At 46.3% G+C, this 144,179-nt stretch overlaps 7 protein-coding genes across 8 annotated transcripts; 3 read left to right on the top strand and 4 right to left on the bottom strand.

Annotated features, from left to right (window-relative positions):
• The first annotated feature begins 6,631 nt into the window (after window positions 1-6,631).
• On the top strand, window positions 6,632-18,246 carry LOC124125697. Of its 2 annotated transcripts, none has more exons than XM_048402079.1 (2): window positions 6,632-6,769; window positions 14,078-18,246. In XM_048402079.1, exon 2 carries the CDS (start codon window positions 14,094-14,096, stop codon window positions 17,163-17,165), a length of 3,072 nt encoding a protein of 1,023 aa, XP_048258036.1. In that variant the 5' UTR covers window positions 6,632-6,769; window positions 14,078-14,093; the 3' UTR covers window positions 17,166-18,246. The 2 variants fall into 2 exon arrangements, with proteins under 2 accessions (XP_048258036.1, XP_048258037.1); XM_048402080.1 differs by having other exon boundaries at window positions 6,636-6,773.
• A 20,758-nt stretch (window positions 18,247-39,004) lies between these two features.
• On the top strand, window positions 39,005-41,500 carry LOC124125698 (proline-rich extensin-like protein EPR1). Its single transcript, XM_046489046.2, has one exon. The coding sequence runs from the start codon at window positions 39,005-39,007 to the stop codon at window positions 41,498-41,500; it is 2,496 nt and encodes an 831-aa protein (XP_046345002.2).
• A 7,499-nt stretch (window positions 41,501-48,999) lies between these two features.
• Window positions 49,000-53,901, bottom strand: LOC125383572 (S-antigen protein-like). Its single transcript, XM_048402078.1, has 2 exons — window positions 53,017-53,901; window positions 49,000-52,975 (listed from the first exon to the last, which is right to left on the bottom strand). Exon 2 carries the CDS (start codon window positions 51,999-52,001, stop codon window positions 51,480-51,482), a length of 522 nt encoding a protein of 173 aa, XP_048258035.1. The 5' UTR covers window positions 52,002-52,975; window positions 53,017-53,901; the 3' UTR covers window positions 49,000-51,479.
• Window position 53,902: 1 nt separating this feature from the next.
• On the bottom strand, window positions 53,903-62,183 carry LOC124125693 (platelet-activating factor acetylhydrolase IB subunit alpha2-like). The gene is made up of 5 exons (XM_046489040.2): window positions 62,031-62,183; window positions 59,321-59,410; window positions 59,033-59,149; window positions 57,870-57,992; window positions 53,903-55,670 (listed from the first exon to the last, which is right to left on the bottom strand). The coding sequence occupies exons 1-5, from the start codon at window positions 62,094-62,096 to the stop codon at window positions 55,350-55,352; spliced, it is 717 nt and encodes a 238-aa protein (XP_046344996.2). The 5' UTR covers window positions 62,097-62,183; the 3' UTR covers window positions 53,903-55,349.
• A 12,224-nt stretch (window positions 62,184-74,407) lies between these two features.
• LOC124125696 lies at window positions 74,408-92,753 on the top strand. The gene is made up of 4 exons (XM_046489043.2): window positions 74,408-74,736; window positions 88,240-88,327; window positions 89,562-89,849; window positions 91,881-92,753. Exons 2-4 carry the CDS (start codon window positions 88,279-88,281, stop codon window positions 92,615-92,617), a joined length of 1,074 nt encoding a protein of 357 aa, XP_046344999.2. The 5' UTR covers window positions 74,408-74,736; window positions 88,240-88,278; the 3' UTR covers window positions 92,618-92,753.
• A 2,595-nt stretch (window positions 92,754-95,348) lies between these two features.
• LOC124125699 lies at window positions 95,349-102,878 on the bottom strand. Its single transcript, XM_046489047.2, has 4 exons — window positions 102,765-102,878; window positions 102,017-102,130; window positions 99,107-99,236; window positions 95,349-95,820 (listed from the first exon to the last, which is right to left on the bottom strand). The coding sequence occupies exons 1-4, from the start codon at window positions 102,811-102,813 to the stop codon at window positions 95,625-95,627; spliced, it is 489 nt and encodes a 162-aa protein (XP_046345003.2). The 5' UTR covers window positions 102,814-102,878; the 3' UTR covers window positions 95,349-95,624.
• A 2,473-nt stretch (window positions 102,879-105,351) lies between these two features.
• On the bottom strand, window positions 105,352-129,093 carry LOC124125700 (glycerophosphocholine cholinephosphodiesterase ENPP6-like). The gene is made up of 8 exons (XM_048402076.1): window positions 128,901-129,093; window positions 124,623-124,854; window positions 123,775-123,929; window positions 123,074-123,239; window positions 121,839-122,137; window positions 118,495-118,635; window positions 106,679-106,784; window positions 105,352-105,917 (listed from the first exon to the last, which is right to left on the bottom strand). Exons 1-8 carry the CDS (start codon window positions 128,922-128,924, stop codon window positions 105,691-105,693), a joined length of 1,350 nt encoding a protein of 449 aa, XP_048258033.1. The 5' UTR covers window positions 128,925-129,093; the 3' UTR covers window positions 105,352-105,690.
• Window positions 129,094-144,179: the final 15,086 nt, after the last annotated feature.

Genomic DNA, 144,179 nt, shown 5'->3' with positions numbered 1-144,179 from the left:
CATATCATCCGTCCAATTAGAAGGAAATATCATGTATGAGCTGCATACCGCCTCAGCGCACACTCATGTATCTAAAACTGAAACCTCACCGTTATCATATCATCCGTCCAATTAGAAGGAAATATCATGTATGAGCTGCATACCGCCTCAGCGCACACTCATGTATCTAAAACTGAAACCTCACCGTTGTCATATCATCCGTCCAATTAGAAGGAAATATCATGTATGAGCTGTATACCGCCTCAGCGCACACTCATGTATCTAAAACTGAAACCTCACCGTTATCATATCATCCGTCCAATTAGAAGGAAATATCATGTATGAGCTGCATACCGCCTCAGCGCACACTCATGTATCTAAAACTGAAACCTCACCGTTATCATATCATCCGTCCAATTAGAAGGAAATATCATGTATGAGCTGCATACCGCCTCAGCGCACACTCATGTATCTAAAACTGAAACCTCACCGTTATCATATCATCCGTCCAATTAGAAGGAAATATCATGTATGAGCTGTATACCGCCTCAGCGCACACTCATGTATCTAAAACTGAAACCTCACCGTTATCATATCATCCGTCCAATTAGAAGGAAATATCATGTATGAGCTGTATACCGCCTCAGCGCACACTCATGTATCTAAAACTGAAACCTCACCGTTATCATATCATCCGTCCAATTAGAAGGAAATATCATGTATGAGCTGCATACCACCTCAGCGCACACTCATGTATCTAAAACTGAAACCTCACCGTTATCATATCATCCGTCCAATTAGAAGGGAATATCATGTATGAGCTGCATACCGCCTCAGCGCACACTCATGTATCTAAAACTGAAACCTCACCGTTATCATATCATCCGTCCAATTAGAAGGAAATATCATGTATGAGCTGTATACCGCCTCAGCGCACACTCATGTATCTAAAACTGAAACCTCACCGTTATCATATCATCCGTCCAATTAGAAGGAAATATCATGTATGAGCTGCATACCGCCTCAGCGCACACTCATGTATCTAAAACTGAAACCTCACCGTTATCATATCATCCGTCCAATTAGACGCAAATATCATTTATGAGCTGTATACCGCCTCAGCGCACACTCATGTATCTAAAACTGAAACCTCACCGTTATCATATCATCCGTCCAATTAGAAGGAAATATCATGTATGAGCTGCATACCGCCTCAGCGCACACTCATGTATCTAAAACTGAAACCTCACCGTTATCATATCATCCGTCCAATTAGAAGGAAATATCATGTATGAGCTGCATACCGCCTCAGCGCACACTCATGTATCTAAAACTGAAACCTCACCGTTATCATATCATCCGTCCAATTAGAAGGAAATATCATGTATGAGCTGCATACCGCCTCAGCGCACACTCATGTATCTAAAACTGAAACCTCACCGTTATCATATCATCCGTCCAATTAGAAGGAAATATCATGTATGAGCTGCATACCGCCTCAGCGCACACTCATGTATCTAAAACTGAAACCTCACCGTTATCATATCATCCGTCCAATTAGAAGGAAATATCATGTATGAGCTGCATACCGCCTCAGCGCACACTCATGTATCTAAAACTGAAACCTCACCGTTATCATATCATCCGTCCAATTAGAAGGAAATATCATGTATGAGCTGTATACCGCCTCAGCGCACACTCATGTATCTAAAACTGAAACCTCACCGTTATCATATCATCCGTCCAATTAGAAGGAAATATCATGTATGAGCTGTATACCGCCTCAGCGCACACTCATGTATCTAAAACTGAAACCTCACCGTTATCATATCATCCGTCCAATTAGAAGGAAATATCATGTATGAGCTGCATACCGCCTCAGCGCACACTCATGCATCTAAAACTGAAACCTCACCGTTATCATATCATCCGTCCAATTAGAAGGAAATATCATGTATGAGCTGTATACCGCCTCAGCGCACACTCATGTATCTAAAACTGAAACCTCACCGTTATCATATCATCCGTCCAATTAGAAGGAAATATCATGTATGAGCTGCATACCGCCTCAGCGCACACTCATGTATCTAAAACTGAAACCTCACCGTTATCATATCATCCGTCCAATTAGAAGGAAATATCATGTATGAGCTGCATACCGCCTCAGCGCACACTCATGTATCTAAAACTGAAACCTCACCGTTGTCATATCATCCGTCCAATTAGAAGGAAATATCATGTATGAGCTGTATACCGCCTCAGCGCACACTCATGTATCTAAAACTGAAACCTCACCGTTATCATATCATCCGTCCAATTAGAAGGAAATATCATGTATGAGCTGCATACCGCCTCAGCGCACACTCATGTATCTAAAACTGAAACCTCACCGTTATCATATCATCCGTCCAATTAGAAGGAAATATCATGTATGAGCTGCATACCGCCTCAGCGCACACTCATGTATCTAAAACTGAAACCTCACCGTTATCATATCATCCGTCCAATTAGAAGGAAATATCATGTATGAGCTGTATACCGCCTCAGCGCACACTCATGTATCTAAAACTGAAACCTCACCGTTATCATATCATCCGTCCAATTAGAAGGAAATATCATGTATGAGCTGTATACCGCCTCAGCGCACACTCATGTATCTAAAACTGAAACCTCACCGTTATCATATCATCCGTCCAATTAGAAGGAAATATCATGTATGAGCTGCATACCGCCTCAGCGCACACTCATGTATCTAAAACTGAAACCTCACCGTTATCATATCATCCGTCCAATTAGAAGGAAATATCATGTATGAGCTGCATACCGCCTCAGCGCACACTCATGTATCTAAAACTGAAACCTCACCGTTGTCATATCATCCGTCCAATTAGAAGGAAATATCATGTATGAGCTGCATACCGCCTCAGCGCACACTCATGTATCTAAAACTGAAACCTCACCGTTATCATATCATCCGTCCAATTAGAAGGAAATATCATGTATGAGCTGCATACCGCCTCAGCGCACACTCATGTATCTAAAACTGAAACCTCACCGTTATCATATCATCCGTCCAATTAGAAGGAAATATCATGTATGAGCTGTATACCGCCTCAGCGCACACTCATGTATCTAAAACTGAAACCTCACCGTTATCATATCATCCGTCCAATTAGAAGGAAATATCATGTATGAGCTGCATACCGCCTCAGCGCACACTCATGTATCTAAAACTGAAACCTCACCGTTATCATATCATCCGTCCAATTAGAAGGAAATATCATGTATGAGCTGTATACCGCCTCAGCGCACACTCATGTATCTAAAACTGAAACCTCACCGTTGTCATATCATCCGTCCAATTAGAAGGAAATATCATGTATGAGCTGCAAAAAGAAGATTGGTTCGGGGCGGCAGCGTTATGGTATGGGGTGGGATTACAGCAAGACAGAGTATCCGTTTGATAGCGGTAGAGGGAAATCTCAATGGACAGCGCTACCGCGACGAGATCATCGGCCCTGTTGTTCTACCGTTTTTGCGTCGTCATGGCCCAGGCATTTCCTTTCAGCATGACAACGTCCGGCCTCATATTGCACGACATGTTCAGGATTCGCTTCAACAAAACAACGTGAATGTCATTCCCTGGTCGGCTCGCTCCCTGATCTCTCACCAATCGAGCACATGTGGGATGAGATGGATCGGCGCCTTCGACGTCAAAAACGTGTTCCACAGACACTCCAGGAACTTCGAAACATGCTCCAGCAGATATGGACAGATATCCCACAGGACTTTGTGCGACGCCTGGTCCATTCCATGAGACGAAAATGTGTTGCTTGCATCGCAACCAGAGGTGGACACACACGCTATTGATTTGTAATTTGACATTTTGGCATGTTCATGTTGTTTTTTTATCAAATCGCGCATTTTCTGAAGTCAGTATGGCAAATTAAACCATTTGAACACTGACATGAGTCTTTTATCTGTTGCAAACCGAAAATGTTTCAGATTTGGTAAAAAACATAACTTTGCATTAAATCTTATTCAATGTCACAGGAACTTTTGTTGTTCAGTACACGTGGACATGCAAACTAAGACGCGCTAATACCAACACATACAGACACAACTCACATACAGACACAAACTCACAAACTCACATACAGACACAAACTCACATACATGCGCTCTCACACACACTCAAATATCCCCACATTCACTCACACACACAGATACATACACACTCACACTGACATGCATCACTGAATGAGATTCTAGTGTTGACTTGAACTATTGTGTAATATTTACACGCATGAACCATGGTTTGTCCGCCAGAGGGGACCTGATGGATTTCACTTACATGCATGAACCATGGTTTGTCTATACCAGGCGTGACGCGTCCGGGGATCGAACCCACGACCTTCCGCTTTAATAACTATATTCAAGGGTGAATATGCTGTATGTATACTACTCAAAAGAAGTTAAAGAACACCCAAATAAGTTATCAAAATCACTCAAACAATAAATCGTGGCCACAGGAACAACACTGATTGGGAAAGATAAGTATTTAATCATGACATTTCATTGACGAAAGAAACGCTGGCATACAGCTGACCAGAGCAAATCAATATGAATTGCATGTACCCTATAAATCAAAAGTCACACACTACAGTTCAGGATAATCCTGTTCCTTCAATATCGGGTATGCCCACCCCTGGAAGCAATACAGTCCTGACATCTTCTGCGCATAGATCGGACAAGCTGCTGCAGTGTTGTCTGTGGAATTGCTTGCCATTCCTGATGAAGAAATCCTAACAGTTGCTGGAGATTAACAGGAGGTGGGTGGTTAGCTTGAACGGCTCTTCCCAAGGCATCCCAAAGATGTTCAATGGGCGCCAGATCTGGCGAATAAGCAGGCCATTGCATAACGGTAATCTGCCTTTGTCTGTGATAGTCAGTGATAATCCGAGCGCGATGGGGTCGTGCATTGTCGTCCTGAAGGATAGCACCTTGACCAATCTGACGATTCCAACTGAATCCTCCCCATACCATCACTGATCCCCCACCAAAAGCGACACGTTCACGTACTGTGGCATCAGTGAATCTCTCTCCAGTACGACGCCACACCCGTATTCTTCCATCATTGAGCTGCAAACAGAATCGCGACTCGTCTGTAAACAGTACACGAGACCATTGCTGTCTGTTCCAACGCACATGTTGTCGACACCAAGCCAGACGTGCTGTTCTGTGAACTGGACGTAAAGGTGGTCTCACTGCTTGTCGTCGACTTCTCAAGTTCGCAGCTCGTAAACGGTTTCGCACCGTCTGATCACTAACGACAGTGTTATTGACAGCCCTTAACTGTAACCTGAGGTTGTTTGCTGTTGATGTACGCTGCCTGAGTGCTTGGAGAACCAGGTATCGGCCATCACGTTGTGAGGTACACCTTGGCCGTCCAGAACGGTGTCGCTCTTGCACTCTGCCAGTGGCAGCAAAACGATGCCAAAGGGTGTGAATGACAGAGGGGGACACCTGCAATCTTCTGTCCACCTCACGTAAAGAAAGGCCATCCTGGAGCCAACCAATAGCTCATCCTCTATCAACATCAGTCAGATGTCGTCTCTGTGGCATGGTTTTGGAAAGTGTGATAACACGATCATCGTCATCGCCTTCTTAAAGGGAAAGCATGCACGTGCACCATGAACATCACCACTTTCATATGCTGAGCATGAACATTGTGTTGGTTGTTGCTAAGGACAGGTGCAGCGTTGTGTTCGGGCGACAATATTCCTGTGTTTTCAATTCATTTGCATGACTACCAGAAGTGTTTCCAGAAAGTGTCAGGAGGATCAGCAATACCCCAGACGTGGTGCAACATGTTGCCAAACATTAGATGATAGTAATGTTATAACACATAATGCAATGACCAATTTGCTAAATCGTGTATTATATATCTGGTGTTCTTTAACTTCTTTTGAGTAGTATATGTACCCCATGGATCGGGTTCTCAGGATCGGTACCGTGCTTCATTGCTTGTCATCGTACCCCAACGGCATGGTTGCTCATAATATCAATCACACGACTCACTGGTCCAGACTCGATGACAGGCTGTAATATTGCTGCGTGCGGTGTTTAACAACATACACACAAGAATATAGCACTATATAACCAATATTAAAATAACGCGGAGTCGTTTTCATACTAAATACTACAGTTTCAAATGTATTTAAGAAATAAACGAGTCGTTTAATTATTCTCACTGCAGTGTTTTATTGTACGATAAACAAAGACCACGAGTCGTTTATTTCTTATTAGAAAGGTTAGGTTCGGTATTTCCCGCATATTCTCACAATCCGCTCGGTCATCTGCATAGCCCTGGGCTCTACATCTGTGGGGAACAACTTACTAGACACTTCCCTCTCAAAAATAGCGTCGTCAAATATACCCGTCATCATAAATTGCGAGCGCATGTTCGAATCTCCAGAAATGACGTCATGATTGAACATTGTTTTATCGTGAAATAAATCACGCTTCGTTCTCCATTGTTCTTTGCGATTTATTGCCAAGCTATTTCATTTGCACAGATAAAAGTCATTTAAGGTAAAACCATGTTCCCAACTTTCTGTGTATTCGCACAAACACAAGGCGGTATGTATTCAGGGGAGGTAATCAGGTGAGAGAAATTGCTACCCGCTTTCAAAATGGCGTCTGAAATGTTCGCACATTTTTAGCTATAACTAACAAAAGGACACTGCGAACTGTGTGTTGAGATTACACAGAGCAAAATAATTATCAAGTAAGTAAGTAATAGTTTACAAGTGCTAAACAATTTAGACATGGCTTCGTAAATAACGGTAGATTGAGACCTGACGTGTGCTCCGGCCTCGATTGCTCGGCGCGCTGATATTGCTATAATATCCCGCTTTCCATGTTCAGCTGGTTTTGACCGTTAAGTTGACCTCTGACGTAGTTCAAGCTATTATGATGAGACCAAATATTGTGACTGTGTTATATTTCTCGTGCCAGTTAACTGTTCCGAAATGAGAGTTGTTTTTCTGCCAGACGACATTGAAAAACAATAAGGGACACAACTCAAAATTTGAATCTTCATGAGAACCTGCATACCAGTAAATTAGAGTGACGTTCTGCTTCCATCAAACTCATTTTTCAATGCAAATGTGATCAAAAGGATATTCTTTTGTGAACTTTCATTTATTTTCACATTTTCTGGCCACATTAGTTTGAAAGAGACCACATAGTTTTGTTCAAACATAATTGGAAAATTATAAATGCAGAAATCTAGAAAAATCTATGCTTTCTTTTGGATTAAACATTTTATTTGGCTTGTGATGTGTGATTTAAAAGTCACCGTTTTGTTTCTGGACTGAACCTACATAACAAATTACAGATATCAACCCGAATGTTTACAAGTTAAATCATTGAACATGTTAAGGGGCTCTCTTGGTAGGGCTGGGGCGGGTAACTCGGGTACTTTGTTCGGGTAGATACTGAGTAGGACCCGGGTACCCACATGACTACCCGGACCCGTGGTTAGTCACGTGATTATATATTTAAATGGCAAATATTATCTAGAACTCTATGGTTACACTATAAGTGACAAATGTTCACATTTCTTTCTGACTATATGTAAGCAAGGATTATATCCTACCTAAATATTATCCTGGGGGAAGTTTTACTCCAGAGTATAGTATCCTACCTTATGGGGGAAATCTGGGATAGGTTATGTCCAAACATTACGGGTAATTCATCCCAGTTATAGCTAAAACGTATCTTGGGATAATTTAGACTAACTAGAATCAGCTGATCACGTGACTTCATGACTTTGAGGTTTGACGTTGACATTGTCAGTTGATTTGATCAACCATGGATGGAACAGAGTATTCCAAAGTATTCAATTACTTAAAGGACAAAACATATCCCGAAAAGTTGAACTTGAACCAGGAGAGGGCTTTGAGGCAAAAATGTCTGTTATGTATGTCAACATTTCTGTTTGGAAAAGGGTGAGGTATATTATACAGAGGGCAACAAGAAGAGGGAAGTTACCACAGCTGACAGAAAGGACAGCGTGTCGTCAGGCTGTCACAACCAGGATAAATAAGGACAAATAAAATTAGCAATAGGTTACAATATTCTAGTGTATTTTATGTTGATGCTTGCATTTTCATCATGTTTGGCTGGGGTGTGGGGTAAGAAATGAGGCGGGGGGGGGGGGAAATCATCCTGACACTAGAGAATTTCATCCCAGGGATAAAAATAGGGCAGGATGATATTCACTCTTACATCTACACACATTCCTTCTGACTTTATATGTTGCATAAAGATAAAACTTCAGTCAACTTCAGTGTATGCATGACCAGATTGGTTTATGCGTGTATCTAAATTTATTTTGACATGAGTACAGTCAAACGTTTCCCAATCGGACATTTTGTGCGCATCCCTTGAGACCTACGGTGCCCTGGGCGCAAGTCTCAAGGAATTGTTGAATGTTTTCGGAAAATGTTTTAGTTAACAACTTAAAGGGGAAGTGTACACGCAAAAATCACTTTCTTTCTTTTTCAAAACAAAACGCAACTTTAGAATTAATTAGTATCTGTGTTTGAAAATATACACTCATTTTTTTCACAGTGAAAGTAGAAAGCTCACTATAGTGAGAAAATGATATGCCGTTATGAGGCCTTCGTTTTTCGAGCTAAACAGGCCTGAGTTATCCCCCTTAGATTATGACGTAATTGGTGCCAATTCAACTGGATCCCTGTCTATTCTCAACGCAAAAGATATCAAGTACCAGTTTGCGGTAAAACAACATGGCCTACGACACACTCCGGCGCAGTGGTGACTCAGCATAACACTATGCTGGCTGGCATCTGAGACGCTAGAATCACACACCTGTACCTACACCACGTGAAGCAGCTCTAACAAAGCATGATGACGTCATAATGTTTATCAATTGGCACCAATGACGTCATATTGCAAGGGGCATAAGCCATGGTGTTTTTGTTGTGGAAATAGAACACTTGGTAAATGTGAAAAATATAAATCGTTTTAATGCGAAAAATATGTTAATTAATTGTGATATTTTTATATTTTTGTCTATGACACTTCTAGGTTAACACTTTTAATGTGGAAAACGTACAAGAAAAATAGGTTCATTTCCGTGTGAACTTGCCCTTTAACATCATTTGTTACCATTTTTAGGTCACAGATTAAAATAAAGAATCACAATTCCAAAAAATGTTCTGTTGAGAGTTTCTTGTACGAGACAGAGCAATATAGTGTTTCTACGGAAAAAGACATTCCCAGATTTGAATCATTCATGGACTGTCATTCACTGAAGATCTTGGATAGAATAGGTCTTCAGCAACCTATGCTTGCCGTAAAAGGCGACTAACAGGATCAGGTGGTCAGAATCGCTGACTTGGTTGATGCATGTCATCGTATCCCAATTTCGTGGGTTGATGCTCATCACTTGATTGTCTGGACCAGACTCGATTATTTACAGACCGCCGTCATATAGCTGGAATATTGCTGAGTGCGGTGTTAAACAACAAACCAAACCACTTTCTCGTGCCCCTCTTGGCAAATCTAACTAAGATACTTTTAAAAAATTATTTTTTTATTATATTTATAAAATTGAAAAGGGGATGTAGAGATTCAATTGCAACATATACAGTAACGTCAATACGGCCATAGTAATGTTGCTATTGTCGGTTAAATCAATTTACCTGTTCACATGGTTCATCCACTACAAATGATTAATTCATGAATGACAGCTCACGTTATTACAATTTACCAATTAACTATTGCTCCAGTCCTTTATAATGTTTTGAACAAATCTCAATTAAAATTTAAATCATCATTATTAGAAATATGACACCAACTATTCATGTTTATAGCAAAAATGTCTGCCATTTTGTAGCCAACCAAACACTACCGAAGCTCTAGACTAGTGCATTGTGGGTCAATCGATACTATACTGATTTAGTTACACCAAGACTTACCAATTCCGTATTGTGTGATTGATTGCCATATTAGGAATTTCCAGGCACAAATGTGCATGCACAACTCTATATAAGTGCATTAACCTTGGACGCGACGTTAAAAGCCTGTTTCATCTCACCTAGCATCATGCTTTTCTAATTGGGCCAAAAAAAAAGCTATAAACAACAAGGAGCAACAACTAATCTCATTAAAATCAGACCTTAGTTCTCGCTACCGCTAAACAAAGATCTGAAGACATCCCATTAGGGGTCACGTCAGAACGACCTTTCATCCGACCAATGAGAGCGTCGCTCGCCAGATCAATAAAGTGACAGTCGGAATGTGATTTCTAGTCATACAACCTCAAAAACTTTAACACGGGGTATTCCAAACGATAGTTACAGGTTTAACGACTGAATCCATACAATCTAGACCATCTATCAGCCATTCAAAAAGTTTTTTTTGTTTAGATTTCAAATTTGTAGTCAAGAATTTGTCAAAATATGTTTCGATACGTAGTCGCCAATTTGAAATTAGTGCCGTAAAGCATGAGAAAGCTGCCTTCTGATGGGTCATTCTAATGCTCGGTCAAAGTTCGCGCAAGGTCAGTCTGACGTGACCCGTAATGGGATGTCCTCCGATCTTTGTTTAGCAGTAGCGAGAACTAAGGCCTGACTTTAATGAGATTGGAGCAACACACGTTGTAATCAAGGATGGTGTGTCAGCCATTCCTCGGGATGTTTAGAAGCTACTGTTTAGGGGATTTCTCTCCATACAGGATGTTCATTATAATGATTATAAAGGTGTACAGTGGTAATAATTCAGCAGAAAATGCAAGTCCTTGTGATGATGTTAAAAAGCATTTTCCCAAGGCAAGGGAGTTAACTGACTTTAAAAGTCCAGTTTCCACCCTTGCGGAACTAGGCTGGAATTGTGGAGTTATGTTTTGGTTGGACTAACGAGTCTATGCACAGTCCAGTCAAAATTGCGTCAAACGAAATCAACGTCAGGTTCGTGAACTGCTGTGCAGATTTAGGTCGATTGCAGGATTTGCAAAGACTGTGTACCGCCAAGTTGGCATCAACAGATATTTTCCAACTCTTTTCATGTTTTTAATCAAACGCCCTCATGATTTGATGTATTTCACAAAGTTAGGCCAGTTTTATCACAATATAGATTTTGATTATCGATCAGATCGTCTTGACTCGGTGCCCCTAATTTGTTTTGCAAATGCAAATGATATGAGAAGTGGAATCTGATTTGTCTCTAGGAGGGGCATAGAAGGAACATAACTTTAAATAGCCGCTGGTGGTGCTACGATCGAGCCCTAGTTCGGCAAGGGTGGAAACTGGACTTGTACTGTCAGTTATCTCCCTTTCCTAGGGAAGATGGTTAAAAAGTAGCATAATAAATTTTGTAACAACAAAAGTCAGGCAGAGTTTGATAAGTAAAGAACATATCTTGTTGCCAAAGGACAGCCCAAGTGAAATCTCTTCTTTGGAGATAGAGAGAATCTCACCCGAGTGTCTTTTGATATCATATATATCAACACAAGTTGATAAAAGTGGAAAAATTCCGAGGCTTGCCGAGGATTTTTGCCACTTTTATCAATGAGTGTTGATATATTTGATATCAAAAGACACGAGGGTGAGATTTTATTTATCATCCAACATCATTCTTTCAACTTTTTCAATTTGTAGACAGTAATTAGCAGTGTCTTCAGTGTAAAAAGTACTGCAAACAGCTTCAGTGGCAGAGCTATTAGTGATGTCATTTGATTGTGACGTCATGGTAACCAGTGACGTCACAATGGTCAGCAAAGCATTGTGTTGTAATTTCATTGCAGGGATATCTACAGTGTAGATATCGCTTGATCTCATCCAAGTATCAACGCGTGTCGGTCTGACGTTGATTAATGAACAATTTGCATACTCGTATATATGCAAGAGGCCGACGTATGGTTCTCAGTAGGAAGTGACATCTTGGAGACGATGGCTTTCAGTATATACAGTTTTACTTTATACATGTAGATAGATACATACAAATGACACTATGTGCCAAGTCAGCACATAGTGGTAGTGCTTGTTGTCTTGGTGCCCCGGAGCACCCAGCCTAACCCTAGCTAGGCTAAGGGTAAGACCTTTCTTTCTCCTTTCTGGACCAAGGCTTATATAGCCAAGGTCACCTGACATTTAGTAAGTAATAAATATAAATGTAAACAGTAAATCATCAGTGACATACTTGAACATCCTGTTCAGGATGGCAGACAGTCGATGTACACAAAAATGGGGATTAACAGTTAGGATTAGCATCTAATAAATAACAGCAATTAAGTGTTTCAAGGCATAAAGATGTCATGGCTCCAGGGTAATGAGCCTTTGCAATCAAATGTTCTTCAGACAATGGAAGTCGTAAATCAGTCGCTATGACACAAGCGATATCTCCTGTGGGAACCAGTTTTGGATGATAAAATGGCTTAAATGATCCAATTGGCACTTTGCTAGTAAACAAAGCAAACTTAGACCTACTACTTGCAACTCCTGTCAGGGCCACAGCAGGAAACATTATTTCCAAAACGAGGTGTTGCAAATATTTTAGAATAATGAAGATCTTAAATAAATAGAAGTTTGGTGTTGGAGCATGGATTGTTGCTCATTCTATCAACCACCAGTTTACGTGACACACCATGGTAACCGTATCATTCAGTTCCCACTGTATTTCACGGTTCAAAAATCAAAATTCTTTGGTCAATTTTGGTAAATTCTGCAACCATATTTAGTAATTCTGAACACATTTCTGCAAACTTTTAAGTTTTTCGAATTTCGTAGCTTTTCACGTGTGTGACTTGTGGCAGGCATTTCTGTGATAAGGTTATTGAATAGCTTATTGAAGTGAGGGTCGGTCGGGTAGCCTAGTGGTTAACTCGTCCGTTCGTCACGCAGAAGACCCGGGTTGATTCCCGACATGGGTACAATTTGTGAAGCCCATTTCTGGTGTCTCCCGTCGTGATGTTGCTGGAATATTGCAAAAAGCGGCGTAAAACCATTCTCACTCACTCACTCACTCCGTGAATCTGGGGATCACTTGTGGAAACACACAGATATGTGCACTTTCAGTTAGCATTTTCGTTTTACAAAATCATGCAGATTGTCATCTTGTTGGCAAAGTTTATGTAAGAGACAAGTCAAATTATAATTCAGAAAATAACAATGATTCATGTAATTGAAACTATTTGCAACCAGCTTCCTGCATGTCTATTATGCATGCATTGTTACCGTAGCAACATTCAACAAAACTACGAAGTTGTGAAAAACAGTTGTGCAGGGGAATCTATTTCAGACATGATCAGAAAATAATTGAGTGAGTGAGTTGGGTTTAACGCCGCTTTTAACAGTATTCCAGTTATATCACGGCGTGTCAGCCTTATGTGGGAGGAAAACATGAAGTGATGCAGGTCTTAGACGTTTACCACTTTGGTGAAACCCACGAGCACGAGTATGGTGCTGACAAACCTAGAAACATAATTTGGGCGAACCGGGATTCAAACCCACAATCATAGGTTTCTGGCGTGCCCAAGGGATGCAACTCTGCACAGCGAATCGCGGCGGCACCTTAGACGACTGGGCCACCCGTGCCCCTCAGAAAATAAAATAGTAGATGTAAGAATGCATGCAATTTATGTGGTACTTATGGCAATACATGAATCATTATTGCAATAATTTGCAATACATAAGTCAGGTTAATACCCATCCCTAGCAAGTACCCCAGTGCTGTGTCTTTGGTTCAATTTTTCATCTCATCTGGGCGGCACGGGTGGCCCAGTCGTCTAAGGCGCCGCGATTCGCTGTGCAGAGTTGCATCCCTTGGGCACGACAGAAACCTATGATTGTGGGTTCGAATCCCGGTTCGCCCTGATTATGTTTCTAGGTTTGTCAGCACCATACCCGTGCTCGTGAGTTTCACCGAAGTGGTAAACGTCTGCGACCTGCATCACTTCAGGCTTTCCTCCCACATTAAGCTGACACGCCGCGATATAACAGTAATACTGTTAAAAGCGGCGTTAAAACCCAACTCACTCACTCATCTCATCTGTTTCGTTTTTCAGAAACCAGACAGCCGGTATGGACTCGAGCCTTCTGAAGACTGAGCACTCAGAAGCAGCCGCCATCTTGATGGACGTATCCCAGCAGTGCGAGAGCTCCGTCTTCAACAGCCAATCACAGGCTGCCACCATTCTCATGAATGTGGGCCATCAGAGTGACCTGACTGTTGGTCAGTCTGAAGGGCCATCCATCTTGCTGGACATTGACCAGCATACTGTGCCTGTTCCGTCTGATGCAGCTGCAGTCCTGATGGACGGAGGTCAGGAAACTGGCCTCCAGCCTGCCTTCATCTCATCTGACAACACCAGTCTGCACACCATCGCCCCATCTGACAACACCAGTCTGCACACCATCGCCCCATCTGACAACACCAGTCTGCACACCATCGCCCCATCTGACAACACCAGTCTGCACACCATCGCCCCGTCTGACATGAAAATTGAGGCCATAACTGACACCTACACACTTGGAGAGGCTGCCACGTCCACCATGACCCCAAACAGCAGACAGCAGTTCCAGGTGATGTCCACGGATGGTCAGTATCATACCATCACCCTCGCTGGCGTCGAGAGCATGGAGGAGTCAGGCAATGTGCAGATGACAGTCCAGATTGACACACCAGGAAGAGAGACCGAGACTGTCACCGTGTCGGGACTTACTGATGGATACAACCTGGAGTCTCTGGCACAGATTGCAGAAATTGTTGTCAACAGTAGCGACCGCAGCGCTAATCTTGTCAGCATCCCAGAAGACAATGTAACTAACCAGGACATCAACCCTGTGACTGTCACTGAACAGTACATTGCTATGAAGGACAATGGAGAAGGCAAGCCAATTTGTGTTCAAACAGAACCTGATGAGAGAAACCTTGTGATGGTTGATCAATCTCAGGGACCTCAGAACCTTGTGTCGGTTGATCAGACTCAGACATCTCAGAACCTTGTGTCGGTTGATCAGCCTCAGGGATCTCAGAACCTTGTGTCGCTAGCACAGATTGCAGAGTTGGTGATAAACCAGGGATGTCTTGAGACAAGTGATGGTCTAAACCCCAACATCCATCAGTTGCAGATAGGCTCAGATGCCACCAACCAGCCCTATGTCATATCAGGCCTTGATTCGAATATCAGTAGCGTGCAGACAGTGACATCCACACCTAGAAAAATCTCTCAGATGAGAGCCCCAACCAGGAGAACCACCACAGAATATATTGCAGTGCCATTAAAGAAGCCATTACCGGGTCCATCGCAGGCTGGCGCCAGCAACTACACCACAACCATCCTCCCTGATAGTCGGAACCCGCCACAGAAGCTGCCCCCCGAGAGGAACATCTACAGCAAGATCAAGGCTGAGAATGGAGAGTGTTACATGGTGGTGCTTCCGGACTCCGACACCCTCAACCCAACGCAGCTTCGTGACCTCCTCACCAGTTACTCAGCCAGTCACACAAAGTCTGCCCTGGGGGATCGGTCTGAGCCGGCCGAGATGAGCATCAAGGTCGAACCAGAGAAACCGATGATGTATTCAGCAGGATCCCAGACATCCAGCCGTAAATATTCCAAACTTTGGCCAACTGCTATCAAATCATCCAATACGATTGTCATAGAACCAACAAAGCCATCAAGTACAAGACAGAGTGTTGACAGTGAAGTGGCTGGGGGATCCAAACAGAACAAGGAACAGCTATCTAGTGCTGAAACATTGGCAACAGGAACCGATGCTGTGGTGGAGATTGTGAAGCACGGAGGCAGTGCCAACGATGGCTTGTTTGATAGCACAGTGAAGGTGAAGATAGAGAAGCCAGATGAAGATGCAGATGTTGCTGGGGAGGATCTGAAAGACCAAGAAGGCAAGATGGACAGTGTTGATAACTGTGGACATGAAGTGGCACCTGCAAAGAGGCGGTTGCCGAGCGACCCCCGGCCTGAGTCCAGGACGGTAACCGTCCAGACTGATGTCACATCTGAATGTTACATCAATGTCACACCCGAGGAACTCAGCATCAACAGAAAGAAGCCAAGGCTTCATCCCGGCAGAAAGCGTTTTTATCTGGACGATCCCAGACCCTCCAAAGACTCTTCAGATGTTATGCAAACGCTAGTGTCTCCATTTTTGAAGAGAAAAAAGTTGCTTGATCTGGAAAATGCGTTTTATATCTGTGGGACATGCGAAGCCAAGTTCTCAACAGCCGATGAACTGAAGACGCACAGCAAGGAGCACAAGCTGAAGAACGTGTTCTGCCCAGCCTGCAAGAGGAAATGCTCCAACGTGAAAATTCTAGCAGATCATGTGATCGCTCACACTCGCTGTAAGACCTTCAAGTGTAGCGTGTGTACCACAAAGACAGTGTTCAAATCGGCCGAGGCTTTCAAGACCCACGTCAGCGAGCATCTCAGCGTGCAGAACTTCCGATGTGGCTCTTGTGGACAGAAGTTCCCTCACGTTGCCAATCTCCGAGTCCATATGAGAGTGCACACTGGGGAAAAACCATTCATTTGTGATAAATGTCCAATGGCATTTTCACAAAAGGCACCTCTCGAAGCACATGTGAGTTCATTCCATAACAAAGAAAAACCCTTTCAGTGCGAGGAGTGCAGTGTGCATTTTGCAAGGAAAACGGACTTAAAAATCCACATGCGCATCCACACGGGGGAGCGTCCTTACGCCTGTGAGCTGTGTGATAAGACATTCACATCCAACTCAGGACTGACTAGCCATAAAAAGACCCACTTCCGAACACGGTATCATAAGTGCGGGGACTGTGAGAAGAGTTTTGACACTCCGACTCGGCTCAAGCGTCATGTGACGCTCTGGCACTCTGGGGACCGTGTCTTGAAGTGCCGCATCTGCCACAAGGACGTTGGGAACAAGATGGAGCTTCGATCCCATATGCAGCTCCACTCCAGCGAACCGTTCCCATGTGTTCGATGTGGTTACGGGACCGACAAGAAGGATTCACTGGCAAAGCACATACAAGAAAATCACCCAGAACTTGTTTGTAAAATGCCCGAGTTATTTGACTCTTGTGTCCCCTCAGATCAACAAGTCGATGCCATGGACACTAAGCCAAAGGTGATTGAGATCACGTGGTAGATTTTATGATTTGACATTTGTTGAATTTGTTGATGAAATAGCCTTGACAGAAAGCACCCAAAAATGACACACTTCTTTGCGTTCATGATTTACAGGTTTGTTCCTAGTAGCTTGAGAATTACAAATAAGGAGAAAATAAAATTTGTTCAGCTCAATATAATTATTTTATCTAACATTGGCTTTGGTTGGTTCAGTGTCAATATGGCAGTTTAGTTGATAAATATTTTTTGTAACAAAATTCTGGTGACTTCTTCGGAATTAGGTGCTTGGGGACCAACTATTGGATATCTGGGGCCTGGGATTTTCTTGAAAAATATAAATATAAAATGGTCCCGGAAAATGTTGGAAAATGATAATTATGCTTCAAAATTTTGCAAAAGAGGAATTGTAGCCACCAAAAATACATTGTTGCAAGATGGTTTTTATATATATTTAGGCTCATGGTATTATCTGTTTTTTTGGCTTTACCTGAGAAAATATCTAGTCTCCAAACAAAAGCCCAGGGTATTGAGTTGTTACAGTGTTAGAGAGTAACCTACAAGTTGTGAGGAATTATGGATTATCTGTCCCAGGTGAAGGTGTTCATCTCCACTTTCATCCACAAGGGCCAGATAATCCATAACTAAGTTTCAAGTAGGCTGTCTATTACTCATTGGCATTTTAAGAGAGAAAATAGCAAAAGATGTTTGAAACTTCACTTAGGCAGCCGGTTGTTCAGATGACGTATTATAATCAATTTGTGACGTATTGAACATTGGCTGATGTCTCCACAAAGAAGCTATGATTGCATGGCTTCAGCTCACCACTCAGCATTGAACATTTCTAAAGTGCACTTGTAAATATCGGAAAGTTTATAAACACGTCATTCTACCTTTATGGGTAAATATCCAGTATTTATTATGTAAAAGTTGTTGAATTAGGAAAAAAAGTAAATTCTAATTAAGTTTAAGGGAGGATGTTTACAGTTTCTATGGTAACGACCTCCGTCGGAAGGTTTGTTTTTCTCAGTTCAGCAAGTTCCATAAATGTCCGATTCCTGGACTCCTGCAATGTGGAAAATAAAATGATCATTATCATCTCATTGGACAGAATTCTTTTATTTCCTGGTTTATGGATTTTTTCATAGGTTTTGGTAGGAAAATAAAAAAAATAAGTGCCATCCTGTCAGGTATTCTATGAATGTTTTCTTTTTTTCAATGGTCTGTATTTGGCTGCAGCTGCAGCTGCAGTTACCTCCCTTTCCACACATCGCTTCAAGCTCCTTCCCAGCGCGTGACACCTTCGTTACACTCTCGGTAACATCACTGCCACCAGTGTGGGCGCGGCCATTACAAGAATCTTGAAATTTGCCCTCTAACCCCAAACGTAGTAACGTTGATATTTTTGTTTATGTCTTTGGGAATGCCATCATATTTCATTTTGAAAAGGTTTATGACTGACCATGTTTTCCAGATGAATTTACTTTGTTGTTTTAATAATCAGATTGGTTCGAGATTGCAGACTAACGAAAATCAACCAACTTCTCCCTTACATTCTTACTATATCAATAACACGATAGTTTAAATGAAACAGAAATTCAAATTGACAAATGAAGAAAGTAATTTAGCAGCGATAAGTGTATTCGGCGTCACGACAGTCGTCACTTGTTTGTAAACATAACGGTCATTCGGTTACGAGTTCAACTCCAAGCATGGTTGTGGCCACCTATTCAATGTGGGGAGTTTTGACTGGTGGCAGCAATAGTATAGAGAGCTCCGCGAACGGGCTATCGCTGTGAGGAGCTTGACATCGCTTGTCGTATACAAGGCACTTCCTACCTGTTACCTGTTCACTATGTCCAACTTACATCGTCCAATAATCAGGGTTATTTTTTCTTCTTGTTACTTTTTATCTTGTTGGTGGTTCTTAAACAAAAATGATAAGTTGGTTTTTATTTTTCATTTTCATTTTTTACACTTTTTTACTATTTTTAGTTGGCAGATCGTACACCAAGAAATATAAAAATTCTCACCTTTGGCATGTTTGGGTTGAAGTGAAAATATTTTTGGGGTCCAAAACATGTGCATTTCCTATGAGTGCCCCTGTGTATGTAGTCAGAGCATGTAAATAGAGGTTATCACGCGAGTGTCCATAAGATACCATTTTTCTTACGAGTTTCAAAACGTATCTGACCACTTGTAAGATACATGGTATATGATAGGTACGAGTACAGTAATCTGTTTCTTACACACCCTAAAATCACAACATTTTACCTTGAACTGATGACTTTGTTTTTTCTCATGATCGCAGGGGAGCATTGTGTTACAGAACACAAGTCATGAGCGATATAACCCATACCCTGTGTGACCCTCCGCAAAACATATTCAGCCTTTCTTTGGATTATCAAAGCTTTGATGATAGTGCAAAGAAGTTTGACACAAATGTTGATGAATTTGACTAAGGAATGAGGGCCTAATCAATAAATTACAATCAGGAAAGTAGTCCGTCATGTATTGACCTCAGGTCATCACCATGGAGTAGCCAATCACGGGCCTAGAATTAGATCTCACGTTTGATTCCAGTTACCTCATTGGGTCCTCGACCGCAGTTAACAGTGACATTCTACCATGACCTTGAAGATGTTTGATTCTGATTGGTAAAAATGGGGTATCAACTTTCCGTTTGATACCTCTATATTACCGGTAAGCCTTTTCACACAAGAACATGTGTGTGAGAACAGGGTTCAGATGCTGGAGACTCTTGTAACCAAATAACAAAATTTCATCCTATCGGCAATTTGTAACATTAGAAGACTTGTGCACTGCTAGTTGATCAGTCTAGTAACTGTCAACTCAGTAGTCGTAACAAATCACTTAATTCATTACAATTTATAACGTATCTACAAACTGAGATTATTTGATCATGCACATTCTTTTGAATGCAGAAAGATCTGAGTGCTGGCTGCCTCAACACAAAGATCTGAGAGCTGGCTGCCTCAACACAAAGATCTGAGTGCAGGCTGCTTCAACACAAAGATCTGAGAGCTGGCTGCCTCAACACAAAGATCTGAGTGCAGGCTGCCTCAACACAAAGATCTGAGTGCAGGCTGCCTCAACACAAAGATCTGAGTGCTGGCTGCCTCAACACAACGATCTGAGTGCTGGCTGCCTCAATACAGAGATCTGAGTGCTGGCTGCCTCAACACAGAGATCTGAGTGCAGGCTGCCTCAACACAAGATCTGAGTGCTGGCTGCCTCAACACAAAGATCTGAGTGCAGGCTGCCTCAATACAGAGATCTGAGTGCTGGCTGCCTTAACACAAGATCTGAGTGCAGGCTGCCTTAACACAAGATCTGAGTGCTGGCTGCCTCAATACAAAGATCTGAGTGCTGGCTGCCTTAACACAAGATCTGAGTGCAGGCTGCCTTAACACAAGATCTGAGTGCTGGCTGCCTCAACACAAAGATCTGAGTGCAGGCTGCTTCAACACAAAGATCTGAGTGCAGGCTGCCTCAATACAGAGATCTGAGTGCAGGCTGCCTCAACACAGAGATCTGAGTGCTGGCTGCCTCAACACAAAGATCTGAGTGCTGGCTGCCTCAACACAAAGATCTGAGTGCAGGCTGCTTCAACACAAAGATCTGAGTGCAGGCTGCCTCAATACAGAGATCTGAGTGCAGGCTGCCTCAACACAGAGATCTGAGTGCTGGCTGCCTCAACACAAAGATCTGAGTGCAGGCTGCCTCAATACAGAGATCTGAGTGCTGGCTGCCTCAACACAAAGATCTGAGTGCAGGCTGCCTCAACACAGAGATCTGAGTGCAGGCTGATTCAACACAAAGATCTGAGTGCTGGCTGCCTCAACACAGAGATCTGAGTGCTGGCTGCTTCAACACAAAGATCTGAGTGCTGGCTGCCTCAACACAAAGATCTGAGTGCAGGCTGCCTCAACACAAAGATCTGAGTGCTGGCTGCCTCAACACAAAGATCTGAGTGCAGGCTGCTTCAACACAAAGATCTGAGTGCTGGCTGCCTCAACACAGAGATCTGAGTGCTGGCTGCCTCAACACAAAGATCTGAGTGCAGGCTGCTTCAACACAAAGATCTGAGTGCAGGCTGCCTCTACACAAAGATCTGAGTGCTGGCTGCCTCAACACAAAGATCTGAGTGCTGGCTGCCTCAACACAAAGATCTGAGTGCAGGCTGCCTCTACACAAAGATCTGAGTGCTGGCTGCCTCAACACAAAGATCTGAGTGCAGGCTGCCTCAACACAAGATCTGAGTGCTGGCTGCCTCAACACAAAGATCTGAGTGCAGGCTGCCTCAACACAAGATCTGAGTGCAGGCTGCCTCAACACAAAGATCTGAGTGCTGGCTGCCTCAACACAAGATCTGAGTGCAGACTGCCTCAATACAAAGATCTGAGTGCAGGCTGCCTCAACACAAAGATCTGAGTGCTGGCTGCCTCAACACAAAGATCTGAGTGCTGGCTGCCTCAACACAAAGATCTGAGTGCTGGCTGCCTCAACACAAAGATCTGAGTGCTGGCTGCCTCTACACAAAGATCTGAGTGCAGGCTGCCTCAACACAGAGATCTGAGTGCTGGCTGCCTCAACACAAAGATCTGAGTGCTGGCTGCCTCAACACAAAGATCTGAGTGCTGGCTGCCTCAATACAGAGATCTGAGTGCTGGCTGCCTCAACACAGAGATCTGAGTGCAGGCTGCCTCAACACAAGATCTGAGTGCTGGCTGCCTCAACACAAAGATCTGAGTGCAGGCTGCCTCAATACAGAGATCTGAGTGCTGGCTGCCTTAACACAAGATCTGAGTGCAGGCTGCCTTAACACAAGATCTGAGTGCTGGTTGCCTCAATACAAAGATCTGAGTGCTGGCTGCCTTAACACAAGATCTGAGTGCAGGCTGCCTTAACACAAGATCTGAGTGCTGGCTGCCTCAACACAAAGATCTGAGTGCAGGCTGCTTCAACACAAAGATCTGAGTGCAGGCTGCCTCAATACAGAGATCTGAGTGCAGGCTGCCTCAACACAGAGATCTGAGTGCTGGCTGCCTCAACACAAAGATCTGAGTGCTGGCTGCCTCAACACAAAGATCTGAGTGCAGGCTGCTTCAACACAAAGATCTGAGTGCAGGCTGCCTCAATACAGAGATCTGAGTGCAGGCTGCCTCAACACAGAGATCTGAGTGCTGGCTGCCTCAACACAAAGATCTGAGTGCTGGCTGCCTCAACACAAAGATCTGAGTGCAGGCTGCCTCTACACAAAGATCTGAGTGCTGGCTGCCTCAACACAAAGATCTGAGTGCAGGCTGCCTCAACACAAGATCTGAGTGCTGGCTGCCTCAACACAAAGATCTGAGTGCAGGCTGCCTCAACACAAGATCTGAGTGCAGGCTGCCTCAACACAAAGATCTGAGTGCTGGCTGCCTCAACACAAGATCTGAGTGCAGACTGCCTCAATACAAAGATCTGAGTGCAGGCTGCCTCAACACAAAGATCTGAGTGCTGGCTGCCTCAACACAAAGATCTGAGTGCTGGCTGCCTCAACACAAAGATCTGAGTGCTGGCTGCCTCAACACAAAGATCTGAGTGCTGGCTGCCTCTACACAAAGATCTGAGTGCAGGCTGCCTCAACACAGAGATCTGAGTGCTGGCTGCCTCAACACAAAGATCTGAGTGCTGGCTGCCTCAACACAAAGATCTGAGTGCTGGCTGCCTCAATACAGAGATCTGAGTGCTGGCTGCCTCAACACAGAGATCTGAGTGCAGGCTGCCTCAACACAAGATCTGAGTGCTGGCTGCCTCAACACAAAGATCTGAGTGCAGGCTGCCTCAATACAGAGATCTGAGTGCTGGCTGCCTTAACACAAGATCTGAGTGCAGGCTGCCTTAACACAAGATCTGAGTGCTGGTTGCCTCAATACAAAGATCTGAGTGCTGGCTGCCTTAACACAAGATCTGAGTGCAGGCTGCCTTAACACAAGATCTGAGTGCTGGCTGCCTCAACACAAAGATCTGAGTGCAGGCTGCTTCAACACAAAGATCTGAGTGCAGGCTGCCTCAATACAGAGATCTGAGTGCAGGCTGCCTCAACACAGAGATCTGAGTGCTGGCTGCCTCAACACAAAGATCTGAGTGCTGGCTGCCTCAACACAAAGATCTGAGTGCAGGCTGCTTCAACACAAAGATCTGAGTGCAGGCTGCCTCAATACAGAGATCTGAGTGCAGGCTGCCTCAACACAGAGATCTGAGTGCTGGCTGCCTCAACACAAAGATCTGAGTGCTGGCTGCCTCAACACAAAGATCTGAGTGCAGGCTGCCTCTACACAAAGATCTGAGTGCTGGCTGCCTCAACACAAAGATCTGAGTGCAGGCTGCCTCAACACAAGATCTGAGTGCTGGCTGCCTCAACACAAAGATCTGAGTGCAGGCTGCCTCAACACAAGATCTGAGTGCAGGCTGCCTCAACACAAAGATCTGAGTGCTGGCTGCCTCAACACAAGATCTGAGTGCAGACTGCCTCAAGACAAAGATCTGAGTGCAGGCTGCCTCAACACAAAGATCTGAGTGCTGGCTGCCTCAACACAAAGATCTGAGTGCTGGCTGCCTCAACACAAAGATCTGAGTGCTGGCTGCCTCAACACAAAGATCTGAGTGCAGGCTGCCTCAACACAAAGATCTGAGTGCTGGCTGCCTCAACACAAAGATCTGAGTGCTGGCTGCCTCAACACAAGATCTGAGTGCAGGCTGCCTCAACACAAGATCTGAGTGCTGGCTGCCTCAACACAAAGATCTGAGTGCTGGCTGCCTCAACACAAAGATCTGAGTGCAGGCTGCCTCAACACAAGATCTGAGTGCTGGCTGTCTCAACACAAAGATCTGAGTGCTGGCTGCCTAAACACAAAGATCTGAGTGCAGGCTGCCTCAACACAAAGATCTGAGTGCTGGCTGCCTCAACACAAACATCTGAGTGCTGGCTGCCTCAACACAACGATCTGAGTGCTGGCTGCCTCAACACAAAGATCTGAGTGCTGGCTGCCTCTACACAAAGATCTGAGGACATCCCTAACAGGCCCCCGTTCCTCAAAGCGATCTTGGCACTACAATGATCGTAAGCCTATGGTATAGTATGGGACTTACTTAGTGCTAAGATCGATTTGAGGAACGGGGCCCAGGTCATGTCAGAATGACCTTTCGATTGACCAATGAATGACTAAGAGGAAGATAACATAGGCCAATCCGAAGGAGCTTTGTTGAGCTTTATGGCACTTGTTTCCATTCCAGAGTATGCTTTGAAAAACGCTTTCAGAATATGAAAAGCCGAACATTAGAACATTCTCGAATGTCTAACATATGGTTGAGATTGTAAGTCAGTACTTCCCAAGGGTTGTGGGAAGTCTCTTCCATTTAGCATGGTTTGCCCATTGAGTCGTACAGCTATAAAACGGTAGAACAGAATGTCTTGTGTTAAACTATAAAGGGTTATATGATAAGAGAACACACTTGGACTTTCACTTTCAGGGTCTCATAAGCAGCTGTCAGATGTCGTTCTGACGTGACACTGTAATGGGATGTCTTGAGATAGGTGTAGCGGTAGCAAGCAGGGAGACCTGATTTCATTGAGATATCTTTGAATGGAATCTTTATGTCATTGTCAAAATATTTTGTAACATTCTGGGTGATAAAAGTGCACAGAGACTTAAACTATGACTGGTCCTAAATAGATACATTTGTCTTATAGTGATAAACATCGTTTAACTCAACTGATCATAGTCCTTTAGAGCTTACACCGTGGCAATTCATCTACTTCTCTGCCCGCCCCGTTTTTACTTTCACGGATGTCCGTTGGTTTTGTCCAAATCTAGATTGTTGATTGTCAGGTAAATTTGTCAATATTAGGTAGGTCAAGGCCACTTGACTAGTCTCGAGTTAGCCTCATTGCATCTTCCCGAGGCAAGGGAGGTAACTGACTATAAAGTTCCTTTTTCATGTAAATATAGTTATAACTAGTGTGAAGGCTTGTCCACTTGTGTCCCACCGATAACAGGACTACATAGGTGTTTCAGTTAAGTTAAATTGAATTTAATGTTTAAATGCGATCTTAAAATACCTTCTCTTCCTTAAGAAATCAAATCGTGAACCAAATAACAACTTATCTCTAATTGGACACGCCAGAAACCTATGACTGTAGGTTCGAATCCCGGTTCGCCCCGATTATGTTTCTAGGTTTGTCAGCACCATTCCCGTGCTATTGGGTTTCATCAAAGTGTAAATGAATGAAACCTGCATCTTTTCGGGATTTCACCAACATCAAGTTGCCACGCAGTGATATAACTGGAATATTGTTCAATGTGGCGTTAAACCTTGCCACGCAGTGATATAACTGGAATATTGTTCAATGTGGCGTTTAACCTTGCCACACAGTGATATAACTGGAATATTGTTCAATGTGGCGTTTAACCTTGCCACGCAGTGATATAACTGGAATATTGTTCAATGTGGCGTTAAACCTTGCCACGCAGTGATATAAGTGGAATATTGTTCAATGTGGCGTTTAACCTTGCCACGCAGTGATATAAGTGGAATATTGTTCAATGTGGCGTTTAACCTTGCCTCGCAGTGATATAACTGGAATATTGTCAATGTGGCGTTTAACCTTGCCACGCAGTGATATAACTGGAATATTGTTCAATGTGGCGTTAAACCTTGCCACGCAGTGATATAAGTGGAATATTGTTCAATGTGGCGTTTAACCTTGCCTCGCAGTGATATAACTGGAATATTGTTCAATGTGGCGTTTAACCTTGCCACGCAGTGATATAACTGGAATATTGTTCAATGTGGCGTTTAACCTTGCCTCGCAGTGATATAACTGGAATATTGTTCAATGTGGCGTTTAACCTTGCCACGCAGTGATATAACTGGAATATTGTTCAATGTGGCGTTAAACCTTGCCACGCAGTGATATAAGTGGAATATTGTTCAATGTGGCGTTAAACCTCGCCACGCAGTGATATAACTGGAATATTGTTCAATGTGGCGTTTAACCTTGCCACGCAGTGATATAACTGGAATATTGTTCAATGTGGCGTTAAACCTTGCCACGCAGTGATATAAGTGGAATATTGTTCAATGTGGCGTTAAACCTCGCCACGCAGTGATATAACTGGAATATTGTTCAATGTGGCGTTTAACCTTGCCACGCAGTGATATTACTGGAATATTGTTCAATGTGGCGTTAAACCTTGCCACGCAGTGATATAACTGGAATATTGTTCAATGTGGCGTTAAAGCTTGCCACGCAGTGATATAAATGGAATATTGTTCAATGTGGCGTTAAACCTCGCCACGCAGTGATATAACTGGAATATTGTTCAATGTGGCGTTAAACCTCGCCACGCAGTGATATAACTGGAATATTGTTCAATGTGGCGTTAAACTTTGCCACGCAGTGATAGTCCAGTTAAGGATTAGTAGAAATTTGCCATTTTAAAGGGTTTTCCTTTATGTTATTATAAGGACTAGTGGACTGAAACTGTTAGTTTCTACCGCTGTACTCACTCACTCTCAACTCAGAAGTCTGCTCAATCATTATTCATCTTGTTCATTGTGTTTTGGAAGATTCATTGCAAAACACAATTTTTTTTATCAGAATGCATGACAACAACCTGTTAGCATTTACTCATCAGCATGTTAGGTTCAATAACTGGTTAGTGGGACCCCAGACCTCCATGTAGGGGCCGCTAAGGTCTAATTAGCATTTACTCATCAGCATGTTAGGTTCAATAAGAGGTTAGTGGGACCCCACCCCTCCATGTAGGGGCCGCTAAGGTCTAATAGTTCATGAAATGTTTCATGCCACTCAGTTTTGTGGCACAGTAGTTAATGGAGGTTCACTGACACATTGAAGCATCTATTAAGGTTGATACAGCCTAATCCTCGGTCACACACCAAGTTTAGTCATAAGTCAATATGTTAACATCTGGGAACAAGGAACCGTGCTGGTGGCTTGTCTCATTTTGGTGAATGTCTGAGACCTGCATCACTTCGGGCGTTCCTCCCACACCCGGGCGGTCGGGTAGCCTAGTGGTTGAAGCGTTCGCTCGTCACGCCGAAGACCCGGGTTCGATTCCCCACATAGGCACAATGTGTGAAGCCCATTTCTGGTGTCCCCCGCCGTGATATTGCTGTAATATTGCTAAAGCGGCGTAAAACCAAACTCACTCACTCACTCACTCCTCCCACACCCAGCTGTCACGCCGTGATATGACTGAAATACTGTAAAAAACGACCTAATACCCAACTCCCCCACTCTGAAAGAAGAACCTTCAGAAAAATGTGAAAAGAATTACAGATGGTTTTACCGTGCCAGCTTCATCACCGACAGATGGGATGGAGAGGTGTAGAAATTAGCTGAAGCCAGGTATAATCAGGATGTCTGATGACTGTTAGTACATACTTTACCGTTGTTACTGATCCATGTGGGAACACCATTGTTACCTTGGTTACTGATCCATGTGGGAACACCATTGTTACCTTGGTTACTGATCCATGTGGGAACACCATTGTTACCTTGGTTACTGATCCATGTGGGAACACCATTGTTACCTTGGTTACTGAGCCATGTGGGAACACCATTGTTACCTTGGTTACTGATCCATGTGGGAACACCATTGTTACCTTGGTTACTGATCCATGTGGGAACACCATTGTTACCTTGGTTACTGATCCATGTGGGAACACCATTGTTACCTTGGTTACTGAGCCATGTGGGAACACCATTGTTACCTTGGTTACTGATCCATGTGGGAACACCATTGTTACCTTGGTTACTGAGCCATGTGGGAACACCATTGTTACCTTGGTTACTGATCCATGTGGGAACACCATTGTTACCTTGGTTACTGATCCATGTGGGAACACCATTGTTACCTTGGTTACTGAGCCATGTGGGAACACCATTGTTACCTTGGTTACTGATCCATGTGGGAACACCATTGTTACCTTGGTTACTGAGCCATGTGGGAACACCATTGTTACCTTGGTTACTGATCCATGTGGGAACACCATTGTTACCTTGGTTACTGAGCCATGTGGGAACACCATTGTTACCTTGGTTACTGAGCCATGTGGGAACACCATTGTTACCTTGGTTACTGAGCCATGCGGGAACACCATTGTTACCTTGGTTACTGAGCCATGTGGGAACACCATTGTTTTATTGTATTAAAATACTGTTACAATTCAGAGGTTTTCTGTGTTTTTGTATCTCCCCAACCCCTCCCCTTTTTTAGGGCGGGGGTATATAGTTATACCAAGGAGTTCCTTCTGTCCTTCTCAGGAATTTTTATAACTTTAAGACTTAAAATTCTTTTCAAACTTGGTGAACACTTTTTATGCCAATAGGAGAGGTGCAGTGTGAAGTTTGATTTCAATTTTTTGGATTTTCAGAACAAATACAGCTATTTTTCATTTTTTGACTGAGAAACATTTTTGCGACCTATAACTTAAAAACTACTGCATGGATTCTGTTCAGATTTAGCAAATAGTTGCCATACTAACGGAAGAGGTGCAGTGCAAAGTTTGATTTTGATGGGTGGATCTTCTGAGAAAATGATTTTTGACATGTTTTGAACTTTTTTTAACTTCAACATTTATGTGAGCTGGAACTTGAAAACTACTTCACGGATTCTTTTCCAATTGGGCGTACAGTTTCTATACCAATAGGAGAGGTGTAGTGCAAAGTTTGATTTCGATAAGTTTTTTTCTGAGAAAATATTGCTTTTTCATGTTCTGAATTTAGAAATATGTTGGAATTCAAAGTCAGGGTATTAGTGACCCCTGTTCACGTTTTTCCTTGTTTGTTTAACGCCGCACTCAGCAATATTCCAGCTATATAACGGCAGTCTGTAAATAATTGAGTCTGGACCAGACAATCCAGTGATTAATATGAGCATCGATCCACGCAATTGGGATCGGTCGGTCAGGCTCGCTAACTTGGTTGATGTTAATTATAGCTAAAATGGATAGAATTATCATAAAAACGCCCGCATGTTATCAGAAATAAGCGGGCCACTGTAACTTGATAATGCCCTCATATTACTTGACGACGGGCCATTATCACGCCCGTTGTTAGGTGACGTCATAGGATAGGGATAGGTGACGTAACGTTCAATAGTGACGTCATCTGGTTTGTTCTATGACGTTTCCATATTTGTAAAAATGGGGTCAGTGACATTCGTGTTGATTGCAGTAAATGTTTCAAAATCGACATTGTTGTTTCTTTTTATTTGATAACAAATTCCATCCATTTTAGCTATAATAACGGTAACGCTATTTTTCAGGGCATTATCATTTGCAGAAGCCCTCGGTCTTTTCAACTGCCCTCCTTCGTCGGGCAGTTAATGGAAGACCTCGGGCTTCTGCAAATGATAATGCCCTGAAAAATAGCGTTACCCTTATAATAACAAACAAACAAACAAACAAACTTTGCCACACCGAAGGTATAGAAGGTGGAAGATTCATACTGGACCAACATGGGCACATTTATCCATCACATCAATATTACTTGTCCATGTTGCTGGGCCTGTTGTTAGCAAACACAGCCCTGATCAAGATAAGAGAAACAACTGCCTAAATCACAAATAGCCCTGTTTGTGAATTGTTACAGTAAATATGCTGTTTATTCCAGGATTTCTTCTCCGTAGCCTTCAGTTGGTTAGTTTGTTGTTTAACGCCTCACTCAGCAATATTCCAGCTATATGACAGCAGTCTGTAAATAATCGAGTCTGGACCAGACAATCCAGTGATTCATATCATGAGCATCGATCCACGCATTTGGGATACGATGGTGTAGGTCATAGTTTTAGTAAATTGAGAGTCACTATCGCTTTTCAGACGTCGAGGGTTCCAATCCTGCAGGTGACATACGTTTTTCGTGAAATTGTCAGCAAGGTAAGAGTGAGTGAGTGAGTGAGTGAGTATGGTTTTACGCCGCTTTTAGCAATATTCCAGCAATATCACGGCAGGGGACACCAGAAATGGGCTTCACACATTGTACCCATGTCGGGAATCGAACCCGGGTCTTCGGCGTGACGAGCGAACGCTTTAACCACCAGGCTACCCGACCGCCCCAGCAAGGTAAGAGAATAAGAGAACGAAAGAAGCTGTCATTGCCAAGTGGTGTAAGGCAAACAAAGACGAAGGAACCATGGTTTAAATACAGATAAAGTGAGATAAGATGGGTTTAATCTTACGTTCAAGATCATTGCGCTCATTGCAACATGCATGTTTGTTTGTTAAACGTCACACTTAGCTATATGACGGTCTGTATATAATAATGTGGACCAGACAATCAAGTGATTGATAACATGAGTATTGATCCATGCAAATGGGATGAGATGACATGCTTCAACCAAGTCAATGACCGCCTATGTGGTCTAGTGGTAGAGAGCTGAAGGTCCAAGGTTCGACCCCCGGTAGCATCATACCAAAAGATGTTGATGGTACTTGTTGTTACCCTGTCTGGTGCTCGGCATCAAGGATTGGTCGGCTTGGAGTCAGTATACTGTGTCTGAGTGGGGTATTCATGTTAAACTGCGGCATGGTATCTCGGTGAGCTAGAAGTGTAACTCGGCATCAGTCCGGACTAGTACAAGCAGCCACACACACACACACGTGCATGCACATAGCTATATAAATTCAATAATCTTGAACATGACCATAAACCCAATTTCATCTCACCTCACCTCAACCAAGTCATGAAGCCTGACCACCCGATCCCATTCGTTGACTCTTACACCAAGCATGGGTTGCTGTAGATCTATTCTATCCCGGATCTTCACGGGTCAAGTGCATGCATGTGTGTCTGGTTGCTTGTACTAGTCAGACTTAAACCAGTCCTTGTGTCTGGTTGCTTGTACTAGTCAGACTTAAACCAGTCCTTGTGTCTGGTTGCTTGTACTAGTCAGACAAACCGGCATACTGATTCCGGACCGGCCAGTCCTTGTGTTTGGTTGCTTGTACTAGTCAGACTTAAACCAGTATACTGATTCCGGACCGGCCAGTCCTTGTGTCTGGCTGCTTGTAGTAGTCAGACTTAAACCAGTATACTGATTCCGGACCGGCCAGTCCTTGTGTCTGGTTGCTTGTACTAGTCAGGCTTAAACCAGTATACTGATTCCGGACCGGCCAGTCCTTGTGTCTGGCTGCTTGTACTAGTCAGACTTAAACGGGCATACTGATTCCGGACCGGCCAGTCCTTGTGTCTGGCTGCTTGTACTAGTCAGGCTTAAACCAGTATACTGATTCCGGACCGGCCAGTCCTTGTGTCTGGTTGCTTGTACTCGTCAGACTTAAACCAGCATACTGATTCCGGACCGGCCAGTCCTTGTGTCTGGTTGCTTGTACTAGTCAGGCTTAAACCAGTATACTGATTCCGGACAGGCCAGTCCTTGTGTCTGGCTGCTTGTACTAGTCAGACTTAAACCGGTATACTGATTCCGGACCGGCCAGTCCTTGTGTCTGGCTGCTTGTACTCGTCAGACTTAAACCAGCATACTGATTCTGGACCGGCCAGTCCTTGTGTCTGGCTGCTTGTACTAGTCAGACTTAAACCGGTATACTGATTCCGGACCGGCCAGTCCTTGTGTCTGGTTGCTTGTACTAGTCAGGCTTAAACCGGTATACTGATTCCGGACCGGCCAGTCCTTGTGTCTGGTTGCTTGTACTAGTCAGGCTTAAACCGGTATACTGATTCCGGACCGGCCAGTCCTTGTGTCTGGCTGCTTGTACTCGTCAGACTTAAACCAGCATACTGATTCTGGACCGGCCAGTCCTTGAGTCTGGTTGCTTGTACTCGTCAGACTTAAACCAGCATACTGATTCCGGACCGGCCAGTCCTTGTGTCTGGCTGCTTGTACTAGTCAGACTTAAACCAGTATACTGATTCTGGACCGGCCAGTCCTTGTGTCTGGTTGCTTGTACTAGTCAGACTTAAACCAGTATACTGATTCCGGACCGGCCAGTCCTTGTGTCTGACTGCTTGTACTAGTCAGACTTAAACCGGCATACTGATTCCGGACCGGCCAGTCCTTGTGTCTGGCTGCTTGTACTAGTCAGGCTTAAACCAGTATACTGATTCCGGACCGGCCAGTCCTTGTGTCTGGTTGCTTGTACTAGTCAGACTTAAACGGGCATACTGATTCCGGACCGGCCAGTCCTTGTGTCTGGCTGCTTGTACTCGTCAGACTTAAACCAGTATACTGATTCTGGACCGGCCAGTCCTTGTGTCTGGTTGCTTGTACTAGTCAGACTTAAACCAGTATACTCATTCTGGACTGGCCAGTCCTTGTGTCTGGCTGCTTGTACTAGTCAGACTAAACCGGTATACTGATTCTGGACCGGCCAGTCCTTGTGTCTGGCTGCTTGTACTAGTCAGACTTAAACCAGTATACTGATTCTGGACCGGACAGTCCTTGTGTCTGGCTGCTTGTACTAGTCAGACTAAACCGGTATACTGATTCCGGACCGGCCAGTCCTTGTGTCTGGCTGTTTGTACTAGTCAGACTTAAACCAGTCCTTGTGTCTGGTTGCTTGTACTAGTCAGACTTAAACCAGTCCTTGTGTCTGGTTGCTTGTACTAGTCAGACTTAAACCAGTATACTGACTCGGACCGGCCAGTCCTTGTGTCTGGTTGCTTGTACTAGTCAGACAAACCGGCATACTGATTCCGGACCGGCCAGTCCTTGTGTTTGGTTGCTTGTACTAGTCAGACTTAAACCGGCATACTGATTCCGGACCGGCCAGTCCTTGTGTCTGGCTGCTTGTACTAGTCAGACTTAAACCGGCATACTGATTCCGGACCGGCCAGTCCTTGTGTTTGGTTGCTTGTACTAGTCAGGCTTAAACCGGTATACTGATTCCGGACCGGCCAGTCCTTGTGTCTGGCTGCTTGTACTAGTCAGACTTAAACCGGCATACTGATTCCGGACCGGCCAGTCCTTGTGTTTGGTTGCTTGTACTAGTCAGGCTTAAACCGGTATACTGATTCAGGACCGGCCAGTCCTTGTGTTTGGTTGCTTGTACTAGTCAGGCTTAAACCAGCATACTGATTCCGGACCGGCCAGTCCTTGTGTCTGGCTGCTTGTACTAGTCAGGCTTAAACCGGCATACTGATCCCAGATTGGCCAGTCCTTGTGTCTGGTTGCTTGTACTAGTCAGACTTAAACCGGCATACTGATTCCGGACCGGCCAGTCCTTGTGTTTGGTTGCTTGTACTAGTCAGGCTTAAACCGGTATACTGATTCCGGACCTGCCAGTCCTTGTGTTTGGTTGCTTGTACTAGTCAGGCTTAAACCAGCATACTGATTCCGGACCGGCCAGTCCTTGTGTCTGGCTGCTTGTACTAGTCAGGCTTAAACCGGTATACTGATCCCAGATTGGCCAGTCCTTGTGTCTGGTTGCTTGTACTAGTCAGACTTAAACCGGCATACTGATTCCGGACCGGCCAGTCCTTGTGTTTGGTTGCTTGTACTAGTCAGGCTTAAACCGGTATACTGATTCCGGACCGGCCAGTCCTTGTGTCTGGCTGCTTGTACTAGTCAGACTTAAACCGGCATACTGATTCCGGACCGGCCAGTCCTTGTGTTTGGTTGCTTGTACTAGTCAGACTTAAACCGGCATACTGATTCCGGACCGGCCAGTCCTTGTGTTTGGTTGCTTGTACTAGTCAGGCTTAAACCAGTATACTGATTCCGGACCGGCCAGTCCTTGTGTCTGGCTGCTTGTACTAGTCAGGCTTAAACCGGCATACTGATCCCGGATTGGCCAGTCCTTGTGTCTGGTTGCTTGTACTAGTCAGACTTAAACGGGCATACTGATTCCGGACCGGCCAGTCCTTGTGTCTGGTTGCTTGTCCTAGTCAGACTTAAACCAGTATACTGATTCCGGACCGGCCAGTCCTTGTGTCTGACTGCTTGTACTAGTCAGACTTAAACCAGTTTACTGATTCTGGACCGGCCAGTCCTTGTGTCTGACTGCTTGTACTAGTCAGACTTAAACCGGTATACTGATTCCGGACCGGCAAGTCCTTGTGTCTGGCTGCTTGTACTAGTCAGACTTAAACCGGTACACTGATTCCGGACCGGCCAGTCCTTGTGTCTGGCTGCTTGTACTAGTCAGACTTAAACCGGTATACTGATTCTGGACCGGCCTGTCCTTGTGTCTGGCTGCTTGTACTAGTCAGACTAAACCGGTATACTGATTCCGGACCGGCCAGTCCTTGTGTCTGGTTGCTTGTACTAGTCAGACTTAAACCGGTATACTGATTCTGGACCGGCCAGTCCTTGTGTCTGGCTGCTTGTACTAGTCAGACTTAAACCGGTATACTGATTCCTGACCGGCCAGTCCTTGTGTCTGGCTGCTTGTACTAGTCAGGCTTAAACCGGTATACTGATTCCGGACCGGCCAGTCCTTGTGTCTGGCTGCTTGTACTAGTCAGGCTTAAACCGGTATACTGATTCCGGACAGGCCAGTCCTTGTGTCTGGCTGCTTGTACTAGTCAGGCTTAAACCAGTATACTGATTCCGGACCGGCCAGTCCTTGTGTCTGGCTGCTTGTACTAGTCAGACTTAAACCGGCATACTGATTCCGGACCGGCCAGTCCTTGTGTCTGGCTGCTTGTACTAGTCAGACTTAAACCAGTATACTGATTCCGGACCGGCCAGTCCTTGTGTCTGGTTGCTTGTACTCGTCAGACTTAAACCGGTATACTGATTCCGGACCGGCCAGTCCTTGTGTCTGGCTGCTTGTACTCGTCAGACTTAAACCGGTATACTGATTCCGGACCGGCCAGTCCTTGTGTCTGGCTGCTTGTACTAGTCAGACTAAACCGTTACACTGATTCCGGACCGGCCAGTCCTTGTGTCTGGCTGCTTGTACTAGTCAGACTTAAACCGGTATACTGATTCCGGACAGGCCAGTCCTTGTGTCTGGTTGCTTGTACTAGTCAGACTTAAACCAGCATACTGATTCCGGACAGGCCAGTCCTTGTGTCTGGCTGCTTGTACTAGTCAGACTTAAACCGGTATACTGATTCCGGACAGGCCAGTCCTTGTGTCTGGTTGCTTGTACTAGTCAGACTTAAACCGGTATACTGATTCCGGACAGGCCAGTCCTTGTGTCTGGTTGCTTGTACTAGTCAGACTTAAACCGGTATACTGATTCCGGACCGGCCAGTCCTTGTGTCTGGCTGCTTGTACTAGTCAGACTAAACCGTTACACTGATTCCGGACCGGCCAGTCCTTGTGTCTGGCTGCTTGTACTAGTCAGACTTAAACCGGTATACTGATTCCGGACAGGCCAGTCCTTGTGTCTGGCTGCTTGTACTAGTCAGACTTAAACCAGCATACTGATTCCGGACAGGCCAGTCCTTGTGTCTGGCTGCTTGTACTAGTCAGACTTAAACCGGTATACTGATTCCGGACAGGCCAGTCCTTGTGTCTGGTTGCTTGTACTAGTCAGACTTAAACAAGCATACTGATTCCGGACAGGCCAGTCCTTGTGTCTGGTTGCTTGTACTAGTCAGACTTAAACCAGCATACTGATTCCGGACCGGCCAGTCCTTGTGTCTGGTTGCTTGTACTAGTCAGACTAAACCGGTACACTGATTCCGGACAGGCCAGTCCTTGAGTCTGGTTGCTTGTACTAGTCAGGCTTAAACCGGTATACTGATTCCGGACCGGCCAGTCCTTGTGTCTGGCTGCTTGTACTAGTCAGGCTTAAACCGGTATACTGATTCCGGACCGGCCAGTCCTTGTGTCTGGTTGCTTGTACTCGTCAGACTTAAACCGGTATACTGATTCCGGACCGGCCAGTCCTTGTGTCTGGTTGCTTGTACTAGTCAGACTTAAACCAGTATACTGATTCCGGACCGGCCAGTCCTTGTGTCTGGCTGCTTGTACTAGTCAGACTAAACCGTTACACTGATTCCGGACCGGCCAGTCCTTGTGTCTGGTTGCTTGTACTAGTCAGACTTAAACCAGCATACTGATTCCGGACCGGCCAGTCCTTGTGTCTGGCTGCTTGTACTAGTCAGACTAAACCGGTACACTGATTCCGGACAGGCCAGTCCTTGTGTCTGGTTGCTTGTACTAGTCAGACTAAACCAGCATACTGATTCCGGACAGGCCAGTCCTTGTGTCTGGCTGCTTGTACTAGTCAGACTAAACCGGTACACTGATTCCGGACAGGCCAGTCCTTGTGTCTGGTTGCTTGTACTAGTCAGACTAAACCAGCATACTGATTCCGGACAGGCCAGTCCTAGTGTCTGGCTGCTTGTACTAGTCAGACTTAAACCGGTATACTGATTCTGGACCGGCCAGTCCTTGTGTCTGGTTGCTTGTACTAGTCAGACTTAAACCGGTATACTGATTCTGGACCGGCCAGTCCTTGTGTCTGGTTGCTTGTACTAGTCATACTTAAACCAGTATACTGATTCCGGACCGGCCAGTCGTGTCTGGCTGCTTGTACTGGTCAGACTTAAACCAGTATACTGATTCCGGACCGGCCAGTCCTTGTGTCTGGTTGCTTGTACTCGTCAGACTTAAACCGGTATACTGATTCCGGACCGGCCAGTCCTTGTGTCTGGTTGCTTGTACTAGTCAGACTTAAACCAGTATACTGATTCCGGACCGGCCAGTCCTTGTGTCTGGCTGCTTGTACTAGTCAGACTAAACCGTTACACTGATTCCGGACCGGCCAGTCCTTGTGTCTGGCTGCTTGTACTAGTCAGACTTAAACCGGTATACTGATTCCGGACAGGCCAGTCCTTGTGTCTGGTTGCTTGTACTAGTCAGACTTAAACCAGCATACTGATTCCGGACAGGCCAGTCCTTGTGTCTGGCTGCTTGTACTAGTCAGACTTAAACCGGTATACTGATTCCGGACAGGCCAGTCCTTGTGTCTGGTTGCTTGTACTAGTCAGACTTAAACCGGTATACTGATTCTGGACCGGCCAGTCCTTGTGTCTGGTTGCTTGTACTAGTCATACTTAAACCAGTATACTGATTCCGGACCGGCCAGTCCTTGTGTCTGGCTGCTTGTACTAGTCAGACTTAAACCAGTATACTGATTCCGGACCGGCCAGTCCTTGTGTCTGGTTGCTTGTACTCGTCAGACTTAAACCGGTATACTGATTCCGGACCGGCCAGTCCTTGTGTCTGGTTGCTTGTACTAGTCAGACTTAAACCAGTATACTGATTCCGGACCGGCCAGTCCTTGTGTCTGGCTGCTTGTACTAGTCAGACTAAACCGTTACACTGATTCCGGACCGGCCAGTCCTTGTGTCTGGCTGCTTGTACTAGTCAGACTTAAACCGGTATACTGATTCCGGACAGGCCAGTCCTTGTGTCTGGTTGCTTGTACTAGTCAGACTTAAACCAGCATACTGATTCCGGACAGGCCAGTCCTTGTGTCTGGCTGCTTGTACTAGTCAGACTTAAACCGGTATACTGATTCCGGACAGGCCAGTCCTTGTGTCTGGTTGCTTGTACTAGTCAGACTTAAACCAGCATACTGATTCCGGACAGGCCAGTCCTTGTGTCTGGTTGCTTGTACTAGTCAGACTTAAACCAGCATACTGATTCCGGACCGGCCAGTCCTTGTGTCTGGCTGCTTGTACTAGTCAGACTAAACCGGTACACTGATTCCGGACAGGCCAGTCCTTGTGTCTGGTTGCTTGTACTAGTCAGATTAAACCAGCATACTGATTCCGGACCGGCCAGTCCTTGTGTCTGGCTGCTTGTACTAGTCAGACTTAAACCGGTATACTGATTCTGGACCGGCCAGTCCTTGTGTCTGGCTGCTTGTACTAGTCAGACTTAAACCAGCATACTGATTCTGGACCGGCCAGTCCTTGTGTCTGGCTGCTTGTACTAGTCAGACTTAAACCGGTATACTGATTCTGGACCGGCCAGTCCTTGTGTCTGGTTGCTTGTACTAGTCATACTTAAACCAGTATACTGATTCCGGACCAGCCAGTCCTTGTGTCTGGCTGCTTGTACTAGTCAGACTTAAACCGGTATACTGATTCAAGACCGGCCAGTCCTTGTGTCTGACTGCTTGTACTAGTCAGACTTAAACCGGCATACTGATTCCGGACCGGCCAGTCCTTGTGTCTGGTTGCTTGTACTAGTCAGACTTAAACCGGTATACTGATTCCGGACCGGCCAGTCCTTGTGTCTGGTTGCTTGTACTAGTCAGACTTAAACCGGTATACTGATTCCGGACCGGCCAGTCCTTGTGTCTGGTTGCTTGTACTAGTCAGACTTAAACCGGTATACTGATTCTGGACCGGCCAGTCCTTGTGTCTGGTTGCTTGTACTAGTCAGACTAAACCAGTTTACTGACTCGGACCGGCCAGTCCTTGTGTCTGGCTGCTTGTACTAGTCAGTCTAAACCGGTATACTGATTCCGGACCGGACAGTCCTTGTGTCTGGTTGCTTGTACTAGTCAGACTTAAACCAGTATACTGATTCCGGACCGGCCAGTCCTTGTGTCTGGTTGCTTGTACTAGTCAGACTAAACCAGTATACTGATTCGGGACCGGCCAGTCCTTGTGTCTGGTTGCTTGTACTAGTCAGACTTAAACCGGTATACTGACTCCGGACCGGCCAGTCCTTGTGTCTGGCTGCTTGTACTAGTCAGACTAAAACCGGCATACTGATTCCGGACCGGCCAGTCCTTATTTCATCCCCTTAATGCGAGTGTCAGGAAGGGAAACAACAGGTACCATCTTTGATTCAATGGAGGCAGCATCAAACCACCCACCATCCGTCCAGGTCGATGCTCTATCCACTGCACCGCCCAGGCGGCATCAAACCACCCACCATCCATCCAGGTCGATGCTCTATCCACTGCACCGCCCAGGCGGCATCAAACCACCCACCATCCGTCCAGGTCGATGCTCTATCCACTGCACCGCCCAGGCGGCATCAAACCACCCACCATCCGTCCAGGTCGATGCTCTATCCACTGCACCGCCCAGGCGGCATCAAACCACCCACCATCCGTCCAGGTCGATGCTCTATCCACTGCACCGCCCAGGCGGCATCAAACCACCCACCATCCGTCCAGGTCGATGCTCTATCCACTGCACCGCCCAGGCGGCATCAAACCACCCACCATCCGTCCAGGTCGATGCTCTATCCACTGCACCGCCCAGGGGGCATCAAACCACCCACCATCCGTCCAGGTCGATGCTCTATCCACTGCACCGCCCAGGCGGCATCAAACCACCCACCATCCGTCCAGGTCGATGCTCTATCCACTGCACCGCCCAGGCGGCATCAAACCACCCACCATCCGTCCAGGTCGATGCTCTATCCACTGCACCACCCAGGGGGCATCAAACCACCCACCATCCGTCCAGGTCGATGCTCTATCCACTGCACCGCCCAGGGGGCATCAAACCACCCACCATCCGTCCAGGTCGATGCTCTATCCACTGCACCGCCCAGGCGGCATCAAACCACCCACCATCCGTCCAGGTCGATGCTCTATCCACTGCACCGCCCAGGCGGCATCAAACCACCCACCATCCGTCCAGGTCGATGCTCTATCCACTGCACCGCCCAGGGGGCATCAAACCACCCACCATCCGTCCAGGTCGATGCTCTATCCACTGCACCGCCCAGGGGGCATCAAACCACCCACCATCCGTCCAGGTCGATGCTCTATCCACTGCACCGCCCAGGCGGCATCAAACCACCCACCATCCGTCCAGGTCGATGCTCTATCCACTGCACCACCCAGGGGGCATCAAACCACCCACCATCCGTCCAGGTCGATGCTCTATCCACTGCACCGCCCAGGGGGCATCAAACCACCCACCATCCGTCCAGGTCGATGCTCTATCCACTGCACCGCCCAGGCGGCATCAAACCACCCACCATCCATCCAGGTCGATGCTCTATCCACTGCACCGCCCAGGGGGCATCAAACCACCCACCCACCACCCGTACAGGTCGATGCTCTATCCACTGCACCGCCCAGGCGGCATCAAACCACCCACCATCCGTCCAGGTCGATGCTCTATCCACTGCACCACCCAGGGGGCATCAAACCACCCACCATCCGTCCAGGTCGATGCTCTATCCACTGCACCACCCAGGGGGCATCAAACCACCCACCCACAATCCGTCCAGGTCGATGCTCTATCCACTGCACCACCCAGGGGGCATCAAACCACCCACCATCCATCCAGGTCGATGCTCTATCCACTGCACCGCCCAGGGGGCATCAAACCACCCACCATCCGTCCAGGTCGATGCTCTATCCACTGCACCACCCAGGGGGCATCAAACCACCCACCATCCGTCCAGGTCGATGCTCTATCCACTGCACCGCCCAGGCGGCATCAAACCACCCACCATCCATCCAGGTCGATGCTCTATCCACTGCACCGCCCAGGCGGCATCAAACCACCCACCATCCATCCAGGTCGATGCTCTATCCACTGCACCGCCCAGGGGGCATCAAACCACCCACCATCCGTCCAGGTCGATGCTCTATCCACTGCACCGCCCAGGCGGCATCAAACCACCCACCATCCATCCAGGTCGATGCTCTATCCACTGCACCGCCCAGGGGGCATCAAACCACCCACCCACCACCCGTACAGGTCGATGCTCTATCCACTGCACCGCCCAGGCGGCATCAAACCACCCACCCACCATCCGTCCAGGTCGATGCTCTATCCACTGCACCGCCCAGGCGGCATCAAACCACCCACCATCCGTCCAGGTCGATGCTCTATCCACTGCACCACCCAGGGGGCATCAAACCACCCACCATCCGTCCAGGTCGATGCTCTATCCACTGCACCACCCAGGGGGCATCAAACCACCCACCCACAATCCGTCCAGGTCGATGCTCTATCCACTGCACCACCCAGGGGGCATCAAACCACCCACCATCCATCCAGGTCGATGCTCTATCCACTGCACCGCCCAGGGGGCATCAAACCACCCACCATCCGTCCAGGTCGATGCTCTATCCACTGCACCACCCAGGGGGCATCAAACCACCCACCATCCGTCCAGGTCGATGCTCTATCCACTGCACCGCCCAGGCGGCATCAAACCACCCACCATCCATCCAGGTCGATGCTCTATCCACTGCACCGCCCAGGCGGCATCAAACCACCCACCATCCATCCAGGTCGATGCTCTATCCACTGCACCACCCAGGCGGCAGGTTTCAGCACAAATAAACGAACAAATGTTTCAGGATATATACATACAGTTTATTGTACACAACATCAACGTGTGGCGACACTGAAACTCAGGCAGTACAAGGAGATCAACCTTAGCCTCAGACAGACAGGCAGGAAATGTAGTCTCTTTCAAAAAGAACAAAGTCAGTGTGGATCCGTCCCTCACATAACCCACCCACCATTCATTAATGAAATATTTTTTGTGATGCTATCTGCTGAGGCCCTTATTTTTCTATTTGCTGGATCACAGAATATTTTTTTGTCAAAGTCAGAAGTGAGAGTCTGGGGACTGACATGTTTTTTTAAAAAAGTTGACATTGGAGGGGGAAAAAATGAAGAAAATAAATTAATTTACCATCTTTAGTGTGCTAGAACCTTTTTTTTGTCAAAATCAATAGGAATTAATTTTGTGAAAGTCAAGGACTTGTATCAATTACAAGGGACATGACTCTACATATACTATGCAAGGAAACCAACGACTCAGTGACTCAACAAATTTGTGAAATATTAATGTGAAGCCAAGCATCATATAAGATTTTCTGTGTGCTCTCAGTCGGCAAAAAACTTTTTGGGGAAAATTAAGATTCTCCTACTTTGGGTTGTCAGACCCATGATCCAACAAACATGAATGGCCTTATCATTGGAAAGTGACTTAGTGGGGGAGTTGGGTTTAACACCGTTTTTAACAGTATTCCAGTTATATCACGGCGTGTCAGCTTAATGTGGGAGGAAAGCATGAAGTGATGCAGGTCTCAGACATTAACCACTTCGTTGAAACCCACGAGCACGGGTATGGTGCTGACAAACCTAGAAACATAATCGGGGCGAACCGGGATTCGAACCCACAATCATAGGTTTCTGGCATGCCCAAGGGACGCAACTCTGCACAGCAGATTGCGGTGCCTTAGAAGACTCTGCCACCCTTGCCTCCTCTATCAGTGGAAAGACAGATATGTACATCTATTAGCATGTGAAATAAATACTTAATATAAGCATGTAATACGTTGGTAGCAGATAAATAATAGATAGCTATCTCCAATTTCTGACCAATGGACAAGTCGATAATACTTGAAAACATTCTTCTGCAAAAGGTTCTAAGAATGTGAAGTGTTGAACTTTAGCTATTGGAACTGGATTTAAAACCCTCCGTATAGAATGCATTCATGAAAAATAGGTTGAATTCTTTATGAATTATGCTAAATTCAATGATTGAATTTTCCCATGTTCAAATAACAGCTGACTGGGTCCATGAAATTAGTGGTTTTAACATCATCAACATCATCATCATCATCATCATCATCATCATCATCATCAATACTGAAGCAGAATCAAGCTAGCAACTGTCAAGTGATCTCATTCCAGTTCACATCAATATCATTTAGCCTACATAATGACTTGTTCCTATGACACCAGATGAGTGAGTGAGTGTGTGTGTGTGTGTGCGTGCGTGCGTGGGTGAGTGCGTGCGTGTGAGAGTGAGTGAGTGAGTGCGTGTGTGTGCGTGAGTGAGTGAGTGCGTGTGTGTGAGTGTGTGTGTGTGTGTGCGTGAGTGAGTGTGCGTGCATGAGTGAGAGTGCGTGAGTGAGTGAGTGAGTTGGGTTTAACACATCTCGGAACAGTATCCCAGTTATATCTCATGCTGTGTCAGCGTTATGTGGGAGGAAAACCTGAAGTGATAGTTGATCTTATATTTTTTATTTTTGTGGTCTGGAGGACTCAATAAGCATGTTGATTTAACTCAAACAAGATAACTAAATATTGTAAAACATTTTGCAAAATGATTGCAAGAAAATAATCTAAAGACTATGCAAGAACAATCACCACAGATCATTGATGAATTAAATGTATCCTTACGAATACAGTCCAACTCACAAATATGTTCCCCTGTAGCAGTACAACAGGGCCTTCTTCACATTTAATGTGAGTCATCTCTGTTCAAAATATGAAAACAATATTGGCAAAATATTAACAAAATTGCAACCTCGATAAGCTTAAAGCTTAAACAAAAAAATAAACACCAATTGTAGAAAAGGCAAACAAAAATATACAAACAATGTATACCAGTAATTGATGAAGATAACTGACATAGAGAACACAGAGAGCCTATGCACAAAGCAGGCCCAGACTTGGTGCTTTACCAGCTGAAGAAGGTCAATGGGAGTACACAAAATTTCTGCTGGTAAAATCATAAAGCCCCATAATATTTGTTCGGGGGCATAACTCTGCTTTCTCTTTAGGCCTGCCTGTGAAAACGGTTCCAGATGCATATACAAAAACCTTGACAACGCTGTCAACACAGCAAATATGTCATATGTGTACCAGTTATAAGTTTATAAGGGTGGTATGTGAGTATTGCCCTTGAAGTTGTTGTGTATTTGAGATAGAGTTTTACCAGTCTAGGAATATGTAGTCTACCTTCAATAAACAGTAAATCAAGGGACAAAACCTCATGATTGAACACTGGGGTGAAAAACTGTTTAATCAAAATCATAATTACATAAATTAGGATACTGACAAAGTGGTATTTTGAGGGGGCTTGATTTTTTCCATTTAAGCAGTTCTGAAAATGTTCAAACATGTTTGTCCTGCGGTATTACCAGGAACATTCCGTGGACAGGCGGTGTGTTCTGAAAAACACTCTGCTGTGAGTAAAAGCCAAAATATGGTTGGGTCCTCCTTTCAGAGTGGGTGAGTGAGTAAGGTTTTATGCTACTTTTAGCAATAATCTAGCAATATGACGGTGGGGACACCAGAAAATGGGCTTCACACGTTGTACCCATTTTGGGAATCGAACCCGGGCCTTCGGTGTGAAAAGCTGGCACTTGAACCACTAGGCTACCCCACTGCCTCTTCCTTCCCAAGCAAAAAAGTGTAGGTTTTGAAGCTCTGACTAAACAGTGTTATGTCCCTTTCACAAATCCCAGCCTCCTACCGGTCATTGTAGTCATTCCAAACAGATCATCCATCATTCCTCATAACTAACAGGGGCAGTTGGGTCAGGTAGCCTAGTGGTTAAAGTGTTCGCTCCGGCTTTGATTCCTGACATGTGTGAAGCCCATTTCTGGTGTCCACCGCCATGATATTGCTGGAATATTGCTAAAAGCAGCGTAAAACCATCCTCACTCACTCATGACTAAGAAAAAGCTTTTACAGCATTTCCAGGATTTCATCTACAAATTGTAACAAAATATTTCACATGTAATGAGTCATAAAAAGATGGAAAGTAGTGTTACAAATGTTAACTAAACCAACCAATCAGAGAACAGTTACTTTCAAACCTTGACCTTGGAAGATAAGTTCCCGACCTTCACCTCATGTGCCTATATATTCAATTTCACACACGGAGCAGTATACCGGTAGTACTTTGAGTATTGACCATGGTATCGGAATGTCGCGATGCAGGCCTTGGAAGGCTCATGATGATATTGGCAAAAAAAACTGAACAGTCATTAATGACAAATGAAATGAAATATATTCAGCAAAATCAACATGAATAAACCTGACCAACTATGGCAACTCCATATTGTTTAAATTGACTAGACTCTGTAATACTACACAATGTACCAGTTCGCTGCTACAGTGTTCAGTAATACTACACAATGTACCAGTTCGCTGCTACAGTGTTCTGTAATACTACACAATGTACCAGTTCGCTGCTACAGTGTTCAGTAATACTACACAATGTACCAGTTCGCTACTACAGTGTTCAGTAATACTACACAATGTACCAGTTCGCTGCTACAGTGTTCCCTAATACTACACAATGTACCAGTTCGCTGCTACAGTGTTCAGTAATACTACACAATGTACCAGTTCGCTGCTATAGTGTTCCGTAATACTACACAATGTACCAGTTCGCTGCTACAGTGTTCTGTAATACTACACAATGTACCAGTTCGCTGCTACAGTGTTCCGTTATACTACACAATGTACCAGTTCGCTGCTACAGTGTTCTGTAATACTACACAATGTACCAGTTCGCTACTACAGTGTTCCGTAATACTACACAATGTACCAGTTCGCTGCTACAGTGTTCTGTAATACTACACAATGTACCAGTTCACTGCTACAGTGTTCTGTAATACTACACAATGTACCAGTTCCCTACTACAGTGTTCAGTAATACAACACAATGTACCAGTTCGCAGCTACATTGTTCTGTAATACTACACAATGTACCAGTTCCCTACTACAGTGTTCTGTAATACTACACAATGTACCAGTTCGCAGCTACATTGTTCTGTAATACTACACAATGTACCAGTTCGCTGCTACAGTGTTCTGTAATACTACACAATGTACCAGTTCGCTGCTACAGTGTTCCGTAATACTACACAATGTACCAGTTCGCTGCTACAGTGTTCCGTAATACTACACAATGTACCAGTTCGCTGCTACAGTGTTCCGTAATACTACACAATGTACCAGTTCGCTGCTACAGTGTTCCGTAATACTACACAATGTACCAGTTCGCTGCTACAGTGTTCCGTAATACCACACAATGTACCAGTTCGCTGCTACAGTGTTCCCTAATACTACACAATGTACCAGTTCGCTGCTACAGTGTTCCGTAATACTACACAATGTACCAGTTCGCTACTACAGTGTTCCGTAATACTACACAATGTACCAGTTCGCTGCTACAGTGTTCCGTAATACTACACAATGTACCAGTTCGCTACTACAGTGTTCCGTAATACTACACAATGTACCAGTTCGCTGCTACAGTGTTCCGTAATACTACACAATGTACCAGTTCGCTGCTACAGTGTTCTGTAATACTACACAATGTACCAGTTCGCTACTACAGTGTTCCGTAATACTACACAATGTACCAGTTCGCTGCTACAGTGTTCTGTAATACAACACAATGTACCAGTTCGCTGCTACAGTGTTCCGTAATACTACACAATGTACCAGTTCGCTTCTACAGTGTTCCGTAATACTACACAATGTACCAGTTCGCTGCTACAGTGTTCTGTAATACTACACAATGTACCAGTTCGCTGCTACAGTGTTCTGTAATACTACACAATGTACCAGTTCGCTGCTACAGTGTTCCGTAATACTACACAATGTACCAGTTCGCAGCTACAGTGTTCTGTAATACAACACAATGTACCAGTTTGCTGCTACAGTGTTCTGTAATACAACACAATGTACCAGTTCGCTGCTACAGTGTTCCGTAATACTACACAATGTACCAGTTCGCTGCTACAGTGTTCTGTAATACTACACAATGTACCAGTTCACTGCTACAGTGTTCTGTAATACTACACAATGTACCAGTTCGCAGTGTTTCCCCTGGCTTTGGATGCTGCCAGTCCCTGAAAAATGCAACGACATCGCCTCAATAACTTGGTTAGATCAATACGTCATTCACACAAAGTTCCGTCACAATTTTCTCTCTCTTTTGAATATGTCACTATGGTTCGAGACTAAGTCGCTACAAATATATAATTAACCTCGAAGCAAAGCTAAATGTTATTTCCTGGCACTAAAAATAGACATAGGGGACAGACTACCTGACTTTGTTATACTTATATAAAATATACTTATATGAACATCGCCAATGTTTTGTTCAACAATAAAGATTTATAAGGTACTTTATTTGCCGGTCCACAGGGACTGGCAGTCACATGAATTACCGGTCCAAGCCTATTTTTACTGGTAAAAACTGGTAATTACTGGTAAACGGGAACACTGTGCTATTTTACCAATGAAAATTAGGATGCTAAACCAGTTTTTCCCATAAAAACAACATACAAGGTCACAGTAAGTTCATGGTCTCTTGTTTCAAGACAATGTGGCTTTACGGTCCACGCAACATACTGATCAATAACATCACCACCAGATTAACCAAGGTAGTTCCTGGTTTGTGATTGGTCTCAATAACATCACCACCAGATTAACAAAGGTAGTTCCTGTTTTGTGATTGGTCTCAATAACATCACCATCAGATTAACAAAGGTAGTTCCTGTCTTGTGATTGGTCTCAATAACATCACCATCAGATTAACAAAGGTAGTTCCTGTCTAGTGATTGGTCTCAATAACATCACCACCAGATTAACCAAGGTAGTTCCTGGTTTGTGATTGGTCTCAATAACATCACCACCAGATTAACAAAGGTAGTTCCTGCTTTGTGATTGGTCTCAATAACATCACCACCAGATTAACAAAGGTAGTTCCTGCTTTGTGATTGGTCTCAATAACCTCACCACCAGATTAACAAAGGTAGTTCCTGCTTTGTGATTGGTCTCAATAACATCACCATCAGATTAACAAAGGTAGTTCCTGCTTTGTGATTGGTCTCAAGAACATCACCACCAGATTAACAAAGGTAGTTCCTGTTTTGTGATTGGTCTCAATAACATCACCACCAGATTATCAAAGGTAGTTCCTGTCTTGTGATTGGTCTCAATAACATCACCATCAGATTAACCAAGGTAGTTCCTGGTTTGTGATTGGTCTCAATAACATCACCACCAGATTAACAAAGGTAGTTCCTGGTTTGTGATTGGTCTCAATAACATCACCACAGATTAGATCAGTAGGGGGGACCTGACAATAGTCACAAATATGTCTCCATGGTACTTTGGTTGTTTATCATCACCGGTTTCATGTTATTTTAAAAAATCATAATTCAAACCATATGACACCCCCAACTACGATCAAACCACTGCTCAATATATATTCTTCACCTTTCGCCAGGGAAATTCTTTTGAGTGTGATGGTTTGTTTTGCTTGTTTGTTTGATGCCGCACTCGGCAATATTCCAGCTATATGACGGCGGTCTGTAAATAATCGTGTCTGGACCAGTGATTGATATCATGAGCATCGATCCACACAATTGGGATCGATGACATGCATCAACCAAGTCAGCAAGCCTGACCACCCGATCCCGTTAGTCGCCTCTTACCACAAGCATAGTCCCCTTGGATTGCTGGGAGATGTCGTCCTGCGAATAGTATCCTACATGAAACTAAAACCCTTCGTCACCATTCACCCCTTTCCGTCACCTGCATGAAGACTCGTCCCCCTATCGATGAATGTTATGTGAGAAAATACAACAAACCAGTCAGAATGCGTGTATGATTTCAAGTTCTTCGTCAAAGAATCCCTCAGAAATAATTTTTGGTTTTACATACATCTTGCACCTAAAAATATACCCAAGACACAATTAAATGTGTTCAATAACACTGTATAATTCTGCATGCCCCAATGTGCTTTAAATTGTATCGGAAATATATATAATACATGGGAAATATATGTGAATTGTTGTAGGTGTGCCCGTTTGCGCTAAGACGGAACCCAGGCGCAAAAATGGCCATGAGAGGGACACAAGTCGCTATTCGTCACGAATGGAACTGAGACATGTTGAGTTACAAAAACAAACACAGAAAAGATATTGTTTCCCATCGCTAATGTTTCACCATCCTATCATATTATCAGTAGTATATATTCCATAGTGCCATGGACCGTATCAGTAGTATATATTCCACAGTGCCATGGACCGTATCGGAAGAGATATATTCCACAGTGCCATGGACCGTATCGGAAGAGATATATTCCACAGTGCCATGGACCGTATCGGAAGAGATATATTCCACAGTGCCATGGACCATATCGGAAGAGATAACACGGTCATTATAAAATCTCAACTTGTTGCTAGACTTACTATGAGCAACAGCTAGCCTGACAAAACTAACCATTACACCGAATACCTCTGTGTTAACTTCCCGAGGTGAATCAGGGCTTTACTACGAAATACTGAGATTTCTGCAATTGGCTCTCAGTAGAACAGCCATTGTTCGCATCCACATCAATCCTCCATGCCGCACCAAGCCTCAATCTCAGAATAGCCTCATCAGAGCCTCTTAAGGAATTAACAACAATAACATTACTATGGTTACAAAGAAATGCTGATGGTCTAAAAAACAAGAACATATAGCTGTGTTGCTATGGTGGCGGCTGTATTCTATAGAAATGGTATAAATCAAGAAAATACTTGGAAAAAAATCTGATTTTTTTTCTTAACTTTACTTCATTTCTTAACATGAATTTGGAAATGTTTAAGTTCCTATTGGGAAATGTTTAAGTTCCAATTGGGAAATGTTTAAGTTCCAATTGGGAAATGTTTAAGTTCCAATTGGGAAATTTGAATGTCACTTGATGCAGATTTGGGGCCAAACATCAGTTCCGAGCTGGTCTATATAATTCAACACCTTTAGATCCAAACTCAAGACCATCCTCTTCAAAAGACTAAGCGCTCTTGAGCAGGCAGTATGTCTGGATAAGTAGCGCTATATAAATGCTTCATTTGAATTTTGAATTTGGATTGAAATCCATGTTCTAACATTATAAAAGTCCATGCTAAAAACATAATTCCCGTGACAGTGTTCTCTTCTTTCCATCTATTATTGTACGAGAGACACACGACTGTGTCCACACTGACAGCACTGGCAGATACATTTCATATACACTCCGCAGAGAAGTTAAAGAAACCTAGATTTGGATCAAATAGCTATAGTAAATCTGTCAGTGAGTGAGTGAGTATTGTTTTACGCTGCTTTAAGCAATATTCCAGCAATATCACGGCGGGGGACACCAGAAATGTACCCATGTCAGGAATCGAACCCAGGTCTTTGGCGTGACGAGCAAACGCTTTAACCACTAGGCTACCTGACCGCCCAGTTAATGTCAAGGCCTGACAGTCAGACTAATAAACAAGGTGTTCCTTAACTTCTTTTGAGTAGTATATGTATCAACAACAAGTAGTTATAAATGGCAGTCAAAAGCAAACATATGTATTTACATAAAAACAAAAAAGTAAAGTTGAAATTAATACTAACAACAGTAGGTCAATTGTGAATACTTCACGGGTCTGTATACCCTACACTTCTCCATGACCTGTGAATACAACGTGAATACTTCATGGTACGTATACACAACGTACCCTTATCACCCGTGAATACAACGTGAATACTTCACGGTACGTATACACAACGTACCCTTATCACCCGTGAATACATTGCGCCGACATGCAGTGTCACAACTGTTAGCTAAACCAACCAATCAGAGATGTTACATACAACCTTGACCTTGGAAGGAAGGTCAGTTCCCGACCTTCACCTTATAGGCCTGTAATTTCTTCTTGGTTCAGACGAGAGTGAACTGACAAATCAAGCCATGGCGTGGTTCAGACGAGAGTGAACTGACAAATCAAGCCATGGCGTGGTTCAGACGAGAGTGAACTGACAAATCAAGCCATGGCGTGGTTCAGACGAGAGTGAACTGACAAATAAAGCCATGGCGTGGTTCAGGCGAGGTGCAGGCGAGACTGAAACTAGCAACAGTTCAGACCAATCAGTGTTCAGATTACTTTGGAAATATTCCTTGTGCGACGTGCCATGACTTTACGGCAGAGTGTGAATTAGTTCACTGGCCAGGAGGACTTGTCAACAAAAAATGTTCCAAGCTTCATCGTATTTTACGAGCCCTACTTAATGACTTAATTTTGTGTTAACTTTTGAACAGTCAGAAAATGTTTCAAGGCCAAAATAATGTCACTTTGATTTGGCTAGCGGGTGGGCAGCTACTGTAGGGTTCTCACAAAGTCATGCAGTCACTCAGGCTCCTGGCGTGCCAAAGGTAGGCAACTCTGCACAGAGCGTATTGCGGTGCCTTAGACAACTGTGCCCCCCTTGCTCCCCCAAGTCAAGGTTATTGACAGCGAATAGAAGCACAATAGCTACACAATGCGCAACACTTAGGTAAATACTACACAAGTATCGGAACTAAACATTATATTTACAGGAATACAGTTACAGGGTTACGCCGAAATGTGCGGCCAGAACACACTCATGTCTAAAATACATGCAGAAAAAAATATATTGCATCCGGAGGGACACACTCTAATGTACAGTGTGCCAAATTCTTGACACCAAATATAAATGTCTTGTAATTAAAGTAATTATCAAATCTAATTCTCAATATTCTCAAAAGTGTTCGATATTCTACCAGTAGTACACTGTACCATTTCTTTACTTTACAGGACCCTTGGACTTCATCCAGAGGGGGTCACCTTGACCCTTGGACTTCATCCAGAGCGGGTCACCTTGACCCTTGGACTTCATCCAGAAGGGGTCGCCTGGACCCTTGGACTTCATCCAGAGGGGGTCGCCTGGACCCTTGGACTTCATCCAGAGGGGGTCGCCTGGACCCTTGGACTTCATCCAGAGGGGGTCGCGTGGACCCTTGGACTTCATCCAGAGGGGGTCGCCTGGACCCTTGGACTTCATCCAGAGGGCGTCGCCTGGACCCTTGGACTTCATCCAGAGGGGGTCGCCTGGACCCTTGGACTTCATCCAGAGGGCGTCGCCTGGACCCTTGGACTTCATCCAGAGGGGGTCGCGTGGACCCTTGGACTTCATCCAGAGGGCGTCGCCTGGACCCTTGGACTTCATCCAGAGGGGGTCGCCTGGACCCTTGGACTTCATCCAGAGGGCGTCGCCTGGACCCTTGGACTTCATCCAGAGGGCGTCGCCTGGACCCTTGGACTTCATCCAGAGGGCGTCGCCTGGACCCCTAGGTTTGTAAGTAAAACCATGCAGAAATAGGCATCTCTAGTTCAGGCCACACTTATAAATATTCTTGAGTTCTTGCTCCCATCAGTTTTCCAAAATTACACAAATTAATAATCCTGATTGAAATATATTCAATTAAGGTTTTAAATTTTCAAATGTAAATTAATCCAAAAATCAACCTTGATAAAAGAAAATGCACTTTCCTGCCTCTCAATATCTTTCAAATACGAAATAAATCAGATCTGTCTTTACGAAAACTTCTAAAGGATTGCATGGCTTAGCTTAGGTACCATCTTCCTGATGCAGGGGAATTAACTGACTATCAAAGTCCAGTTTCCACCCTTGCCGAACTAGGCTTGTATTATGGAGTTACATTGTGGCTGGACAAATGAGTCTATGCATAGTCCAATCAAAATTGCACGACGAAATCGAAACTTAACGTTCGTAAACTGTAATACAGATTTCGGTCAATTGCAGATATTTTCCAAATCTTTTCATGTTTTTTATCAAGGTGCTCACGTGATCTTGCCTGGGTGCTGCCATCTTGTTTGAAGCAAATGCAAGTAATACGAGAGGTGGAATCTGATTGGTCAATAGGAGAGGCTTAGAAGGGACATAACTCATAACATCCACTGGTGGTGCTACGATCGAGCCCAGGAATTCCAACTTGGATCGACAAGGGTGGAAACTGTCAGTGAACAGTCTTGTACGGACATCAACATTACATGAGCTCACAGATGTAATATTGAGATTACAATTACAACACCGTTACACATGTTGCATGCTTACATTTACCAAATGCTTCAGCGAGACAGCTGGTCAAAGCACATGCAATATTTCACGACCAGTACCACATAACGTTCACTTTCCTCACAGAAAGTATTATTCATAGCACTGACCAAAACAGTCACTATACAACCACCAGGACTACAGCCGGCAGAACAACATACGACCTTCACCTTCAACTCTGCAAAGTGATTGCGTCACATACGACCTTCACCTTCAACTCTGCAAAGTGATTGCGTCACATACGACCTTCACCTTCAACTCTGCAAAGTGATTGGGTCGATGCGCGTCAACAGGTCTGAAATGATTAAACCACAGCTATGACATCACTCTATTGTTTCAACTGTAACTGACACTTGTCCCTCCCTTCTCTCTGCTCGACAAGAGTTTCCCTCCTACATTCATGGTACGTATATGCATTACGAACGTACTGGCTACGAACCACAAAATCGCACAAAATGCATGTGCAGTGCGAACATACAGGCCAGTTCAAATGCAGCATGGATATCGAAGCACTAAGTTAAACATTCTCATGTATTACATGTAGTTCATCTAGCAACTTTCCATCCAGCATATTTGTGTAGTGTCTATTTTCATATATTAATTCATCTTAAATTTCAGACTGTATTGTAAACCCATACACCCTGTATTTGTTCCTTTGATGCTGTAGTTTCAGCCAAATAACGCACACATAACTGAACATTCGTTAAAATAATGATACCCATCAATTTGTAAAGAATTTCCACTTTCTTGTGTACAATGAATCAATCAATCAATCAATCAATCAATCAATCAATCAATCACTTGACCTGAAAATGAAATTTTCGGAAAGAAATATAGTTGTTTTCTTCCTTTGTTCCAGAGGGCCAGATGAACTGTTTCAACCTGATGAGGTATCTGCTTAACCTTCGCAAAGTTGAAACAACCTCCAGTACAGGATGCTAAGACAAGTTTACCAAGCAAATCATTAATCAAGAAAAGTCGTGAACTGCGCCATCTAGTGGCTCATGAAATCCAAACAGCATACCAGAAGTAGCATACCAGAAGTAGCATACCAAAAGTAGCATACCATAAACAACATATCATCATGGACAAGGTATCGTACAGAGAACACAGTATTGTGATACACATGGTATAATGACAGAGAACTGTAAAACATGTAGAACAATGTAGCACTGTATGTATTGTCAGCAGTGCTCGACATTCAAGCGGGTCCGGGGATCGTAAAGGAGTGCTGCTTCCGTACCAGAATCTTGGACCTGCCACATTATAACCTCCAACACTCGGTTAAAGATAGGACCCCTTGACTCTCAGCTTAACCTCCAACACTCGGTTAAAGATAGGACCCCTTGACTTTCAAACTTAACTTCAAACACTGAGTCAGCAGGGGCAAAACGATACACCTGTGCATGATACGTTTTTTTTGTATCGATACAAGACGATACACTTGCAAAATATATCCCTTACCCCAGCATCTTTGTCAGTCAAATATCGCAAATTTATTGTAATTGGTGTGTCAAGTTCACTAAAATTGCAGCTTCTAAACATGTCTTCAGCTAGCTTTTCCTTTTGAACCTGCTTTGAAATATTTTTAGTCTCCTATTTCTCCTATTTGACATAAATATCGTGACTTATGTATCATGACATGTATCGTATCGTGACTTATGTATCATGACATGTCTCGTATTGTGACTTATGTATCATGACATGTATCGTATCGTGACTTATGTATCATGACATGTATCGTATTGTGACATGTATCATGACATGTATCGTATCGTGACTTATGTATCATGACATGTATCGTACTGTGACTTATGTATCATGACATGTATCGTATTGTGACTGATGTATCATGATACGTATCGTATCGTGGCCTTGCTGTATCGTTTCACCCCTAGAGTCCAGGGTTTCATTTAGTACACCAATTCCCCGTATTTCCCCTTCGGAGAATAACTTTGAACGGATATAGAGCTGGACACATTCAAAGCTTCTCTACCACATATAATCGAACACCCTCGCACTGAAAACATATGCATTTGAACACACAGAGAGCATTAACAGTGCACCAGTGGATGTGCACCAGTGGATGTGCCCGGGAACCACGTCGACCTGAGACGGTGATTCCAGGAGCCATGATTCTAGGAACTTTGATTTGCGAACCCTGATTCCAAGAAAAATTGTCGCCTGACACAGTGATTCTGGGAACTGTGATTCCTGGAACCATGATTCTGGGAAACTTGACCCCAAGAACCAGAACTTATCATGATAAACAACATGAAATGGGTTTCCAGGAACCATGCTTCCTGCTTCCAAGGCTCCAAGAAACATATCTTCAGGAACCAAGACTCCAAGAACCACATCTTCAGGAACCAGATCTCCAGGAACCAAAAATCCAAGAACCATATCTTCAAGAGCCATATCTCCAGGAACCAAGACTCCAAGAACCAAATCTTCAGGAACCAGATCTCGATGGAACCAAGAATCCAAGAATATTCTCAAGGAAGCGTGACTCCAGAAGCGAGACTCTGGCAGCCATGACTAGGCCTTGTCTCCGGCCAACTCTCCCGCCATGGACACCGTCTCCACGGACGTGCTCTCCACCTTCACAAAAGTCTGCAGGAGGTTCTGAATCTCCTCCAGGAGTGGCTCACAGATCTTCTGATACCCCCGTCGCGTCATGTGGAGATAGTCGTGCATGTCATGATGTGTTATCGTGCCGTCGGCGTTCACGAACCAGCTCGCGTCGATGTTGAGGAAGGTGACGTTCCCTTTCCCCTTCAGCTGCTCTGCCAGGCTCGTGTTGATCTGCAGGATCTTCTCGCGGAGGTGGTTCCGGTTTTCTCCGCGAGGAGGAATGCCCTGGAGAAAGATCAATTTATATCAATCAATCGGATTTGACCCCAAACAATCACATTAAATCAGACCTCAGTTTTCGCTACCGCTAAACAAAGATCTGAGGACATCCCATTAGGGGTCATGTCAGAACGACCTTTCATCCGACCAATCAGAGCATCGCTTACCAGATTATGAAAGTGACAGTCGGAATGTGATAGTTACGGGTTTAACGACTGAATCCATTCAATGTAGACCATCTATAAGCCATTCCAGAATGTTCTTTTGTTTAGGTTTCAAATTTGTAATCGAGAATTTGTCAAAATATGTTACGAAGCGAAGTCGCAAATTTGAAATTAGTGCCTTAAAGCACGAGAAACCTGCCTTCTGATTGGTCATTCCATTGTTCGGTCAAAGTTCGTGCTAGGTCGGTCTGACGTGACCCGTAATGGGATGTCCTCAGATCTTTGTTTAGCGGTAGCGAGAACTGAGATCTGATTTTAATGAGATTGGACCCCAAATTTCAGGTCAGTGGTATGAAAAATATAAAGTATAAGATTCTAAATTCAAATATTTGTATGTTTTCCTCAAAATGTTCAGTAGGGAGGGAAAAAGAAAAGTATGGGCATGAGGAAGGCATGAAGTAAGTTTAGAGTTACCTCCCTTTCTTTATTGACGGATCTGTCATAATTCATCATAATTCATCATAAGTCATCATAATTCGCAACAAGTCTTTAAAGTTTAAGGGAAGTGGTAGTGATAACGATAAGTCATAATTTTGACTTCTAATCCATAATAAAGATCTTTCAGGTATCCAAGTTGCAAAAGCTACAAGCTACTAGGCTACAAAAGCTACTAGGGCTGTTATGATTCACTCACGTATTCGGTGAATTGAACCATATCCATTCATGAATTCAATTCGTAATTCGCGATCACTAGAATCGAATATTTATGAATATGCAGTCATGTGCATTTACATACCCTGACCATTAAAATATCCATAAGAACATATTATATGCATAGATTTCTTTAAAGACAACAATCTTTAATATTTAATTTGACAGTATTTTAGTCACTGGTCATTGTCACATTTGAGCAGATACTAGTACCTGGATGAGTGCAGTATATAAATGTATAATAAATTAATAATTAACAAACCATGTCAAATAATATATTTTGCTAATGCTTCACTGAATATCATAAAAAATACATCAACTGCAGACTTGTTATTGTATTCGTGAATAAATATTCGTATTTGTTACCCTATATTCAGTATACTCATCGTATTCACCTAATAGTGTATTTGTTTCAGTCCTAGTAATTACATACAGTGTTGTCTAAAAATGTAAGCAAACAACTCAAAAATGATTTATCATATGTATTTTAAGCAAAGTCAAAGCTCCAGATAAGCTTTTGGTGTTGTGGGTATTTTACCCATGCATTTTAAAATCATTGGGTATCATTAATTCTATCTGGGTATTCAAATTTCTGTTACCGACTAGTTTTTACACATGTGGGTATTTAAAGTAAAATATTTAAATCACTATTCATCTGGTCCCTGCAAACTGGTGTCGTGTGGGTTCGAGAGCTTTATAGGACTCAAAAATACCATGATACTTCCACAAGAAAGTGTGATGGCAAATGATCATGATGTAACTGTCATCGTGGAGTTTGGCAAGGTTGGCGGAATGCCCGTCTATAATTTCAAAATAAGTTGCTGATTTGCTAATCGAATACGCAGGGTTACTTCACAATATTTTGATGATATGCACAAGTTTTATTTTTGTAGCGTATCTGTAATGTTCGTTGCGTATTTGATACGCTTGGATTTTATTTTACTGCATATTTCTGCATTTCTGATTTTACGCAGATATGCAGCTTATCTTGAGCTCTGAAAGTTTATCTTGAGCCCTGCTTAACACACTGAGAATAAAACCAGATATACTATTCAAAAGAAGTTAAAGAACACCCAATTTCTTCAATGATTTATAGAGTATACAAATATTATTTTTAATTGATATCTGGTAGAATGAGATGGTAACCATGGTAATGTGACTTCAGATGTTTACCCTGCAGGGAGATGAGATTTGTAAATCAACTGCACACTGATCCATTCACCAGAGTAATGATGCAGCAATTTCAGCATGCTAGGGTTTGGATTTGGTGCTTGGTAAATGTGGACATTATCTACTATTTGTAATGTGTGGATTGTTGTGACTGACTCACCATGACGACGACCTGAGCCTGGGGCTGCTTGGTGTGTATGGCTGAGACAATCTCCACGATGCCCCCGACAACCTGCTCCCCTGTGTGGTCGTGGTTGTTGGTGCCCACCAGCATCACCACCACCTGAAACATGGTACAACACACCTGAAACATGGTACAACACACCTGAAACACGGTACAACACACCTGAAACATGGTACAACACACCTGAAACATGGTACAACATCACCTGAAACATGGTACAACACACTGGTACAACACACCTGAAACATGGTACAACACCCCTGAAACATTGTACAACACACCTGAAACACGGTACAACACACCTGAAACATGGTACAACACACCTGAAACACGGTACAACACACCTGAAACATGGTACAACACGCCTGAGACACGGTACAACACACCTGAAACATGGTACAACATCACCTGAAACATGGTACAACACACCTGAAACATGAACCAACATACTTGAAACATGGTACAACACACCTGAAACACGGTACAACACACCTGAAACACGGTACAACACACCTGAAACATGGTACAACACACCTGAAACACGGTACAACACACCTGAAACATGGTACAACACACCTGAAACATGGACCAACAGACCTGAAACATGGTACAACACACCTGAAACATGGTACAACACACCTGAAACACACTTCAACGCACCTGAAACATGGTACAACACACCTGAAACATGGTACAACACACCTGAAACATGGTACAACACACCTGAAACACACTTCAACGCACCTGAAACACGGTACAACACACCTGAAACATGGTACAACACACCTGAAACATGGTACAACACAACTGAAACATGGTACAACACAACTGAAACATGGTACAACATCACCTGAAACATGGTACAACACACCTGAAACATGGACCAACACACCTGAAACATGGTACAACACACCTGAAACACGGTACAACATCACCTGAAACATGGTACAACACACCTGAAACATGGACCAACACACCTGAAACATGGTACAACACAACTGAAACATGGTACAACACCCCTGAAACATGGTACAACATCACCTGAAACATGGACCAACACACCTGAAACATGGTACAACACACCTGAAACATGGTACAACACAACTGACAGACAGACAGACAGATTGCGGCAAACCAACCTTTGGTTCCATGTTGTCCAGTTCCCCATTCTGTACGCGCCACAACACGTGCTGGGTTTGGTCGGCGCCGATTCCAAAGTTGAGGCAGTGGAGAGGTTCAAACATCTGCTGCCAGATCTGAAAGTCAACATCAGACTAATCAGACGGAAACATCACTCACAACAGAATTTAGAGCCCCCTATTTCTAATTTTGAGAGTGTACTCATGAATAATTACTCCTAAAGTCGACAATGACCAGAAATACATAAATAGCCATATGGCTACAGGTAAACATACAGGTCTACTTACGGGCATATGCTGCAGCTGTGCGATCAGCGAGTCTCCGATGAACACGACCTCCGGCTCTCTCTCCTTGGCCTCCAGCAGGAAGCGCTTGTGCTGAACACACAAACAGAAAATGGCCTTAAACGGTTTTTAGTCCTCATCATTCATGTTATAAAACCTTTAAGGCTGCAATACACCAACATTTTCACTGTTTTATTCAAATTGTGTGGTGGCGGGTGCCGGGTAGAGCAGGACATCCTCACCCTTTTCCCTCATCCGTTTATATCTTTATCACTCTAAATAGTGTGTTTCTGGAGAAAATAGAGACATTATTATCTAGCGTTGGCATTTTGTATTAGTTAGTTTGTTTGTTCGTTCTTTAACGCCCCATTTAGCAATATTCTAGCTGTATGAAAGCGGTCTGTAAATAAACGAGTCAATCCAGTGATTGACATCAGAGGCATCGATCTACGCAATTGGGATACAATGACATGCATCAACCAAGTCAGCGAGCCTAAACACCCGATCCTGTTAGTAGCCTCTTCCCACAAGCATAGTAGCCTTTTACGACAAGCATTGGTTGCTGAAGACCTATTCCACACTGGATCTTCATGGGTTGCATTTTGTATTACAATCAAGTGTTAAGAATATTAAGACTGAAACGAAGCAGGATCCCTTGAGAGCACATAGTAAATATACATGTGAATGATACTCGGGGAGTTCAGGGTTCCTTGTAATGATCACCTTAAACATGCTTTATAATCATGTCATTATTGAATTCTCTCACTGATTATGTAACACTAAAACTGGTATCGTATTCGACGTAATAAGCGCCCCGCTCTTATAAGCGCCCACGGCGATATTTGCTCATATACTGGCACGTCAACAATCCCAATTAGCCCCCCTTCCAATTGATCTATGTAAACAAGACTTATTCATTCGCGTATAATACGCACTCCTGTGTTATGCACCATTAATATGGGCATTTAAATTCTGGAAAAATATATCTGCCGTACATAAACATTTCAGGCTGTCAGCATAAACCACGAAATTTATCTTTCAACTCTGTTTTTTTTCTCACCAAAATAATATTTTAATAAGAGTCCCCTATTTCTAATTTGGAGAGCGCCCTGGGCACTTATTACGTCGAATACGGTATTACCGGTACACGGTAAAAGCCGCAAAGTCGATGTATGCAGATATATTTGTCTGAAGTGTCGCACGTGGAAGAAAACATAACAGCATACAATGGACACCACAACGAAGACCTAGGTATCACAATAGTCTGCAATGTCAGGAAACACACAGCCCACCACTACCATATTCGACAAAACAATCGCCCAGGGCGCTCTCAAAATTAGAAATAGGGGGCTCTTATTAGAATATTATTTTGGTGAAAAACAACAGAGTTGAAAGATCGTAAATTTCGTGGTTTATCCAGAATTTAATGAATTAAGGGTGCGATAACACACGTATTACATTGATCAATTGTGATACTATAATCAATCGAAAGGGGTGCTAATTGGGATTGTTCACTAGCCAATTGTTTAGCAAATATCGCCGTGGGCGCTTATTAGAGCGGGGCGCTTCATAAACTTCACTGAAATATCTTAAATTCATGTATTCTTCAAGTCAGTTTGGGCCAAAATGTCCCCAGATTCATGCCATGGCAGAAACAGACCTATTAGCTGGCTATAACTGGAAACAACAGATGCACAGATTCAGGTCAATGACACATTACACATGAACGAACTCATTGACTGATTTTCAGAAAACTTCCACGTTGTACTCGGGAGGATCATTCTTTACCTGAAATGTGCTTCACACACTCAGGACCGCACTCAACAATATCCCTGCTACATGACAGCGGTCTGTAAATAATCAGGTCTGGGCCAGACATTTAATCCCGTGATTGACATCATAAGCATTGATCTTGTCAATTGAGAGATAATGACATGCATCAATCAAGTCAGCAAGACAGTCCATCCGATCCCATTAGTCGCCTCTCATGACAAGCATGCGTTGCTGAAGACGAATTCTTCCTAGGACCTGCACTAGGACACACGCGTCGTCAGGCTCGCTGACTTCCCAGCTAACACACGACGTTGTCGCTGACTTGGTTGATGCATGTCATTGATCCCAATTGCGAGGATTGATGCTCATGATGTCAATCACTGGATTGTCTAGTCCAGTCTCGTTTATTTACAGACCACCGTCATACAGCTGCGATATTCCTGAGTGGGGCCTTAAAGAACAACAAACAAAACAGGGCCACACACTTTGGGATATGTCAAAATGTAATTTTATGGCCTTATATATATTCTGTTGACAGTTTTGAGGTACACCATATGATATGTGAAAGAAATAGCTTCTTCTTTCGACTATGGCAGATTTCAGATCCCATGACGCTCTCCTGCTAGGGAGATGTGCTTCTAGTTCAGCAGATGTACACCTGACATGGGTGAGCTGAACCTTCTACTCTTGTGTCTGTCAAGTTTATATACATTTAATTGTGCTCTTAAATAAACGGGACCATTTGTTATAGAGTTAAAAGACAATATTTCTTGATGTGCAATACGTATTGGCACCAAAAACATATGCAGTAATAATTAATTCATCCTCCGATATAAAGTCCCGTCGGACGGGCACCTGTCAGCTTACTCGTGTCGCGGTCTGCACTGCGACAGCCATTTCCTGTCACGTTTAGCTCGCGATTCTCACGTGCATCACGTACCAAACTCATCCAGCGTCCGTCTCCCTGCACATCCTCCACAACTTGTGCTTCCGCCGCGGGGTTCATTCTTTAACAGACCAGATAATCGGGAAAATGTCGCAGCTTTGATGATGATTATGTGCCTCGAAACTTCATCAACATTTAACCGGAAGAAAGGTTAGACAACTCTCATACTCGATGACAATGAAGACCGCTAAAACTGATACACGTGTATTGAAGACCTTTTTCAGTCGAAAGATTTCCTTCCTTGTTGTAAGAGGGACTTCAGACAAGGTGGAACACGAGTATTGTAAGGGTAACGCTATTTTTCAGGGCATTATTATTTGCAGAAGCCCGAGGTCTTCCATTAACTGCCCGACGAAGGAGGGCAGTTGAAAGACCGAGGGCTTCTGCAAATGAAAATGCCCTGAAAAACAGCGTTACTGTTATTACAGCTAAAATGGATTGAAGTTTTCATCAAATAAAAAGTAACAACAATATCGGTTTTGAAACATTTACTGCAATCGACACCAATGTCACTGACCAACTTTTACAAATATGGAAACGTCATAGAACAAACCAGATGACGTCACTATTGAACGTGACGACACGTATCCCTATCCTATGACGTCACCTAACAACGGGCGTGATAATGGCCCGTAGTCAAGCAATATAAGGGCATTATCAAGATACAGTGGCCCGCTCATTTCTTATAACATGCGGGCGGTTTAAAGATAATTCTACCCATTTTAGCTATAATTCAATGATATTTGGTGACTAGTACAGAGAGCTACGAATCGCACAACCCACGTCCCAATGTTGTATGGCTTATCAGAAAAATACAGGGTCCGAGTTTCAAATAACCTGTAGGAAACATTCCATCTCTGAAATATTTAGTAAAAGGTGTTTTCGTTAAACTGTCTTTCAATAGATAACATAAGATAGATACGCGGTAAATCGCAAAGAACAGTGAAGAACGATGCGTGGTTTATTTCACGATAAAAAATTATTCTATCATGACGTAATTTCTGGAGATTCGAACATGCCCTCGCTAATTGATGACGTCGTAATTTGGACGACATTATTTTTAATAGGGAAGTGTCTCGTGAGTTGTTCCCCTTAGATGTACCAGGACAACGTAGATAAACGCAATGCATCCATAAGATATGACAATCGGTATCGGGAGAAAAGGTACAGATAATCGACATAGGGATTTTGAGAGTATGTTAGAAAAATCAAACTTTTTTTACCCACTGATTCGTAAAATGGACTTGTCCGACACTTCAGAGGTCGGATTCTGATTAAAACTTGTACATTTTACCAACATCCTTCAAGAGGCTGTACATATAACGTTGATATCTCATATAATTGTTTGTTTGTTTGTTTTTGAACACCGTACTCAGTAATTTTTCATCTATATGACGGCGGTATATCTGTAAATAATAGAGTCTGAACCAGACAATCCAGTGATGAATATCATGAGCATCGATCCGCGCAATTGGGATCGATGACATGTATCAACCAAGTCAGGTAGCCTGACCACCCGATCCCTATTAGTCGCCTTTATCGACAAGCATAGTCGCCTTTTACGGCGAGCATGGGTTGCTGAAGACCTATTCTACCCCGGATCTTCACGGGTTTGATATCTCATACACGAAAAAACGACCAGTGTTTGTTGTTTATCGTTGGTGCTGCGCCCCTCATGGTTTATTCTCCCTTCAGTGACGTCGTTTATTTCTAAAATATATCCATCATCCATCTACATATGTGCACTTGATGTAAAATCAGCCCAGAACTTTAATGTAAGAATGTTTCTGTTTACTATGTGTTGTTTTACCTTGCACTCGGGCATATATGACGGCGGTCTGTAAATAATCGAGTCTGGACCAGACAATCCAGTGAATGACATCATGAACATCGATCCACTCCAAGCTCGTGGCCATTTGTTCGACTGGGTTCCGTCTAAGCGCAGACAGGCATAGCTAAACTATTTGTCAACTTGTTGCGTGATTCACGTATATTTCCCCCATGTATCATATATATTCCAGCTGCTATTGAAAACACATCGGGACTTACAGTATCATTCTGTATGATTGAACACATTCAACTGTATTTTGGGAATATTTTTAAATGCAAGACATATGTCAAATTACAAATTATTCCTGGGGGATTTTGATCGAAAGAGTCATATACGCATTCTGATTGGTTTGTCGTATTTTCGCACACATCATTTATCGAGAGGTTTGGTTGGTTTGTTGTTTTACGCCGCACTCAGCAGTGGAACGAAAAAAATATATTTATTATAAGATTCCAAATTCAAATATTTGTATGTATTTCCTCAAAATGTTCAGCTGGCAGGGAAAAAAGAAAAGTATAGACATGAGGTTGGTTGGTTAGTTGGTTTGTTGTTTAACACCGCACTCAGCAATATTCAAGCTATACGACGGCGGTCTGTAAATAATCGAGTCTGGACAAGACAATCCAGTGATTGACATGAGCATCGATCCTCGCAATTGGGGTGGATGACATGCATCAACCAAGTCAGCGAGCCTGACCACGCGTCTGTCCCAGTGTCCCAGTGTGTCATAATCGTTCGATAATCGATAATCAGTTTCCTCAAACCACCGATCATTCTTGAAATGGAGCTTGTCTTGTCGAGGTATGTCCCATGGGGATTGCTGGTCGTAGTTAAGCGACGAAATGGATCGGGCAGTGAGCCCCCGTGTCTCGGCTAATTGCGCGTCATTGCAGCCCGCGGCGTGGATTGTTGCTCACACTATCGATCACCGGTTAGCCGGGTCCAGATTCGATTATCTACAGGCCGTCGTCATACAACTGGAATATTGCACAGAGCGGCGTAAAACAATACGCAAAACCTCTACCTATATTCTCGTGTATATTTCACCCGACCGAGGTTCCAAAGCGTTAAGGGGCGGTCGGGTAGCCTAGTGGTTAAAGCGTTCGCTCGTCACGCCGAAGAGCCGGGTTCGATTCCCGACATGGGTACAATGTGTGAAGCCCATTTCTGGTATCCCCCGCTGTGATATTGCTGGAATATTGCTAAAAGCGGCGTAAAACCGAACTCACTCACTCACTCTGGACACCCCACTGTAACACCGTCAATACGAGTTGAAGCAGCCATATATAAAGGTAAACTACACATGACACTTTCACTGTGAATATAAGCTATTTCCAAAACGTTAATCTCCAACGCACAGAGCGGCTTAAAACAATACACTAAACCTCTTCATACTCCGGTATATTTCACCCGCGTTAACCTCCAACAAAATATGTGTGATAAAAGAATATCATTAATAATTTTACCTTTGTCATCCAGCTGTGCGTTTAATTGATACACTTGTCAGTGTATGGTGATCTCTGCCCTCTAGCCTCGCGTACACACACAAGTACACAAGACCCAGCGTTCAATACATACAGGCTCCTTATATAGCGATTAGTGATCAGTGAAGCGCATTAAGAGGCGTTTGTATACAGTACTGACGTTCACAGCAGATAGTGTACAGTGTATTGGATCGATGACAGTTGACATATATAAGCTGTGATCGTCTATTGCTGAAGGACATATGTTGTTTATATCACACGTTATCCCAGACGCTGTTTGCCCTGTATAGAATATGGGGCACCAGGGTGGTTGTCAGGGGTCCTGGCCTTTGTCTGTGTGTCAAGCTATTGGTACCTGTCTGTGAGGTATGGGTTTTACACACCTTATATTCATGCTATATTATAGCGGGAGGGTGGGAGACTGTGGTCTACCTCACGAGGCGACGCTTTCACCGCGAGGCTATCCTGCCACAAGACATGCTGAGTTTGATTATCAATCTGAATGATTTTTTCATTTTTTTAAATTACAGTATGTGTGCTCTCAGTGGATGTGTGTGAAGCACAAATTATTATTTTTACGTCACTCATCTGAGCAGTTTCACTTACCCACACACTACCACTCTCACTCGCTGTCTCACTCACTCACTCCTACTCTCACTCGCAGTCTCACTCACCCACTCACTCCCTACTCTCACTCACCGTCTCACTCACTAACCCCTACTCTCACCCGCCGTCTAACTCACTAACTCACTCCTACTCCCACTCACCGTCTAACTCACCCTCTCCTTCTCCCACTCACCGTCTCACTCACTCACTCCTACTCTCACTCGCCGTCTCACTCACTCACCCACTCCTACTCCCACTCACCGTCTCACTCACTCACTCCTACTCCCACTCACCGTCTCACTCACTCACTCCTACTCCCACTCACCGTCTCACTCACCCACTCACTCCTACTCCCACTCACCGTATCACTCACTCACTCCTACTCCCACTCACCGTCTCACTCACCCACTCCTACTCCCACTCACAGTCTCACTCACTCACTCCTACTCCCACTCGCCGTCTCACTCACTCACCCACTCCTACTCCCACTCACCGTCTCACTCACTCACTCCTACTCCCACTCGCCGTCTCACTCACTCACTCACTCCTACTCCCACTCGCCGTCTCACTCACTCACCCACTCCTACTCCCACTCACCGTCTCACTCACTCACCCACTCCTACTCCCACTCACCGTCTCACTCACTCACTCACTCCTACTCCCACTCGCCGTCTCACTCACTCACCCACTCCTACTCCCACTCACAGTCTCACTCACTCACTCCTACTCCCACTCGCCGTCTCACTCACTCACCCACTCCTACTCCCACTCACCGTCTCACTCACTCACTCCTACTCCCACTCACCGTCTCACTCACCCACTCACTCCTACTCCCACTCACCGTCTCACTCACCCACTCCTACTCTCACTCACCGTCTCACTCACTCACTCCTACTCCCACTCGCCGTCTCACTCACTCACCCACTCCTACTCCCACTCACCGTCTCACTCACTCACTCCTACTCCCACTCACCGTCTCACTCACTCACTCACTCCTACTCCCACTCGCCGTCTCACTCACTCACTCCTACTCCCACTCACCGTCTCACTCACTCACTCCTACTCCCACTCACCGTCTCACTCACCCACTCACTCCTACTCTCACTCACCGTCTCACTCACTCACTCCTACTCCCACTCACAGTCTCACTCACTCACTCCTACTCTCACTCGCAGTCTCACACACCCACTCCTACTCCCACTCACCGTCTCACTCACTCACTCCTACTCCCACTCACCGTCTAACTCACTCACTCACTCCTACTCTTACTCGCCGTCTCACTCACTCACTCCTACTCCCACTCACCGTCTAACTCACTCACTCACTCCTACTCGTACTCGCCGTCTCACTCACCCACTCCTACTCCCACTCGCCGTCTCACTCACCCACTCCTACTCCCACTCACTCCTACTTTCACTCGCCGTCTCACTCACCCACTCCTACTCCCACTCGCCGTCTCACACACCCACTCCTACTCCCACTCACCGTCTCACTCACTCACTCACTCCTACTCTTACTCGCCGTCTCACTCACCCACTCCTACTCCCACTCGCCGTCTCACTCACCCACTCCTACTCCCACTCACCGTCTCACTCACCCACTCCTACTCCCACTCACCGTCTCACTCACTCACTCCTACTCCCACTCACCGTCTCACTCACCTACTCCTACTCCCACTCACCGTCTCACTCACTCACTCCTACTCCCACTCACAGTCTCACTCACTCACTCCTACTCTCACTCGCAGTCTCACACACCCACTCCTACTCCCACTCACCGTCTCACTCACTCACTCCTACTCCCACTCACCGTCTAACTCACTCACTCACTCCTACTCTTACTTGCCGTCTCACTCACCCACTCCTACTCCCACTCGCCGTCTCACCCACTCACTCCTACTCCCACTCATCGTCTCACTCACCCACTCCTACTCCCACTCACCGTCTCACTCACGAACTCCTACTCCCACTCACCGTCTCACTCACTCACTCCTACTCCCACTCACCGTATCACTCACTCACTCCTACTCCCACTCACCGTCTCACTCACCCACTCACTCCTACTCCCACTCACCGTATCACTCACTCACTCCTACTCCCACTCACCGTCTAACTCACTCACTCACTCCTACTCTTACTCGCAGTCTCACACACCCACTCCTACTCCCACTCACCGTCTCACTCACTCACTCCTACTCCCACTCACAGTCTCACTCACTCACTCCTACTCTCACTCGCAGTCTCACACACCCACTCCTACTCCCACTCACCGTCTCACTCACTCACTCCTACTCCCACTCACCGTCTAACTCACTCACTCACTCCTACTCTTACTCGCCGTCTCACTCACCCACTCCTACTCCCACTCGCCGTCTCACCCACTCACTCCTACTCCCACTCACCGTCTCACTCACTCACCCACTCCTACTCCCACTCGCCGTCTCACTCACTCACTCCTACTCCCACTCGCCGTCTCACTCACCCACTCCTACTCCCACTCGCCGTCTCACTCACCCACTCCTACTCCCACTCGCTGTCTCACCCACTCACTCCTACTCCCACTCACCGTCTCACTCACTCACCCACTCCTACTCCCACTCGCCGTCTCACTCACCCACTCCTACTCCCAATCGCCGTCTCACTCACCCACTCCTACTCTCACTCACCGTCTCACTCACTCACTCCTACTCTCACTCACCGTCTCGCCCACTCACTCCTACTCCCACTCACCGTCTCACTCACTCATCCTATCCTACTCCCACTCACCGTCTCACTCACTCACTCCTACTCCCACTCGCCGTCTCACTCACTCACCCACTCCTACTCTCACTCACCGTCTCACTCACTCACTCCTACTCCCGCTCACCGTCTCACTCACTCACTCCTACTCCCACTCACCGTCTCACTCACCCACTCACTCCTACTCCCACTCACAGTCTCACTCACTCACTCTACTCTCACTCGAAGTCTCACACACCCACTCCTACTCCCACTCACCGTCTCACTCACCCACTCCTACTCCCACTCAACGTCTAACTCACTCACTCACTCCTACTCTTACTCGCCGTCTCACTCACCAACTCCTACTCCCATTCGCCGTCTCACTCACCCACTCCTACTCCCACTCACCGTCTCACTCACCCACTCCTACTCCCACTCACTCCTACTCTCACTCGCCGTCTCACTCACTCACTCCTACTCTTACTCGCCGTCTCACTCATCCACTCACTCCTACTCTCACTCGCCGTCTCACTCACTCACTCCTACTCTCAATCGCCGTCTCATTCACTCACTCCTACTCTTACTCGCCGTCTCACTCACCCACTCACTCCTACTCTCACTCACCGACTCACTCACTCACTCACTCCTACTCTTACTCGCCGTCTCACTCACCCACTCACTCCTACTCTCACTCGCCGTCTCACTCACTCAATCCTACTCTCACTCGCCGTCTCACTCACTCACTCCTACTCTTACTCGCCGTCTCACTCACCCACTCACTCCTACTCTCACTCACCGACTCACTCACTCACTCACTCCTACTCTTACTCACCGTCTCACTCACCGTCTCACTCCTACTCCCACTCACCGTCTCACTCACCCACTCCTACTCTCACTCGCCGTCTCACTCACTCACTCCTACTCTCACTCGCCGTCTCACTCACCACTCACTCCTACTCTCACTCACCGTCTCACTCACCCATTCACTCCTACTCTCACTCGCCGTCTCACTCACTCACTCCTTCTCTCACTCGCCGTCTCACTCACTCACTCCTACTCTTACTCGCCGTCTCACTCACCCACTCACTCCTACTCTAAATCGCCGTCTCACTCACTCACTCCTACTCTCACTCGCCGTCTCACTCACTCACTCCTACTCTCACTCGCCGTCTCACTCACTCACTCCTACTCTCACTCGCCGTCTTACTCACTCACTCCTACTCTCACTCGCCGTCACTCACCAACTCCTACTCTTACTCGCCGTCTCACTCACCCACTCACTCCTACTCTCACTCACCGACTAACTCACTCACTCACTCCTACTCTTACTCGCCGTCTCACTCACAGTCTCACTCCTACTCTCACTCGCCGTCTCACTCACTCACTCCTACTCTCACTCGCCGTCTCACTCACTCACTCCTACTCTCACTCGCCGTCTCACTCACTCACTCCTACTCTCACTCGCCGTCACTCACCCACTCCTACTCTTACTCGCCGTCTCACTCACCCACTCACTCCTACTCTCACTCACCGACTCACTCACTCACTCACTCACTCCTACTCTTACTCACCGTCTCACTCACCGTCTCACTCCTACTCCGACTCACCGTCTCACTCACCCACTCCTACTCTCACTCGCCGTCTCACTCACTCACTCCTACTCTCACTCACCGACTCACTCACTCACTCACTCCTACTCTTACTCACCGTCTCACTCACCGTCTCACTCCTACTCCCACTCACCGTCTCACTCACTCACTCCTACTCTTACTCACCGTCTCACTCACCGTCTCACTCCTACTCCCACTCACCGACTCACTCACTCACTCACTCCTACTCTTACTCACCGTCTCACTCCTACTCCCACTCACCGTCTCACTCACTAACTCCTACTCTTACTCACCGTCTCAGTCACCGTCTCACTCCTACTCCCACTCACCGTCTCACTCACTCACTCCTACTCTTACTCACCGTCTCACTCACCGTCTCACTCCTACTCCCACTCACCGACTCACTCACTCACTCACTCCTACTCTCACTCACCGTCTCACTCCTACTCCCACTCACCGTCTCACTCACTAACTCCTACTCTTACTCACCGTCTCACTCACCGTCTCACTCCTACTCCCACTCACCGTCTCACTCACTCACTCCTACTCTTACTCACCGTCTCACTCACCGTCTCACTCCTACTCCCACTCACCGACTCACTCACTCACTCACTCCTACTCTTACTCACCGTCTCACTCCTACTCCCACTCACCGTCTCACTCACTAACTCCTACTCTTACTCACCGTCTCACTCACCGTCTCACTCCTACTCCCACTCACCGTCTCACTCACTCACTCCTACTCTTACTCACCGTCTCACTCACCGTCTCACTCCTACTCCCACTCACCGACTCACTCACTCACTCACTCCTACTCTCACTCACCGTCTCACTCCTACTCCCACTCACCGTCTCACTCACTAACTCCTACTCTTACTCACCGTCTCACTCACCGTCTCACTCCTACTCCCACTCACCGTCTCACTCACTCACTCCTACTCTTACTCACCGTCTCACTCACCGTCTCACTCCTACTCCTACTCACCGACTCACTCACTCACTCACTCCTACTCTTACTCACCGTCTCACTCACCGTCTCACTCCTACTCCCACTCACCGTCTCACTCACTCACTCCTACTCTCACTCGCCGTCTCACTCACTCACTCCTACTCTCACTCGCCGTCTCACTCACCCACTCACTCCTACTCTCACTCACCGTCTCACTCACCCACTCACTCCTACTCTCACTCGCCGTCTCACTCACTCACTCCTACTCTCACTCGCCGTCTCACTCACCCACTCCTACTCTCACTCACCGTCTCACTCACTCACTCACTCCTACAATCACTCGCCGTCTCACTCACCCACTCACTCCTACTCTCACTCGCCGTCTCACCCACTCACTCCTACTCTCACTCGCCGTCTCACTCACTCACTCACTCCGACTCTCACTCACCGTCTCACTCACCCACTCACTCCTACTCTCACTCGCCATCTCACTCACTCACTCCTACTCTCACTCGCCGTCTCACTCACCCACTCACTCCTACAATCACTCGCCGTCTCACTCACTCACTCACTAATACTCTCACTCACCGTCTCACTCACCCAGTCACTCCTACTCTCACTCACCGTCTCACTCACCCACTCACTCCTACTCTCACTCACCGTCTCACTCACCCACTCACTCCTACTCTCACTCACCGTCTCACTCACCCACTCCTACTCTCACTCACCGTCTCACTCACTCACTCACTCCTACAATCACTCGCCGTCTCACTCACCCACTCACTCCTACTCTCACTCGCCGTCTCACCCACTCACTCCTACTCTCACTCGCCGTCTCACTCACTCACTCACTCCTACTCTCACTCACCGTCTCACTCACTCCTACTCTCACTCGCCGTCTCACCCACTCACTCCTACTCTCACTCACCGTCTCACCCACTCACTCCTACTCTCACTCGCCGTCTCAACCACTCACTCCTACTCTCACTCACCATCTCACCCACTCACTTCTACTCTCACTCACCGTCTCACCCACTCACTCCTACTCTCACTCGCCGTCTCACCCACTCACTCCTACTCTCACTCACCGTCTCACCCACTCACTCCTACTCTCACTCACCGTCTCACCCAGTCACGTCTACTCTCACTCACCGTCTCACTCACTCACTCCTACTCTCACTCGCCGTCTCACCCACTCACTCCTACTCTCACTCACCGTCTCACCCAGTCACGTCTACTCTCACTCACCGTCTCACCCACTCACTCCTACTCCCACTCACCGTCGCATCCACTCACTCCTACTCTCACTCGCCGTCTCACCCACTCACTCCTACTCTCACTCACCGTCTCACCCACTCACTCCTACTCTCACTCACCGTCTCACCCACTCACTCCTACTCTCACTCACCGTCTCACCCACTCACTCCTACTCTCACTCACCGTCTCACCCAGTCACGTCTACTCTCACTCACCGTTTCACTCACTCACTCCTACTCTCACTCGCCGTCTCACCCACTCACTCCTACTCTCACTCACCGTCTCACCCAGTCACGTCTACTCTCACTCACCGTCTCACCCACTCACTCCTACTCTCACTCGCCGTCTCACCCACTCACTCCTACTCTCACTCGCCGTCTCACCCACTCACTCCTACTCTCACTCACCGTCTCACCCACTCACTCCTACTCTCACTCGCCGTCTCACCCACTCACTCCTACTCTCACTCACCATCTCACCCACTCACTCCTACTCTCACTCACCGTCTCACCCACTCACTCCTACTCTCACTCGCCGTCTCACCCACTCACTCCTACTCTCACTCACCGTCTCACCCACTCACTCCTACTCTCACTCACCGTCTCACCCGACCGCCTCAGTGGTCTAGTGGTAGAGCGTCCGCCCGGAGAGCGGAAGGTCCAGGGTTCGATCCCGGGCCGCGTCATACAAAAAGACGTTAAAAGATTGTACTTGTTGTTACCCTGTCTGGCGCTCGGCATTAAGGGGCTAAAACAAGGACTGGTCGGCTCGGAGTCAGTATACTGTGTCTGAGTGGGGTATTCATGTTAAACTGCGGCATGGTATCTCAGTGAGCTAGCACTATAAATCGGCATCAGTCCGGACTAGTACAAGCAGCCACACACACACATACACGTGCATGCACGTCGCTATATAAGTGCAATAATCTTGGACGCGACGTTAAACCCAATTTCACCTCACCTCACCTCACCGTCTCACCCAGTCACGTCTACTCTCACTCACCGTCTCACTCACTCACTCCTACTCTCACTCGCCGTCTCACCCACTAGGCTACCCCACCGCCCCGTTCTTAATGAACTTGTTCATCCTCATGCTAATGGAAAATATTTCTCCAGTTATACCAGGCGCATAAGCCTTCTGTAAGAGGAAAACCCGAGGTGATGCAGGTCTCAGACGTTTGCCACCTCGGCACCGGTGTACCCTTCACACTTTGAACAAGACACCAGGTTTACTGAGTAGACTGTTCCATGTCCCCAGATCAATTAATAATACAATTATTACATCTACGGTATGATGACGTCACAGGTTTACGAAACACTATTATTATTGTGTGAAAGACATAATGTATAATGATTATCACTGGTCCACACGTGAGATACACGTGCTTCAGTGTGGGACAGGACCGAAACTGTAGACACTCTAAGGAATCATAGTTGCTGAGCACAAAAACCCATCCACCTACTTCCCGCCACCAGTGTTGCCTAACGTGTGGTGTGCAATGGTAGAACCGAACCTCATCGATCTAAATATCATCACTCCTTATATGTCTTGATTCAACGCGCACGCACACACACAGACACACACACACACACACACACACACACACACACACACACACACACACACACACACACACACACACACACACACACACACACAGAGACACACACACACAGACACACACACACACACACACACACACACACACAAACACGACGGGGCGGTGGGGTAGCCTAGTGGTTAAAACGTTTCGGGTTCGATTCTCCATATGGCTACAATGTGTGAAGCCCATTTCTTGGGTTCCCCGCCGTGATATTGCTTGAATATTGCTAAAAGCGGCGAAAAGCCATACTCACACACACACACACACACACACACACATGCACGCACGCACGCACGGACGCACGCACGCACGCACGCGCGCCACCAGCCTCCCCATCCCTTAAAAAAAAAGAAAAGAAAGAAAATTAGAAAAAAAAGTACGCAAGACAGACTACCACCGCACAACGTGGTCCCTTCGTCCCTGTGTAATGTACTACTTCGCCACCGTCGCCCGACAGATCGATACAGGTGATTGGTTGCTATCGATCTATAGTGATCCGATCGGGAGATAGACAGCAAGGGGATCAAATAACAGCGAACGCTGTCTTACCCAGCCAGCAGATTACCCCGCGTTACTGTGTCGGGGCCGGCATACCACGCAGAGTATCTGTTTGCCGCGACATCACGGGGACGACAGACAGGTAGGTTACTGTCGCTAGACATCCCTGTCAGGGTAATGCTGAAGACGACACGGCTGTCGTGTTGTGAGACAAGCAGATATCCGATACCACTAACGCGACTCGTTTCTTCACTGTGGACACTAGTAGGCCATACCAAAACACAGGGACGGGACGTTCAAACTTGTATCTAAACTCCCGCTAAAGATCAACAATTTGAGCGCGCTGTCACTTATCATCGCGATAAGAGCTATAAACTTACTTAGTTTTGTGAAACTTGAACCCGTCAGTTGTGTCCATGTAAGAAATTGATATATTTGTATATATGGTATAAATGCTTAACAGATATTAGTCAAAAGTGAAAAGTTACTATTTTGGTTTTGGTGAGTGAAAATGACACAGTTCTGTTTTCGTTCAAATCAAATGTTACAAATTTCAGCATTATTTGGGGACTGGTCATTTGTTGATTTTGCATGTGGGCGGGGGTGCTAGTGATGAGAAGATGTTACATGTGGGCGGGGTGCTAGTGATGAGAAGATGTAACATGTGGGCGGGGTGCTAGTGATGAGAAGATGTTACATGTGGGCGGGGGTGCTAGTGATGAGAAGATGTTACATGTGGGCGGGGTGCTAGTGATGAGAAGATGTTACATGTGGGCGGGGTGCTAGTGATGAGAAGATGTTACATGTGGGCGGGGTGCCAGTGATGAGAAGATGTTACATGTGGGCGGGGGTGCTAGTGATGAGAAGATGTTACATGTGGGCGGGGTGCTAGTGATGAGAAGATGTTCCATGTGGGCGGGGTGCTAGTGATGAGAAGATGTTACATGTGGGCGGGGTGCTAGTGATGAGAAGATGTTACATGTGGGCGGGGTGCTAGTGATGAGAAGATGTTACATGTGGGCGGGGTGCTAGTGATGAGAAGATGTTACATGTGGGCGGGGTGCTAGTGATGAGAAGATGTTACATGTGGGCGGGGTACTAGTGATGAGAAGATGTTACATGTGGGCGGGGTACTAGTGATGAGAAGATGTTACATGTGGGCGGGGTGCTAGTGATGAGAAGATGTTACATGTGGGCGGGGTGCTAGTGATGAGAAGATGTTACATGTGGGCGGGGTGCTAGTGATGAGAAGATGTTACATGTGGGCGGGGTGCTAGTGATGAGAAGATGTTACATGTGGGCGGGGTACTAGTGATGAGAAGATGTTACATGTGGGCGGGGTGCTAGTGATGATATGATGTTACATGTGGGCGGGGTGCTAGTGATGAGAAGATGTTACATGTGGGCGGAGTGCTAGTGATGAGAAGATGTTACATGTGGGCGGGGTACTAGTGATGAGAAGATGTTACATGTGGGCGGGATGCTAGTGATGAGAAGATGTTACATGTGGGCGGGGTACTAGTGATGAGAAGATGTTACATGTGGGCGGGGTGCTAGTGATGAGAAGATGTTACATGTGGGCGGGGTGCTAGTGATGAGAAGATGTTACATGTGGGCGGGGTGCTAGTGATGATATGATGTTACATGTGGGCGGGGTGCTAGTGATGAGAAGATGTTACATGTGGGCGGAGTGCTAGTGATGAGAAGATGTTACATGTGGGCGGGGTACTAGTGATGAGAAGATGTTACATGTGGGCGGGATGCTAGTGATGAGAAGATGTTACATGTGGGCGGGGTGCTAGTGATGAGAAGATGTTACATGTGGGCGGAGTGCTAGTGATGAGAAGATGTTACATGTGGGCGGGGTACTAGTGATGAGAAGATGTTACATGTGGGCGGGGTGCTAGTGATGAGAAGATGTTACATGTGGGCGGGGTGCTAGTGATGAGAAGATGTTACATGTGGGCGGGGTGCTAGTGATGAGAAGATGTTACATGTGGGCGGGGTGCTAGTGATGAGAAGATGTTACATGTGGGCGGGGTGCTAGTGATGAGAAGATGTTACATGTGGGCGGGGGTGCTAGTGATGATATGATGTTACATGTGGGCGGAGTGCTAGTGATGAGAAGATGTTACATGTGGGCGGGATGCTAGTGATGAGAAGATGTTACATGTGGGCGGGGTGCTAGTGATGAGAAGATGTTACATGTGGGCGGGGTACTAGTGATGAGAAGATGTTACATGTGGGCGGGGTGCTAGTGATGAGAAGATGTTACATGTGGGCGGGGTGCTAGTGATGAGAAGATGTTACATGTGGGCGGGGTGCTAGTGATGAGAAGATGTTACATGTGGGCGGGGTGCTAGTGATGAGAAGATGTTACATGTGGGCGGGATGCTAGTGATGAGAAGATGTTACATGTGGGCGGGGTGCTAGTGATGAGAAGATGTTACATGTGGGCGGGGTACTAGTGATGAGAAGATGTTACATGTGGGCGGGGTGCTAGTGATGAGAAGATGTTACATGTGGGCGGGGTACTAGTGATGAGAAGATGTTACATGTGGGCGGGGTGCTAGTGATGAGAAGATGTTACATGTGGGCGGGGTGCTAGTGATGAGAAGATGTTACATGTGGGCGGGGTGCTAGTGATGAGAAGATGTTACATGTGGGCGGGGTGCTAGTGATGAGAAGATGTTACATGTGGGCGGGGTACTAGTGATGAGAAGATGTTACATGTGGGCGGGGTGCTAGTGATGAGAAGATGTTACATGTGGGCGGGGTGCTAGTGATGATATGATGTTACATGTGGGCGGGGTGCTAGTGATGAGAAGATGTTACATGTGGGCGGGGGTGCTAGTGATGAGAAGATGTTACATGTGGGCGGGGTGCTAGTGATGATATGATGTTACATGTGGGCGGGGTGCTAGTGATGAGAAGATGTTACATGTGGGCGGGGTGCTAGTGATGAGAAGATGTTACATGTGGGCGGGGTGCTAGTGATGATATGATGTTACATGTGGGCGGGGTGCTAGTGATGAGAAGATGTTACATGTGGGCGGGGTGCTAGTGATGAGAAGATGTTACATGTGGGCGGGGTGCTAGTGATGAGAAGATGTTACATGTGGGCGGGGTACTAGTGATGAGAAGATGTTACATGTGGGCGGGGTACTAGTGATGAGAAGATGTTACATGTGGGCGGGGTACTAGTGATGAGAAGATGTTACATGTGGGCGGGGTGCTAGTGATGAGAAGATGTTACATGTGGGCGGGGTGCTAGTGATGAGAAGATGTTACATGTGGGCGGGGGTGCTAGTGATGAGAAGATGTTACATGTGGGCGGGGTGCTAGTGATGAGAAGATGTTACATGTGGGCGGGGTGCTAGTGATGAGAAGATGTTACATGTGGGCGGGGTGCTAGTGATGAGAAGATGTTACATGTGGGCGGGGTGCTAGTGATGAGAAGATGTTACATGTGGGCGGGGGTGCTAGTGATGAGAAGATGTTACATGTGGGCGGGGTGCTAGTGATGAGAAGATGTTACATGTGGGCGGGGTGCTAGTGATGAGAAGATGTTACATGTGGGCGGGGTGCTAGTGATGAGAAGATGTTACATGTGGGCGGGGTGCTAGTGATGATATGATGTTACATGTGGGCGGGGTGCTAGTGATGAGAAGATGTTACATGTGGGCGGGGTGCTAGTGATGAGAAGATGTTACATGTGGGCGGGGTGCTAGTGATGATATGATGTTACATGTGGGCGGGGTGCTAGTGATGAGAAGATGTTACATGTGGGCGGGGTGCTAGTGATGAGAAGATGTTACATGTGGGCGGGGTGCTAGTGATGAGAAGATGTTACATGTGGGCGGGGTACTAGTGATGAGAAGATGTTACATGTGGGCGGGGTACTAGTGATGAGAAGATGTTACATGTGGGCGGGGTACTAGTGATGAGAAGATGTTACATGTGGGCGGGGTGCTAGTGATGAGAAGATGTTACATGTGGGCGGGGTGCTAGTGATGAGAAGATGTTACATGTGGGCGGGGTGCTAGTGATGAGAAGATGTTACATGTGGGCGGGGTGCTAGTGATGAGAAGATGTTACATGTGGGCGGGGTGCTAGTGATGAGAAGATGTTACATGTGGGCGGGGTGCTAGTGATGAGAAGATGTTACATGTGGGCGGGGTGCTAGTGATGAGAAGATGTTACATGTGGGCGGGGGTGCTAGTGATGAGAAGATGTTACATGTGGGCGGGGTGCTAGTGATGAGAAGATGTTACATGTTCATGTTTTTCAATGTGGCCAATCACACCACCCCTCCCTACTTACTCCCTTATACTATACATTGCCGGTCCCTAAACAAATTACCCTATTCGACGTAATAAGCGCCCACGGCGATATTTGTTAATATATTGGCTAGTGAACAATCCCAATTAGCACCCCTTCCGATTGATCAATGTACACCGCGAAATTTATCTTTCATCTTTGTTTTGTTTCACCAAAATACTATTCTAACAAGAGCCCCCTATTTCTAAGCCCTAGGCGCTAGTCGAATACGGTACCTATACCAATATATGACTGCTCAAACTTCCTTTTCATGTAACTCATGTGACAAAACATATCATTGCTAAAAACCAGGGACTATTTTAAAAATGGAAATGTATGTGTTGCTCATTATTCTGTACATATTACTGTTTGTGGTTCTTATCAAATGCTACAGTTATCCGCATTACCTTATTTTAAATACTTTGATCTATGCTTTTACGGTCGAGGGGCTATGTATGGACATACGTACGTCGATGTTAGCAATATTTCGGCAGCATCACACGGGGAGCACCACAAATTAGCTTCACGCATCTTAGACCAGTACACTACTACACTGCCCCTTATCACTTCCTTAGTTGTAGTGAGTTGCGTCCCTTTGACGAAATAGGATCCGCTAGTCATGTATTAGAATCCCAGATTTGACCCGGTTATGGTCCTGTGTTTGGCAGTGTCGTTCTCATGGGTATCGCCACATAGTCCTGCCCGACCCGTGTGGAAACCTGGTGAGAATACAGGACCACAGCAACCTGTGCTTGTCTGAGAGGCGGCACATTGGATCGGGGCGGCTCGGTTACATGGTTAATTACATGTCATCGTATCCCAACAACCTGGACCGAAACTAGAGATGTAAATCAATGGACTGTACAGATTCGATTATGTAAAGAGCGTCGTCATTTGACTGGACTATTGCGGCATTAAATAACATGCAAACTGTCATGGCGACCGATTTGGGACATTTAATTCCAAAGGCTAATTACCCTGTAGCCATGATATGTATATACCTTTAATCACTTAATTGCCGTTATTCATAAGATGTTAATCTCAATTGTTAGTCCCCATTGAGAGACTGTTAGTCCCCAGAGAGAGAGAGAGAGAGAGAGAGAGAGAGAGAGAGAGAGAGAGAGAGAGAAGGTCGTACCCCTAGCCTAGCTCATCTTTCCGAGGCAAAAGAGTTAACTGACTTTAGAAGTCCAGTTTCCACCCTTGCCGAACTAGGCTGATATAATGGAGTTATATTTTGGCTGGATTAACGAGTCTATGCATAGTCCAATCAAAATCGCGTAACGAAATCGAAATCCGGTTTGTAAACTGTCGTGCAGATTTCGGTCGATTGCATGATTTGCAAAGGATGTGCTCTGCCAACTCGGCATCAGCCGATATTTTCTAAATCTTTTCATGTTTTTAATCAAGGTGCTCACGTGATTTGATGCACTCTACGATGTAAGACTCGTTTTATCACAATATTGATCTTGATTATTGATCACATCATTTTGACCGGGCGCCGCCATTTTGAACAAATGCAAGTGATACAAGAGGTGGAATCTGATTGGTCCAGAGCAGAGGCATAGAAGGGACACAACTCGTAATAACCAATGGTGGCGCTAGAAATTCCAGTCTTGTTCGGCAAGGGTGGAAACTGGACTTGTATAGTCAGTTACCTCCCTTGCCTCGGGAAGATGGGCCCAGCTACGGTTTGGCTAGGTGCTCCGGGGCACCAACACACTATCTACTATCACTACTATAACTACTATCACTACTATCACTACTATAACTACTATCACTACTATCACTACTATCACTATGTGCTTCCTGTATACAGTAAACTTGACCGTGTGCGAAATACGCAAAATGTCGGAAAGTGCACGTTAAATCTCCAATAGTGAGTAAGGTTTGTTTGTTTGTTTGTTTGTTTGTTTGTTGTTTAACGCTGCACTCAGCAATATTCCAGCTATATGACAGCGGTCTGTAAATAATCGAGTCTGGACCAGACAATCTAGTGATTGACATCATTTACGCAATTGGGATACGATGACATGCATCAACCAAGGTAGCGAGCCTGACACGCGACAAGCATAATTAACTTTTACGGCAAGCATGGGTCGCTGAAGACATATTCTGCTCCGGATCTTCACGTTAGTAAGTATAAGTATATACCGCAAGCAAACGAATCCGTGCAAAATGCAAAAACTAAAATTAATCAACGTCACACGAAGAATGCCCGTCGTTAAAACTACGGAAATGAAGATGTGAGAGCCGCATCACCTCGGGGTATCCTCCACAGTAACCGGAAGTAACACTGAAGCAGCTGTTTACTGGTCATAGTTGACACAGCGGTGTTACATCCCCAATACCGTACAGTGGTGTACACACATGTGTACAGAGAGAGCCTTAGATCTCCTTGTCGGCAATTATTACCGTTTCAGTACAAACATTTGCCCCAACGTGAGGTCCATATCTCAATCAAACCAAACACGGAGACATGAGGCGTTTCGCGCTTATCTCTCTAAGCTGTAGAACCAGTCCAATAAGGGGTATTTACTCTGCTGGCTGTGTTATGAAAGACTTATTGATAAACATACGTCGCTTGTGGCTAGTGGCAGACGGTGGTCAGTGTTAGTGACCACATGGTATGTGAGGTTTACACTGTGACTGGTGTTGACATAGACTCGATCGTGTGAGTGAGTGGTCAGTGCGAGTATAGGGGAGTGGTCAGTGCGAGTATAGGGGAGTCCTCGCAGGGTTGGAGAGTGAGGAGTTGTGAAAATGTCACACGAGGATTCCGCGACGAATGGAATTGACCCATGAGGTCATCATGAAAGTTTTAAACGTTTCAACAATAATACGACACGAATTTAGAACAATGGACCAACGGAACCGATGCATTAGTTCTTGAGGAATACACTCTTCAAAAACTGCGGACTTCTGCGCCATTCTGCTTGTAACGCGTTGGCCAGTTGTGGGAGTGTCTGCGGTGTGTTCTGACGTTGACGTACACGTCGATCGAGTTCATCCCAGAGGTGTTCGATTGGGTTGAGATCTGGATATCTCGACAGCCAGGGCAAGTCGTTGATGTTGGCATTATAATGGAAGATCTGGAGATCCCGACTGCCAGGGTAAGCTCGATATCCTCCTCAAACCAGGGATGCCTCCTGCAGTCTCCGTAACTGTGGGGGAACAGTCGAATGTAGCGATCCTGTGCAGGGGTGGTAACTCTTGGACGGCCGGTTCTCGGACGGTCTGCAGTGGAATCGGTCACAAAGGCGGCAAATGGTGCTGTGGTGGACGTTGAAATGGCGTGCAACAGAAGCCAGCGATTCCCCTCTTTTGATACGTCCTATGGCGATGTTCCGATCGGCAGCGCTGAGTCTCTGCATTTTCGAACTTGAAAACCGTTGACAATTGAATGACAAATTATTGGCATATGCTTGCCTGTTCATAGCCACGACAAGAGTTACGAATACCATAACGTGCACGTGCATTTTGCTTTACTGTTTTCCTCCATGACATTTTTTAACATTTTGAAAACAATGCCGTATAAGACATTGCAAGTCGACAATGGCTGAGTTTGACGCACCGTTTGTCGAATATCAGGCCACCAACATTTTCCAATAACATATATCCAATTTATATACCGGATTTTTTGTGACGTCAGGTTCAATGAACAACATACTACCTGTGCGTTTCTTTTTTTGAAGAGTGTATTTGCGCGGTTGGGTAGACTAGCGGTTACAAAGTTGGCTCATTGCGTCGTTCCTGGGTTGGACTCGCCACAAGGGTACAGCGTGTGACGTCATTTACTCATGACCTTCTCATTAACCATACTGCAAAATACAAAATCAGTCATCTAACCCGATGCTATTCGTTGTGCAAAGTTGCGGCCCTTTGTCGTGACAGGATACGATGCTCATGGGTTCGAATCTCATATTCACTTTAAGAAGAATTCTTGGTTTGTCGGCCCCATTCCCCAAAACGTGGGTTTCAGCGGCGTTCCAACCGGATAATACCACGTATACATGCGTGTATTGAGTATATGTGAGTATATGTGTATATGTAAGACATTTTGATTTCCGCCCTCATTGAGCGGGCACGAAGTGAACTCACACATCACGTCTTCATGGCTTTGATCGGTTCATAATACCACAGGTCACAAAATGTGTTTACACCGTCCTGAGAAAGAAGACGTTGTGGTGGTGTTTATCTCCCCTGCTGAGTCGTCGGGTAATACACGGCTGTCAGACGCGCACTTGAGCCACTTCACTTGATAGCGTGTTTATATTGGATTAAATTGAGCAGAACACGGACATGGCAAAGTGCAAGCCTCACCTGCCGACGACAATAAACTGAGTTAAGTATATGGGTAGTTTATAGTCTGGTATTATCAAGCCCTGGAAAAGACTGTTTGGTTTATTGTTGTGGCGTGATATGGGTCCTGGATAAATAATCACCTATCACACCAAGGTTCGTGAGAGATGAAACCGAGAAATAGCTTATATTCACAATGAAAGTGTCATGTGTAGTTTACTTATATATGTGGCTGCTTCAACTCGTATGACAGTGTTACAGTGGGGTGTGCAGAGAGGGGTGGTTTGGGGAGCGGAGAGGAGGAGGATTAGGCTACCCGACCGCCCCTGGGGTGTGTGTCAGTGTCAGTGCTTGTCGCTGGAGTCGACGAATGAGGGCTAGTCGATCACTATTAATAATGTGTTATCGTGTCACGACAGTGAATCGTTACTCGTACTATCAACCACTGGTTTACCTGGCACATCGTTACTCGTACTATCAACCACTGGTTTACCTGAACCATCGTTACTCGTACTATCAACCACTGGTTGACCTGGCCATCGTTACTCGTACTATCAACCACTGGTTGACCTGCCCATCGTTACTCGTACTATCAACCACTGGTTTACCTGACACATCGTTACTCGTACTATCAACCACTGGTTTACCTGACACATCGTTACTCGTACTATCAACCACTGGTTTACCTGAACCATCGTTACTCGAACTATCAACCACTGGTTTACCTGGCACATCGCTACTGATAGTCACTGTAGGAATTGAGTAAGTGAATTCTGGCTTTGGGTGTCGAGTGCAGATCGGTGGGGAGTTTCTCCAACGTGAGTGGCTTATAATCTGCCGGTAAACAGGTGAAGTGGTGTGTGATTGTTTAACACTCAACACCTTGCCGACACGCGGCCACACCACTCACTGTACACACACATCGTACACTTGGCATTTCCTTTATTTATATGACTGCAGATATTTATAGACTGGCAATGATAAGTGTCATCCACAACTACTGCTGCTACTGCTACCACCACCACCACCACCACTACTACTACTACTGCTACTATACTACTTTTACTACTAATTCTACTGTTGCTACTACTATTGCTACTACTGCTGCTGTTACTACTACTTCTACCACTGCTTCTAATAATACCACTACTGCAAAGTAATATCGCTACTGTTATAACTACTACTACTACTACTACTACTATTACTACTACTACTACTACTACTACTACTACAGTAGTGATCGTCTAAAATTTGTAAGGTTGTATCGAGGGTTCGTCCTGAGAATGATCCTTGGTTTATCAGTACTAAAACCCTGCCTGTGGGTTGCACTAAAACCCTGCCTGTGGGTTGCACTAAAACCCTGCCCGTTGAGTTCACTAAACCCTGTCTGTGGGTTTCACTAAACCCTGCCTGTGGGTTTCACTAAACCCTGCCTGTGGGTTGCACTAAAACCCTGCCCGTTGAGTTCACTAAACCCTGTCTGTGGGTTTCACTAAACCCTGCCTGTGGGTTTCACTAAACCCTGCCTGTGGGTTGCACTAAAACCCTGCCCGTTGAGTTCACTAAACCCTGTCTGTGGGTTTCACTAAACCCTGTCTGTGGGTTTCACTAAACCCTGCCCGTGGGTTGCACTAAAACCCTGCCCGTGGGTTGCATTAACCCTGCCTGTGGGTTGCATTAAAACCCTGCGTGAGGGTTGCAGCACTAAAACCCTGCCTGAGGGTTGCACTAAAACCCTGCCTGTGGGTTGCACTAAAACCCTGCCCGTTGAGTTCACTAAACCCTGTCTGTGGGTTTCACTAAACCCTGTCTGTGGGTTGCACTAAAACCCTGCCCGTGGGTTGCACTAAATCCCTGCCTGTGGGTTGCACTAAAACCCTGCCTGTGGGTTGCACTAAAACCCTGCCCGTTGATTTCATTAAACCCTGCCCGTGGGTTGCAGTAAAACCGTGAGTAGGGTTCACTAAAACCCTGCCTGTGGGTTTCACTAAAACCGTGAGTAGGGTTCACTAAAACCCTGCCTGTGGGTTTCACTAAAACCGTGAGTAGGGTTCACAAAAACCCTGCCTGTGGGTTGCACTAAAACCGTGAGTAGGGTTCACAAAAACCCTGCCTCTGGGTTTCACTTAATAGGTACCTGGCCTACATCGCTTTGAAGCTCCTCCCACATCAAGATGAAGCCTCGAGGCATGACTGAGATACTGCTTTCCTTCCGCAACACTCCTGTTACAAGCGATATACAGTCTACAGGGATACACAGAAACACCTTACCCCTATTCAGACCCTGTCACCAAAACTATCGGGAAACTCTCAAGCATGTCTAAACAACTTTAGCAAGTCTAGATTTCTTCAGTTGAGTAAAGAGATTCTCTGGGCTCCTTTCCATGAGGTATTAAAAGACAATTAAACAACAAAAAATCTTACAATATGTCCATTTCAGAGACTATTTGTAAGTCTAGCGTGCCTGTATATAGTCTCTCGCAAGGTAGGCACTAGGAAGGTCTATTGAGCGTCGGGTCTGTTTGTTTACAACACAAAGCAGCATGACAATAACCACTCGACAAGACACACACACCACAAGTATCATATTCCACTCGTCGTGCTGATCAAGAAGGCCGCTTGTCCGTGTTAGCAATAACACGGAGTTAGTCACAGAGAACGTATCAAGTATACGGGGGATTTTCGGGATATTTAGACCTGGCTTTACCCAATATTGCTCTATTGACAGGAAGTACAATCCTATACATCCTTCTTGGGCAATAAGTGTAGGGTTCGTGTCAAAAGTATTTTGTATATATACAGAAACTGTAAGTGTAAATACTATATACCTATGTACATTATGATATAACAAAATGCAAGTGATGGAATTTGTAATTTCTTTTGGCTATCAAAGCAGTTCATTTTGCTTCTTTTTTTCATAAACCTAAAACGAATTAAGTGAGTGAGTGAGTGAGTGAGTTGGGTTTAACGCCGCTTTAAACAGTATTCCAGTTATATCGCGGCGTGTCAGCTTAATGTGGGAGGAAAGCCCGAAGTGATGCAGGTCTCAGACGTTTACCACTTCGGTGAAACCCACGAGCACGGGTATGGTGCTGATAAACCTAGAAACATAATCGGGGCGAACCGGGATTCGAACCCACAACCATAGGTTTCTGGCGTGGCCAAGGGACGCAACTCTGCACAGCGAATCGCAGCACCTTAGACGACTGGGCCACCCGTGCCCCCAAAACGAATTAAGCCACGCACACTGACGGACAACTGTTTTCTGATGGCTGATGTGTGAATGGGCGGGGCTTGTGTTGCGTTATTGGGCTGAAGGCACTCGTGACCAACTCGGGTTATTCCGGGACAAGCAGGTTTCGGAAAAGAGGCGAGTGGTGACGAATGGACTGAAGGATGCTATTCATTTCCTCGTGTTTTCTCCGCTCTGTGTGTCAATGATAGGCAGTCTGTGAAGTCACTGTTGACGTATTTATCAGAATTGACTTCAATATGTTTTCGAGTTTATGGCACTCTTTACACCGTGTGCTATAAATGCACAAGATATTGAAGACAATTCTCACGGCAGCCGCGTTTGCGAGGTGAGGTGAGGTGAGGTGAGGTGAGGTGAGGTGGGGGCGAATGGGATTTAAGGTCGCGTCCAAGATTATTGCACTTATATAGCGACGTGCATGCACGTGTGTATGTGGCTGCTTGTACTAGTCCGGACTGATGCCGATTTATAGTGCTAACTCAATGAGATACCATGCCGCAGTTTAACATGAATACCCCACTCAGACACAGTATTCTGACTCCGAGCCGACCAGTCCTTGTTTTAGCCCCTTACTGCCGAGCGCCAGACAGGGTAACAACAAGTACCATCTTTTAACGTCTTTTGGTATGACGCGGCCGGGGATCGAACCTCTGACCACGGAGGTTGTAAGCGCTGACTAATTTAACAAGAAAACAGCGTTATCACTTCCCCACGACATGGGGCACATTAGAATGTTGTTTGTTTATATAGTAGTGAATATAAACTATAAAAAGGTCCTTTCAGTCCTACATGTACGTCATCAGAAAAAAATGATTAAATGTGAAATTAAAACATTTAAAGGTCCCTTCTCCAGAAAAAAAACAAAAAAACTTCGGTAGTTTCTGAGAAAACTTATTCCCATTGCACACACTATGCAACTAGTAAAATAACATGAATCAAGGGCCATAACTCTGTAAAGAAGAAATTTACGGGACTAATTTGTGAACTCTCTTAGATAAGCATGAAAACTTTCATTCTAGACGAGTCAGTAGATTTTGAGAAAACCTGTCCCAATTTCAGTTGAAAAGCACGGAGCAAGGGCCATAACTCTGTAAAACAATAATGCACGACGCCTATTTTCGAAGTCCTTTAAGATTGTGACCAGTCACATTCGTGTGTAAAATTTCATTTCTCTAACTTCAATAGTTTTTGAGAAAAAATGTCCACATTGAGAATCGGAAGGACGGACGTTCCTGTATCCCCGCCCCACTTTGTGGCGGGAGATAATAATCAAATACACGAGATAGTACATTCAGTTAGTTTCGGGGCCTGAAGATTTACCATCTGTATATATTACCTTTGAAATGTAGCCAAAATACAACGTCGGATCAGGGCCTATGATTCGAGACAGTGACTCCGGAGTAAAACACAATTTACTCACTCATGTTGATAAGAATGACGGATAATAATAATCATTATTTATGAGACGCCCCCCTCCAGTGTAGAGGCTGCCGTTGACTTTACCAGCTCTGAACAATAGCTGATTTTCACGGTGTTGAGGAAATAACACACGTCCTTTGCGCCCGACAGCCTTGATTGACTGGCCACTTTGTGCCTTCTGGGAAACATCTCTAGACTGCTCACTCACTCACTCACTCACTCACTCACTCACTCACTCACTCACTCACTCACTCTCTCTCTCTCTCTCTCTCTCTCTCTCTCACTCACTCACTCACTCACTCACTCACTCACTCACTCGGTTCCAGCATAACCATGTATAATCTGTTCCAGTTGGGCGGCAAAGATTGCAAAGGGAGATAATCACTACAGATGGACCGGAAGCTAGACGACTCGCTTCAGATACTCCCGTCATGTACAAGTGAGTAATCGGTGTGTCGTGACTGTTCCTGCCACTGCCTGATTGTCTCCAGTGTTCGTGTCACATGTCACGTGCATCTGTCTGAACACGTTCGGCTATTTCATTCTGGCTGTTACGGAGAGGGGAGAAGGGTGGCCGAAAGATGGCCACACGTTTCAGAGAAAGCCCAAATTCATGACAGTTGGATAGTAAAATGACCGACCATTTGGAGAAAAATAATCATATACCCAGACCGGACACTCAAAGGCTCTCCCGATATATGTTCTCGTTCCATGCGATGTTTAACTGTAGCTATTAATTGTGAAAACGTTTCCATGTCAACGGCGTTCAATTTACATGAAAACAGCGTGATGACAATCGTTCTGCACTGATCTCATTTGCCCACTGTTTTTTTTTAATGTGCTGTTTCGACGTAATTCCATAAAAATAGGATATTTTTTATATCCAAGAAAACTAGTTCATACTCCATGATATACCCAGAAATGTTTTCAGACAATGTTCGAAAGGAAATATATTTATGGACCAACTGTAGCCATGACACGTGAAGATCCGGGATAGAATAGGTCTTCAGCAACCCATGCTTGTTGATAGAGGCGTCTAACGGGATCGGGTGGTCGGGCTCGCTTTATGGGTTGACACATGTCATCGTATCTCAAATGCGTGGATCGATGCCCATGAAGTCAATCACTGGATTGTCTGGTGTAGACTATTTACAGACCGCCGTCATAGCTGAAATGTTGCTGAGTGCGGCATTAAACAACACACAAACAAACAAACAAACAAACTCTACACAAATGAACATGATATTGGTAAAGATTTTTAAAAAATCGTTGTTTTAATTTGCAGGAATAAACAACTGCACTCAATGAGAACGGACTGTACTTGGAGGTTGAGCGGACATTAGCCAGAATATAAATGTCCACCTTCTTCTTATCAGATCTGGGATAGAAAAGGTCTTCAATCCATACTTGCCGTAAAAGGCGACTAACGAGATCGGGTGGTGAGGCGCGCTGACTTGGTTGAAGCATGTCATCGATCCCAATTGCGTGGATCGATTCTCATGATATCAATCACTGGAGTGTCTGGTCCAGACTCGATGACTTACAGACCGCCGTCATATAGCTGGGATATTGCTGAGTGGGTGTAAAACAACAAACCAAACCAAATCTTATCAGATGTTAAAAGACATGACATGTATTTCCCCATCTTTCTTTAACGCATGTCATTCTCCTAGGCCCCAACCTGGTGATAGGCGAGGACTCTGTTAACACGTGGTGCTGCCACCTAGCGGACGACGGAAGACTTGTGAACCAGAACTCACCTAAACTCGTGCATGATGGGAAAGACCACACGTTCTCAAAGCGTTCAGACGGCAGGGGAGACACATATACCTGGTCACGTGACAGAGATAAACGCCCTTTATCTTTCACCAACAATACCCGAAGCACATACAATTTTCCCAGCAGTCCAGGGTTATCTCCCTTCACCACCGGAAGTGATTACAAGCGACTGGTCACGTCATGTAAGAACCACCCGTCAATGCATTTGAGAAGTCGATAATTTACCCTTTTCCTCAATGTTCATAAACATAATCAAAACTTTTACCACTTGTAAACTCATAGTTCAATCTCATTAAAATGAGATCTAAGTTCTCGCTGTTGCTAAACAAAGATCTGAGGACATCCCATTACGGGTCACGTCAGAACGACCTTTCGCGACCTTTGACCAACCACTGAAACGAATAACAAGAAGTCGACATTAGCCAATTTAGAAAGCAGCTTTCTCGAGCTTCACGGCACTCGTTTCAATCTGGCGACTTCCATTTCAGACTACGCTTGAAAAATATGTTGACACATTTCTCATTTAAAATTTTGAAACTGAACAACAGAATGTCCAAGATATGGTTACCATTGTATAGCAGTGCTTCCCACGTACTGTGCAACGCCTCCTCCGTTCAAATGTTTATCCTACGGAATCTGTCGGAATCAATCGTACAGCCGTAACTGTCGTTCGGAATATCCCGTTTTAAAGTTTTCGAGGTTGGATGTTTAGAAAACACATTCCGACTGTCACTTTCATGATCTGGTAAGCGACGCTTTGATTGGTCGAATGAAAGGTCGTTCTGACGTGACCCGTCATGGGATTTCCTCTGATCTTGTTTAGCGATAGCGATAACTAGGATCTGATTTTAATGAGATTGATTCATGGTTTCAACTACAAGTCCAATATCTGATTCAAATGGTGTGGAAAAGAGATAGGAAGAACGGTGTAGTTTTTCAGGTTAACACAGCATGAAAAGTCAGACTTCCTTTTTCCAAAAAACTTTACCCCCCAAAATGCAAAAATTTTGGAAGTGCATTTTGTTCAATTTAGAAAATGTTGAAGACAATTGCAGATTTCGGAAGGTTTCCGGAAGGCATCCAGATGCACATTTTCTCCATGTTTTGTTTGTAGTAAAAGTTACCGTCCTCGTGGACACTAAGAATAGCTTGTCAGCTCTATATATGTGGGAGGAAAGAACAAGATCTTTGGTGAAACTTCCGAACACGTGGTGCTGTCAAACAAGGGTTGGTTGGTTTGTTTGTTGTTTAACGCCGCACTCAGCAATATTTCAGCAATGCGGTCTGTAAATAATCGAGTCTGGACCAGACAATCCAGTGATTAATAACATGCGCATCGATCCACGCAATTGGGATCGATGACATGCATCAACCAAGTCAGCGAGCCTGACCATCCGATCTCGTTAGTTGCCTCTCACGGCAAGCATAGTCGCCTTTTACGGCAAGCATGGGTTGCTGAAGACCTATTCTACCCCGGATCTTCACGGGTCGTCAAACGAGGGTTCACAATCAGGGTGAATATGAGATACGAACCCATGACCAGTGTATTTCTGCACGGTTTATTGCAGCGCCTTAAAACCTCTGGACCTGTAGACCTGTAGGTTGTCTTCTGTAGGCGTGCCTGAATCGTGGGTTCGAATCCAAGTGCTATATGTGCCCGGGCCTCGGCCCATAGCGAGTCGTCAGTAGTGATTGGCTGGTAGTTACTTTGACTTAGCGTTGAGAGGCGGGGCCTTGTCACAAACAAAACTTAAGCTGACTGTGGACAGGCCCGGATGGATTGGGAGTCCGAGCATGACTGATGCAAACCCCACGTTTTATTGCTGAAAGGTTATAGTCTGAGTCTCATACGTCGTCATGACAACAAGAGGGGAGGGAAGTCGGCACCATGCCACAGATGACAGTCCTTAAAAGGACAATGACAATTACACACATTCGTTAAGAGTATGTCATACTCTCTGGGTGCCGTTGTACACAACAACCTTAAGGCTACGACTGTCGTAAGTCTATGTTAAGGTATGGGGGTTACGATCACCTTAGCGCAAAGATCGCTTTGTACAACGGTACCCTGAGGTTCAACAGAGACCATATATGGTCTCTGGGTTCAATGATTAATAATACCATAAACGCCTTTCAGTCAATGAAATTCGAAGATGATTTTAAGCATTTTAAACGATTTGTATTACTTAAACATTCACAATTTCATTTTCCAGCAACGTATCGAGGTCGACAGTCACCACTAGCCGATGTCTTCCGGTACGATGGAGGAATAACCTCACATGACTCCACATCCGGGTATGTTTCGCCGTTGATGACGTCACGACATCGTCCCCCACGACTCAAAATCTACCCAGGAGCCCTTGCGTCGTCCAGTCTCCGCGGCCTTGGTCAGCGTTACTGGCAGGTGGAGGTGACGTGTGACCTCAAAGTTCACCTGTACGGCTTGCCAATATTCGAGGCGGGTGTCGCATTAGCGGAGGCAGTCGACACGAGCGGTCTGGTAGTGGGGCCCGGTCAAACATGGATTCTCAGACTGACCACCTGCTACGACCACCCAGACCACGTGTGTGTCAGGGCTGTCAACGGTTGTCGCCCTTTGTGTCACTTTCCTGTGAAGGAGTGTAGAAAGAACGAGACATTCACACTCAAATATGGCTTTCTTTTGAACTTTGACAGGAGGGAGCTTGTTGTGATAGATCTCGCCAAGATGGATGTGCTGCACGTGTTTGAGAACGTTGACACGTCACGTGACCTGTGGCCCGTGTTTGGCGTGTTCAGCAGACACCGGCATCACGTGCAGCTCCGCCTGGTGTCGGGAAAACAACTGCGGCTTGACAGTGGTGTGTCGACCATCATATCCAAGATGGTGGACAGGCAGGCGCATGCGCATACAGGAAACTCTCCTTCCCCAGCCAGCTTTCGCGACTCCGTATATTCAAAAGCCACATAACAACGGCATATATGAGCTGTATAGATTTGTTTGTTTGTTGCTTAACCCCGCACTATATTCCGGCTGTATGACGGCTGTCTGTAAATATTCGACCCGTGAAGATCCGAGTCGAGAATAGGCTTTAAGCAACCCATGCTTGCCCTAAAAGGCGACTATGCTTGTCGTAATAGGCGACTAACATGATCGGGTGGTCAGGCTCGCTGACTTGGTTGAGGCATGTCATCGTATCCAAATTGAGTGGATCGATGCTCATATCAATCACTTGATTGTCTGGTCCAGACTCGAATATTTCAAGACCGCCGTCATATAACTGGAATATTGCTGCGTGCGGCGTTCAGCAAGCACTCAAGCCTAGTTACTTCTGTATAGATTGTAAACCAACAATCTTATTGAAAATATGAAGTAAATTAGTTCTGATATATAAACAAATATGTTTCTCTGGCACATTTATTGAGGTGGGACGTAGGACGTTTATTTTTTTGTTTAATGAAATCAAAAGTGTTGCGAGAGGAACACCAAAAAAAAAAAAAAGAAACAAAAAAGAAAAATGAATACCAACAAACAAAACTGTGCACCCAGTGAACTCGGCCCATTAACAACATGTCATGTAAACCATGCATAAACCAGAAAGTATGCATCCAGTAAAATTCTTGATGGGCAGGATTTAAAACGACTCGTCAATGCCCGAGAAACATCTTCGTCTTGCACGACGACGTATACGTACGTGTACTGACACAGCGATAGCCTAGCAGACAAGCAGATACTGATTTCATAATAGGCCTCGTTATGAATCGTTATGCTTGTACTGAGGTCTATTGATCTATTTCAAATATTATTAAATAAGGTTTGTTCTTTCATTGTAGAAATCATGTTATTTATTTTGTTTGCAATTAGAGTATTGCTTCATTTCTCTTACTTTGTTTTATTTCATGGGGGTGGGATTTGGTGTAGTTGATATTGCCAGACCCACCTTTGAGTCAGATTGACTAACTGGCGACAAAAGTGTACAGTTTCATTGTTAAAAGGCATTGTGCTCTAAATGACGTCATACACGCATGACGTCATGATTATGTGACGTCATAAAGGGCTGCTGTATGGTTGTTATTGTGATTCCTTCTTGGGCATCCGCTGTATTTCTTACATTAAATAAGCCCCTGAACACAGTAGGCCTTTGTTTTGTCTGTCGGCGTGTTATTTTATACCACATCACCTATGCTGCAGGGCAAAAGAAAGTAAACACGTGTTTTAGTAAATCGTTGACCTCTGTTGCCTAAAACGACCCATTGACCCTTCTGGAGATATCGGAGACTATAAGTAATGTATAGCTTCAGTAAGCTTTCATATGAAAGAAACTCGAATAAAATCGGACAGGTCATTATGAAGATACGGGACTTTGCCAAATGTCGAAAAAGAGTCATTTCCCTTGGTTTATTGGCTTTTTAAGTACAAAACTGCTGGGCGAAAGAAAGTATACACTTGAAAATTGTACTACGAACGTTATCAAAGCGTTACTAGGCTAAAATTAGTTGTGCGTTTTATTTCTAGCCATCATAAAACACGGGTGTATACTTTATTTTGCCCTGCAGTTTTATTCCAACAACAATGCGGTGAGTCCCATCAAGATCCGGGCTAGAATAGGTCTTCAGCAACCCATGCTTGTCGTAAGTCCCATCAAGATCCGGGCTAGAATAGGTCTTCAGCAACCCATGCTTGTCGTAAGTCCCATCAAGATCCGGGGTAGAATAGGTCTTCAGCAACCCATGTTTGTCGTAAGAGGCGACTAACGGGTTCGGGTGGTCAGACTCGCTGGCTAGGTTGATGCATGTCATCGATCCCAGTTACGTAGATCAATGCTCATGATGTCAATCACTGGATTGTCTGGTCCAGACTCGAATATTTAAGGATCCTGTTATATAGCTGGAATACTAGTGAGGAAGGCATTAAGCAACAAAGAAAATCAAAACATTACGATGACCGGTAAATTATATAGTTTGGGCTTGACAAACTGGTGGCTGATATCATGAGCAACGTACAAGCCCACGCAACTATTGTACCGACCCTGACCACCCTGTCCATTTTAGTCGCCGCTTTCGTCATTGGCCCCTTACACTAATAAGAGTGGTTACTGCACTTATATAGCGACGTGCAGGCACGTTGTGTAGGTTTGTGTGACTACCGGTTGTATAGTGCTAGCCCACTGAGATACCATGCCTCAGATTAACAAGAATACCCCACTCAGACACACTATACTGACTCCGAGCCGACCAGTCCTTGTTTTATCCCCTTAATGATGAGCGTCAGGCTGGGAAACAACAAGTATCATCTCTTAACGTCTTTGGGTATAACGCGGCCCGTGTCCGAACTACTAGGAGTGAGTGAGTATGGTTTTACGCCGCTTTTAGCAATATTCCAGCAATATCATGGCGGGGACACCAGAAATGGGCATCACACAGTGTACTCATGTCGGGAATCGAACCGGGTCTTCGGCGTGACGAGCGAACGCTTTAACCACTAGGCTACCCGCCCGTCCCCCGAACTACTGACCTTCCGCTCTCCGGGCAGACGCTCTATCTACTAGACCTCGGGGAGACGCTCTGTCTACTAGACCTCGGGGAGACGCTCTGTCTACTAGACCTCGGGGAGACGCTCTATCTACTAGACCTCGGGCAGACGCTCTATCTACTAGACCTCGGGGAGACGCTCTATCTACTAGACCTCGGGGAAAACAACATTCAGCATTACGATTATTTATTTAACCAACACATTATGTACATTAAACTACGCTTATAACGAACTTCCGGATATAACGAACTGTTTCTTAGTTCAGTCAATTTTTTCTATATTTGTTGTCCATATGCTTATAACGAAACGGTTATAACGAATTAAAATTAGTGGTCCCTTTGAGTTCGTTATAACCGTAGTTTACTGTATTGTAATAACAGATAAACTAAAAACGATTGCTCGTTTCTCAGATGACCATGTTCCAATGTTCTCGTAGGTTATCTAGCTAGCCAATTATCGCCTTTCCCGCGAACGGGACGCCCTCTATCGGCGTCAGGTGAGGTCCGTTGTTACAGTTGTCTCCCTTACAGCAGAAGGAGCACGTGATCGCATAACCTGACACCTGGTGGTCAATGCCACGACAACGAGGCTGTGCCTGGGTGGATGAATAACTTTGCTGACACTGTGGTAGTGACGCACACCTGGAAACAGAGTCAGGAGAGCAAATAAAAAATAAAAAAAGATGTTGTTTTTTGTCTTAGTGTTAAAAGGGGACACGGGTGGCCCAGTCGTCTAGGACCCTGCGATTCGCTGTGCAGAATTGCGTCCCTTGGCCAGGCCAGAAACCTATGATTGTGGGTTTGAATCCCGGTTCGCCCCAATTATGTTTCTAGGTTTGTCAGCACCATACCCGTGCTCGTGGGTTTCACCGAAGTGGTAAACGTCTGAGACCTGCATCACTTCGGGCCTACCTCCCACATTAAGCTGACACGCCGCGATATAACTGGAATACTGTAAAAAGCGGCGTTAAACCCAACTCACTCACTCACTTAGTGTTAAAACGTTGATTACCAGCGCTACAAACCTGTTCTCCAAGGCGCCGCAAATTCATTGTGCACAGTTGCCTCCCTTGGGCACACCAGAAACCTATAATTGTGGGTTCGCCCCGATTACGTTTCTAGGTATGTCAGCACCATACCCGTGCTCGTATGTTCCACCAAAGTTGTAAGCGTTTGAGACCCGCATCACTTCGGAAAACTTGTCGATAAAAAGGTGTGAAGGGGGAGGGCGCCCCCCAGGAACAGCCAGCCCAACCCCCATCTCCTTGAGCCCGGCCCCCATCTCCTTGAGCCCGGCCCCAATCTCCTTGAGCCCGGCCCCCATCGCCTTGAGCCCAGCCCCCATCGCCTTGAGCCTGGCCCCCATCTCCTTGAGCCAAGCCCCAATCGCCTTGAGCCCAGCCCCCACCTCCTTGAGCCCGGCCCCCATCGCCTTGAGCCCAGCCCCCATCGCCTTGAGCCTGGCCCCCCATCTCCTTGAGCCCGACCCCCATCTCCTTGAGACCGGCCCCAATCTCCTTGAGCATGACCCCCATCTCCTCCCATCTCCTTGAGCCCGGCCCCAATCTCCTTGACCCCGGCCCCCATCTCCTTGACCCCGACCCCCATCTCCTTGAGCCCGACCCCCATCTCCTTGAGACCGGCCCCAATCTCCTTGAGCATGACCCCCATCTCCTCCCATCTCCTTGAGCCCGGCCCCAATCTCCTTGACCCCGGCCCCCATCTCCTTGACCCCGACCCCCATCTCCTTGAGCCCGACCCCCATCTCCTTGAGCCTGCCCCCCATCTCCTTCAGCCCGACCCCCATCTCCTTGAGCCCGGCCCCCATCTCCTTCAGCCCGACCCCCATCTCCTTGAGTCCGACCCCCATCTCCTTCAGCCCGACCCCCATCTCCTTCAGCCCGGCCCCCATCTCCTTGAGCCCGACCCCCATCTCCTTGAGTCCGACCCCCATCTCCTTGAGCCCGACCCCCATCTCCTTGAGCCCGGCCCCCATCTCCTCCAATCTCCTTGAGCCCGACCCCCATCTCCTTGAGCCCGGCCCACATCTCCTCCAATCTCCTTGAGCCCGGCCCCCATCTTCTTGAGCCCGGCCCCCATCTCCTTGAGCCCGGCCCCCATCTCCTCCCATTTCCTTGAGTCCGACCCCCATCTCCTTGAGCCCGGCCCCCATCTCCTTGAGCCCGGCCCCCATCTCCTCCAATCTCCTTGAACCCGGCCCCCATCTTCTTGAGCCTGGCCCCCATCTCCTTGAGCCCAACCCCCATCTCCTTGAGCCCGGCCCCCATCTCCTCCAATCTCCTTGAGCCCGGCCCCCATCTTCTTGAGCCCGGCCCCCATCTTCTTGAGCCCGGCCCCCATCTTCTTGAGCCCGGCCCCCATCTCCTCCCATCTCCTTGAGTCCGACCCCCATCTCCTCCAATCTCCTTGAGCCCGACCCCCATCTCCTCCAATCTCCTTGAGTCCGGCCCCCATCTTCTTGAGCCCGGCCCCCATCTTCTTGAGCCCGGCCCCAATCTCCTCCAATCTCCTTGAGCCCGGCCCCCATCACCTCCCATCTCCTTGAGCCCGGCCCCCATCTCCTCCCATCTCCTTGAGCCTGGCCCCCATCTCCTCCCATCTCCTTGAGTCCGACCCCCATCTCCTCCCATCTCCTTGCAGCCGGCCCCCATCTTCTTGAGCCCGGCCCCCGTCTCCTTGAGCCTGGCCCCTATCTCCTCCCATCTCCTTGAGCCCGGCCCCCATCTCCTCCAATCTCCTTGAGCCCGGCCCCCATCTTCTTGAGCCCGGCCCCCATCTTCTTGAGCCCGGCCCCCATCTCCTTGTGCCTGGCCCCTATCTCCTCCCATCTCCTTGAGCCCGGCCCCCATCTTCTTGAGCCTGGCCCCCATCTCCTTGCAGCCGACCGCCATCTCATTGAGCCCGACCCCCATCTCCTCCAATCTCCTTGAGCCCGGCCCCCATCTCCTCCAATCTCCTTGAGCCCGGCCCCCATCTCCTCCAATCTCCTTGAGGCCGACCCCCATCTCCTCCAATCTCCTTGAGCCTGGCCCCTATCTCCTCCCATCTCCTTGAGCCTGGCCCCCATCTCCTTGAGCCTGGCCTCCATCTCCTTGCAGCCGACCGCCATCTCCTTGAGCCCGGCCCCCATCTCCTCCAATCTCCTTGAGCCCGGCCCCCATCTCCTCCAATCTCCTTGAGCCCGGCCCCCATCTCCTCCAATCTCCTTGAGCCCGGCCCCCATCTCCTTGAGCCTGGCCTCCATCTTCTTGAGCCCGGCCCCCATCTTCTTGAGCCCGGCCCCCATCTCCTCCAATCTCCTTGAGCCCGGCCCCCATCTTCTTGAGCCCGGCCCCCATCTCCTTGAGCCTGGCCCCTATCTCCTCCCATCTCCTTGAGGCCGACCCCAATCTCCTTGAGCCCGACCCCCATCTCCTCCAATCTCCTTGAGCCCGGCCCCCATCTCCTTGAGCCCGGCCCCCATCTCCTCCAATCTCCTTGAGCCCGGCCCCCATCTCCTTGAGCCTGACCCCCATCTCCTTGCAGCCGGCCCCCATCTCCTTGAGACCGGCCCCCATCTCCTTGCCCGTACGGGTCAAATACTTACAGGCATCAAGAATGGTCCCCGAATGGTGAGAGTCGTGACAAATGGCAACGTACTGTACACGAGATGCCCCCCTTTCACCAACACAAATAATTTTGCTGATGTCACTTCATACTCTGGAAGTTCTATGACTAGATTAAGGGTCCTCTGAAAACACTATCACACAACACTATCAACTCGACTCCCCTTACATTAGCATTACTTGCTAAAACTACGTAGCGCCATGAGCATTAACTTGGTTAATGGAATCTGGCGCAGTATAAATGGACTTCGTGATATGATCAGGTAAGTTAAAGTTCCAATACGCTGCGCATTTTCTCCTACCCTTTGACGATGTTCCTGTTGCCGGTGCTGTGGTCGGTGACTGTTGAGATGCAGTAGGTGTCGTTGCCGACGCAGGCGGAGCTCACGGGAGAAGTGTAGCAGTCGAGATCAGTGCAGTGGATACACACGACTGTGATAAGTAAAGGCAACGTGTCAGTGCGGGTGTTCGAGAAGGGAGATAATCCGTGTCAGTGCGGGTGTTCGAGAAGGGGAGATAATCCGTGTCAGTGCGGGTGTTCGAGAAGGGAGATAATCCGTGTCAGTGCGGGTGTTCGAGAAGGGGAGATAATCCGTGTCAGTGCGGGTGTTCGAGAAGGGGAGATAATCCGTTTCAGTGCGGGTGTTCGAGAAGGGAAGATAATCCGTGTCAGTGCGGGTGTTCGAGAAGGGGAGATAATCCGTGTTGGTGCGGGTGTTCGAGAAGGGGAGATAATCCGTGTTAGTGCGGGTGTTCGAGAAGGGGAGATAATCCGTGTTGGTGCGGGTGTTCGAGAAGGGGAGATAATCCGTGTTAGTGCGGGTGTTCGAGAAGAGGAGATAATCAGTGTCAGTGCGGGTGTTCAAGAAGGGAGATAATCCGTGTTAGTGCGGGTGTTCGAGAAGGGGAGATAATCCGTGTTAGTGCGGGTGTTCGAGAAGGGGATATAATCCGTGTCAGTGCGGGCGTTCGAGAAGGGGAGATAATCCGCGGGTGTATGCCTTGGCCTTGTCTGTTTGTCTGTCTGTATGTCTCCATTTGTGTGCCTGTGTCTGTCCGTGAATGTCTGCTTCTCTGCCAGTGTCTGACTATGGACGTCTGCTTGTCTCTCTCCACTGTCTGTCTGTCTCCACTCTCCGTCTATGTCTGTGTCTGTCTGTGCCTGCGTATGAATGTCTGCGTGTCTGTCTCCACTCTCCGTCTATGTCTGTGTCTGTCTGTGCCTGCGTATGAATGTCTGCGTGTCTGTCTGACTCCACTCTCCGTCTATGTCTGTGTCTGTCTGTGCCTGCCTATGAATGTCCGCGTGTCTGTCTGTCTCCACTCTCCGTCTATGTCTGTGTCTGTCTGTGCCTGCCTATGTATGTCTGCGTGTCTGTCTGTCTCCGCTCTCCGTCTATGTCTGTGTCTGTCTGTGCCTGCCTATGTATGTCTGCGTGTCTGTCTGTCTCCGCTCTCCGTCTATGTCTGTGTCTGTCTGTGTCTGCCTATGTATGTCTGCGTGTCTGTCTGACTCCACTCTCCGTCTATGTCTGTGTCTGTCTGTGCCTGCCTATGAATGTCTGCGTGTCTGTCTGTCTCCACTCTCCGTCTATGTCTGTGTCTGTCTGTGCCTGCCTATGAATGTCTGCGTGGCTGACTCCACTCTCCGTCTATGTCTGTGTCTGTCTGTCTCCACTCTCCGTCTATGTCTGTGTCTGTCTGTGCCAGCCTATGAATGTCTGCGTGTCTGTCTGACTCCACTCTCCGTCTATGTCTGTGTCTGTCTGTGCCTGCGTATGTATGTCTGCGTGGCTGTCTCCACTCTCCGTCTATGTCTGTGTCTGTCGGTGCCTGCGTATGAATGTCTGCGTGTCTGTCTCCACTCTCCGTCTATGTCTGTGTCTGTCTGTGCCTGCGTATGAATGTCTACGTGTCTGACTCCACTCTCCGTCTATGTCTGTGTCTGTCCGTGCCTGCCTATGAATGTCTACGTGTCTGTCTCCACTCTCCGTCTATGTCTGTGTCTGTCTGTGCCTGCCTATGAATGTCTGCGTGTCTGTCTGACTCCACTCTCCGTCTATGTCTGTGTCTGTCTGTGCCTGCCTATGAATGTCCGCGTGTCTGTCTGTTTCCACTCTCCGTCTATATCTGTGTCTGTCTGTGCCAGCCTATGTATGTCTGCGTGTCTGTCTGACTCCACTCTCCGTCTATGTCTGTGTCTGTCTGTGCTTGCCTATGTATGTCTGCGTGTCTGTCCGCCCCCACTCTCCGTCTATATCTGTGTCTGTCTGTGCCTGCCTATGTATGTCTGCGTGGCTGTCTCCACTCTCCGTCTATGTCTGTGTCTGTCTGTGCCTGCCTATGAATGTCTGCGTGTCTGTCTGACTCCACTCTCCGTCTATATCTGTGTCTGTCTGTACCTGCCTATGAATGTCTGCGTGTCTGTCTGACTCCACTCTCCGTCTATGTCTGTGTCTGTCTGTACCTGCCTATGAATGTCTGCGTGTCTGTCTGTCACCACTCTCCGTCTTTGTCTGTGTCTGTCTGTGTCTGCCTATGAATGTCTGCGTGTCTGTCTGACTCCACTCTCCGTCTATGTCTGTGTCTGTCTGTACCTGCCTATGAATGTCTGCGTGTCTGTCTGACTCCACTCTCCGTCTATGTCTGTGTCTGTCTGTACCTGCCTATGAATGTCTGCGTGTCTGTCTGTCTCCACTCTCCGTCTATGTCTGTGTCTGTCTGTGCCTGCCTATGTATGTCTGCGTGGCTGTCTCCACTCTCCGTCTATGTCTGTGTCTGTCTGTGCCTGCCTATGAATGTCTGCGTGTCTGTCTGACGCCACTCTCCGTCTATATCTGTGTCTGTCTGTGCCTGCCTATGAATGTCTGCGTGGCTGTCTCCACTGTCTCCGATGATTTACCGATGTACGTTTTGAAGTATGTATTGATGTATTAATCAATTTATTGATTTACCGATGTAGGTATTGATGTATGTATTGATGTATGTTTTGATGTATTGATCAATTTATTGATTTACCGACATGTGTATTGAAGTATGTATTGAAGTATGTATTGAAGTATGTATTGAAGTATGTATTGAAGTATGTATTGAAGTATGTATTGAAGTATGTATTGAAGTATGTATTGATATATTGAGTGATGTATTGCTTGCTTTATTGATTGTTTGATTTCCCCTACTGTTGCTATTATCAGCTAGATTGACAGACAGACCTGGTTTGGGTGTGGTGGCCCTTGTTGTAGCTTTCGTTACTGCCGCAGCACGTGCGTGAACATCCACACTGACATCCGGGGTCTTTTGGGCGATGAAACACACCAGCAGCACACCTGGAGATACGAGAAAACTCACAATTAGTTCAGCGTTACACCTACAAGTGTGACCAGTACATCCGAGTGAATGAAGGAGTTAGACTGTAACAGTTCTCATGTTTCTCACTGTCAGTATCTACGTGAACCCACTGGCGCACCCAGGGGTTTAAAATGGGGTGGGTGGTGTTAGAGCAGGGTCCTTCCTTCCTTCCTTCCTTCTTGACTGACTTACTATTATAGGGGGGCACGGGTGGCCCAGTCGTCTGAGACGCCGCGATTCGCTGTGCAGAGATGCGTCCCTTGGGCACGCCAGAAACCTATGATTGTGGGTTCGAATCCCGGTTCGCCCCGATTATGTTTCTAGGTTTGTCAGCACCATACCCGTGCTCGTGGGTTTCACCGAAGTGGTAAACGTCTGAGACCTGCATCACTTCGGGCTTTCCTCCCACATTAAGCTGACACGCCGTGATATAACTGGAATACTGTTAAAAGCGGCGTTAAACACAACTCACACACACACACATACTATTATAGATTTCATGCGTTTTCCGACACTATGCGTATTTCGCACAAAGAGCTATGGTCCCCTTTAGCTTTGCTTTAATAACAAACACGTGTGTGCTGCGCCCCCTGCCGGTAAACGAACACTCACCTGCCACACACACAGCCGACACAACAGCCAACACAACATTCGACGCCATTTTGAAAGTGCCAAGAGGCCTCCAAGTCACGCGGTGCGGAAGTCGTCATCCTCAACGTGTCTCTTGAAACCGTAAGAAAAACGGGCACTATTAATTAATAGTAATTGTAGTCTATGTGATATACTTATGGGTTTGAAGTATGTTAGGGATGTAAATGTTGGTTCCTTGTGTCCCCGTTGTGACACAGACTTTGATAAAATGACATTTGTGGTTCCGACTCGAATACCAACTGTATTCTCCCACGGCCTTATCAGTTCCAACATGTGCGGCCCCGAATATACAATCATACTTACCTTATCTCTATGCTACAGCATTGCTTGACAACGGCATAAGGATCTATACCGAAACGTCGCCTTTACAGTCTTAAATCTGGTGTCCCCCGACGTGATATTGCTGGAATATTGCTAAAAGCGGCGTAAGAGCATACTCACTCACTCACTTACAGTGTTATAGAAGTTATCCATAACTTGTGTCTACTTTGTCATCCGTCAACATCTAAGCAATGCCCATCAAACAATTCATTGTGCTACCGAACAATAATCGGATGACACTTGATTAAGAAGACGATGTGTAAATATTAAGGCTGATTTTCAGGGATTTTTATACGTTTTTTCACGGCTGTTTTGTCTTTTACTCCCATCTGTTTTGGTGGATAATCGACGCTGGTTATAAACTGGCCTTTCCATTTTATTTTATGTGATAAATTAACCCATTCTCTGCCACTTCAACTAGAAATAACAGTGAAACAAACATTATCTGCTTCATATTTCGATTTCACATAACGCTTCAGAGTGACAAAATACGACTCTCCACAAGACTGTACGACAAGACTGTACGACAAGACTGCACGACAAGACTGTACGACAAGACTGTACGACAAGACTGCACGACAAGACTGCACGACAAGACTGTACGACAAGACTGTACGACAAGACTGCACGACAAGACTGTACGACAAGACTGTACGACAAGACTGCACGACAAGAGGGATGACTTCATCTTTCAAACAGTCCCTTCATGTCGAGCAGTATTCCAGCAGCTCCAGCCTTTGGTGTCTACATGTCATAGCTCGGAGGTACAATCCAGCATGCTCTTTGTACGAAGATTTTAAAGAGCGTCATGCGACTCTTGCTTAAAAGTTGTTTGATCAGGGCTACAACATTCAAGGCCTCAGTAAATCTTTCAACCATTTTCGTGGCAGATGTGTGGAGGGCAGTTCCACATTTGACAAATCGGTGGCAAAAATTCCTGATGCTGTTCCCCATTTTGACTTGTACCATATGTTCAAGTGTTTTTTTTTGTGGAACAATTTTCTTGCCTTTGCATGTGTTTGTGACTGGTTTCATCGGTGGGGCAGAGTACACTCACCTTTTTGCAAACGCTTGGTATCATCACAACTTTATAGTCATTCATAAGCACAAATTATTGACATTGTCGAAATCGTACAATATACTCATTATTATGGAAATGATTTTTGTTGCTTTTATTTATGTAGCGGCCATAAAATTTCCGAGTCCCTTGATGGTATTCGAACCACGGACCTTCTGATCAGAGGTCGGACGCCTTGTCCACATGACCAAAGAGGATAAACCGTCAGCAAGCTGACAAGGTAAGGATGTCATCTGTGGGATGACTCCACGCCCTGCTACATACTCCCCCGTCAACAGAAGGCACGTCCCGGGCCGCATAGTAGGGTACTGAGGCTTCTTTTGCTCAAATTTAATATGAACGTGCTCAGCCCCACGTTGGGCGCCAATGTAGCGGCCATAAAATTTCCGAGTCCCGTGATGGGATTCGAACCACGGACCTTCTGATCAGAGGTCGGACGCCTTGTCCACATGACCAAAGAGGATAACCCCGTCAGCAAGCTGACAAGGTAAGGACGTCATCTGTGGGATGACTCCACGCCCTGCTACATATACAATATCTTTGCTGGCACTCATCCCAGAACAGGCGTGTAGAGACTCGAACCCAGGTCTTCGCCGTGACAAGACAACGCTCTAACATCCACCCCACTGTCCTCGCCTTTCGGGGTGTGAGGGAGTTGGCAATATTCCAGCTCTATCACGGCGGGGGACACCAGAATTGTCTTCACACATTGTAACCATGTGAAGAGTCGAACCCGGGTCTTCGGCGTGACGACCGAACGCTTTAACCACTGGACTACTCCATCGACCCCCTCCTCCTTTCAGTGGTCTCAATCAATCGATATATCTCACTTGTCATGAGGGGGCAAGAGTGGCTCAGGCGTCTAAGGCGCGCGATTCGCTGTGCAGAGTTGCGTCCCTTGGGCACGCCAGAAACCTATGATTGTGGGTTCGAATCCCGGTTCGCCCCGATTATGTTTCTAGGTTTGTCAGCACCATACCCGTGCTCGTGGGTTTCACGGAAGTGGTAAACGCCTAAGACCTGCATCACTTCGGGTTTTCCTCCCACATTAAGCTGACACGCCGCGATGTAACTGGAATACTGTTAAAAGTGGCGTTAACCCCAACTCACTCACTCACTCACTTGTCATGAACACAATAGTAACGGAAATAACTTGATCATGATTTATTCTGATCTATTTAGTTTTCATGATGTCAAAGCCAGATCTACACGAATATGCAAGCATTTATATGTAGGTAGTTACATAAACAATAGGAACTTCTAATAATGTTTGATCAAATTAAACCATGTTTATTTCGGGTTTAAGCCATAGGCCCTTGCATACTACAGTACATCATAATCATGAATAAAAAAGCGTAACACAAATTCAAGATAAATACCTAACGAACAATTTTCTAATCGTGATTTACATTTGCAATTTAATAGTTTTAAATGCATGCACAATTACACGAACAAATAGTTATGTGACCATTGCCTAATGCCAGGGTGTCATTGATTTGGAAGACACCAGGTGTTCAAGAACGCGAGGATGATGCACAGCACGACGACTGTCAGAGCACTCTGCAACGGCCGACTCCCAGATACATCTTTGATCATGTGACTGACACGTGACCATGTGCCATTGTGAGAACGAGGCTTGATGTTGAGGATGTTACACATGATCTGGTACAGGTCGACGTTGGGGAGCTTCTCTGACGTCATACCTGGGACAAAGCCTGACAACAACACGGACATGATAAGCTAGAGCTCTTTGTTTACTAACACGTTCTAATAATGTCTTGCCATCCCAGTAGTTCAATAATAACTTGCCAGTTTTGAGATCCTAATATATTTTGGAACAGAACTTTTGATACGTCATTTTCCGACACAATTGTTTGCTGTGTGAGTGGCGGGTGCTACTGGGAAACAACCGGCGTCATCACAGGTTTTAAGTGAGTGAGTGAGTTTGGTTTTACGCCGGTTTTAGCAATATTCCAGCAATATCACGACGGGGGACACCAGAAATGGGCTTCAGACATTGTCCCCATGTCGGGAATCGAACCCAGGTCTTCGGCGTGACGGGCGAACGCTTTAACCACTAGGCTACCCGACCACCCCACAGGTTGTAAGTGATTCATTCCTATAATTTACAATGCTATTTTGCCTTTTTCGCCCATTCACAGGCCAACGAAAGGCAAAACATGATCGCTCCTTTCAGAAGCTTGAAGCTTGGTGTTGCAGTTGGTCGTCATACACAACATCAAGTATAGAGTTACGTCCCATGGTCTAATCCAGGATTCGATAACTTATGCCTTCTATGATTGCCTTATGATTTTTGTTTTGGACTATATATCAAAAATTAAACAAACACGTCATCCCCATACACGACTTCGACGCTAAACAAACTGTTTGGATTGAATATTCTTTTATTCTTTAAGAAAAGATTTGCTTCAATTCTAAACCATGTCATACGACCTTTCAAGACTCAATGACCTACTTGGCCCAAATGCTGTGAATATCCCGCTCATGTCGGCCTGTGCAGGGTCAAACCCGTGTTCTCCAAGCATAGGCCCAGTGTCATAAGCGTAGTAGCCAAAGTTGGGCTGAAATGGGAAAATAACACACGACTCGGGGTACATGGAAATATTTAGGTATTTTTGTCTTACAAGAAATACGCAATTTTCGAGCAAATTGGACCTTGATTGTAACCTCTTTCAGTTGCAGTCCTTTATTGGCGTTCAGAAGTTGTCAGTGTATGTAGACGTGAACGGTTTTATGGATAACATCTTCATAAAATCTAGACAGAGAGGTGTGAAGGTCGAAGGCCACAGCAGCTCAAAAATTAAAATATGCTGCAATGACATATCATGAACACCCATCACTGGGAAAATGTAATGCACTCTACTTCAAATGAAGCAGATTGAAGAAATGTAGGACGTACTGAATGTTAGAAAACTGAAGGTATTATGATCTGCAAGCTCCACACAGTGTTATTATGTATAATGGAACTGATCTGTATACTGTACAAATCTGTCGACAAAAGACAGTATACATTAGAGAATATAATTTGACCAACGACAACGACGTTTCATGGCTCCTTGCTCCTTCAGGACAACGATGTTTCATGGCTTCTTACTCCTTCACGACAACGACGTTTCATGGCTCCCTGCTCCTTCACAACAACGACGTTTCATGGCTCCTTTCTCCCTCACAAGAACGATGTTTCCTGGCTCCTTGCTCCTTCAGGACAACGACGTTTCATGGCTCCTTTCTCCCTCACAAGAACGACGTTTTATGGCTCTTTGCTCCTTCACGACAACGACGTTTCATGGCTCCCTGCTCCTTCACAACAACGACGTTTTATGGCTCCTTGCTCCTTCACAACAACGACGTTTCATGGCTCCCTGCTCCTTCACAACAACGCCGTTTCATGGCTCCTTGCTCCTTCACAACAACGACGTTTCATGGCTCCTTGCTCCTTCACAACAACGACGTTTCATGGCTCCTTGCTCCTTCACAAGAACGACGTTTCATGGCTCCTTTCTCCTTCACAAGAACGACGTTTTATGGCTCCTTGCTCCTTCACGACAACGACGTTTCATGGCTCCCTGCTCCTTCACAACAACGACGTGTCATGGCTCCCTGCTCCTTCAGGACAACGACGTTTCATGGCTCCTTGCTCCTTCAGGACAACGACGTTTCATGGCTCCCTGCTCCTTCACAACAACGACGTTTCATGGCTCCTTGCTCCTTCAGGACAACGACGTTTCATGGCTCCTTGCTCCTTCAGGACAACGACGTTTCATGGCTCCTTGCTCCTTCACAACAACGATGTTTCCTGGCTCCTTGCTCCTTCACAACAACGATGTTTCATGGCTTCTTACTCCTTCACAACAACGATGTTTCATGGCTCCTTGCTCCTTCACAACAACGATGTTTCATGGCTTCTTACTCCTTCACAACAACGATGTTTCATGGCTCCTTGCTCCTTCACAACAACGACGTTTCATGGCTCCTTGCTCCTTCACAACAACGACGTTTCATGGCTCCTTGCTCCTTCACAACAACGATGTTTCATGGCTCCTTGCTCCTTCACAACAACGACGTTTCATGGCTCCTTGCTCCTTCACGACAACGACGTTTCATGGCCCCTTGCTTCTTCACAACAACGATGTTTCATGGCTTCTTACTCCTTCAGGACAACGACGTTTCATGGCTCCTTACTCCTTCACAACAACGACGTTTCATGGCTTCTTACTCCTTCAGGACAACGACGTTTCATGGCTTCTTACTCCTTCACAACAACGACGTTTAATGGCTCCTTGCTCCTTCACAACAACGACGTTTCATGGCTCCTTGCTCCTTCAGGACAACGACGTTTCATGGCTCCTTGCTCCTTCACAACAACGATGTTTCATGGCTCCTTGCTCTTTCAGGACAACGACGTTTCATGGCTCCTTGCTCCTTCACAACAACGACGTTTCATGGCTTCTTACTCCTTCACAACAACGACGTTTCATGGCTTCTTACTCCTTCAGGACAACGACGTTTCATGGCTCCTTGCTCCTTCACAACAACGATGTTTCATGGCTCCCTGCTCCTTCACAACAACGACGTTTCATGGCTTCTTACTCCTTCAGGACAACGACGTTTCATGGCTCCTTGCTCCTTCAGGACAACGATGTTTCATGGCTTCTTACTCCTTCAGGACAACGACGTTTCATGGCTCCTTGCTCCTTCAGGACAACGACGTTTCATGGCTCCTTGCTCCTTCACAACAACGATGTTTCATGGCTCCTTGCTCTTTCAGGACAACGACGTTTCATGGCTCCTTGCTCCTTCACAACAACGACGTTTCATGGCTCCTTGCTCCTTCACAGCAACGACGTTTAATGGCTCCTTGCTCCTTCACAACAACGACGTTTCATGGCTCCTTGCTCCTTCAGGACAACGACGTTTCATGGCTCCTTGCTCCTTCACAACAACGACGTTTCATGGCTCCTTGCTCCTTCACAACAACGACGTTTAATGGCTCCTTGCTCCTTCACAACAACGACGTTTCATGGCTCCTTGCTCCTTCACAGCAACGACGTTTAATGGCTCCTTGCTCCTTCACAACAACGACGTTTCATGGCTCCTTGCTCTTTCAGGACAACGACGTTTCATGGCTCCTTGCTCCTTCACAACAACGACGTTTCATGGCTTCTTACTCCTTCACAACAACGACATTTCATGGCTTCTTACTCCTTCAGGACAACGACGTTTCATGGCTCCTTGCTCCTTCACAACAACGATGTTTCATGGCTCCCTGCTCCTTCACAACAACGACGTTTCATGGCTCCTTGTTCCTTCACAACAACGATGTTTCATGGCTTCTTACTCCTTCAGGACAACGACGTTTCATGGCTTCTTACTCCTTCACAACAACGACGTTTCATGGCTTCTTACTCCTTCAGGACAACGATGTTTCATGGCTTCTTACTCCTTCAGGACAACGACGTTTCATGGCTCCTTGCTCCTTCACAACAACGACGTTTCATGGCTCCTTACTTCTTCACAACAACGACGTTTCATGGCTCCTTGCTCCTTCAGGACAACGACGTTTAATGGCTCCCTGCTCCTTCAGGACAACGACGTTTAATGGCTCCCTGCTCCTTCAGGACAACGACGTTTCATGGCTCCCTGCTCCTTCACAACAACGACGTTTCATGGCTTCTTACTCCTTCACGACAACGATGTTTCATGGCTCCCTGCTCCTTCACAACAACGACGTTTCATGGCTTCTTACTCCTTCACGACAACGATGTTTCATGGCTCCTTGCTCCTTCACAACAACGACGTTTCATGGCTCCCTGCTCCTTCAGGACAACGACGTTTCATGTCTCCCTGCTCCTTCAGGACAACGACGTTTTCTGGCTCCTTGCTCCTTCAGGACAACTACGTTTCATGGCTCCCTGCTCCTTCACAACAACGACGTTTCATGGCTTCTTGCTCCTTCACAACAACGACGTTTCATGGCTCCTTGCTCCTTCACAACAACGACGTTTCATGGCTCCTTGCTCCTTCACGACAACGACGTTTCATGGCTTCTTGCTCCTTCAGGACAACGACGTTTCATGGCTCCTTGCTCCTTCAGGACAACGACATTTCATGGCTCCTTGCTCCTTCAGGACAACGACGTTTCATGGCTCCTTGCTCGTTCAGGACAACGACATTTCATGGCTCCTTGTTCCTTCACAACAACGACGTTTCATGGCTCCCTGCTCCTTCACAACAACGATGTTTCATGGCTCCTTACTCCTTCACAACAACGACGTTTCATGGCTTCTTGCTCCTTCAGGACAACGACGTTTCATGGCTTCTTGCTCCTTCAGGACAACGACGTTTCATGGCTCCTTGCTCCTTCAGGACAACGACGTTTCATGGCTCCTTGCTCCTTTACGACAACGACGTTTCATGGCTTCTTACTCCTTCAGGACAACGATGTTTCATGGCTTCTTATTCCTTCAGGACAACGATGTTTCATGGCTCCTTGCTCCTTCAGGACAACGACATTTCATGGCTTCTTGCTCCTTCACGACAACGATGTTTCATGGCTCCTTGCTCCTTCAGGACAACTACGTTTCATGGCTTCTTGCTCCTTCACGACAACGATGTTTCATGGCTTCTTACTCCTTCAGGACAACGATGTTTCATGGCTTCTTGCTCCTTCACAACAACGATGTTTCATGGCTCCTTGCTCCTTCACAACAACCATGTTTCATGGCTTCTTGCTCCTTCACAACAACGACGTTTCATGGCTCCTTGCTCCTTCAGGACAACGACATTTCATGGCTCCTTGCTCCTTCACGACAACGACGTTTCATGGCTCCTTGCTCCTTCAGGACAACGATGTTTCATGGCTTCTTGCTCCTTCACAACAACGACGTTTCATGGCTCCTTGCTCCTTCACAACAACGATGTTTCATAGCTCCTTGCTCCTTCACAACAACGATGTTTCATGGCTTCTTGCTCCTTCACAACAACGACGTTTCATGGCTCCTTGCTCCTTCAGGACAACGACATTTCATGGCTCCTTGCTCCTTCACGACAACGACGTTTCATGGCTCTTTGCTCCTTCACGACAACGACGTTTCATGGCTTCTTGCTCCTTCACGACAACGATGTTTCATGGCTTCTTACTCCTTCAGGACAACGACGTTTCATGGCTTCTTGCTCCTTCACAACAACGATGTTTCATGGCTCCTTGCTCCTTCACAACAACGATGTTTCATGGCTTCATGCTCCTTCACAACAACGACGTTTCATGGCTCCTTGCTCCTTCAGGACAACGACATTTCATGGCTCCTTGCTCCTTCACAACAACGACGTTTCATGGCTCCTTTCTCCCTCACAAGAACGACGTTTCATGGCTCCTTGCTCCTTCAGGACAACGACGTTTCATGGCTCCTTTCTCCCTCACAAGAACGACGTTTTATGGCTCTTTGCTCCTTCACGACAACGACGTTTCATGGCTCCCTGCTCCTTCACAACAACGACGTTTTATGGCTCCTTGCTCCTTCACAACAACGACGTTTCATGGCTCCCTGCTCCTTCACGACAACGACGTTTCATGGCTCCTTGCTCCTTCAGGACAACGACGTTTCATGGCTCCTTTCTCCCTCACAAGAACGACGTTTTATGGCTCCTTGCTCCTTCAGGACAACGACGTTTCATGGCTCCCTGCTCCTTCACAACAACGACGTTTAATGGCTCCTTGCTCCTTCAGGACAACGACGTTTCATGGCTCCTTGCTCCTTCAGGACAACGACGTTTCATGGCTCCTTGCTCCTTCACAACAACGACGTTTCATGGCTCCTTGCTCCTTCACAACAACGACGTTTCATGGCTCCTTGCTCCTTCAGGACAACGACGTTTCATGGCTCCCTGCTCCTTCACAACAACGATGTTTCCTGGCTCCTTGCTCCTTCACAACAACGATGTTTCATGGCTTCTTACTCCTTCACAACAACGATGTTTCATGGCTCCTTGCTCCTTCACAACAACGATGTTTCATGGCTTCTTACTCCTTCACAACAACGATGTTTCATGGCTCCTTGCTCCTTCACAACAACGACGTTTCATGGCTCCTTGCTCCTTCACAACAACGACGTTTCATGGCTCCTTGCTCCTTCACAACAACGATGTTTCATGGCTCCTTGCTCCTTCACAACAACGACGTTTCATGGCTCCTTGCTCCTTCAGGACAACGACGTTTCATGGCCCCTTGCTTCTTCACAACAACGATGTTTCATGGCTTCTTACTCCTTCAGGACAACGACGTTTCATGGCTCCTTACTCCTTCACAACAACGACGTTTCATGGCTTCTTACTCCTTCAGGACAACGACGTTTCATGGCTCCTTGCTCCTTCACAACAACGACGTTTCATGGCTCCTTGCTCCTTCAGGACAACGACGTTTCATGGCTCCCTGCTCCTTCACAACAACGATGTTTCCTGGCTCCTTGCTCCTTCACAACAACGACGTTTAATGGCTCCTTGCTCCTTCACAACAACGACGTTTCATGGCTCCTTGCTCCTTCAGGACAACGACGTTTCATGGCTCCTTGCTCCTTCACAACAACGATGTTTCATGGCTCCTTGCTCTTTCAGGACAACGACGTTTCATGGCTCCTTGCTCCTTCACAACAACGACGTTTCATGGCTTCTTACTCCTTCACAACAACGACGTTTCATGGCTTCTTACTCCTTCAGGACAACGACGTTTCATGGCTCCTTGCTCCTTCACAACAACGATGTTTCATGGCTCCCTGCTCCTTCACAACAACGACGTTTCATGGCTTCTTACTCCTTCACAACAACGACGTTTCATGGCTCCTTGCTCCTTCAGGACAACGATGTTTCATGGCTTCTTACTCCTTCACAACAACGACGTTTCATGGCTCCTTGCTCCTTCAGGACAACGACGTTTCATGGCTCCTTGCTCCTTCACAACAACGATGTTTCATGGCTCCTTGCTCTTTCAGGACAACGACGTTTCATGGCTCCTTGCTCCTTCACAACAACGACGTTTCATGGCTCCTTGCTCCTTCACAGCAACGACGTTTAATGGCTCCTTGCTCCTTCACAACAACGACGTTTCATGGCTCCTTGCTCCTTCAGGACAACGACGTTTCATGGCTCCTTGCTCCTTCACAACAACGACGTTTCATGGCTCCTTGCTCCTTCACAACAACGACGTTTAATGGCTCCTAGCTCCTTCACAACAACGACGTTTCATGGCTCCTTGCTCCTTCAGGACAACGACGTTTCATGGCTCCTTGCTCCTTCACAACAACGATGTTTCATGGCTCCTTGCTCTTTCAGGACAACGACGTTTCATGGCTCCTTGCTCCTTCACAACAACGACGTTTCATGGCTTCTTACTCCTTCACAACAACGACATTTCATGGCTTCTTACTCCTTCAGGACAACGACGTTTCATGGCTCCTTGCTCCTTCACAACAACGATGTTTCATGGCTCCCTGCTCCTTCACAACAACGACGTTTCATGGCTCCTTGTTCCTTCACAACAACGATGTTTCATGGCTTCTTACTCCTTCAGGACAACGACGTTTCATGGCTTCTTACTCCTTCACAACAACGACGTTTCATGGCTTCTTACTCCTTCAGGACAACGATGTTTCATGGCTTCTTACTCCTTCAGGACAACGACGTTTCATGGCTCCTTGCTCCTTCACAACAACGACGTTTCATGGCTCCTTACTTCTTCACAACAACGACGTTTCATGGCTCCTTGCTCCTTCAGGACAACGACGTTTAATGGCTCCTTGCTCCTTCAGGACAACGACGTTTCATGGCTCCCTGCTCCTTCACAACAACGACGTTTCATGGCTTCTTACTCCTTCACGACAACGATGTTTCATGGCTCCTTGCTCCTTCAGGACAACGACGTTTCATGGCTCCCTGTTCCTTCAGGACAACGACGTTTCATGGCTCCCTGCTCCTTCAGGACAACGACGTTTTCTGGCTCCTTGCTCCTTCAGGACAACTACGTTTCATGGCTCCCTGCTCCTTCACAACAACGACGTTTCATGGCTTCTTGCTCCTTCACAACAACGACGTTTCATGGCTCCTTGTTCCTTCACAACAACGACGTTTCATGGCTCCTTGCTCCTTCACGACAACGACGTTTCATGGCTTCTTGCTCCTTCAGGACAACGACGTTTCATGGCTCCTTGCTCCTTCAGGACAACGACATTTCATGGCTCCTTGCTCCTTCAGGACAACGACGTTTCATGGCTCCTTGCTCGTTCAGGACACAACGTTTCATGGCTCCTTGTTCCTTCACAACAACGACGTTTCATGGCTCCCTGCTCCTTCACAACAACGATGTTTCATGGCTCCTTACTCCTTCACAACAACGACGTTTCATGGCTTCTTGCTCCTTCAGGACAACGACGTTTCATGGCTTCTTGCTCCTTCAGGACAACGACGTTTCATGGCTCCTTGCTCCTTCAGGACAACGACGTTTCATGGCTCCTTGCTCCTTTACGACAACGACGTTTCATGGCTCCTTGCTCCTTTACGACAACGACGTTTCATGGCTTCTTACTCCTTCAGGACAACGACGTTTCATGGCTCCTTGCTCCTTCACGACAACGACGTTTCATGGCTCCTTGCTCCTTCAGGACAACGATGTTTCATGGCTTCTTGCTCCTTCACAACAACGACGTTTCATGGCTCCTTGCTCCTTCACAACAACGATGTTTCATGGCTCCTTGCTCCTTCACAACAACGATGTTTCATGGCTTCTTGCTCCTTCACAACAACGACGTTTCATGGCTCCTTGCTCCTTCACAACAACGACGTTTCATGGCTCCTTGCTCCTTCACAACAACGACGTTTCATGGCTTCTTACTCCTTCACAACAACGACGTTTCATGGCTTCTTACTCCTTCACAACAACGACGTTTCATGGCTCCTTGCTCCTTCACAACAACGATGTTTCATGGCTCCCTGCTCCTTCACAACAACGACGTTTCATGGCTCCTTGCTCCTTCAGGACAACGATGTTTCATGGCTTCTTGCTCCTTCACAACAACGACGTTTCATGGCTCCTTGCTCCTTCACAACAACGATGTTTCATGGCTCCTTGCTCCTTCACGACAACGACGTTTCATGGCTCCTTGCTCCTTCAGGACAACGATGTTTCATGGCTTCTTGCTCCTTCACAACAACGACGTTTCATGGCTCCTTGCTCCTTCACAACAACGATGTTTCATGGCTCCTTGCTCCTTCACAACAACGATGTTTCATGGCTTCTTGCTCCTTCACAACAACGACGTTTCATGGCTCCTTGCTCCTTCAGGACAACGACATTTCATGGCTCCTTGCTCCTTCACAACAACGATGTTTCATGGCTCCTTGCTCCTTCACAACAACGACGTTTCATGGCTCCTTGCTCCTTCACAACAACGACGTTTCATGGCTTCTTACTCCTTCACAACAACGACGTTTCATGGCTTCTTACTCCTTCACAACAACGACGTTTCATGGCTCCTTGCTCCTTCACAACAACGATGTTTCATGGCTCCCTGCTCCTTCACAACAACGACGTTTCATGGCTTCTTACTCCTTCACAACAACGACGTTTCATGTCTCCTTGCTCCTTCAGGACAACGATGTTTCATGGCTTCTTACTCCTTCACAACAACGACGTTTCATGGCTCCTTGCTCCTTCAGGACAACGACGTTTCATGGCTCCTTGCTCCTTCACAACAACGATGTTTCCTGGCTCCTTGCTCTTTCAGGCCAACGACGTTTCATGGCTCCTTGCTCCTTCACAACAACGACGTTTCATGGCTCCTTGCTCCTTCACAACAACGATGTTTCATGGCTCCCTGCTCCTTCACAACAACGACGTTTCATGGCTCCTTGCTCCTTCAGGACAACGACGTTTCATGGCTCCTTGCTCCTTCACAACAACGACGTTTCATGGCTCCTTGCTCCTTCACAACAACGACGTTTAATGGCTCCTTGCTCCTTCACAACAACGACGTTTCATGGCTCCTTGCTCCTTCAGGACAACGACGTTTCATGGCTCCTTGCTCCTTCACAACAACGATGTTTCATGGCTCCTTGCTCTTTCAGGACAACGACGTTTCATGGCTCCTTGCTCCTTCACAACAACGACGTTTCATGGCTTCTTACTCCTTCACAACAACGACATTTCATGGCTTCTTACTCCTTCAGGACAACGACGTTTCATGGCTCCTTGCTCCTTCACAACAACGATGTTTCATGGCTCCCTGCTCCTTCACAACAACGACGTTTCATGGCTCCTTTTTCCTTCACAACAACGATGTTTCATGGCTTCTTACTCCTTCAGGACAACGATGTTTCATGGCTTCTTACTCCTTCACAACAACGATGTTTCATGGCTTCTTACTCCTTCAGGACAACGATGTTTCATGGTTTCTTACTCCTTCAGGACAACGACGTTTCATGGCTCCTTGCTCCTTCAGGACAACGACGTTTCATGGCTCCTTACTTCTTCACAACAACGACGTTTCATGTCTCCTTGCTCCTTCAGGAGAACGACGTTTAATTGCTTCTTGCTCCTTCAGGACAACGACGTTTCATGGCTCCCTGCTCCTTCACGACAACGACGTTTCATGGCTCCTTGCTCCTTCACAACAACGACATTTCATGGCTCCTTGCTCCTTCACAACAACGATGTTTCATGGCTCCTTGCTCCTTCACAACAACGACGTTTCATGGCTCCTTGCTCCTTCAGGACAACGACATTTCATGGCTCCTTGCTCCTTCACGACAACGACGTTTCATGGCTCCTTGCTCCTTCAGGACAACGACGTTTCATGGCTTCTTACTCCTTCACAACAACGACGTTTCATGGCTTCTTACTCCTTCAGGACAACGATGTTTCATGGCTTCTTACTCCTTCAGGACAACGACGTTTCATGGCTCCTTGCTCCTTCACAACAACGACGTTTCATGGCTCCTTACTTCTTCACAACAACGACGTTTCATGGCTCCTTGCTCCTTCAGGACAACGACGTTTCATGGCTTCTTACTCCTTCAGGACAATGACGTTTCATGGCTCCCTGCTCCTTCAAAACAACGACGTTTCATGGCTTCTTACTCCTTCACGACAACGATGTTTCATGGCTCCTTGCTCCTTCACAACAACGATGTTTCATGGCTCCTTGCTCCTTCACAACAACGACGTTTCATGGCTCCCTGCTCCTTCACGACAACGACGTTTCATGTCTTCTTACTCCTTCACAACAACGACGTTTCATGGCTCCTTGCTCCTTCAGGACAACGACGTTTCATGGCTTCCTGCTCCTTCACAACAACGATGTTTCATGGCTCCTTGCTCCTTCACAACAACGACGTTTCATGGCTCCCTGCTCCTTCACGACAACGACGTTTCATGGCTTCTTGCTCCTTCACAACAACGACGTTTCATGGCTCCTTGCTCCTTCAGGACAACGACGTTTCATGGCTTCCTGCTCCTTCAGGACAGCGACGTTTCCTGGCTCCTTGCTTCTTCAGGACAACGACGTTTCATGGCTCCTTTCACTTCCTGACAACAACGTTTCCTGGCACCTTTCACTTCTCGACAACAACGACGTTTCATGCCTACTTGCTCCTTTAGGACAACGACGTTTCATGGCTCCTTTCACTTCCTGACAACAACGTTTCCTGGCACCTTTCACTTCCTGACAACAACGACGTTTCGTGGCCCCTTGCTCCTTCACAACAACAACGACATTGTTATGACCATAAATGTTTCGTATCTTCATCTTTCAAGTGGTATGATGTCTATACCATTGAGTTTATTTCCATGCATTAGCAATCACAGTGTTGGAAAAAAATCATCAAATAATTTTACTAAAACATATTACATGAGTATATTTTGTGACAATGCTTGACTTGAGATCCAGGAATTGCATCAGATTATATCAGTAACACGAAAGACGTAAACAAGAGCCCAAGTACAAAAATAAAATTAAACAATGGTGATTACATCTTACATTTTAAAAAGTGTTTCCTTTCTGTCACATTATTGACAATTTGCGAAAAAGAAGGAGAGGTGCTTAGGATTTTTTCTGGTGAATCACAGAACAAAAAGACCGATTTTACACCATTGAAATAAACGCAAATTTGGAAAATACTGTCCCTTCGTGTGGTGTATATCACGGTTCAGTTTTCATAATTGTACATACAACGATGTTTGCAGAGTAGGTAAACATGTAATGTTCAATACGGCCAGGGGACTCCTACCGTGTCAATATACCAGGGCATCTTTGCAGCCAATAGGATTGGAGGGACGCGTCTATGATGCTGGAAGTGCCACCTGGCGGGAATATCTTCTTTCAGGTACGCTGTGTAGTAGGGACTGTAGTCCTTGAGTGCGTTGTAAACCTGACATGAACAAAATACATTCGGAGTGATTTTTTGTTTGCCAGGTTTCAAGATCAACTAGGCGTTCATTGTACACCTCATGATCTGTTTGTATTGATATTACTAATGTATTAATATATACAAATTGATAAAGTAATTAACAATTATGTTTAAACACCATGACATTGGCATGAAGTCAACTCGTAATACACATATGGAAGATAATATATGGATGTCAACTTCTTTATTATGAGGAACACAACGTTTCGGAGTATATGCTTACTCCTTCACTCCGAAACGTTGTGTTCCTCATAATAAAAAGAAGTTGACATCCATAAATTCTCTTCCTTATGTGTATAACTTCTAAACGCCTTTCAAAGACGTAATATACATGTGTTCCCATTCAGGTGTATAGGTCAATACATTCCTGGGAAGCGTTTCCGACAACCTGCCGTCATATTTCTGGAATAGTACGGCGTAAAACAACAAACGATTCAAATTTTCCGGTGAGGTGGGAGAAACGTGACACACGGCCCAGGAACGTTTGGGAAACAGCATTTGATCAATACATGAAGAAAACTACTGAACGGGTCCTCTGACCAGATAATTCTCTTCATTGTCACCAGAACTACCAGCTTAGTCATGAGAGAGTGTCAGCTTTGCTTTACTCCGCTTTCAGCCACAGTCCAGCCATACCACTATGGGGAAACATATTGTACCCATGTGGGAATCGAACGCGTAACAAAAGAGCGCTTGAACCACTACGCTACCTCACAGCCCAACTCAGACATGAGTTTTTGTTTGTTGTTTTATGCCGCACTCAAAATTATTTCAGTTATACGACGGCGGTCTGAATATCGAGTCTGGACCAGACAATCCAGTGATAGACATCATGAGGATCGATCCACACAAAAGAGATTCAAGGACACTCAATCATCCAAGTTACTTCAATCTCTCAGTCATATATAGGGGCAAGTCGTCTAAGGGGCCGCAATACGCTGTGCAGAGTTGCGTCCCTTGGGCACACAAGAAACTTATGATTGTGTGTTCGAATCTCGGTTCGCCCCGATTATGTTTCTAGGTTTGTCAGCACCATACCCGTGGGTTTCACCGAGTGGCTTTACTTCAGGCTTTCCTTCCACTTTAAGCTGACACGCCGTGATATAACTGGAATACTATTAAAGGGGTGTTAAACCCTATTCACCAACTCACTCATATATACTATTACTTATAACACCATAACGAATGTATTATGCCGAAAAGTTTACACTCTCTGGTATCCATATTGCTTGTGTCACGTAAATGAAAAACTTGACACTTACAACCGTACGTTGACGTTAAGGGTCAAAGGGAGACCACTCTAGACAACCTTAGAGGCCAAACCTTGTTGATAAGTTTAACTATAATCTTTGTCAATAAAGTCACGAACGTGATATAAAAAACAGATTAATGTCCTTGCACATGACAATTAATGATAGTAAAACACAAAACAGTGCCAAATAACCAATTTCCGTACCAGAATTTCCATGTGAAATATGTGAGGTGGGTGTTGGAAAATCCAAGATGGCTGTCACTGACGGTTTTCGGTCTCATATTAGGTCAGCATCAACCATCTTGGATTTTTACTGACGGTATACGGGCTCATGTGGGGTCAGAAGTTCTGCTCTCTGATTGGTCAATCTTACTTTGAGGCATAATAATTATGGATACATCAATATTTGGCACATTGCCTGCCTACGTCTTTGGAAGACCGACACACATATAACATCTTTGTTATTATGAGAACAGTAAACTACGGTTATAACGAACACACAGGGACCACTAATTTTAGTTCGTAATAAACCATAGTTCGTAATAAGCATATATACAACATAATGAGCATATATACAACAAATGGACGGGATCAAAACACATTTCGTTATATCCGTCAGTTCGTTATAAGCGTGTTCGTTATAAATGTAGTTTACAGTATTGGTGGATGGCCGTTAAAACGGCGTAAAATCATTCTAACACTAACCACTCTTGACCAAACCAAAACCATAGCAGTGTGAGGGGATTAACGTGCATGCCAGTGTGTGGTTGTACCAGGCCGGTTTTACCGTAATAACACATACAGATGGCAGTCCAGAAGTTATCATAGAGTGAGTGATCGAGTGAGTTGTGTTTAACGCCGCTTTTAACAGTATTCCAGTTATATCACGGCGTGTCAGCTTAATGTGGGATGAAAACCCGAAGTGGTGCAGGTCTCAGACGTTTACCACTTCGGTGAAACCCACGAGCACGGGTATGGTGCTGACAAACCTAGAAACATAATCGGTGCGAACCGGGATTCGAACCAGCAATCATAGATTTCTGGCGTGCGCAAGGGACGCAATTCTGCACAGCGAATTGCAGCGCCTTAGATGACTGGGCCACCATTGCCACCGAGTAAATAAGAACATAACATTATGGTAAACAACAACTAAACAACAACTGGTTTATTGCACAGAGCGAAGTTTCGATCGAGATTATTACACCGTTCTCAAGAACCGTTATCCCTCTAGCTTCATAACTGTGTAAGAACCTACATCGAAACGACGCTCTGTGCAATATACCAGTTGTTGTTAACCATACATTTGAACGTTTTCTCCAGCTGCAGTTTAACATGGATGTCCATTCAGGGATGTTGCGATAATTTATTAAACCGTGAAGTTCTATCAGAAGCTGAGGGGGATGAACTGGTTGCGAATTGGGTGAGATGAGATAGGGTTTGACGTCGCGTCCAAGATTGTTGCACTTATATAGCAACGTGCATGCACGTGTGTGTGTGGTTGCTTGTACTAGTCCCGACTGATGCCGATTCATAGTGCTAGCTCACTGAGATACCATGCCGCAGTTTACCATGAATACCCCACTCAGACACGGTATACTGACTCCGAGCCGACCAGTCATTGTTTTAGCCCCTTAATGCCGAGCACCAGGCAGGGTAACAACAAGTACCATCTTTTAACGTCTTTTGGTATGACGCGGGCGGGGATCGAACCCCGGACCTTCCGCTCCCCGGGTAGACGCTCTTCCAACGAGACCAGGGATGTGATCTTAGAATAATATGTTTTGATCAATGCAACATTCGAAATAGAGAATCTGCTTTATATTCGCTGCTCTTAATTGTTATCATCATGCAGACTGTTTCACAAATATCCCAACATTTATTTTAGTTACACCGAACACCGCACAATACTCACCTCCTGGAGACGGCCTGGCTTAGGCCAGATATACACGTGGGAGCCGTATCCATTAAGAATGACGTCAACAGACGACGTAGGAAGAACGTGGCTCACGTTGACGACCTGCGACGGCGATATTGTTGTCATGCCGTGGTCAGAGAATATCATCACATCGACGGTGTCGCCTAAGTCAGGACTTGCCAACTTTTTCAGCATCCGCCCAAGTTCCTCATCTACTTCCTGTATGGCCGAGTTGACCTTGCTTGTCATTGGCCCGTACCTGTGCCCATCGTCGTCCACCTTCTCGTGGTACACCACTGTGTTAGATGATACATGTGAGGGGCCGTGGTACACCACTGTGTTAGATGATACATGTGAGGGGCCGTGGTACACCACTGTGTTAGATGATACATGTGAGGGGCCGTGGTACACCACTGTGTTAGATGATACATGTGAGGGGCCGTGGTACACCACTGTGTTAGATGATACATGTGAGGGGCCGTGGTACACCACTGTGTTAGATGATACATGTGAGGGGCCGTGGTACACCACTGTGTTAGATGATACATGTGAGGGGCCGTGGTACACCACTGTGTTAGATGATACATGTGAGGGGCCAATCATTGGATAGAATTGTGGGGAGGGGTGAAATGTTTGTAAAAAACAAACAATTTTACCTTAGGTATTTCATAAGGTGAGGTGAGGTGATATAGGCTTAGAATATCACACTCAGACACAGTATACTGACTCCGAGGCGACCAGTCCTTGTTTTAGACACTTAGTGTCGAACGCCAGGCAGGGTACCAACAAGTACCATCTTTTACTGCTACTAATACTACGACTACTACTACTGCCACCACTACTACTACTACTAGTAGTACTGCTGCTGCTACTACTTCTACTACTACTACTACTACTACTACTGCTGCTGCTGCTGCTACTACTACTATTTCTACTACTACTGCTACTACTACTACTACTACTACTACTACTACTACTACCAGCATTACTACTACTACTACCACTACTACTACTACTACTGATACTACTGCCACCACCACCACTGCTACTACTATTGCTGCTGCTGCTGCTACTACTACTACTATTTCTACTACTACTGCTACTACTTCTATCACCTGCCAGATCTGCACTAGAGTTAAGGAAGAGTTCCACGCTGTCGTCAAGGTCACGTCTACTACTACTACTACTACTACTACTACTACTACTACTACTACTACTACTACTTCTATCACCTGCCAGATCTGCACTAGAGTTGAGGAAGAGTTCCACGCTGTCGTCAAGGTCACGTCTGAGATCAGCAATGGAGGGGACGTCGGTGTGCCGCCGACAGTATGTGGGTTGTCTCCCCTGTATGGTGACCTCACAGCCAACCCAGTGGAACATGTACACTCTCTTGTTCTTGAATGTAAGCATAGCCCAACAACAATAACAATAGCAATAAACAACAACGCTAATGATGATGACTATGATGATGAATGAGTGTGGTTTTAAGCCGCTTTTAGCAACATTCAAGCAATATCACGACAGGGGACAACAGAAATGGATTTACGCATTGTACCCATGTAGGGAATCGAACCCGGGTGTTCGGCCTGACGAGCGAACGCTTTAACCACTGGGCTACCTCACCGCCCTCAAAGGATGATGATGATGATGATGATGATGATGATGATGATGATACACATTAAACCACTAAACACTAATAATAATAAAAGTGGAAATGGCAATTTAAACAGTTATAATAATACAAAATCAGAATATAGCCCGGGGTTCATGAGCGTTTGTAATGTATCGTCAGCTCCATGGCGAGTATGCCAATCAGCGTACCTGTTTGCGTTCCCTCCTGACTATATACACCGAACATGGAACATTTACAAAGATTCACCTGTAATTTTCTCCTCCAAAGATATATAAAGGTAGAAACAATCTGACATACCTGTTTCACTGCAGAGATCCACAGCGGTTCAGAGTCGTCATACATAAACGACCTGTCCGCAGCTGTTAAGTTGTCGAACCAAGGAGAATACGTTTTTCCTGTTGTGACGTCATACATTTCGTTACCCACAAACCCGTGCGACTCTACATACAGGCCTGTAAAAATGAAAATAGACCACGTGACTTGGATGAATGGATGACATAAAAATGATAGGGTAAGCAGGGTGTAGTGGTTAGGGTAGACTCATCTGTAAGCAGGGTGTAGTGGTTACAGTGGACTCACCTGTAAGCAGGGTGTAGTGGTTACAGTAGATTCATCTGTAAGCAGGGTGTAGTGGTTACAGTAGACTCATCTGTAAGTAGGGTGTAGTGGTTACAGTAGACTCACCTGTAAGCAGTGTGTAGTGGTTACAGTAGAGCCACCTGTAAGCAGGGTGTAGTGGGAAGGGTATGATACCGGCGGGTATGCAGGGTGTAGTGGTTACAGTGGACTCACCTGTAAGCAGGGTGTAGTGGTTACAGTAGACCCACCTGTAAGCAGGGTGTAGTGGGAAGGGTATGATACCGGCGGGTATGCAGGGTGTAGTGGTTACAGTGGACTCACCTGTAAGCAGGGTGTAGTGGTTACAGTAGACCCACCTGTAAGCAGGGTGTAGTGGTTACAGTAGACTCACCTGTAAGCAGGGTGTAGTGGTTACAGTAGACTCACCTGTAAGCAGGGTGTAGTGGTTACAATAGACTCACCTGTAAGCAGGGTGTAGTGGTTACAGTAGACTCACCTGTAAGCAGGGTGTAGTGGTTACAGTAGACTCACCTGTAAGCAGGGTGTAGTGGTTACAATAGACTCACCTGTAAGCAGGGTGTAGTGGTTAGGGTATGATACCGGCGGGTATGCAGGTACAAGCTGTCGTGCGCGGACACCACGACGGAAGATCTCCGTGAACGCAGGCAGATTCAGACCTTGGTCGAAGTAGTCCCAGCGGAAGCCGTCCAACAGGATGAGGAGTAATTTGCCGGAGAAAGCTTCACCAAAAACTGCGACCACTACGAACAGTGTGGCTTGGAGCTTCATGCTTGCAATCTGAAGAGACAAAAATGATTGTCTTTTATTTATTGTCATACTTCGAGCTCACGACTGTACGTTTCTGGCACATCAAGGAGTGCGTCGTTTGATTAACGTTGGGCTCTCCACGATAAAATTGTTTTGTGCACTTTTGCACACATTTATTTGTCTGATGATCCTCTTGTGAAGCATGTCAAGACTCATGATGAACACAAGGCATTCCACTGTTTTCATAAACGAGCCAAGGATGGGGGACATAATCGCAATGACAGTGTTCATTTTGTTGATGGTTCTGTACTGCTGGACGGTACAGAAATGAATGTCAACCATTGCTAAGTGCCATATCAAATTGGCCCACAATCAAGGAGAGGCTATCTGAACGAACAATGCATCGAGTTTATGTGCAGTGTGTTGAGAGGATCAGTAACCCTGAAGAGTCCTTCGCTTGGATGAGGTCGGCTGGCCTGAAAAGTGAAACAGAAGGCTTTCTGTTCGCTGCTCACGATCCGTCACTTCCCATACCAGACCGTCAATGTGTGATTTGCATCAAAATGTAAATATGAAATGTAGATTATGCAATGAATTTAATAAGACTGTCCAACACATTGTCAGTGGATGCCCCGCTTTGGCACAAACACAGTGTCTAAAGCGGTATGATGGTGTAGCTCGATCATTTTGTTACCGTCTTGGCCATGCTTGTGGTTTTGACACAGAGGTCCACCCATGGTACGACACGAGGGCGTCATGGAAAATGATCAATACACAATTCTTTGGAATAGGCCCATTTACAGCCTTAGACGTATCCAGGCCAACAAACCTCATTTAAATCACTGAATTTTCTGTCCCTTTTGAAAGTAATGTGATTGACAAGACTGAGGAAAAACATACCAAATATGCGGACCTCGCTTTCGGCTCATGCCGATGACGTCAGGTTTTGCTCGTTCTGTCAATCGCGGATTAGTCTGGCCGAGACTTGATATTTTACAGTTCGTGAGAAAAACTACTTGGGCCAAAATGCTTGTCATGACCTACTTTAAAAATCGATAGCGTCAAGGTGACATTAACTGGCCGCTTAAATGATAAAGCATTACCATTAAAATGTCTGCAGAAGTTGCAAACAAAATATGGCGACACATGTCAATGTTTACACAGAACCTTGGTGTCTTTTCTGGAAATAGTTTCATATTACATATCTGAACGCTTCCGGAACAGCTGTACAGCTGTTAAATGGGTTAACTCACCCATTCTGATCAACGCATTCTTGTGCAATTCCCCCTGGGTTAGAACTGGTCTTCAGCAACCCATGCTTGTAAGAGGCGACTAACGGGCTCGCTGACTAGGTTAATGCATGTCATAGTATCCCAAATGCGTCGATATCTGCTCATAATGTCACTGGATTGCCAGGTCCAGAATCGATGAACTATAGAGCGCCGTCATATAGCTGGAAAACTGCAGTGCGGTGTCTGTCAACCAAACAAACATAATGTTCTTTGCTGGTTGACGTCCCATAAGGTTATAAGGGCGATCTGGTAGCCTGGTGGTTAAAGCGTTCGCTCCCCACGCCGAAGACCCGGGTTCGATTCCCGACATGGGTTCAATGTGTGAAGCCCACCGTGGTGTCCCCCGCCGTGATATTGCGGGAATATTGCTAAAAGCGGCGTAAAACCATACTCACTCACTCCTAATGGCTATCATCGTCCAGAATGTGATGATTACCGCATTGTGTGTTAAAGGGTTAGAGGTCCTCGATGTGATATTCTGAGGCTTGTGAGATGTAGGGCATGGGGAGTTCAGGTTTTTTTTAACCTGTCCAGGGAACCACATTTATTTTCTACAACCTGAGGACACGTGTACGGGATTTTCAGAAATTTTTCAGTTATTTTTTGCAAAAGCTCCCCGACCCTTCCAGACCCCCATCCTCAAGACCTGTCCCTCCTCACACACAGACCCCCACCCTCAAGACCTGTCCCTGCTCTCTCACACAGACCCCCACCCTCAAGACCTGTCCCTACTTTCTCACAAAGACCCCCACCCTCAAGACCTGTCCCTGCTCTCTCACACAGACCCCCACCATCAAGACCTGTCCCTACTTTCTCACACAGACTCCCACCCTCAAGACCTGTCCCTACTCTCTCACACAGACCCCCACCATCAAGACCTGTCCCTACTCTCACACAGACCCCCACCCTCAAGACCTGTCCCTACTTTCTCACACAGACCCCCACTCTCAAGACCTGTCCCTGCTCTCACACAGACCCCCACCCTCAAGACCTGTCCCTCCTCTCTCACACAGACCCCCACCCTCAAGACCTGTCCCTACTCACACACAGACCCCCACCATCAAGACCTGTCCCTCCTCTCTCACACAGACCCCCACCCTCAAGACCTGTCCCTACTCACACACAGACCCCCACCATCAAGACCTGTCCCTCCTCTCTCACACAGACTCCCACCCTCAAGACCTGTCCCTCCTCTCTCACACAGACCCCCACCATCAAGACCTGTCCCTCCTCTCTCACACAGACCCCCACCATCAAGACCTGTCCCTCCTCTCTCACACAGACTCCCACCCTCAAGACCTGTCCCTCCTCTCTCACACAGACCCCCACCATCAAGACCTGTCCCTCCTCTCTCACACAGACCCCCACCCTCAAGACCTTTCCCTACTTTCTCACACAGACCCCCACCCTCAAGACCTGTCCCTTCTCTCTCACACAGACCCCCACCCTCAAGACCTGTCCCTCCTCTCTCACACAGACCCCCACCCTCAAGACCTGTCCCTCCTCTCTCACACAGACCCCCACCCTCAAGACCTGTCCCTACTCACACACAGACCCCCACCCTCAAGACCTGTCCCTACTCTCTCACAGACCCCCACCCTCAAGACCTGTCCCTTCTCTCTCTCACAGACCCCCACCCTCAAGACCTGTCCCTCCTCACTCACACAGACCCCCACCCTCAAGACCTGTCCCTCCTCTCTCACACAGACCCCCACCCTCAAGACCTGTCCCTCCTCTCTCACACAGACCCCCACCCTCAAGACCTGTCCCTCCTCTCTCACACAGACCCCCACCCTCAAGACCTGTCCCTCCTCTCTCACACAGACCCCCACCCTCAAGACCTGTCCCTTCTCTCTCTCACAGACCCCCACCCTCAAGACCTGTCCCTCCTCACTCACACAGACCCCCACCCTCAAGACCTGTCCCTCCTCTCTCACACAGACCCCCACCCTCAAGACCTGTCCCTCCTCTCTCACACAGACCCCCACCCTCAAGACCTGTCCCTCCTCTCTCACACAGACCCCCACCCTCAAGACCTGTCCCTCCTCTCTCACACAGACCCCCACCCTCAAGACCTGTCCCTACTCTCACACAGACCCCCACCCTCAAGACCTGTCCCTCCTCTCTCACACAGACCCCCACCCTCAAGACCTGTCCCTCCTCTCTCACACAGACCCCCACCCTCAAGACCTGTCCCTCCTCTCTCACACAGACCCCCACCCTCAAGACCTGTCCCTCCTCTCTCACACAGACCCCCACCCTCAAGACCTGTCCCTCCTCTCTCACACAGACCCCCACCCTCAAGACCTGTCCCTCCTCTCTCACACAGACCCCCACCATCAAGACCTGTCCCTCCTCTCTCACACAGACCCCCACCATCAAGACCTGTCCCTCCTCTCTCACACAGACCCCCACCATCAAGACCTGTCCCTCCTCTCTCACACAGACTGTCAAATGGCTGCCCCCTTGATAGGTAGAGAGTCGGACAGACAGGTCACACCGTAACACAGTACTCTGTCTGTGTCTGGTCCAGGGGCTGTCGTGTGTAGTGATGCCTCACTGCGTGTATCTGTTGTTCCACATCACAGATCACAGATCACAGATGACAGATCACAGGTCTAAGATCACAGCATATCATATTAAACTACATTATTTATCACAATTGTCTCCTGTCGCAATTCACGCAAACCTACATCCATTTTACGAGCTCAAAGATAATAAAACCATTGAACATGGAACTACTTGTTGTACCCACGGGTTTTATGTATTGGACGATATGCTTACATATTTCTCGTGTAGTCCATACATCAACGTTCCGATGTCACAAGGAAGGGATGTCACCGGATCCTGGGGGTTGAAGCTGTGCGTCACTCTGGGTCTCGGTGCCCCATTTGCCGGCAAGCCGCTCTCTCCCCCTGCTGTAATAAGGTTAAATCAACAGGTCACGCCTGTTGCTATATTTCTATTTTTGCATCGTCAGCTCAGCGTTCCAGATAACGGCCTCTAATGCTGGAATGCTGTAATAACGAACGGAGAGGTATGCGTCTGGGGCGATACAAGGGACATGGTAGTCAGTAGGTCGAGGTGTAAATGACAAGGAGCGTGGGGTATACATGGGTACTCCCCCGCGAAACTGAGAATGCAAATTGAATGCAGACTGATGCGTTACATCAGGGGTAATAATTGTACGAACTTCAGCATGTTTCATCATCATCATCATCATCACCACCACAACCACCACAACCACCACCATCATCATCATCATCATCATCACCATCATCATCATCATCACCACCACCACCACCACCACCACCACCATCATCATCATCATCATCATCATCATCATCATAATCTCCATCATCATCATCATCATCATCATCATCATCATCACCACCACCACCACCATCATCATCATCATCATCATCATCACCACCACCACCATCATCATCATCATCACCATCATCACCATCATCATCATCATCATCATCATCACCACCACCACCACCACCACCACCATCATTATTAAACTGATCGAGCCACTCCACGCTGGCTAGGCTCAGGGCCCTTGCCTCCTCAACACGCAGCCCAGACAGCGAATGTGATCAGGAAGCGCTGCCTAGTCAAACCCACCCAGAGCTTTTCGGAGAATGTGAAGACTCCCCAACACTGCAGCCTTCTGCATTACCCAGATTGTCAGAAGGGCTGTATTCCTGGTAGCTAACCTAGGTACTCTCCCAATGTTATCATTATTATTATTATTAAAGGCACCGGTTCCCGCCACTTTAGAACCTGAGCATCAGGTCTCTCTATATACTGTAAAACGTGAAATTAATGCGTCTCCAAAAGAATGCGACCGCTGGCCCCTAGCAAAACATGCGACTCAATATGAATGTGACACCCCCTCCTCTCAAGCATCAGTGGATTTATATCTCAACAAAATGTCCTCTGTCAGGTTTACAAAAGAATCCTCACCTCTCTTTATACTAGTGTATGGACATTTGTATTGGTTAAATATCAGGCTACCGTCACACCAAGATGAGAGGGCCAGGGGATTGCTCAGATCCTTTGTTCATGAGACCGACACAAGCATATACACTGTAGTTCCTATGTTAACGTACATGTACATGCGCGATGCTTGTGGGATCCGTGTTCGCTTTAAAATCAGCCCCCTTCAAGTACTTGAACAAGATCGATGCCGAATAAACCACTCTCAATAATGTAGGTTTGTTAGGGGTAACGGACAAGTAACTGGACACTCGTTACCTGACTTAAAATACAACATCAGCGTAACTACCTGCTAAACTACAGCCTGAGGGTTAAAATAAATAAATAAATAAATGAAAATAAATAACACAATTATCCTGCGAAGTTCATGCAGGCCATTCGTAAAGCATGAGAATCTTAATTTCGTGCTTCAATATATGTGCTGCATTTGAACTAGATTCGAACTGCACGTGCAGTTTTGGGGATGTGATCGCTGTCGCCAGTATATTCGTATTGCACAAATAGAGTGACGCCTGTATTTTAATCCCTGAACTTATGCAATGGGACTATGATTTTTGTGTTTTTTTCCTGAAAAAGCTCTTTTAAGATGAGACCACAGGGTTTGTGGGGTGTATGTCTCAAAACTAAGTTCATAAGCAGTTTTTAAGCTGACGTCGATCTCTCCAACTGCACCAGATGACGTGACAATGCAAACAAACCCCTCCTAATTTAATCCATGAAAGTAAACATCGTATAAGACAAAGATCCGTCCATCCACCATCCCACTTGTTCCCTCCACCCAGCATTACTACAGCAGGGACCTATGTTCAGCATCACTACAGCAGGGACCTATGTTCAGCATCACTACAGCAGGGACCTATGTTCAGCATTACTACAGCAGGCACCTATGTTCAGCATTATTACAGCAGGGACCTGTGTTCAGCATCCCTACTGCAGGGACCTATGTTCAGCATTACTACAGCAGGGATCTATGTTCAGCATCACTACAGCAGGGACCTATGTTCAGCATCAGTACAGCAGGGACCTATGTTCAGCATCACTACAGCAGGGGTCTATGTTCAGCATCACTACAGCAGGGACCTATGTTCAGCTTTACTACAGCAGGGATTTTTGTTCAGCATCACTACAGCAGGGATCTATGTTCAGCTTTACTACAGCAGGGATCTTTGTTCAGCATCACTACAGCAGGGATCTATGTTCAGCATCACTACAGCAGGGACCTATGTTCAGCATTACTACAGCAGGGATCTATGTTCAGCATTACTACAGCAGGGATCTATGTTCAGCATCACTACAGCAGGGACCTATGTTCAGCATTACTACAGCAGGGATCTATGTTCAGCATCACTACAGCAGGGATCTATGTTCAGCATCACTACAGCAGGGACCTATGTTCAGCATCACTATAGCAGGGATCTATGTTCAGCATCACTACAGCAGGGACCTATGTTCAGCATCACTACAGCAGGGATCTATGTTCAGCATCACTACAGCAGGGACCTATGTTCAGCATCACTACAGCAGGGATCTATGTTCAGCATCACTACAGCAGGGATCTATGTTCAGCATCACTACAGCAGGGACCTATGTTCAGCATCACTACAGCAGGGATCTATGTTCAGCATCACTACAGCAGGGATCTATGTTCAGCATCACTACAGCAGGGACCTATGTTCAGCATCACTACAGCAGGGACCTATGTTCAGCATTACTACAGCAGGGATCTATGTTCAGCATCACTACAGCAGGGATCTATGTTCAGCAATACTACAGCAGGGACCTATGTTCAGCATCACTACAGCAGGGACCTATGTTCAGCATTACTACAGCATGGATCTATGTTCAGCATCACTACAGCAGGGACCTATGTTCAGCATTACTACAGCAGGGATCTATGTTCAGCATCACTACAGCAGGGACCTTTGTTCAGCATTACTACAGCAGGGATCTATGTTCAGCATTACTACAGCAGGGACTTATGTTCAGCATCACTACAGCAGGGACCTATGTTCAGCATTACTACAGCAGGGATCTATGTTCAGCATCACTACAGCAGGGACCTATGTTCAGCATTACTACAGCATGGATCTATGTTCAGCATTACTACAGCAGGGACCTATGTTCAGCATCACTACAGCAGGGATCTATGTTCAGCATCACTACAGCAGGGATCTATGTTCAGCATCACTACAGCAGGGATCTATGTTCAGCATCACTACAGCAGGGACCTATGTTCAGCATCACTACAGCAGGGACCTATGTTCAGCATTACTACAGCAGGGATGTATGTTCAGCATCACTACAGCAGGGACCTATGTTCAGCATCACTACAGCAGGGACCTATGTTCAGCATTACTACAGCAGGGACCTATGTTCAGCATCACTACAGCAGGGACCTATGTTCAGCATTACTACAGCAGGGACCCATGTTCAGCATTACTAAAGCAGGGATCTATGTTCAGCATTACTACAGCAGGGACCCATGTTCAGCATAACTACAGCAGGGACCTATGTTCAGCATCACTACAGCAGGGATCTATGTTCAGCATCACTACAGCAGGGACCTATGTTCAGCATAACTACAGCAGGGACCTATGTTCAGCATCACTACAGCAGGGATCTATGTTCAGCATCACTACAGCAGGGACCTATGTTCAGCATCACTACAGCAGGGACCTATGTTCAGCATCACTACAGCAGGGACCTATGTTCAGCATCACTACAGCAGGGACCTATGTTCAGCATCACTACAGCAGGGACCTATGTTCAGCATCACTACAGCACGGACCTATGTTCAGCATCACTACAGCAGGGACCTATGTTTAGCATCACTACAGCAGGGACCTATGTTCAGCATCACTACAGCAGGGACCTATGTTCAGCATCACTACAGCAGGGACCTATGTTCAGCATCACTACAGCAGGGATGTATGTTCAGCATCACTACAGCAGGGACCTATGTTCAGCATCACTACAGCAGGGACCTATGTTCAGCATTACTACAGCAGGGACCTATGTTCAGCATCACTACAGCAGGGATCTATGTTCAGCATCACTGCAGCAGGGATCTATGTTCAGCATCACTACAGCAGTGATCTATGTTCAGCATTACTACAGCAGGGACCTATGTTCAGCATCACTACAGCAGGGACCTATGTTCAGCATTACTACAGAAGGGACCCATGTTCAGCATTACTAAAGCAGGGATCTATGTTCAGCATCACTACAGCAGGGACCTATGTTCAGCATCACTACAGCAGGGACCTATGTTCAGCATCACTACAGCAGGGACCTATGTTCAGCATCACTACAGCAGGGACCTATGTTCAGCATCACTACAGCAGGGACCTATGTTCAGCATTACTACAGCACGGACCTATGTTCAGCATCACTACAGCAGGGATCTATGTTCAGCATCACTACAGCAGGGACCTATGTTCAGCATTACTCATCAGGGACCTATGTTCAGCATCACTACAGCAGGGACCTATGTTCAGCATCACTACAGCAGGGACCTATGTTCAGCATCACTACAGCAGGGACCTATGTTCAGCATCACTACAGCAGGGACCTATGTTCAGCATCACTACAGCAGGGACCTATGTTCAGCATCACTACAGCAGGGACCTATGTTCAGCATCACTACATCAGGAACCTATGTTCAGCATTACTACAGCAGGGACCTATGTTCAGCATCACTACAGCAGGGATCTATGTTCAGCATCACTACAGCAGGGATCTATGTTCAGCATCACTACAGCAGGGACCTATGTTCAGCATCACTACAGCAGGGATCTATGTTCAGCATACTACAGCAGGGATCTATGTTCAGCATCACTACAGCAGGGACCTATGTTCAGCATTACTACAGCAGGGACCTATGTTCAGCATCACTACAGCAGGGACCTATGTTCAGCATCACTACAGCAGGGACCTATGTTCAGCATCACTACAGCAGGGATCTATGTTCAGCATCACTACAGCAGGGATCTATGTTCAGCATCACTACAGCAGGGATCTATGTTCAGCATCACTACAGCAGGGACCTATGTTCAGCATCACTACAGCAGGGACCTATGTTCAGCATCACTACAGCAGGGACCTATGTTCAGCATCACTACAGCAGGGACCTATGTTCAGCATCACTACAGCAGGGATCTATGTTCAGCATCACTACAGCAGGGACCTATGTTCAGCATCACTACAGCAGGGACCTATGTTCAGCATCACTACAGCAGGGACCTATGTTCAGCATCACTACAGCAGGGACCTATGTTCAGCATCACTACAGCAGGGACCTATGTTCAGCTTTACTACAGCAGGGATTTTTGTTCAGCATCACTACAGCAGGGATCTATGTTCAGCTTTACTACAGCAGGGATCTTTGTTCAGCATCACTACAGCAGGGATCTATGTTCAGCATCACTACAGCAGGGACCTATGTTCAGCATTACTACAGCAGGGATCTATGTTCAGCATCACTACAGCAGGGATCTATGTTCAGCATCACTACAGCAGGGACCTATGTTCAGCATTACTACAGCAGGGATGTATGTTAAGCATCACTACAGCAGGGATCTATGTTCAGCATCACTACAGCAGGGACCTTTGTTCAGCATCACTACAGCAGGGACTTATGTTCAGCTTTACTACAGCAGGGACCTATGTTCAGCTTTACTACAGCAGGGACCTATGTTCAGCATCACTACAGCAGGCACCTATGTTCAGCATCACTACAGCAGGGACCTATGTTCAGCATCACTACAGGAGGGATCTATATTCAGCATCACTACAGCAGGGACCTATGTTCAGCATCACTACAGCAGGGACCTATGTTCAGCATTACTACAGCAGGGATCTATGTTCAGCATCACTACAGCAGGGACCTATGTTCAGCATTACTACAGCAGGGATCTATGTTCAGCATCACTACAGCAGGGATCTATGTTCAGCATCACTACAGCAGGGACCTATGTTCAGCATCACTATAGCAGGGATCTATGTTCAGCATCACTACAGCAGGGACCTATGTTCAGCATCACTACAGCAGGGATCTATGTTCAGCATCACTACAGCAGGGACCTATGTTCAGCATCACTACAGCAGGGATCTATGTTCAGCATCACTACAGCAGGGATCTATGTTCAGCATCACTACAGCAGGGACCTATGTTCAGCATCACTACAGCAGGGATCTATGTTCAGCATCACTACAGCAGGGATCTATGTTCAGCATCACTACAGCAGGGACCTATGTTCAGCATCACTACAGCAGGGACCTATGTTCAGCATTACTACAGCAGGGATCTATGTTCAGCATCACTACAGCAGGGATCTATGTTCAGCAATACTACAGCAGGGACCTATGTTCAGCATCACTACAGCAGGGACCTATGTTTAGCATTACTACAGCATGGATCTATGTTCAGCATCACTACAGCAGGGACCTATGTTCAGCATTACTACAGCAGGGATCTATGTTCAGCATCACTACAGCAGGGACCTTTGTTCAGCATTACTACAGCAGGGATCTATGTTCAGCATTACTACAGCAGGGACTTATGTTCAGCATCACTACAGCAGGGACCTATGTTCAGCATTACTACAGCAGGGATCTATGTTCAGCATCACTACAGCAGGGACCTATGTTCAGCATTACTACAGCATGGATCTATGTTCAGCATTACTACAGCAGGGACCTATGTTCAGCATCACTACAGCAGGGATCTATGTTCAGCATCACTACAGCAGGGATCTATGTTCAGCATCACTACAGCAGGGATCTATGTTCAGCATCACTACAGCAGGGACCTATGTTCAGCATCACTACAGCAGGGACCTATGTTCAGCATCACTACAGCAGGGATGTATGTTCAGCATCACTACAGCAGGGACCTATGTTCAGCATCACTACAGCAGGGACCTATGTTCAGCATTACTACAGCAGGGACCTATGTTCAGCATCACTACAGCAGGGATCTATGTTCAGCATCACTACAGCAGGGACCCATGTTCAGCATCAGTACAGTAGGGACCCATGTTCAGCATTACTAAAGCAGGGATCTATGTTCAGCATTACTACAGCAGGGACCCATGTTCAGCATAACTACAGCAGGGACCTATGTTCAGCATCACTACAGCAGGGATCTATGTTCAGCATCACTACAGCAGGGACCTATGTTCAGCATAACTACAGCAGGGACCTATGTTCAGCATCACTACAGCAGGGATCTATGTTCAGCATCACTACAGCAGGGACCTATGTTCAGCATTACTACAGCAGGGACCTATGTTCAGCATCACTACAGCAGGGATCTATGTTCAGCATCACTACAGCAGGGACCTATGTTCAGCATCACTACAGCAGGGACCTATGTTCAGCATCACTACAGCAGGGACCTATGTTCAGCATCACTACAGCAGGGACCTATGTTCAGCATCACTACAGCAGGGACCTATGTTCAGCATCACTACAGCACGGACCTATGTTCAGCATCACTACAGCAGGGACCTATGTTTAGCATCACTACAGCAGGGACCTATGTTCAGCATCACTACAGCAGGGACCTATGTTCAGCATCACTACAGCAGGGACCTATGTTCAGCATCACTACAGCAGGGATGTATGTTCAGCATCACTACAGCAGGGACCTATGTTCAGCATCACTACAGCAGGGACCTATGTTCAGCATTACTACAGCAGGGACCTATGTTCAGCATCACTACAGCAGGGATCTATGTTCAGCATCACTACAGCAGGGATCTATGTTCAGCATCACTACAGCAGTGATCTATGTTCAGCATCACTACAGCAGGGACCTATGTTCAGCATTACTACAGCAGGGACCTATGTTCAGCATCACTACAGCAGGGACCTATGTTCAGCATTACTACAGAAGGGACCCATGTTCAGCATTACTAAAGCAGGGATCTATGTTCAGCATCACTACAGCAGGGACCTATGTTCAGCATCACTACAGCAGGGACCTATGTTCAGCATCACTACAGCAGGGACCTATGTTCAGCATCACTACAGCAGGGACCTATGTTCAGCATCACTACAGCAGGGACCTATGTTCAGCATTACTACAGCACGGACCTATGTTCAGCATCACTACAGCAGGGATCTATGTTCAGCATCACTACAGCAGGGACCTATGTTCAGCATTACTCATCAGGGACCTATGTTCAGCATCACTACAGCAGGGACCTATGTTCAGCATCACTACAGCAGGGACCTATGTTCAGCATCACTACAGCAGGGACCTATGTTCAGCATCACTACAGCAGGGACCTATGTTCAGCATCACTACAGCAGGGACCTATGTTCAGCATCACTACATCAGGGACCTATGTTCAGCATTACTACAGCAGGGACCTATGTTCAGCATCACTACAGCAGGGATCTATGTTCAGCATCACTACAGCAGGGATCTATGTTCAGCATCACTACAGCAGGGACCTATGTTCAGCATCACTACAGCAGGGATCTATGTTCAGCATACTACAGCAGGGATCTATGTTCAGCATCACTACAGCAGGGACCTATGTTCAGCATTACTACAGCAGGGACCTATGTTCAGCATCACTACAGCAGGGACCTATGTTCAGCATCACTACAGCAGGGACCTATGTTCAGCATCACTACAGCAGGGATCTATGTTCAGCATCACTACAGCAGGGATCTATGTTCAGCATCACTACAGCAGGGATCTATGTTCAGCATCACTACAGCAGGGACCTATGTTCAGCATCACTACAGCAGGGACCTATGTTCAGCATCACTACAGCAGGGATCTATGTTCAGCATCACTACAGCAGGGACCTATGTTCAGCATCACTACAGCAGGGACCTATGTTCAGCATTACTCATCAGGGACTTATGTTCAGCATCACTACAGCATGGATCTATGTTCAGCATTACTACAGCAGGGACCTATGTTCAGCATCACTACAGCAGGGATCTATGTTCAGCATCACTACAGCAGGGATCTATGTTCAGCATCTATACAGCAGGGATCTATGTTCAGCATTACTACAGCAGGGATCTATGTTCAGCATCACTACAGCACGGACCTATGTTCAGCATCACTACAGCAGGGATCTATGTTCAGCATCACTACAGCAGGGACCTATGTTCAGCATCACTACAGCAGGGACCTATGTTCAGCATTACTACAGCAGGGATCTATGTTCAGCATCACTACAGCAGGGACCTATGGTCAGCATCACTACAGCAGGGACCTATGTTCAGCATCACTACAGGACGGACCTATGTTCAGCATCACTACAGCAGGGACCTATGTTCAGCATCACTACAGCAGGGATCTATGTTCAGCATCACTACAGCAGGGACCTATGTTCAGCATCACTACAGCAGGCACCTATGTTTAGCATCACTACAGGACGGACCTATGTTCAGCATCACTACAGCAGGGACCTATGTTCAGCTTCACTACAGCAGGGATCTATGTTCAGCATCACTACAGCAGGGACCTATGTTCAGCATCACTACAGCAGGGACCTATGTTCAGCATCACTACAGCAGGGACCTATGTTCAGCATTACTACAGCAGGGATCTATGTTCAGCATCACTACAGCAGGGACCTATGTTCAGCATCACTACAGCAGGGACCTATGTTCAGCATCACTACAGCAGGGACCTATGTTCAGCATCACTACAGCAGGGACCTATGTTCAGCATCACTACAGCAGGGATCTATGTTCAGCATAACTACAGCAGGGACCTATGTTCAGAATTACTACAGCAGGGACCTATGATCAGCATCACTACAGCAGGGATCTATGTTCAGCATCACTACAGCAGGGACCTATGTTCAGCATCACTACAGCAGGGATCTATGTTCAGCATCACTACAGCAGGGATCTATGTTCAGCATCACTACAGCAGGGACCTATGTTCAGCATCACTACAGCAGGGATCTATGTTCAGCATCACTACAGCAGGGACCTATGTTCAGCATCACTACAGCAGGGACCTATATTCAGCATCACTACAGCAGGGATCTATGTTCAGCATCACTACAGCAGGGATCTATGTTCAGCATCACTACAGCAGGGACCTATGTTCAGCATCACTACAGCAGGGATCTATGTTCTTATCACTACAGCAGGGACCTATGTTCAGCATCACTACAGCAGGGACCTATGTTCAGCATCACTACAGCAGGGACCTATGTTCAGCATCACTACAGCAGGGATCTATGTTCAGCATCACTACAGCAGGGACCTATGTTCAGCATCACTACAGCAGGGACCTATGTTCAGCATCACTACAGCAGGGACCTATGTTCAGCATCACTACAGCAGGGATCTATGTTCAGCATCACTACAGCAGGGACCTATGTTCAGCATCACTACAGCAGGGACCTATGTTCAGCATCACTACAGCAGGGATCTATGTTCAGCATCACTACAGCAGGGACCTATGTTCAGCATCACTACAGCAGGGACCTATGTTCAGCATTACTCATCAGGGACTTATGTTCAGCATCACTACAGCATGGATCTATGTTCAGCATTACTACAGCAGGGACCTATGTTCAGCATCACTACAGCAGGGATCTATGTTCAGCATCACTACAGCAGGGATCTATGTTCAGCATCACTACAGCAGGGATCTATGTTCAGCATTACTACAGCAGGGATCTATGTTCAGCATCACTACAGCACGGACCTATGTTCAGCATCACTACAGCAGGGATCTATGTTCAGCATCACTACAGCAGGGACCTATGTTCAGCATCACTACAGCAGGGACCTATGTTCAGCATTACTACAGCAGGGATCTATGTTCAGCATCACTACAGCAGGGACCTATGGTCAGCATCACTACAGCAGGGACCTATGTTCAGCATCACTACAGGACGGACCTATGTTCAGCATCACTACAGCAGGGACCTATGTTCAGCATCACTACAGCAGGGATCTATGTTCAGCATCACTACAGCAGGGACCTATGTTCAGCATCACTACAGCAGGCACCTATGTTTAGCATCACTACAGCACGGACCTATGTTCAGCATCACTACAGCAGGGACCTATGTTCAGCTTCACTACAGCAGGGATCTATGTTCAGCATCACTACAGCAGGGACCTATGTTCAGCATCACTACAGCAGGGACCTATGTTCAGCATCACTACAGCAGGGACCTATGTTCAGCATTACTACAGCAGGGATCTATGTTCAGCATCACTACAGCAGGGACCTATGTTCAGCATCACTACAGCAGGGACCTATGTTCAGCATCACTACAGCAGGGACCTATGTTCAGCATCACTACAGCAGGGACCTATGTTCAGCATCACTACAGCAGGGATCTATGTTCAGCATAACTACAGCAGGGACCTATGTTCAGAATTACTACAGCAGGGACCTATGATCAGCATCACTACAGCAGGGATCTATGTTCAGCATCACTACAGCAGGGATCTATGTTCAGCATCACTACAGCAGGGATCTATGTTCAGCATCACTACAGCAGGGATCTATGTTCAGCATCACTACAGCAGGGACCTATGTTCAGCATCACTACAGCAGGGATCTATGTTCAGCATCACTACAGCAGGGACCTATGTTCAGCATCACTACAGCAGGGACCTATATTCAGCATCACTACAGCAGGGATCTATGTTCAGCATCACTACAGCAGGGATCTATGTTCAGCATCACTACAGCAGGGACCTATGTTCAGCATCACTACAGTAGGGATCTATGTTCAGCATCACTACAGCAGGGATCTATGTTCAGCATCACTACAGCAGGGACCTATGTTCAGCATCACTACAGCAGGGACCTATGTTCAGCATTACTACAGCAGGGATCTATGTTCAGCATCACTACAGCAGGGATCTATGTTCAGCAATACTACAGCAGGGACCTATGTTCAGCATCACTACAGCAGGGACCTATGTTCAGCATTACTACAGCAGGGATCTATGTTCAGCATCTCTACAGCAGGGACCTATGTTCAGCATTACTACAGCAGGGACCTATGTTCAGCATCACTACAGCAGGGACCTATGTTCAGCATCACTACAGCAGGGACCTATGTTCAGCATCACTACAGCAGGGATCTATGTTTAGCATCACTACAGCAGGCACCTATGTTTAGCATCACTACAGCAGGGACCTATGTTCAGCATCACTACAGCGGGATCTATGTTCAGCATCACTACAGCAGGGATGTATGTTCAGCATCACTACAGCAGGGACCTATGTTCAGCATCACTACAGCAGGGACCTATGTTCAGCATCACTACAGCAGGGACCTATGTTCAGCATCACTACAGCAGGGACCTATGTTCAGCATCACTACAGCAGGGATCTATGTTCAGCATCACTACAGCAGGGACCTATGTTCAGCATCACTACAGCAGGGACCTATGTTCAGCATCACTACAGCAGGGACCTATGTTCAGCATAACTACAGCAGGGATCTATGTTCAGCATCACTACAGCAGGGACCTATGTTCAGCATCACTACAGCAGGGACCTATGTTCAGCATCACTACAGCAGGGATCTATGTTCAGCATTACTACAGCAGGGACCTATGTTCAGCATCACTACAGCAGGGACCTATGTTCAGCATCACTACAGCAGGGACCTATGTACAGCATCACTACAGCAGGGATCTATGTTCAGCATTACTACAGCAGGGACCTATGTTCAGCATCACTACAGCAGGGACCTATGTTCAGCATCACTACAGCACGGACCTATGTTCAGCATTACTACAGCAGGGATGTATGTTCAGCATTACTACAGCAGGGATGTATGTTCAGCATTACTACAGCAGGGACCTATGTTCAGCATCACTACAGCAGGGATCTATGTTCAGCATCACTACAGCAGGGATCTATGTTCAGCATTAGTACAGCAGGGACCTATGTTCAGCATCACTACAGCAGGGACCTATGTTCAGCATAACTACAGCAGGGATCTATGTTCAGCATCACTACAGCAGGGACCTATGTTCAGCATCACTACAGCAGGGACCTATGTTCAGCATCACTACAGCAGGGATCTATGTTCAGCATTACTACAGCAGGGACCTATGTTCAGCATCACTACAGCAGGGACCTATGTTCAGCATCACTACAGCAGGGACCTATGTTCAGCATCACTACAGCACGGACCTATGTTCAGCATTACTACAGCAGGGATGTATGTTCAGCATTACTACAGCAGGGATCTATGTTCAGCATTACTACAGCAGGGACCTATGTTCAGCATCACTACAGCAGGGACCTATGTTCAGCAATACTACAGCAGGGACCTATGTTCAGCATCACTACAGCAGGGATCTATGTTCAGCATCACTACAGCAGGGACCTATGTTCAGCATCACTACAGCAGGGATCTATGTTCAGCATTACTACAGCAGGGACCTATGTTCAGCATCACTACAGCAGGGACCTATGTTCAGCATCACTACAGCAGGGACCTATGTTCAGCATCACTACAGCACGGACCTATGTTCAGCATCACTACAGCAGGGATGTATGTTCAGCATTACTACAGCAGGGATCTATGTTCAGCATTACTACAGCAGGGACCTATGTTCAGCATCACTACAGCAGGGACCTATGTTCAGCAATACTACAGCAGGGACCTATGTTCAGCATCACTACAGCAGGGATCTATGTTCAGCATCACTACAGCAGGGATCTATGTTCAGCATCACTACAGCAGGGACCTATGTTCAGCATCACTACAGCAGGGATCTATGTTCAGCATCACTACAGCAGGGACCTATGTTCAGCATCACTACAGCAGGGACCTATGTTCAGCAATACTACAGCAGGGACCTATGTTCAGCATCACTACAGCAGGGACCTATGTTCAGAATTACTACAGCAGGGACCTATGTTTAGCATCACTACAGCAGGGACCTATGTTCAGCATCACTACAGCAGGGATCTATGTTCAGCATCACTACAGCAGGGACCTATGTTTAGCATCACTCCAGCAGGGATCTATGTTCAGCATTACTACAGCAGGGACCTATGTTTAGCATTACTACAGCATGGACCTATGTTCAGCAATACTACAGCAGGGACCTATGTTCAGCAATACTACAGCAGGGACCTATGTTCAGCATTACTACAGCAGGGACCTATGTTCAGCATCACTACAGGAGGGACCTATGTTCAGCATTACTACAGCAGGGACCTATGTTCAGCATCACTACAGCAGGGACCTATGATCAGCATCACTACAGCAGGGATCTATGTTCAGCATCACTACAGCAGGGACCTATGTTCAGCATTACTACAGCAGGGACCTATGTTCAGCATTACTACAGCAGGGATCTATGTTCAGCATTACTACAGCAGGGATCTATGTTCAGCATTACTACAGCAGGGATCTATGTTCAGCATTACTACAGCAGGGACCTATGTTCAGCATCACTACAGCAGGGACCTATGTTCAGCATCACTACAGCAGGGATCTATGTTCAGCATTACTACAGCAGGGACCTATGTTCAGCATTACTACAGCAGGGATCTATGTTCAGCATTACTACAGCAGGGATCTATGTTCAGCATTACTACAGCAGGGATCTATGTTCAGCATTACTACAGCAGGGACCTATGTTCAGCATTACTACAGCAGGGATCTATGTTCAGCATTACTACAGCAGGGATCTATGTTCAGCATTACTACAGCAGGGATCTATGTTCAGCATTACTACAGCAGGGACCTATGTTCAGCATTACTACAGCAGGGACCTATGTTCAGCATCACTACAGCAGGGACCTTTGTTCAGCATCACTACAGCAGGGACCTATGTTCAGGACCTAGTCACTGCTAACATCATATCCTTCCGAGATTATCCACTCAGAGCACTTCCGGGCTACCTTTCAAACTTCAAAACGTAAAATATATGATAAAACTGCACATGCACTGTTATTTTTCAACTGTGAGTGTTGTCAAGGGTTCAATGTGCCATTCCTGTAGTCGTCGATTCCATATCTCTCCCTACGCCGGGGGGCACGGTCGACCCAGTCGTCTAAGGCGCCGCGATTCGCTG

The sequence above is a fragment of the Haliotis rufescens genome, unplaced genomic scaffold (assembly GCF_023055435.1).
Source record: "Haliotis rufescens isolate VD_foot unplaced genomic scaffold, xgHalRufe1.0.p SCAF_24, whole genome shotgun sequence".
Taxonomy (NCBI): domain Eukaryota; kingdom Metazoa; phylum Mollusca; class Gastropoda; order Lepetellida; family Haliotidae; genus Haliotis; species Haliotis rufescens.
Note: the sequence above shows the minus strand (reverse complement) of the source record. Positions and strands in the feature narration are given on the sequence as shown.

Coding starts and splice junctions, on each gene's coding strand:
- LOC124125696 (XM_046489043.2), top strand. CDS start 88,279: ATGGACCGGAAGCTAGACGACTCGCTTCAGATACTCCCGTCATGTACA. Junction 88,328..89,561: donor GATACTCCCGTCATGTACAA/GTGAGTAATCGG, acceptor TCATTCTCCTAG/GCCCCAACCTGGTGATAGGC. Junction 89,850..91,880: donor CAAGCGACTGGTCACGTCAT/GTAAGAACCACC, acceptor TTCATTTTCCAG/CAACGTATCGAGGTCGACAG.
- LOC125383572 (XM_048402078.1), bottom strand. CDS start 52,001: ATGAAGTCCAAGGGTCCAGGCGACGCCCTCTGGATGAAGTCCAAGGGT.
- LOC124125699 (XM_046489047.2), bottom strand. CDS start 102,813: ATGGCGTCGAATGTTGTGTTGGCTGTTGTGTCGGCTGTGTGTGTGGCA. Junction 99,237..102,016: donor GGCCACCACACCCAAACCAG/GTCTGTCTGTCA, acceptor TACTTATCACAG/TCGTGTGTATCCACTGCACT. Junction 95,821..99,106: donor AACAGGAACATCGTCAAAGG/GTAGGAGAAAAT, acceptor CTCTGTTTCCAG/GTGTGCGTCACTACCACAGT.
- LOC124125693 (XM_046489040.2), bottom strand. CDS start 62,096: ATGAACCCCGCGGCGGAAGCACAAGTTGTGGAGGATGTGCAGGGAGAC. Junction 59,411..62,030: donor ACGGACGCTGGATGAGTTTG/GTACGTGATGCA, acceptor TTGTGTGTTCAG/CACAAGCGCTTCCTGCTGGA. Junction 55,671..57,869: donor AGGCTCAGGTCGTCGTCATG/GTGAGTCAGTCA, acceptor ATCTTTCTCCAG/GGCATTCCTCCTCGCGGAGA.
- LOC124125700 (XM_048402076.1), bottom strand. CDS start 128,924: ATGTATGGACTACACGAGAAATAT. Junction 123,930..124,622: donor CCACTACACCCTGCTTACAG/GTGAGTCTATTG, acceptor TCATTTTTACAG/GCCTGTATGTAGAGTCGCAC. Junction 106,785..118,494: donor TGCCCTGGTATATTGACACG/GTAGGAGTCCCC, acceptor TTCCCATTTCAG/CCCAACTTTGGCTACTACGC.
- LOC124125698 (XM_046489046.2), top strand. CDS start 39,005: ATGCTCTATCCACTGCACCGCCCAGGCGGCATCAAACCACCCACCATC.
- LOC124125697 (XM_048402079.1), top strand. CDS start 14,094: ATGGACTCGAGCCTTCTGAAGACTGAGCACTCAGAAGCAGCCGCCATC.